This window comes from Ciconia boyciana, chromosome 4 (assembly GCF_034638445.1).
Source record: "Ciconia boyciana chromosome 4, ASM3463844v1, whole genome shotgun sequence".
NCBI lineage: Eukaryota > Metazoa > Chordata > Aves > Ciconiiformes > Ciconiidae > Ciconia > Ciconia boyciana.
This window is the reverse complement of record NC_132937.1, coordinates 68,856,897-69,001,075: the sequence shown is the minus strand read 5'-3', so window position 1 is coordinate 69,001,075 and position 144,179 is coordinate 68,856,897. Positions and strand designations below refer to the sequence as shown.

Genomic DNA, 144,179 nt, shown 5'->3' with positions numbered 1-144,179 from the left:
GAGATGAAAGCAGATATGAAAGAGATTCTTCATGTAATTAATATATCACTCTGCTGATACCTAAGAAATCATAGTACCTCCCCAAGAAATTTCTAAGAGACAAGTCAACAGGCTCCTCCAGCAAGCCTTTAAAAAACTGGGAAATAAAACAGAACAGAATAGTTCCAGTTGGAAGGGACCTAGAACAATCATCTAGCCCGGCTGCCTGACCACTCCAGGGCTGACCAAAAGCTAAAGCCTGTTATTAAGGGCATTGTCCAAATGTCTCTTGTGAAGGCACTGACAGGCTTGGGGCATCGACCACCTCTCTGGCAAGCCTGTTGCAGTGTTTGACCACCCTCTCGGTAAAGAAATGCTTCCTAATCATAGAATCATTAAAGTTGGAAAAGACCTCTTGGATCATCTAGTCCAATGTCCAGTCTAAGCCTCCCCTGGCGCAGCCGTGAACCATTCCCATGTGTCCTGTCGCTGGATCCCAGGGAGGAGAGATCAGCAGCTCCTTCTCCACTTCCCCTCCTCAGGAAGCTGTCGAGAGCGATGAGGTCACTCCGCAGCCTCCTTTCCTCCAAACTAGACAAGCCCAGAGTCCTTAGCTGCTCCTGACAGGGCATGCCTTCCAGCCCTTCCACCAGCTTTGTGGCCCTCCTCTGGATGCATTCAAGGACCTTAACATCCCTCTTAAACTGTGGGGCCCAGAACTGCACACAGAACAGCACACAATACTCCTTTGGCCTTTCTGGAGCTTTCAGAATTTTTTTCCCTGAATATAAAATTACATGCAATTTCAAAACTGCCACTTGTTCACCATGCTTCAGAAACTCCTCAATATGACTAAAAGTATTGCCTTGACCTTTCAGATCAAGATAAAGTGGTTAGATGTTAACAGTTCAACACGCAGTACTTTTAGCCTTTTAACTGAGAATTCCATGCAGTTTGATTTAATGAACCTCTTTCAAAAGCCTGTAAACTGTCTATAGTCTTCAAGCCAGAGTTTGCAAGGGAGTACGTACAAGTGGCATGAGAATCATGTTCACTGCTGTGTATGTACCAGGTCACATTGCAGGAAGCAAGGCTGCTCTGGTGCTTTCATTTCTTTATCCGATCTTTCACTGGGCAGAAAAGAGAGAAAAACATTTCCAGTGAAACAAAATTAGATGCATAAACAATGGTTTACTACTATGGTTTTTGTTCTTGTTCACAAGACTTTTAGTGTTTAAAATGTTATTGGCATTTGTGAAGCTGTACTGAGGCTGTTTGAGGAAGCTATTTGCAGAAAAAGTTGGGATTTCTTTTCTTTCATAACCCAGTCATTGACCCCCCTTATCTATATAGTTGTGTTGGGAAAAGTAATTTTCTTTGAGAGATTTGACTGCTACTGTGGGGAGGGGAAGAGGGCTCCAAGAATGATATGTGAGGAAATGTCACCCCTAAGTTACCTGGGCCGCTTGTATGGCTGTTCCTGCATTCCCGCATGCTTACGACTCTCTCCAGGATATTGCTATTCATGCAGCATTGCAACTGGCCATCATTCCTCTTCCCCACGGAAGTACAATCAAGTGTTTGCTCCAGTTGTCTCTAAAGGTGATCAGATTTCACCTGCAGAACACAGACCCCTGGAACATCTTTAAATATTTCAAATCAATCAGAGCAATACTTTCTGCCCTGTTTATTGTAGAGTATTTCAGAGAGGGAGTTGGACCTTCAAGGAGGTGGAGCTCAGCCTCACCCGGGAGTGAGCTTACTCCCCCTAGCTGGAGGAAAGGAAAAATGTTAAGGGTCACAGGGCTAAGAGTATTTGAAAGCTGTCAGAGGTCATTCAGGAGACCTGAAAAAAATTGGTTGTATTTTGTTAAACTGAAAAGACATATAGGAAAGAGTTAGGTTCAGTGATTCTGGAGTTTCAGGTTGAAGACGTGGGAATGAGACCAAAGTGAGCAGTTGCATCCCAGAAGGAAATCCCTCCAGGTGCCGGGTAATGTCTCTGAATCAAGAATGTGAGGCAGCTAGGAGGAAATCTGGATCTGATATGTGCTGGCAGGCCAAGCTTCCCCAGAGGAAGAGTAATTGAGGAAACAGCACTCTGTTGTCTAAAATCTGTTGAGGAGGTGTTAGCAGCAGGACCTGGACCAAAGTAAAAGCCCTATTTTAAAGTGATGCTGGGGGCTCACTGAAGTCCAAATAGGGGCAGTCACCATACCCTTGGCTCAGCATCGACAGGAAAATGAAAAAAATTATATATATACACAGCCAAACCTAATTTAAAAAGATGCTGACAAAGTGTGTCATCTCTCCCCTCCTCTAAGTGTTGCTCCTGCCGCAAGCATTTCCTAGCAAAGGACAGGCATGGAAACAGATTTTTCTCAAAAGGAGGTGGTCGTGGGGTTAATTTTGTGCAGCTTGTATGTGCTTATTAGAGACCAACAGTAATCCTATTTACTACTACTAATAATAATAATAACAACAATAATAATAATTTTAAAAAAGGTGATGCATTGGTATTGCCTTGTGATTCCAAGCCAGTTCTTTGAAAGCAGTTTTATGATGTTTGGCTGTAGATCTATATTTTTTAACCTTTGAAGCTTAGTCAGGTAATTATACAAGAATTACCAGGGGAGGAGGAAGTAATGAGTTTTCTGTCCTAAAGAATGCAAATGATGCTTTTAAGTTCAAAGGTTAAAAAAAAAAAGGCAGCAATTAATTAGATTTTTAAGGTATCTGTGTTTAGGGTAGCCCCTTTCTGATGCTTGGCAGTTGATTCAAAGTGAAGCATGAATTTTATCCTGCATGCTGAATGAAAAATAAATTACTTCCTTATTCACTGTTGGTTGTTACTGTACACCATATTTCTCTAGTTTAATATTCTTAAGTAGAGGAGGTGGTGTTTTGCAATGGCATATTTAGTGGAAATCACAGGCAAGAAAAATAAGCTACATCCTGAAAAGAAAAGCAGGGGAGAAAGCAACAGATTTTGTTGCTTTAGGTCTCTAGCCCAGAACTTTGGAGAGGATATCTTGCAGGTTCACTATTGTCTAGTTGCATGCATGTTTTCAGAACTAAATCAGCTCTGCAAGATGTTGAAGCAATTTTTGGCACAAGGCCTGAAAGAATTATTCAGATGTCTTTGAACTTTTTGAACGAGTTAAGCAACTATTTGAGCCTTCAGGAAAGTTGGAAGATGAACATATTTTTAGAGTTTGCAAATGCAGTTCTAGAAAGGCATAGGAGTTTTCTTTTTCAACCAGTGTATCAATATCTTAGCAATTACCTTATTTGTGTTACACTACTTTCTTTATAAGAACCTGTAGGAAGGATGTTATTTTTTAAAAAGGCTTTGTTATCCCACTATCTGTTTTTCCCGCTCATAGGCTACTACAAAGCATAGCACCTTTTAATCAAGAGATAAGATTTCTGTCTCCTAATTCAAAAATGTTTTTTTTATTAGTAAGAAAATTAACTTGAGTTCTTTTTTGGTACTCTTGTCCTCTTTGCAGTGGTTAACATTGTTTGCCATTTCAATAATGCTTCAAGAGAAGTATACACTATTTACTTTTGCAAATGGGTACAGAATCAAGTAAGAGCCTTTTATAAAATCCTGTCCTCTGCTGAACAGAGCAGATCCCATTAAAGTTGGCGTGGATGAGCAGTCATTTGTCCCCGGATGGAATTTGGCCCTTTGTGAGATGCCATTTGGAATTAATACCCAAATCTCTTAAACCATGAGGAACTAAGCTTTAGGATTCCAGAAATTCTTCATGTGCAAGGCAGCCAATGATGAGTGTAAAAAAATTTTACAATGATCCAAGTAAAAATATTGCCCAGGAGAAAATTAACAGAGTATCTGAAACTTAGGGAAGTGTGACTTAAAAACACTGATTACCCCCCTGTCATTTCTAAAGGTAATGTAATTCTAAATGTAATTTCTAGTGGTTAAGCAGGAAACACTGTAGAGGTACACGTAGGGCTTTTACATGCGACTAAGAAACACATGTACACTCAGTGTACTCAGTGCAAAAATGAAACTGATTTGGGGAAATTAGTGCAAACGGTGCCTACACATTTGGGACCACTAAGGTCCAAATTCCCAATGCAACACACACAGAGATCACAGATCACAATAGTCATGAATTGAGAGTCTTATTTGGCAGAGAACAAAATACAGGAGCATGAATCTACAAGCATACATATAGGGCTCCTCTAAAACAGTTGCTGGTAAAAAAAAAGGGATTCCCATTACAGAACAAATAATCCTATCTTTAGTCAGTCCTTTGCTAATTTAGCAGCTGAAGGGAGTGGTAGATGGCTGCTTCTCCTGGGAACAAAATGGAGGTTCCAGAGAGCCATTACCTTGGAAATCCCACCCAGCGTACGATCATCAAGAGCTAACAGCTCTTCCTAGCTCTCTCTAGGTACTGGGAGTTGTCCACAGAGGAGACTGTATGACCATGCCCAGAAGCAGAACTGCATGAAGATGCCTTCTCTTTCCGTGCCCACCGTAGGTATTGTGGTCCTTGAGTTGGCAGGGGAGAGTGTCCAGTTGATTCAGAAATGTATGAGAGTGACTGCCAACCAAGCCCATCCACTCTCTTTTCTCACTAACAGCTCCTGCCCGACTGCCCCTAGCCATGGCTGCACAAACCTTACTGTTTAATCCTTGTGGCTTCGGATCTGACCTTCTGCTTCAGCCAGCATGGCTGCAAGTCAATCCAATTGCCTGGGCACAAGCTGGGAGCTCTGCCTTACAGCAGGATACAGCTCCTGGGAGAGGGACGCATGTGCACGTAGGAAGATCAGATTTGTTTGTTGACTCTTGGTTTATTTCATCTTAATTGCTTGTTCATGCCGGGGTAGTAAGCTGATTTTTCAGAGAACTTGCTTGCTGGATACTAGAGGCAAGAACAAAACATTATTTCAGTCGCTGAAGCCAAATGGAAATAAACAATTCTTAATTCTCTGTAGTTAACTTTAGGCACTTTTGCATCATTTAGTGTGGATGTCAATGAAGGGAAAACTTCAAGAAGGGTTATTTTATGAGCATCATTATTCTGTGAAAGGCAGTTATTAATAAAAATATGGGGTCAGATCACTTTCACTGAAGTACAGAGGGGATCTGTACAATAAAGCTCTGCATCCTAGTATAGGTCCTTCTTTCTGAATAACTTATCCTGTATATACCAATGCAAGCAAAGAAGTCCACGTTGTTCTAGGAAGGTTCATCAGGAAGACATTGCTGGTAAGAGACTCCTTATGCCCTCTTACTTTCTGCTGGCACACAAAAGAAGAATGTTTATAATGATTTAAAAATGGCAAAAACTGGTAATTTAAAAGGTAAGAACCTGCCAGTAATTTCTGCACCTAATTCAAGTTCTACTTCTATGTCCTTTCAATGCATGAAGTAATTCTTAGTTTACAGCGAATTCTTGACCAGAAAGGTGTATTACCTATGTACACTTCAATATTAACTTTCTGAGCCAACAAAAATTGATATACCTTCATATATAATAGTAGCTATTTATTGCAACACATTTTTTAAAGTACAACTTCGTATGCATGTGGTGATAGATGTACACAGGGTGTCAATGACTGCTGAAATGGCTCACAGTAATGATTTCAGAGTGAGAGGGCCTACGTGTTCTCTGCTTTGTGCTTCGGGGTAGATTGCCTCTTACCTCTGCTTCAGTACAGGTAATGAAATCCATTGTGAATGGCTTCCTACCTGGTGAGGCACATCACCTCCACACCTTTTAGAACCAACAACTCTGTGAATTAAAGGGTTTTCTGGAGTGCTGAGTTTGGCTTTGGTGTGTCAGCAACAGTGCTCCTGCACTCCAAATCCTCTGCTCGCGGACGTGTGCAGTCTTCACCATTCAAGACCTACATGCAGCTTAGCTGAGTGATGCAAGATGCACAGTCTTCTGCATCACTCTTCCACCAGCCCTCATCCAGAGGGTTAGAATCTGCATGCAGTTTGAGGGTTTTATTAGAATATAGCTCTGCCTATTAATTACCACCATGAGCCAGGTGAAATTAAACAATACTTCAAGTACTGGCAGATCCTGCTTGGTAGATTAAACATTTGACTTTTAAAGAATAATGAATAATAAAATAGTAAAATCTAGGAATATTTGTATCTGCATTGCTTTCAGAAAGTAAGAAGCAGCATGCTGAAATTAAATAGAGCCATAGTAAAAAAATAAAAACCTCTTAAACTTGCAGAGCTGAAATTCTGCTATACTCACTTGTAGTTACAGTGTGGTATTCAGAGTCCCAGAACTGGAAACTTAGTAGCCAAAAACATGCTGCAACTTCCTTCTGAAGTTTTGGTGAATCTTGGTTTTTCTGTTGTTCTCATTTTTTTTTGAAGTGGCTACTTGAGTGGTTGTATAGTTTTCTTGGCATCCATAATCCCTTCTGCCTCATAACAAATAGCTGGGCTGTGAAAAGACACTGCTATGGCAGTTTTGAGGATTGCAATTTTTTCCTCTGCCGAGCAAGACTGGGGACAATTCAACAGATATCGCTAAAGCAACACTTAAAAATGGAAGAGGTTATCACTATCAGCTTGAGGAGTCTGAAGCAAGCCTCCTTGTTTCTGAATCTTCAGAAGTATAGAAAGCACATATTGAATTTCCATTAGAGAAAGTACACTATCAGACAATATTATACAGCTAAGAAATGACGTATATTCTGGATTCTGGTAGCTGCAATTACACCAGTGCAAGAAATCATAACTGGCAGAAGAATACTGTTGCTGTTGCTAGATATATGTTTATATGTACATCTTGAAATGCTATATTTATCTCCCTCAATATCAGATCAGAAATGCACAGTACTTCACTTCCATGTATGCTAAAAATGTAGGACTTGAGATGCAATATTGCAAATTGTATTTTCTAGTGTATTTTAAATATGTGATGACCCGAGTGTAAGAAAGTTTTAACATTGTGATTTGCTCTCCTATGATTTACAATATTTTAATAGACTTTTGCCTAACACCAAGTTTTAATAGTTGGTCAAACCAGCTAACTCATCAGACCTACATTTTTCTGGCCTTGTAAGTGAAACGAACATAGATGGTGATCTTTTTTCCATATTTTAATTATAATGTTATTGCAGCTTTGAATAGTAATTAAATTGAGTATAAACACACTGATCACACAAACACTAATAAAGCAAATCCTAAAACATTTCCACAAACACTAATAAAGCAAACATTTCTAGGATAAGATTGTGATGTACAAATGCATCCTCTTCGTTATCCTGTTGGTCGGGCCAAATCCTGCTGCTGTTGAATACGTTAGCTTCAACTGAAGTAAAATTGGGCTCTGGGGAAGAAAGAACTTACTATCTGATTTTATTTTCAGTGAATATCAAGTTTTTGTGTTGGGTCTTCTCCTTATAGAAAAATGCAAAATGCTTAGGAGGACGACTAGTCTTAAATTGCATTGAAATTGTCTTGCAGTTTACAATATCTTCCTTATGCCAATACTCTATATTAGAAATCCTTTGACATGTTGAGGTAGTCATAGTTTCTAACTCTGAAACATTGTGAAGTTTTTATAAGACTTCTTTACGAATAAGACTTTTAAAGAATAACTCTACAACCTAGATGCCAAGCTTTAAAATCATAATTACTGCCGTGCTAATTTATTTTAGAAATTCATAAAGCTTTCATATGCCTCCATGTCCTCAAATGTGTAGTGTGAAAACTGGTATTTCCAATGCCTGTAACAAACACCCTTAGAACAAACACTGACACTCCTTATCTTCCCAGCCACATAAAAGAGGCTACTGGTATAAAACTAAATGTAAGGGCATGTCTGCACCTGAAACCTGCTGCATGTTTATTATATTTGCACTGTCATCCACAGTAACTACTGCAGGAGCAGACAGACTGTCCATATTCCAAGATTTCAGTATTTTCACTGAAGGTCTCAAAAGCGCTCTATCATAACTCTATTGTTAGGGAGTCTGGAGCTAAGTTTCTGGTGGGAGTAAAGAAATCTTAATACTGTGCATCAGAGTCACTCTTCTTGATCCATCCCATCACCACTGCACATAGGTCACGGTGTCTGGGTTTTCTTGTGTTTTTTTCTGTGAGCTAGCACTGTTGTTCTTATGCTCAGGCAGCATGGAGGAGCCAGCCTGGTGAGCAGGTGGTTCATGGTGTCAGATATAGTTAGATATTTCTCCCATGGCTTTTCCAGGTGTTCATTGTCTGAGGAAAGGAGCTCTGACTGGTGAGAGAGCAGCATACGTGAGAGACAAACAGGCTGCTAAAATCCCGTTTTCTGAAATTCTGTGCTAAACTTGCCCAGAGACGTGGAGCACATCAACTACATAAGCGCTCACCTTAATGCAGAGAAACCAGGAAACTCACTATGCTTGGTATTACCTGTCAGATATTAGTTTAGGTTTAGAACAAGTGTTTAGTCTTCTTTAAGACATTTAATTTTGCACTGACTCACACTTTCAACAAGTTTTTTCCCTACCTCTAAGGGGACAAGAATCTTTTAACTAAAACTTTGAGTTATGATTAATCAAAGGAATTCATATAATTAGTCTCTGGAAAAAAACCCACAGTTTTATAAAACTAATGGAAAAGTCACAGAAGTTGGCAACAATTGATGTATTCTCTAACCATACCCTTACAAAGTGAATCAGAGTTGTTCTGACACCAGCTACAGCAAAACACTCTCAGGTACTAGTAGGGTTAATGCCTCTGTAATTTCTTGGCAAAAAGTATTTCCCAAAAACTAGTACTTCTGTATAAGCATAAGGCATCTGTGCTAACAATTGTATTCTTAGCAAGGAGATTCTGTAATTGTGATCTGGTTTATAGCCTCTTCTGCAGAAATGCAATGTTTCTAGTTTTGCAAGTCGTTTTTAAAGCGAGCTTAATCAGATCTTCATGTGGAGCCATATAATTATCAGTTGCTGCTTCACCTTTCCCATCTGCAGGTTCTTTCTCCTTTGGGGTTTTGCAATCACTGTGAGAAGTGACTTTAACTACGACTAATAGTCATATCACTACATTTCCCCTATGAGTACCTCAGTAGTGGGGGTAGACTATTCCCTGGATGTCTCAGCCAAAATCAACCACCCACCCCCATGTGAGCATTCCTATAAACATGCATCCCTGCATGGTTTAGGATCTGCTTAAGCAAGGCAAACTGAAGAGTGGTGGTTTCAAGAACGAACACCGAGGAGCACTGCAGTTCCTGCGACGGTTCTTTCTGCTTCTGTCTTTCCTGTGCTGCTACTCCGGGCTACATTCTCTTCTTCTCCCCTTGCTCTCATTGATCTTGCAGCCTGTCATAGACATGCACATACAGTGCAGCTGCATCCCAAATACATTTATTCATTCTATTTTGGCTTCTCTTGGAGGAAGAGATCCCACAGAACACTAAATAAAGTTCTCTAAGAAAATGTTCAGTGTGAAACATTCAGCAGAAATTAAAAATTGAGTTTCTGTTGTACCTTAAACAGTAATTTTTTAAAGATCACAGATTTTTTTTTTTTTTTAATTTCATTTGCGTGCAGGCAATATAGATAGCTCTGTTCGAGTCCTGGTGAGATACAGTGTAAAATTAATATTTTTAAAGTATTTTTTAGGCAAGGCTTCAAGTTCTGCATGAGGGGACCTATCAAGAGTAATGTAGTCATACATGAGTTATTACTATATAGAGCAGCAATTAGAAACACATGGAACATGCAGCACTTAGTTATCTAACTGGCATCATTTTTGCCTTACTGAAGCCAAAAAACAGGGAGGAGTATTACTATTATCCCATCTGCTCATGTGAGGAGTCTCCAGATTTTGCTATCTTTCTAAACAGCTGCGGACACCCCCGTGCTCCCTCCTCCTGCCGCGGCAGCATCTCAAGGGAAAAATAAAATAAGATTCTGTTTCCTAGCCACTGTGTCCCCAGAAGTGGTCTCTAGTCAGCACTAGATAAGCAAGGAAATTAACATTTTGGTTGACTTGCCAGAATTACATACTGTAGCATTTATGATGTATATATGATAACACAGAAAAAAAAGGGAATCTCCTGAAAGGGAGTTTTCTCAGCACTGGAGTGTAAACTTAATTGGACTTGGGATCAGGCCCTGGTACGATGTCATGTACATACAAGCTTGTTTTGTGCTCTGACATTATGAAAATACTGAGTGAAGTTTCACTTGTTTAACATTGAATGTAGCCGACAGGAACAACAGCCCTGCTACATATTGCAGGTCTGTCACTATTTTCTCTGTAACTCTTGCTGTTACAGAAAAAACATTTGTATTAATTTTTTGTGTTGTTTTGTTCTGCTTCTTGAAAGCACAGACCGCAGCATTTACTCTGATTGACTCTTCTTCAGCAGACATTCCCCAAGTGGAAACAAACAGTATTCTCTGATAAATACTCAGATTAGGTAACATAAAGTTAAAATATTTGTCCATTTCTTCTTTAGAAGAGTCATATTTGAATCCCTGACGTAACCCTCAGAGTACTGACACATTTGCAGAATGTATTCACTGTGATTCTTGTCCACTTTAAAAGTAAATATGGTATAAATACAAATGATTATATATATAAAAAAATCTATTGTAACAATACAAAGTTGGCAACAGTAAAAATGGCTCATATACTAGGAATTACAGAATCTATGCTAATCTCCCACAAACTTTTCCAGATTCTAGAAGTTTGTTTATTTAAATCAGTGTACAAAGAAAACCTTTGCTGTTGGATGGTGCATATTGGAAGCCTTTTCTTTACAAATGTCTCAGTCAGTGAAATGCCTTCCACGTTTAGGGAAGGCAAGTCTAAAGGTAGCATAGCCTGCTGTGCCTATAAGATGTGCACATGCCTGATATATACAATTTATGTTGACTGTAAAGGTATTAAATTGTAGCTGTAGTGGTATTCTGAAGCTGTGTTGAAGTACTTATATTTCAGAGATCAGCTCTAAGAGCAGTAAAGTGTATCAGTCATACTTAAGCTGAAAATGTTTTGAGTCAAATTGTGGGCTACACGGGTAAACACCACAGTCCTTTGTTTTGTCTTCGTTTTCTGAAGTAGAGAAAGCACTTCTGGTTCCCTTGGGCAGCAGTCTGAAGGCATGGGAGGGTCAGTGCTCAGTCCTTCGGGGCTGCCTTGTGCCTCTGAGCAGTGACTCCTCTGGCTGATTTAATAATGGCACTTACAGGCTTTTCTATACAAAGGAAGTATATCACATATGCATGCTGCATCAGGCCCAAGCTGCCAAGAGCAAAGAGGAACAATGTTGATACTCAGTTTCAGAACTGTCTGACATCAGCCGAGGCACAGTTTGAAGGCCAATGCGTTTCTTACTTTCCTTTTCAGCCTAGTAGAGCAAGATTAAGTCAATCACACAAGTAGCAGCAAGAAATCTCAGATGTAAGCAAACGGCAGAGAAATCTGATGGCATGATTACTGAAGATTAACTTGCTTCAATATGGAAGCTAATCTGGCTGTTGAAACCACACAAAAGATTATATTTTTTAATAATGAGATTTTAATAGATTCAACTATTACCCTTTTTTTTAAATGTACATAGGAAATGCTACATCAATATTTATTTTTTAATCAGATGGAAGCAACAACCTAAAAACACAGACTGGTGGAAAGTAAGCATGGAATTGGCAAGATAAACATTTTGTTTTTCACTGCATAATTATAATAAGCAAACTGATCTGGCCAGGCCCTACTAGTACAATATTAGTTTCCATCAAATTTTTACAGTATTAGCCAATCTAGTCTGCTAAGTAAGCCCCATCTAATTTCATCTCGTGGTTGGCTGGGAAGCTAAGACGCAATAGTTTCAAGAACAGAGAGTTAAAGCTTGAGGCTTCTGAGGTTTCTGAGTTTGGATTTTAAATACATCCTTTTAATTTGGGAGGTGAAATGAAACACATCCCACCCATCACTCTTTTGGCAAAAAAAAAATGCTTTGCTTCAGGCATACTAACTGCGAAACAAATACTGGGGTGCAGGGAAGGAATAATATATTTTTATAATTAAATGAAAACTCAATGATTTAAAACCCAGCACTAAATTAAATCCTGGAAGTAGAAAGAATCAAGTCAGCACCAAACACCTGCAGAGGGCTCAGTTTGTACAACAATAAAATCTTCCAAACTTTGTCTCTTGTAACTGCCTGTGAATACAGATCCTTTCACTCTAGTGCCAGCTGCAGTGTAAAACTACCTTGGGCTATAATCCTACTTTGCTGACAATTTTATGTTGCAGCAGGTGCTATAGAGATCCCCCCGCTCTCCCCCGCCAGCTGCCATCCCTCTTTTTAGCCAGCTTTGCTGTTTTTCCAAAGGTCTGGAAAAGAGCAAATTGTAACAGCGGGCAGAGAAGGAAAAAGGAGAAACAGATAATGGTTTGTGTCAACAAAGGCAGCATGTGGGAAAAAAGCAGGAGCTCCCCACTACAGCTAAATTACCCTTAGTTGTATACACTCCTGTGACTGGAATACTTTTTTTTTCTTTGAGGTGTTGTCACTTAACAGTAGAAAATTGCAAAAACTGTTTTGCTAAGCTAACTGAACTGAGAATGAACATCCAGGAACTGAGAAGGGGCACCCAGCTCCCATAGGGACTATCTCATGTCCAGTGGAAAACTACTGGGTTTCTGGAATCTCGTCATGGCTCATTCTAGAAGGAACCTTACTAAAAAACTTTGAGGAAATGTAAGTAGGGGAAAATCTTAGTGTTTTCCTGCTGACAAGCCCTCTCTACAGGAATTTCTGTGAGAAGGACAGTTGGGTTTACAGGCAAGACTTTGAACTGTTCACCATGTTCCTCTTTCCAGTTTCTACTTTCTAACACCCAGCTGACAATGCCCAGTGGTCCTAATGTAAACCGACATCCAGAAGATGCAGCCTACTTAATTGCTTGTGAAGGGATAGTGCTGATTTAAAAGCCATAAACCAGACCTTCAGCGGGTTCAGTTCCACACGGATGAATATGGCTTCATCCCTTGCACTCACAGCACTGAAGGATTCATGCTTTTCTTGAAGAATGCACGTTCGACTCGTAATTAAGGACACGACATCTCACTCACAATAAACCTTCAGGAGCCAGGTTAACATCGGATAAGGAATATCCAAATGCAAACACCGAACCTGGGTTGAGCTGAATCTGAATAATGGCATTTAGAATATTGAAATCAGTGTACTCATCTGAGGCAACTTCAAACCGGGCACTCAGGAACCTGCAGGATCAGGAGTCAAGCATCGTTTTCAAATTACAGTGTGCAGCCTACAGACGAGGGAGGAGTAAATTTGGGACAGAAAATGTCTGGTGCAGCAAAATCACTTCTTTTCTCAGAGGCAAAAGCTGCATTGGCAAATCAGAGCATTTCCCTCGGGCCGAGCAGTCGCTGGCAGGCCGGCGAGGAGCTGGGCGAGGCGAGGGGCGCAGGCCCCGGGGGGGAAGGGGCACAGGCCGGCGGCCTTGGGGAACCCGTCTCGCACTGGAGGGGCGGCGGAGGGACGCCGAGGGGACAGCGCGATGGCTGGCACACCCCCACCCTGCGGGGACCCACCGGGCGCGGAGCGGGGGGCCCAGGGCGCCCACCCCAAGCCGGGGTCCGGCTCCCTTTGTCCGGAGCCGGCGGCGGCAACAAAGGACGGGGCCGCTGCGCCCGGGCCGCCTCAGCCGCGCGGCGCGGCGGGGCGGGGCGGGGCGCGACCTCCCTCCCTCGCGCCGGCTGACAGTTGCGGGCGGTGCCGGGTTTTGAATTTAGTCTCCAGCCGGCGGCGGAGCGCGGCGCCCGGCCCGCCTCGGATCGCGATTGGCCGGCGGCCGGTCACGTGGGCGGCCGCAGCGGAGGGGCGGGGGCGTGGCTGGGCGGGCGCCGGCCATATTGGATCGCGGCGCGGAGCCCGCCGGTGCGGTGTCAGTGTTGCATCGGAGGCGGTAGTGGGCAGGTTGCTGTCCGCCTGGGGCTCGGCCCCCGCCCCCGCCGCGACCGCAGTTCTCGGCTTGGTTCTGCCCTTACTGCCGCGGCGCTTCCCGCCCGGTCTCCCTCCTTTCATCCCGCTCCGCTTCCCCCGCGGGCCGTGCTCGTCCCTCTCGCCGCTCCGCCATGGCGGCCGTCCCGTCAGCCGTCACCCTGCTGAGCCCACGAAGCCGGAGCTCCGCGGGCCCCTCGGCGCTGAGCCCCGCGCGCATGTCCCGGCTGCAGGAGAAGGAGGAACTGCGGCAGCTGAACGACCGCCTGGCCGTCTACATCGACAAGGTGCGGAGCCTGGAGACGGAGAACAGCGCCCTGCAGCGGCAGGTCACCCAGCGGGAGGAGGTGCGCGGCCGCGAGGTCAGCAACCTGAAGGCGGTCTACGAGACCGAGCTGGCCGACGCCCGCCAGGCGCTGGACGACATGGCGCGGGAGCGGGCCAAGCTGCAGATCGAGCTGGGCAAAATCCGTGCCGACCACGAGCAGCTGCTCAGCAGGTGAGCCCCCGGGGACACGGGGGGACGGGGGGGAGGCACGGCTGGGCCGGGGCCGGCGGCCGGGCTGAGCGGTGCCCGCCGTGGCGGCCGTTCCCGCCCGCCGGGAGGGCGGGGAGAGCCTGGCGGCGGCCGCCTCGGCTTTGAATGAATGAGCGAGAGGTAGCGCTGCCCCGCTCCGCCCCGGCGGGAGGCGGTGGCCCGGCCCCCGGAGCGCCGCCCTGCGCCGCCGCTCCTGCCGCCCCCCCGGCTGCGCCCGTGGGGAAGGTGGTGGCTGGCGCCCGGCTGCCGGAGAGCCGCCGTCGTGTGCCCATCGCTCTGGAGAGGAAGCCCTCCGGTTGAAGCGGTGTTGGCGGCACCCTCGAAACTTCGCCCGGGTTCACCCTCACATAGCTGAGATTGGAGGGCTCCGGGGTTTGAGTCAGGATGACCCGTCACCACCACCCCCCGTACAGACAGATGACTGTCCGTAAGGCTGGAGCTGCTTCAGGGTGAAAAGTGCAGAGTGATGACAGTTTGTATAGTGACTGTTGGGGGTCTAGGCTTTCTAAATGCCCTTTCCGAAAGATGTTAACTTCATAATACAAAAGTACACGAGTAGATAGTAAGTAGGGTTTTCTTAAAACAAAAAATAACTATAATTTCTGTTCATTTGCTGGATATTCAGATGCTACAAAAGGTAGATTTGTGACCACGTATTCTCACGATTGCAAGCTTTATGGCACAGTGCCAAGATCTGCACGCTTGCAGCAGACTGATTTGTGCCACTAGATTTTGCTTCTTACACATTTGACTTGATTCAGTTGTTTGTTTATTTGCTTCTGGTTGTGTTTCCCTTAAATTTGATTTCTGTGACCATTGTAGTTTTTTCCATTAGCAAAAGAGACTCTTCTGTTTGGCCCACTTACTGTTCTAACTTTAATCTTGGGATCACAAAGTTTGTCAATGGATTGATGTTGGGGAAAAAAAAAGAGCGGAGTTGTCAATCTTGCTTTACCATTGTATAACCTGTTAATTTTGCTTCTCAGTTAAATACACTCTCAGCCCTGATTTTTCATAATTAAAAAGTTATTTCTTGTGTGAACCAGCATATTGATGACTTCATGTGTCTGCAGACAGCTCCAATATCTTTTGGGCTGCTAACATGTTATTTAAAAAACAAAAACAAACCATGAGCTTCTAATTAGTGAGTCTAGTTGTTCTTGTGGTTAATTCTTGGTAGTCCATGAAGGTCTTGCATCAAAGAGATTATTGACAGTGACAGGGAAATTATGGTGTAGCTGCAGATAGGCACCAAAATGACTTGAAAGTCAAACCAGGAATTTCCACTTCTTAGTGACATTATGGAGGAAGATACACTCTGCTGTCAGCTTCTCAGAAGAGTGTATGTGGAGGGTTGGGCTCAAGATGCAGTCTATAGTAGATTTCCTTTCTATGGCTGTAATCGGGGTGCTTAATAATGTGAACATGGAAGTTCTTCGTAGTCTTGTTTACATTTTCCTGTGATGTGATACTTAGCAAAAACCTGATGATTTCGGGGGGGCAGGGAATTGCTCTTGTGCTGCAACTATGACCTCTTACGAAGAATGAAGTCTTACTGCTTGATTGTCAATACCCATCTCAGATCATCTTTGTACACCACAGAATACAGATTATAGTTCAGGACAAGAACTCCTGAATAGTTTAGTAAAACAAACACTTAACACTGTTTAAGGCTACTAGATTCTACATAAACTTGTATGTGGCTATTTATTTTTGTTTGGTGGCAGACCTTACTATGGCATGCAGTTTCTTAAGTTGTCTTTGAGTATTTTTAAGATTGATATCTTAGGAATATCAAAGCTTATCTGTAATTCTGTTTACAAAGTCTTAAAAAAGAACAAAGGGTTTTTTTTTCACCTGATTTGGAGCACTCCCTGATGGCTTCTTTCTTAAAGCTGTTAAGTCATATTAAAACGTCACAAAAATACTCTTAAAACACTTTGCACAAGTGTGCACAGGAGTACTGGTAGTCATAAAAAATCTCAGTTTGCAAGATGCGATGAGAATGTGTGTTCTCTTAACAGAATTTTCCTTGCCCTTTCAGAAAGCTGAAGTGCTGAAAGCTGGTGTATGCGCTGGCTTTAATTTAAATATGGGTAGAGTAACTGTAGTAGTTTGGGTCTGGCTAACAGAGCCATCTGAAAAAAAAGGGGAGTTTTCTGGCAAGTTTGGTGCTATTGTTAGATTCTTGCAGAGTAAACTTTATCTTGCCCTTCTTTGCAAAATACTCATCCTGGTTGTTGGAGTGAGATTCGCCTCATCTGCCCTTGGTTGTGAAAGGTTGCTGGTGGACGCGCAGCTGAGCTGATCTAGCAGTGTGCTGCTGCAGGAGCAAACAGTGCCATACGTTCCCATCACTGTCCTACCTATGGTTCTGGCTGTTGTCCTGGTTGCTCAGCTAGCTAACTTAAATTATTAAAATGGCAGAAAGATGTTCACTTTTTCTGCTGGTCTAGTTATCTGTCAACAGAGAAGTACCAGGACTTGTATATAGGAGGTGACTGAGAGCAAGGGAGAGAAGTGGGTCCAGTTGGGACTGTTGTTTGGTAAGCTGCAAACTGACCGCTTGGCTTAGGTATACTGGTAGTGACATCCTAAGAGTCAGATTAGTGGTGGCTAGGTATTTGCTTCCCTTTAGAGTCAATGGAAATAAATGGCAGGAGAAATTGCTCTCAAGATGTCCTGGGTCTGTGGAGGGAGCATAGATGATTCACTACTTAGTTGGTTGAAGTTGGGCAAAATGATTCATGGTCTAGCTAGCCTTCCTGTGCTATTTGAATATTTTTGTAGGTGTTATTCTTGTTTCCCTAGACACATGTGCAACTCTGCTTTGTCTAGTTAGTACAAAATGAAGCTTTATCCGTTTATTTTTATTCAGTCATCATCTTTAAGTGCCCTGCCTAATTAGTGCATCAAACTCAAGTTTCTAGTTACTTTCAAAGTGCTGTAGGACTTTTCTTATTCTTTCTTTATCAAAATTAATTTTAAGGCCCAGTCACCTATTTGTTGGATTCTCTGATTTTCTGACTTCTGTCTTATATATACGGTGTGATTTCCTGAATTTAAGTGCCAGAAGCTTATTCTGTTCACATTTTCAATCCCTCAGGAAAAACTGCATTTGTTTCTATAGTTGATACTGCTATATGTAGTGGACTTTTGCATACTGTACTTCTAGAGTGCATGCCATGCAGTGGGTACTGCTGTAGCTAAATAAATATGAAGGCTTCTTTTGATATTTCAAATCTTAGAACTAGGGGAAAAAAAGTGAGGTGAAAAAAAAACAGCATCCCTATTTCTGTTCTGAGGAAGGGACGGGGAAATTATATGCATGATTGCAAAAGTAAAAGGAGGCTTGTGACAGGGAGAATGGAGATATGCCAAAATAAATCTCTTCTCTCAAGACTGTATTGTAGAAAAAAAATCCACGTACTTTTGAGTTTAGGCGTTTAGAACTCTTGGATAGCTCTTAGGAGGTGGAGAAGACGGAGGTCTTGTCTCTTCCCTAATTTGTGAAAGAATTGGGAGAACTTACTGGTTTAACAACATTTTCAGTTCATTTTCTCTTTCCTGATTAGGGAAGACTTCACTGTATGCTTTCCCATTGGTGATGGCTATTGTAGAGACATCCCTCTACTTCATTCCTTCCTTTAAATAGTATGCTCAGTTGTGATTGCCATATTTCTGCATTCAAAGGCAGTAGAAGACATAAGCAGTAGTTCAACAACCTAAGCTCATGCTGCTAATTGAAACTGGTCTTGGGAACTTCAGAATCCTTCCTCTTGTTTCCAATAACCACCCATTTTCTGTGTGTGACTGCACAGTGAACTGAACTGAGAATCTGGAAACTGATCTGGCTGGAAAACTGGCTGTGATCGTGTTCACCATGCTGTAGTACAGGCACTGTTGGCCTGAGAGAGTGGTGCAGGAGAATGGCTGGGATTCAAAAGAATACAGTGTGCCTTCATCACTGTTTAAAGCAGTGGCTGGTAGCTTTAACTGTGGCTATCACTGTGGCTGGTAGCTAGGCTACTGTGGGGACAGTCCCTTCAAATAGGGGTATCAGGTAATCATTAGATTCAAATTGATGGTGGTGAGGTGAGGAATTACGGCTTCAATGAAGATCTGCCTGTGAATGGAGGACTAAAGACATTCTGGGCATATAAGCTTTAATGTTACGTAGAAAAAATGTCTGTGCAAATGGATTTCCAACTGCTGGACTTGCTCATGAATAATGAAGGTGAAACCAGGTAGATGCCTGCAAATAGCTGGATCCTCAGCTAAAGTCTCAAAGTGTGTGATGATGCAATTAGCACCAAACTTGTAGCTGTTAATTTTAGGTAGAATACCCTTCCTACAACAGAGCAGTGTGGCCTTGGCTGGGACTTCAGATTACTGCAGATTTCATGTTCCTTGAGAAAAGAGCTAAATAGGCAATGCAGCCAAAGTAGTGAAAGACATGATTCTTAGGCATTTCATAATGTCATCATTTAAGTGGCAGATACAAGAGTAGAGCTCTGAATAGCTCCATTACTCTGGCATCCTACAGACTGGATTAAGTTTCTGCTTTTGGGTGGAAGTGTGTCATGCTTTCATCACTTGCAATAGATGCAAACCAGGGAGAGCTGTAGAGCCAAAATGGTGGAGGAAAAATCCTGATATGTAACTTGAGCAATTAATGTAACAACGGTTTACATTGTGAAGTTTGGCACAGCTGTGTTACCTAGTAATGTTGAACAAGGGCTGTTCAGTAAGTCAGGCTTACTGTTACTATTGTGTTACTCAGTCTGCTTATGGGTCAAGTTTCAGGATAGATTTCCATTGGTGAGGTGAATGTTCATTATGGGGACTTATTTAAGTGTACAGCAGGTGAAAATCCCTAGCTGGACTTGTCTGTATCCTGATCTGTCATGTGAGGTAATTGCACTGTTTAGGAAGCATGAGCTGGTGTTAATACTAGTTCATTTAGGAAACTCTTTGTTTACATTTGTCTTTGGCAGGCTGAGATTTCACTGTGGCAGTTTTCCAGTGCAGAAGTACATCTGCTCTCCTGTAAGAGGAGACAATGTGATAAAAGTAACTTTGAAGGAAATTATGTGATTTATTGAAGATATTGGTAAAGGATATAATGGTCATTGATTATCATCAAGTGTTTTATAGAGTGCAAGTATCTATAGTAAGTGTAATTGTGGCAAGGAACTAGTTTTATGCATTTTTAGTATTTAAGAGATTATTTCTCTGGCTCTGTTGCTTTGTATCTTCAATTAGTCTTCCTTCTCATCTATATTCTGAAATGAATTTCTGTGGTGGGATTAGGCAGTAAAATAAATATCAGTAATAGCTTGGTATCAGCCTATGGCTTGAATTGCTGTGCAAGTGTGTGACACTCTGCAGCTCTGTACCCTGAGCAACTACTCAGAAGAACCATGTTGTGGTAATGCAAGCAAAGTTGTAACAGCTGTTCCAGGGTTTCCTGTGGTGCATATGTGGTATGCTGTAATGAGCTAGAGGAAGTGTTTTGAGGAAGCTGACTTGAAACTTTTCAAAGCATATTTTCAGTATTGTAGGTGATCTCGGGAAGTGAGGTGAAGATTGGTGGCTGGGGAACTACTGAGCTTTAATCTGAAATTTATCACTGTTCTGCTGGGTACTGTAGAGAGACCACCCAGAGAAGGAAGGAGGGGAGTGATTAACTTATTGCACAATAATTTAAGCAATTGAAATGTAAGAATATAATTTAAGTTATCTAGGAGTGTCTTCCGTGCCGTATAGGACATAACAATGCAAGGAATGATTTGCTGTAGGGTTAAAGGTGGTCTCATCATTACATGTCCACATTTAACATGGTAATGGGCAGTGACTTGATATGTATGCACTGCATATCTGCCTAGATTCTGCCTAGGTTGCTGGTCAGTGTAGTGGGATTCACATGGTTGACTGAGCTCTTCAAGAAGGGTTACTGTTGAGCAGTAAGTGGCTAGAGATGATGTATGTTTAGTGTTGATTTCAAACACTCAGCAACTGTGTTCAATTAAATAAAATGGGTGACATGAAACAAGTTGAAACCAAATTACATACATTCATTTACAGGAAAGGTAAGCTTGTCCAATTATTCTTATTGTCATGTTGATCTATATACAGAAACTTGAATGCTTTTAAGACAGACGTTTCTTATGTTACTGTAAATCACTTCCTTGCAAAACATAGCCTTACTGTTTTGTCTACCTGAGGGGGAAAAAACATGAAAAACTGACTGCTAGCTAAACAAAACCTAAAGCATTAATGACTATAGTTTGTTTCTTTGATTTTCATATTTCTCCACAACTGGAGTGGAAAACCAGCTCAATATGCAGTACCAACTAATTTTATAGGGATGTAAATATAGGCTGCATTATCATTTATTACAACACTTGTTATCTATGTAATGAATTGGCTGAAAACCAATGTTTTTTGAGGAGGGTTTGGTTAATGTTGGTAATGCTTAGCTTTGTGATCTGACCCTGTAAGTACTGGCAGAAATGAGTGAGTGGGTGTGGGAGGTGAGAAAAATCTCCTGTAGGGTGGTGGAATCCTACACTTGGTCAGTTTCAAAGGAACTCTTAAGTTACACGTGAGACCTAGCTACTGACTGAAAGGAGCAGTCTTCCTGTTTACCTTGCATTAGGTGCATGGTTTGTCTGGCTCCAGAAGGCCAATTCAACTTATTAAATTGGTAGATAATTATTTTTATCTTTTTTTGCTGCATGGCTTTTCTACTAACTTAACAAGAAACTTAAGAAGATTACAGGAAATTCTAGGTTATTTTGTGAACCTCAGGGTTGAGGGAAGAAGGGTGATTGTGCAAGAGCATGAAAAGGGAGCCTGCCTCTTTCAGTGAGCTGTTCAGTGACATGGCCATTTTGCTGAACTGCAAACCAAGTGGTCCAGGTAATCTCACCAAAGCAATGATTGCTGCTTGGTATCTGTATTTGAGAGCTTTGAATTAGCTTTAAATGAGCTAGTGCAGGTAACCAGACATAACTCAACCACAGTACCTTATAGTTGTTTGTGAGTTGATTTACTCTGCTTTACAGGTTATTAAGTTTTGGGAATGGTGAGCAAATTAACCTGCTTAGAAATCTGTGCCTCAGCTAGACTGCAACTGATATGAGAAATTAGCTTGTTTAATGGTGAGCTGGGCAGATGTACTGCAGTTAACAGGGTTACTGGTACTCCTGAGAATGACACTGTGGCATACTTACTGCTGTAAGCTTGCTTGAGTGGTTGGGAGTGTATTGGGGAAAGCAGATTGCATGATTTTGTTGTGGTGTGTGTTGAGCCATTTGGAAAGTATACGTGGCTGCAACTCCATTAATGAGAGCTGTGCTGGTAATGCTAGGTAGGAGTGAGACTGAGTTCTTTACACTCTAGTGTCTATGAGTTAAATGTTGTGGGTTAAATTTCTGATGTGCAAGTTTTCCCTGAAGTACAGCAAAAATGAATGGGAACTAGCTCTTTTTTGGGCAGGTCCTAGTTCTACACTATTTTAAAATAAATTACAATTCCATGGATAAGATGCTCCATGTACTTCGAAGTCAAAAGAGATAAAAACGAGCTGCTGCTTTGAAGATGCAAGTCAGCAATTATTTCTTTGCTTTTATTTTTCTTTTATGAGCCAAACTACTTGAAGGAGTACAGTTCTGGCTAATTTCTGAACACTACAACAGGAGGGTGTTTGAGTTTTATTTGTTGTTTTGAGATGTAGCTTTGGCTTTCTGAGGAGGAAAATGCTAGCTATTGTCAAGAGGCTGAAGTTCTTCCTGGTAAAAATTACTAGGTGTAAGGGTGAAGTATATGTTGTGTACATTTGGTGTTTGTTTTCATAATTCACAGAGGCTTTTCTGATCTTGTTTCACTTCTTTCCCGTATTCCTTTAGGGCTGGGATGACACTGCTGAGTTGCTGAGATTACATCTGGCTTTCAGCATTTGAAGTATTGGGCTCCAGTTTCTGTTTTCTGTCTGAGAATTGTTTGGATGAGCTTTCTGCTGGTTAGACAACTCATAACACTAACAACTAATAGTGCTTAATTTTGATTCTTTTTTTCCCCCTTCTGTGACTTCAGTTGCATTAAATTAGAGGACGGCTTCACAGCCAATCTTGCTGCAAACAAGCAAGGAAGGTACTTTGGGCTGGTTAACTGGTAATGCCTAATTTAGTGGTACAGGTAGTGTATTGGGTTTTAATCATATTGTTGTTGCTAGTCCATGTTATACATCTTTTTCTCTGCCTCCCCAATTACAAGAGCTCTCTTTTCAGCTGCCTACCAGTTTGTAATTGGTAGAGGTGTTTGCATTAAAAAATTTTTAAAACAAAGTAACTTTAAAGGTATGTGGGGAGTCTTCCTGTTTTGGAGTCTGGGATAATTGAGGGCAGAGTGGGGGGTGGCACACTATGGCCCTGTGTATGTGGGACTTCCTAGTTTCAGGATCCAACTTGATAGGCTTGGTTTCAGCATGAAGTCTTGTGAGAGCCTGTGTGAAACAGTTTCTCAATGTTTTGAATAAAGCTTTCCCCAGCAGTGATCAAACAGCAAAGGCCTTATGTGGGCCCTCATACTTCCCAATAGGTCATGGAGAGATTCTTATTACAGATTTACCATAGTAAGACACCTTTCCTTTCTTCTTTTTCCTCCTCTGCTGTACAGCTTTCTTGCATGCTGAAGTTCCTACAGGCCTGGGTGGGAGGGGAGGGACAAGGCAGAGGCCTCCAGTGAATAATGCAGAGAGCTGGAGGTAGGAGCCCACATGGCCGAAACCTAATTTCTGTGCTTTTGTCTGAGCTGTGGACCCAACTGCTCTAAACTGTTGGGTCTAGGAAGTGGTGTGTAAAATGCCATGGAGGGACTGGATAGCATTGAGCAGCAGAAATGAAAAAAAGTTGAGTACAGAAGAGTCCGCATGTGTCACAGGCTCTTGCAGTCTACCACTTCAGTGAGCGTGGTGTTACTCAACAGGAGCTGGATTAGCTAGTGCTAAGTCTGTTACGTAAAGCCTGCCATCTTCTGGCTTTAGTGCTACAACAGCCAAATGTTAACTTTATTTCTACAGATGGTTTTTTGCAAGCCTTTCTGCACACACCTCTCTTGAGCACAATGCTAATTGTATATGCTTGCATGTAATCTTGGAAAAGCATCTTTTAAATTTGAGAGTCTCTCCTTTTAAAATTGTGTTGAATTTGCATTAGTCTCATTTTGCTGAGAAGCATTGCTATTGTTTCTTATAAGCAGTACAGTGGTTAAAAAAGTAGTGAATGTATTAATGCTTTAACACTTTCAAATCTTGCTCTTAAGAATCTTTATCCAATTTTCAGTCTCCTCAGTTTAGTGTTGTGAATTCCAATTTTTTTTTTCACTTCTGCAAAGAGAAGTGTGAAAACTGAAGAAGAATGTGCTAGCTGTTGTCTTATTGAGCCTGAATCTGTCCATTCCTGTAAAATGTTCATAGTTTGATTATAAATATCTAGAACTTCTACATGCTACTGCCTTTACTAGGGAAACATGGATATCCCAGAGATAAGAATAATCAACTTCAAGGTGGAAGAACTTGTGTTATGCATTTAAACACAGCTGCTTGTGCCATCTAAAGACCAACAGTCACTTTGATTCCTGAGTATGGTTTTCCTTTCCCCTGTTTTTCATAGTAACCTGTTATAGCATTATTTGTGAATAATCAATTTAGGCTGAAGAGTGTGGGTTTGTGTTTATGTGGCATTACTTTACTTTTCTAATTTAACTTCTTTGTTTGCATATGCTGTTTTAGGGAATAAACCCCTAGAAACTGTTTGACTGCTTGTGTAGACATGAAAACTAATTTGAGTGGTAATTTGGAAAGCTTGTGTCTTTGCTTTCGTAAAGAAAAAGATATTTGTACCTCTGCACCAGGGCAGTTTCAGTGATGGCACAGACCATTGTCTGACAGACAGGATTTGGGTATTTCCTCTGATCTGTGGAACTTTGCCATTAAGTGTTATTAGAAGGGTGCTGCAAAGCAGTTCACTATACTACAGTTTCTGCTTACGGAGGACTGGCTTATAGGTAGTAAACATCAATTTTCATTGAGAAGTTGGTCTGTTAATTGGAAATGGGCTATTTGCAGTCCAGCTAGTGGATCTGCACAAGTTCCTGCATGGATAAAAGGCAATGAACTTCTTTCCACCCTATGGAAAGAGCCTTCTGATGGGAGAACTTATTTCTTTCTATTAAGATTCTGGTGAAGGTAGTACATTTTCACAGTGGCTAACTAAAGAGAAAACAAAAGGTGCCTTTGATAAACACATAGTTTCCCCTTTCCATGTATGCCTCTCAGACTCTTTTGACACTCTTAAGTTTCCCTTATATTTAGATTTCTACACAAGTAAAATATTAAGCTATTTTTATATCAGATGAGAAAGCCAGAACTAAGGAGTTGATTTAAATTAGAGTAAATTAAGCCAAGACAAAATGTTTTTGTTGGGTGTCTCAAGTTTAAAATTCAGATTACACCTTGTTTTATTAGTCAGCAGTCTACTTTGGGGGCATTTCTAGACTTTCTTACCACTTTCTCTGATTTATTCCAGCTATGCAAAAAAGGAATCTGATCTTAATGGAGCCCAAGTCAAAATTAAGGAGTTAGATGCAGCCCTCAATTCTAAAGAAGCTGCGCTGGCTACAGCCCTTGGAGATAAGAAAATTCTAGTGAGAGAAATAACAGATTTGAAAGATGAAATCGTAAAGGTGAGAAGAAGAAATATTTAACCATCAAGCTTCTGTCAGCAAATTAGGTGGTTTTTATAGATAATACATCCATAGTAAGAGCTGGCATTCTGGTAAAATGCAACTTTGTAGCCAAAAAATGGATGCAAACCTGTCATCTAGTCACAACTAGAAAAAACTGTGGTTCACAGTCAACACAGGGAGCAGTATTGAGTAGGCATCTGTGTCCAGTACCATTCAGTTTATTAAAACTGCAGACACTGAAATTGCAAGGGATGGTACTTATGTTGAAGAAAGCAGGTCAATTGTCAAAATAAACTTGACGAATTGTGGGACTGTTTCAGGGGAGAGACTGACTTCACAAATACAGATAACGATAACAGTTTGATTCTCTCTGACGTCCTTTTTGTGCTGCCTGTGGTTCTCCATCTTCTGGGCATCTAATAGAACAAAGATGAAGAAAAAATTTTATGCTAGTTTTGTTAACCCTTTGAAACACATGATTTGTGACCTTAAGCAACACTACCTCAAGAGGATTAGTTGAGGAGACCAGGAAACTGGTGTTTGCCATGTAGGAAAACTGAAGTTTTGTAGGGAAAACTGATAATTTTTAATGCTAGTTACCAATGTGACATACCTAGAACTCACTTGTGCAAGCAATTGCAAAAGCCAGGGGGGAAATACATTAGTGGTGTCTTTTTGATTGGATTTGATCGTCAAGTTCAACCATAAAGTGTAGTTAGCTGTACTTCTAGGTAGCTGAGGTCATTGTGTTATGTGAGTTCTGCTATATAATCATTGTTGTGTTGATTCTTTTATTTCTTTTCTTAAAGCTTGAAGAATCTTTAAGTGCTGCTAAGGAGCGGCTTGCTCAGGAAACTTTACAGAAAGTGGATCTTGAAAACCGATGCCAGAGTCTCACCGAGGACTTGGAGTTTCGTAAAAATATGTACGAGGAGGTAAATGCTTTAGTCTCAAGAATTCACATTTTTAAAGGGAAGAAGACAACTGGGGAGTCATTCTAGAATACTAAAATAATTTAGGTTGGGAGGTACCTCAGGAAGTCGTCTGGTCTAAACTCCCACTCAGCAGGGTTTACCGCTATTCTAGCTGGAAGATTTCCAACTTTTTTATTGAAAAAATGATGTTAACTCAGAGCTCTTGTGATAAAATAGCTTCATGTATCATGTTGTTTCGTGTTAAATTCTGGCTGTGTTATTGCAATGTATGTGTCTTCTCATAGTAATGAGAAAGTAGGTTAATAATTTCTCACATAATCCCTTTATGAGAAATAAAGTGGAGAAGGACACTTAAACAGATGCTATGGACCTGTACTGGTTTTTAATTTCAGAACTTCCTAATAGGATGCTTTTGAATAATGGAAACAGAGATTGATAAATATTTGTCTTTTAGAGCTTTTTCTTGCCATCCTTCCTTTCACTTGTAGTACTTGAGGCTTTGCAGGAGGAACCTTAGAGCAGTAACAAATGTACCTAACCATACTGTCTTTTGTTCTGTGTGCACATTTCCTTGTGAATTGTATTTTCAGCTTTGTTCATGTTGTTGGAATCCTTTTTTCCAGAGACCACAGGCAAGCATACAAATAAGTGGGGAAAATACTTGTTAGGTTATTGAAAGTGACTGTTTAATTTCACAGTACTTTCATTTTGTGCAAGCATAGAAGATGCCTAAAGAAAGGGGGGATGTATTTCTAAAATCTAATCATACTGAGGTGTATTTGTTGAAAATGCAGACAGCTCTCAGAAGTAAATGTGACTTTACATGCTGATGGTATCCTAGCTCTTATTTCAATGACTGGCTATTGCAAAATAAGGTACCATGATCAGACTGGGGAAATGACCCTGTGTTTCTACTTGTGATTCTACTGAAAGTTTCAATGCCAAACAAACTAATCTAATGCTGATCCACAAGGCTAGCTAAAATCTGCATCGCTATCTGCTCAGCAGATAGTCTTCTAAACTTGTTTTGTCTCATATTTACTGAATGTTATTTTATTTTTCTGGTTTTCTTAGGAAATCAAGGAAACAAAACGGAAACATGAAACTCGCTTAGTTGAGGTTGATTCTGGGCGTCAAATTGAATATGAACATAAACTGGCCCAAGCCCTTCATGAAATAAGAGAGCAGCATGATGCACAAGTGAAGCTGTACAAACAAGAGCTTAACCAGACTTATCATGCCAAAGTGAGAACATCTTTTCATACAGTTGTCTGATGTGCTTTATTTTTGTTTTATTTAATGGAAAGATACCCTAATTACTTGTGTTTCAGAGGATTTTATTATGGAGCTTGCTTTAAAATTACCATGCTTTTGAATGTGAATCTGCATTTTGAGGTCTCATTTTGGGAGCAGGTTTAATCCTCAAGAAGTACAATAATATAAGAGTAGGAAGCACTGTGTGAAGGTGAACTGCAGGGAAAAAGTGATTAGTACTGGGATTACTATGAATTCAAGGAAAGTTTATGTGTTATTATGTAGCAGCTGTAACATAGTCTTGGTGATCAATAAGGTGTCCTATATTTTGTATAAAAATTATTTCATAATAGGGCTTGCTGAGAAGACAGCATCCTGAGTCCTCTGGTCCTGTATGAAACGTGGAAGTCTTACCACACCCCATGATTTCTGCTTTTCTTCCTTCTAGAGAGGAAGCATACTCAAGCTGAAATCAGTTATACTTCATAATTTCCTTCCTCTGCTATGATTCAGCATTTCGCTGAGGAGGGATTCTGATGTCTCAACTGAACCTGGTTTCTGTGGCTATACTTGTTGCAGTTAATATTTCTGAAAACAAGGTGGGATGTTACAGCAGAAAAGTTGATACAAACTGAATTTATTAGCATAGTTTTCAGTCTTTTTAGTCTCAACAGTTTGCAGTTGCTTATCTTCAGGGCTTCAATCTGACTTGGAAAAACTTATTTAAAATAAGATCTAGCCAAAAATATTTTAAAAATATTTTTTAGTCTAAAAATCTTTTCATAACTGAGGCTTTCTTGTTCCCTCTCTTCATGTATACTGTTTCTGTATTTTTGGACTCTTTTAAAATAAAGTTTTTATTAGATTCCATTTCATCTGCAACTACAAGTTCAATAAGTCTGTGGTGCTGCTCAAGTGGATGTGGTAGTGTTCAGCCGGAGTGATGTAGCGAGTTTAAAAAGATAATTATTTGAGCCTGAAGTTGTGATAGAATGAAACAGTAGTGACTTATGGCACTGGTAGTCTAATCTGAAGGCACATTACAGTTTGCTTATGTTGGCTGAAAATTCATGTAAGTTTGCTTGTTTTCTGAGAATTGGTAATATCAGTTTAGCTTCTATTTAAGCATACTCAAAAACAGTGCTACAGTAATTAAATATATAAAGCTAAACATTGGCCAGCATGAAAACTGAATTTAGAAGTCCAACTTCAGTAAATGTCTACAAGGGAAACTTAAGTTTTTAATCCTAGAAAAAATATTCAGAGGATTGTGATTTCAGGTAGGGCAATCCAGCATAGCAATTGAGCCACCATATTTAACCCCTAAAGAAAGAGATGTTTCATTGTGTTAGAGCTAGAGAGGAACTTCGTAGCTTAGTGTTGTGTGGTTTTTAGTGACTCATTTTTCTTTTAATAAAAGTTACCTTGAAACTGATGTCTTAAATTGATCTACTGCAGCTTGAGAATGCTAGACTGTCCTCTCAGAAGAGCAGTACTGCAGCCAACTCAATAAGAGAAGAACTGCATGAAAGCCACATACGAATTGGTAATCTGTCTTCCCATGTCGCCAGTCTTCAGAAAGAGGTAACAAGCTGTGACTCTTCAGTCTTGCTAATTACAGTTGTTGATTTTTATATTAAAGGACTTTCAAGTTAAGGGAAAGATGTTCAGCATCATGACTTGAATTTGTTCTTCTGTTCTACTGTTCTGTACTTTTTCAAATTTCTTAACGTGTCCTTTCAACAATGTTGAATTTTTTGTGCAGTATCCTGCTACAGAGTGAGTATTTAAAAGGTGGTACTGTTAACTGGCTTTTGCAGAAACTTTTGCGGATAGATGGGACAATTTTAGACAAGAGCTCTGTATTAAAAGTTCTTGACATTCTAGGCAATTTAGTTCTGTTCTGTAGTAATTGGACAGCCTAGAATAGGATTCCACAAAGCATCATTCAAAGCCAGAGCTGGAATATGCAATCTCTGTCTGTTTGTCTCTTTTCATCCTAGATCCAGTTTGCATCTAGAATGCTCTTTTAAAAAAAAAAGGTCTTACCAGGATAGGATGAAATAAGAGACTGAGAAAATACATCAAATAACTGTACTTGAGCATTTGTAGAGCAGGGTCTTGAGCAGAAACTAATTATACTTAGTCAGATCACAGAGCACATAGATCACACCCATAGAAGTATGACACAACCTATGACAAGCCATATGTTCAGTACTAGCTTATTTGATGGTAGTAATGTCATGTGCCCTGCAGTGGAAAATCTAGAGTGGAAAATCTAGAGTGAAAATGAAAAATGTTAGGAGTTGGTTCTGAAATGGGCTTTTGTATTTTACTAATCAGTTGAAAATGCAACAAAACATTTTTTAAAAAAATATTAGTAATATTTGAAAATATTAATTAGTAATTAAAATTAGTAATATTAGAAAATATTAGTAATATTTGGCTTTGATACTTTCTGCAATACACTTTGAATTGTGTTCCTCCTGTACAGTAGACTCTTGTAGGACTTCAAAATTCTGTGTATTTCAAGTGAAGACTATAAATGCAAGGGATGCTATTTCATAATTTTCCAAATACCTTGCAGATACTATTATGAGTCTTCCCAGTTTTCCTGTTACATAGGAGTCTCTGGAAAAGATCAAGTGATGTAATGAATGAGCATGAGGTTACACAAGAATTGGATTGAGAGTTTTTTTGTCTACTTAGATCTTATTTCTGCCTTTAAATTACCATCATCTTTCTTTTGGTGGTTCAGTCAACAGTTGTTTCTGAGGGGTTTTTTCCTTCTTACTTTAGTTAATTACCTGTGTTCTGTTGCTTACTTGGGAGGGACAGCTAGGTTCAGAAAATTTGCTTCTGAATTTGCAGAGGTGTTGGTTGTTAACTTCAGGGCTACCAAAATCAACTTCTGCCAGTTTGACTGTAATTGTCCACCAAAAAACCCATTTGCTGCTGTGGAGTTTTTTTGGTAGTGCTAGTGATGTCAACCAGTAGAGTTTTGTTTTCCATTTGCTAGCACTAACTTTAGCTTTGTTCTCTTGGAAGAAGACAACTCTTATCACTGATGCTGGTCTAATTTGAGTTACCAATACTAAGCTCTGTAGTAGTTTCTGTAGTAGTTTCCACTGGGATCTTCCATGTGACACTCAACTCCTTTTATTAAATTCCTTATCTGACTCTTTAACACTGACAACCAATTACACTGGTCCTCTGCATCAGCCTTTTAGACTGTCTGTTTTCATTGTCTCTGGACTATGATGACTTCCTAAGTAGAGTGCCTGCATAGCAAACCTGGTGACTTAACCAGACGAAGTGGTTGAGGGGCATTGGTTCCTGTGTCTGTCCTTTAATTAAAAAAAAAAAAAGTCTCAAGAGACTATCAAACAGAAGAAAGCACGCTCAGGGAAAGTAAGCCTCAAAGCTGTTGTCACTTGGCCTTTCTTTGATAAGCATTCCATTCTGTATGTACAATATTAAGTTCTGGTGGCTTAATGTAATTTTTAAAGTATGTGACAAATTAGCTTTCTTCATGGAACAGTTACCGCTGGACTTTCAGCAAGCCTTGAAGGCTTTGATAACAGGCAGACAGGCTTTCACTGACAACAACCCCTATTCCTTTAGAGTGACTTACTCCCAGAATTCCAAATTGGCAGCAGTAAACTGAAGCAGGAAGTAGACACCTGAAAGTTAAAGAGCAATTACTTACTGCAGGATCTGAAGTACACTGAGCTGCACTTTGATTCTTTGTCCTGTCCAGCACATCTTAAATGGTTTGACTCTTGAGCTCAATTTTTCTTAACTTAATAAATTCAGGTGTAGTAACATATCTTCAGATCTCAGAAAAATGGAGTAAGTAGTTGTCTTTCAAAGTATGTTGTAGGTTTCATTGGAACTTAAGGTGTTATGTTTGTAGGAGATGAGGTGGAGAACAGGAAGTTGAATATGAGCGAGTCTGGATTCAGAAAGGGGGGAGGATGCTTAACCTAATGTTTTGAATTCCGTGTCACTTGAATAGCAGAGTGTATGGAGGTTTGGGTGAGCTGTCCTTTGCACCACTGTTTTCAATGCTTTCTAGTGTAGAGCATGGCAAGACAGAGTGCAAGAGCTTGAGGAAAACTTTGCCAAGGAACGAGAAGACTATCGCAAAATACTGTCTGAGAAAGAGAAGGAAATGGCAGAGATAAGAAGTCATGTGCAGGAGCAGCTGAATGACTACGAACAACTTCTGGATGTTAAACTGGCACTTGATATGGAAATCAATGCATACCGGCAATTGCTGGAGGGTGAAGAGGAGAGGTATGGAAGAATGTAGCAACAAATGCTGGTATCTGTGTGTTTCCTTTACCTGTCTCAGGTTAAAAGGCAGTTCTTACTGGGAATGCATTCACTAAGTGCTTTACTCCAGTTTCCAGGGCACTGTTTGTTTTTGCCCACTCCTATCTGACACACTTCTAAGTCTCCGTGAGACCAAGCTGCTTGAGTATCAGACCAATAGCTCTCAAGGGAACAAATACCATTCTCCTATTAAGATTCAGCACTGAGGATGTAATGAATTGACATTTGTAGGTCTATTTGGTGCCATGGTTACTGTTCTTTTTCAGAGTTAGGTACAGTGTTATTTAATTGTTAGCCAAATTTCTTTAAGTATAGAATAATTTTAATAAAGTAATAGCTGTTATGATTGCCCAGCTTATTAGCTAGCTGTATTTTCCCCATCTGACCCCAGAGTTCAGCAATACTGAGAACTTTCATCTGATAAGTTACAGCTGTAATTTAAAGTAGTTTGATACTTCACTGTTTTCTGAATGACATCCTACTGGTCCAGGCTGATTCCTCTCAAGTGTGGGGATGAAACCGCAAAAGCTCGTGCCATTGGATTTTTACATAAATTTTCTACAATGGCTTAAGTTCCCCTAAGTTTTTTTCCGTTCCTGGGTAGATGGAACAAGTAGTCTTTAACAAATGCATAGAGATGCCTTTATGATTTTAATGTAGTAGTCCATCAGTATTCTATGCTCCAAAAGCATTAACCAGCTGTTTGACAACATCTTATTCAATTCTTCAAAAAGTACCCAAGGCTTCACTTTTTCATGTAACATGCTTTGTTTACTATACTCCTCTACCTTTTTGCTGTATAATTCTATGGGAAGAAGAGGAGAGGGGGAAAAAATAAAACCAAGGTGCGATGTATGCATATTTCTTCCTTTCTTCAATATAGGTTGAAACTTTCTCCAATCCCATCTTCCCGAGTGACATTTTCACAGGCTTCATCAAGCCGTAGTATGCATACAACCCGAAGGAAGAGGAGGAGGATTGATGTGGAGGAATCTGAAGCCAGCAGTAGTGTTAGAATTTCCCACTCAGCTTCTGCCACTGGAAATGTCTCTATTGAGGAGATAGACGTTGATGGAAAATTCATCCGCTTGAAGAACACCTCTGGACAGGTTTGAAAATGCACACATATCACGACTTTACGATGGGCTGATTAGATGTAAAAGGCATCCTCAGCACCCTTTCCGCCCTCAGGCTTCATGTTGACCCTGGAGCTAAAGCACGCTGTATAAGAGATCACTAAAACTAGTGTGTCACAAACTAAACTTTCATACAGTATTCTGGATTGATTATGATTTCTTCCTAATGATTTTTAATGCTTTTCATAGCAATTGTTTTATTGCTATGTTGCCCACCCAACAAAGTGTTATTGCTCTTCAGAGATCTACCTTGCAAGTGATCTGCCTGTAAAGCTTTACAGATAATAGTCATTGATAGCCTAATGTCTGCTTGCACTATTTTCTACTTTAGAAGCCTTTTAAGAACTTTCTCTGCCTTAGAAAGCCCCAAAAGAAATACGTACTGATGCAAAATCATTCTAAATGTAATTAAGTGCCTATGTCCCTTGTACTTGCATATAGCAGCTGAGGAAGAAGGAAAACTATGATTTAGAGAAGCATCTGCAGTTTTTAGGAGTCCTCAGTTCCCATGCCAAAGCCACTTCTGATGGCTACTCCTTTCAATTCTTAGAATATAAATATTCTATTTCATTCTATGAATAGGTTGGAGTTTGTACTGGGGGGAACACACATATCTATTTATCAAAGGTTACTTCATTTAAGTAATAATCAAAACTTTTCCTTGTCTTGCCCTCAGAATGATGCTGTTATATTTGGTACATTTCCCCCCCCAGTCCCCTCTGTTCCTCCCCCCCGCCCCCCCAATACTTATAATTTCTGCTTAAGAAAAAAAAGTCCCATACTATATACAGTTCTGAAACTCATCACAGGACGGGTTGGAGACTGGGGACTATAATTTCTTAAAGCCTTTGTCTGGGGGAAGAGAGAATTGAGCATTGTCTCATTAGGACACCAGAATTACAAGACCTAATTTCTTGCAGCCTTGATTTCAGAAAAGGTCTAAGTAATTTTTGCCTTCTCCTGTGCTGTCTGTGCCTCAGCTGTGCGTAGAAGTGTTAGCTGCATTCTTTGTTTTCAGTGGCATGTAGGCTTTGTCTAATGTCATCAGATCCTTTACCTTCACTAAAAGGCAGCTCATCTTGATGTTTAAGATGACAAAGATTGGTCTGGTTCCAAGTGTCTCAGTCCTCTCTAATCAATGAAGAGATGGACAGACTCCTCCAGATGGTGTTACATATGTACCTTAATTACCTGCCTGGGGTGTTGGCTGAGAGTGCTGACTTCATTTACTGAATGGAAGAAACCTTGGCAACTGTCTTGGTCGAGACAGCTAAGCATTTAGATGACTAAATTCAGACAAATCAAAGACTACTTCTAGTGAGTCAGGACCTGCCATTTTTTTCCTTTTTGAGTTTTTCAAGCTTATGGGATTTTTTTCTCCACCACTTTGTGTACCATGTGGGTTTCCTGCCCTTTTATTTAATTTAACTACACATTCATTGTTCCATGGAAGGACTGTCAGTTCTGTTACCAGTAGCCATGGAGGGTTCATGGTTATAGCACTTTGCCAGGGATCTAGATTTGAGCAACTGTCTGTAGTGCAGTGTAATAAGCTGTACTTGAGAATTTTCACAAGTATTGGACAGCTTTTATACATATATAGATAGAAAATATATAAGTTCCTCTTTAAGTATGGTATGTTTTGTTGCAATGACCAACTGAATGTCAGCATCCATTAAGATAAATAAGATTGGTTTAGATGATCTTTATGTTAGATGATCCTGTCTGTTTTCAGACTCCAGTGGTAACTGTTTAATACTTGGAAACTGTCTGTTGGTGGGAGAATTTAAAAAAGATCTACTCTTGTTTTGAAACAGTCATTCTGTAATGATGACTTGTATATGTTCTACTAGATTTGCTAATGCTTTTCAAGTAGTTGATAGGCAAAAGGTAATTGAAAGGAAAAGATAATGTAGGTCTTGCAAAGGAATATGTAGTGGGAGGTGTGCATATGTAGAAACACATTTTAAGATGACTGACAGGAATATTTTGGTTTTTAAGAAGCCTGCTTGTCATTCTGTACTTCAAAAAAATGTATTATATACTTGTAAGGGGATTTTAATATTTATTTATGTATTTTTCTGGACCAAGCTATAACAAAACTGGTGCAAGTTACAAACATCAGTTAATACATCAGAACTGAAAAGCAGGATGTATTAAGCTTTAACTTGAAATAAGAAGTAAGACAAATTTAACTAAAATGATTCGAACTGTATGCTGAAGATCAAGTGATAATAAATGTTTTTACTGAAAGTTTTATGTGCCTCATGGCCTTATGTAAAATACCCTACATGTGTAACTGAAAATGACTGCCGATGGAAATTTTTTTCTCCTTTTTATTAGGATCAACCTATGGGAGGTTGGGAGATGATCCGAAAAATAGGAAACACTTCTGCTAGTTACAGATATACCTCAAGATACATACTAAAGGCAGGCCAAACTGTTACAGTAAGTTGTCAAGCTTCAGCTGTTCAGTTGAAATGGGCTTTAGGCCAACTTGCATATGTCTGTAAGATACAAGGTTTTTAGTTTTGTCCTTTCTATGTACGTGTTCAGAAAATAATAACCTATATTTGTATTGGGCATTAGTTCTATCAATTGCTGGGAAGAGATTGGACAGAGCCATATTTTTCAGAAACTTACTTTCTATATGGAGCAATAATTTTGACCATAAACAGGTGAATTTACATATTCAAAAGTCTCTGCGTTAAAAAACATAGGGGTGTTTTATTGTAAGAAATTCTGGAAGTAGGTAGCGATTTGTATTTTCTTAACTGGAGGAGTCACCAGTGTCACTTAAATGGAATACATTAACTCAATAAATAACATGGAAATGCATAAGAGTAGCAAATAATGCTCATGTGTTACTACTTTTAACAGATCTGGGCTGCAGATGCTGGAGTAACTGCTAGCCCTCCCACTGACCTCATCTGGAAGAACCAGAATTCTTGGGGCACTGGTGAAGATGTGAAAGTTGTACTGAAAAATTTTCAGGGAGAGGTAAAGTAACCTCAGATGTGTTTAAACTTGTCTTTCTGTGGTGCCATCCCCCATAAAGATGGAGGTAGAACCATTGTTAGGACTTTACACATGAATGCATGTGAGTATTTAGTAAAGTTTTCTTTTTGCTTTCCAACCAAGCATACTGTACCCCTGTCTGTCTTAACTGCAATTTAGAAATGCCATCTATTGAAGCCTGTGACATTTTTGCCCTATATTGAGTAGCAGTAGTAGAAAAATTACTTGTTCAGACACTGCACTCATGCCAGAAATTGGGCAACGTCTTTAGAATATGCTTTGAAAAGAAAAGGTTTTGGTAACCTCTTCACTGATTTGTCTCTTAAATTAGTTTTCTTAAAACTGTGTGTTTATGGGGGGTGAGGAATGTTACAGTGAAACTCACTTTAAGCAATGAGGCATTAATTCTGGTAAGGTGGCAGTTAAAACTTTGGATAGGACAGTCGCTACAACACCTTGTAATTGAAAGAAAATATTTAAATATATAAAAAAAGCAAATTTTGGTAGAACTTGATGAGAGTCTTGTTAGAAAGACTCTTTTTAATCATTGAGAGATTTAAAACTATCTATTTAAGTTATGAATACTGTTTATGCATATAGCAATACATGAAAAGTATATAGACAAAATCAGTACAAGTAGCTTTCCCAACAGCTGGAACTTCCATTTCTCAAAATCTAAATAGACTAGTGCCAGATCTTCAGAGGAGTCAAATCTTAAAAATAAAACTCTGTTGCAGGAGGTTGCTCAGAGAAGCACTGTCTTTAGAACAACTATACATGAAGGGGAAGAGGAGGAAGTTGAGGAAGAACCAGCTGAAGCTGTGGAGGAAGAAGACCTTCACCACCAGCAGGTATCTTGTTTTAGGTTACCAAGGTTTATTTAGGTTGAAAAAACCAGATATCTAAGTCATGGATTTTTGGAAAAACATCGTACCTGTTTGGGTGTGGGTGTTCTCTTATTTTTGCTTTATCAGTAATTGAATGAAAGCATGAAGCTGTGTTATTAAAACCACTGTAAAAAAATATTACTTTGCATATTCCCTTGATGGAGAGTAGTAGATTTTTCTTAAAAGAAGGTTTTAAAGCTTAAAGATTTGGGGATTTTTTTTTCTTAAACTCTGTTCCTGATAAGGTTTCCCCCAGGCCAGTTGTTCATGGTAAAGTTTGGCTTAAGCAGGTACACCTGTATTTACCTAAAATTTTGAGAACTTAAATCTCACACTTTCTCTGATAGAGAAAGTGAGAGATTTGGAGACACTATCAGAGAAAATCTCTTGCATGCTGAAGAAATGCAGCTCTGAAGGCAGTGACAGTATAAAATGTTTTGAAATATAAGGGAACATACTGAGATATAACATAGTTGATTGTTCACATTCTGAGTTTTATCAAAACCTTACTGTTTTGACCAATTCTTCTACAAAAAAAAAGTGGGGGGAAAATGTAACAAACATAAGCTCCTGTACTGCAACATTCAAGTTTGCTACTTTGCCTAAGACTTCGCTATGTTTCAGTTAGTATATAGCTTAAAGTCAATTAGCAAAGATAATATAGAACAGTAATTAAGTGTGCACGTGTAAACAGCCAAAAAACAGAGAGAGCTGGCTGTGTTGGAAATCGTGATTTTTGGCAACCATGGTTTTTGGCCTATAACCGAATCATAACTGTGTGGCATTTAATATAGAGTGAGGTTTTTATTGCAGTTATGCAAAAAGTACTGAAGTGCATCCAGCTGCTCTTGTTGTTTCTGGGATTGTGTAGTTCGGCTAAAGTGTGTGTCTTAGTAGCTATACTTACAAAAATGTTATAGAGATTAGATTTCCTTAGACAAAAACTCTCAAGGTACTTGTATATGCTCCCTGCAGTATTCACCACCTGTCTAAACTCAGTGATGCTTTTTGACTGGAGATTCAAATATGTTAATTATTTAAGCTGTGTTTTTCTGGTACCTGTCCTCTCATAAGAAAGGATATCTAGGATTCTTTTACTTAACAGGGGTATAACAGGTTGTACAGCTTTGCATGCTGACTCTTGCTTAGACCATAGCAGGCTAATAATTTCATATATTAAAAATGTACAGTATATTTTGAGTGCTAAATCTTTTACTGCTGAATTTTTTTCAAAGATGACTCTTTCTATCCATAACAGGCAGGCCGAAGGACATCTAACAGAAACTGTGTGTTCATGTAAACTTCCAGTCAGCCAGGTTCCTCAAATCATGGTAATCCTTGCCTACAGAGCAGACCTTTCTCAGAAGCACAACGTATTTTTGTATTTTCTGTATGTGAATTCTTAAACTGCGAGTCTGATGGCCTTAACTTCCTTTGCCGCTGAAAAGGAAGTTTTGTAAAAGAAGTATCTAACTTTCTCGCAGGATGTGAATTGTTTACTCTGAATGATATACTATTTCAAAAATGATGTCCCTGTCCCCCAGATTTATATGCCAGTCTTTTTTTATGGAAACCTTGCTGGAATAGAAATATTCCACAGTGTTTTGGGGATCAATTTTCTTGGATTACACGACTTTAGACTACGCAGTTGCTGTTGACCTCTTTATATTTAGGTGCTGTTGGGGAAGGGGAAGGCGTTTTTGATACTATGAACTCTTTTATACTGGAGAGGTGTGTTTTTTTTTTCCTATGGCACAATCAAAGCTATAAAACGTTTTTAATAGAAAAGAACAGCTTTGTTAAAAAAAAAAGTCTTCAAAAACCAACAAATGAAAACCAAAAAATCACACACAAAAAAACGTAGCCCAGCTGATCATGTAAACACTCAGAGGATGAAGGATGCAGTAAAACTCCTTATTGGTATTCTTTTCCTTCATTTAGATTTCTTATTCAGAAGGGGATTCTTGTTAAATGTGTTAGTTGTGGTGTTAAGATAGTGTAACCAGCTTGCTTACATGATTTTTTTAACAAATAGAAAACTGTTTTAATATGGATAGTCTTGCTTGTTTACAATTTGTAGGAACAAACCCAAGTCTCTTAGGGGTCTAGTCTACATTTGTATGGAAAACAATTGTAATTGTGTCAATGTGGAAAGTTTCTGTCCTTTCTGCATTAATCTAATGTCTGAAAAAGATGTTTGAATAATGTTTGAATAAAGTATCTCTGTTTAAGATGTTACCAAGTAAAGGTTTTGGAATTTGTTTCTTCCTAGAACTAAGCTAAAAGTTGAATGAGTGTTGAATACTTGGAACTGATAGGCTTTGAAGCTGGCGAAATGTCCATGTAAATGGAACAGTGCAATTGTGCAAGGTCCTGCACTTGGGCCACAGCAACCCCATGCAACGCTACAGGCTTGGGGAAGAGGGGCTGGAAAGCCACCTGGTGGAAAAGGACCTGGGGGTGTTGGTTGACAGCCAGCTGAGTATGAGCCAGCAGTGTGCCCAGGTGGCCAAGAAAACCAATGGCATCCTGGCTTGTATCAAAAATAGCGTGGCTAGCAGGACTAGGAAGTGATTGTGCCCCTGTACTCAGCACTGGTGAGGCTGCACCTCAAATACTGTGTTCAGTTTTGGGCCCCCCACTGCAAGAGAGACATTGAGGTGCTGGAGCGTGTGCAGAGAAGGGCAACAAAGCTGGTGAAGGGCCTGGAGCACAAGTCTGAGGAGTGGCTGAGGGAACTGGGGTTGTTTAGCCTGGAGAAAAGGAGGCTGAGGGGAGACCTTATCGCTCTCTACAACTGCCTGAAAGGAGGTTGTAGAGAGGTGGGGGTCAGTCTCTTCTCCCAGGTAACAAGTGATAGGACAAAAGGAAATGGCCTCAAGTTGTGCCAGGGGAGGTTTAGACTGGATATTAGGAAATTTTACTTCACTGAAAGGGTTATCAAGCATTGGAACAGGCTGCCCAGGGAAGTGGTTGAGTCGCCATCCCTGGAGGTATTTAAAAGACGTTTGGATGAGGTGCTTAGGGACATGGTATAGTGGTGGTCTTGGTAGTGTTAGGTTTACGGTTGGACTCGATGACCTTAAAGGTCTTTTCCAACCTATACGATTCTGTGACTTGTAAGAATTTCTTCTAAATAATGGGTAACATAAATTCACGTTTAGAAAATTAATTCTTCAGAGCTTTATTCAAACTGCGTTGCATAACTGTTTCTGCTTCATCTTTGCTCATATGCTAATTCTTACTGGACTGCACCACATCATAAAAGTACCAGGCTGAGCAGTTTAAGCATGGCACAATAACATAAATAAAAATTTAGAAATACTGTAAATAGTTGTCTTAATCTTAGTCTGGAAGTATTTTTAAATGCACGGTCAGAATTTTGGAAGTTTATTTGAGCTTTTTTCTAGCATTAGTCTCATGACAAATTTAAGACCTTTTTTAACATGTCTTTCATCTTGGATAAGTTCCCTTTTCTGGTGAACTACATGGTGACATTGCAACCTTGTGCCAGCAGAAGGTGGTGGGGGTGGCCAAGGGTTATGCATATGGATGAGGATTAGGGGAATGCTGCTTTTGACAGTAATCCTGGCTTAAACAACTGCATTAAACCATGATGTAATACTTGATTTAACTTCCTGTTTATACTTGAATGTTTACATAGTATAAATATTTTCCTGTCTTTTATGCATCACTCTATATCCCGTAACATTCTGAATACTTCTCAATTCAATCTATAGGGATAATGGCTTTCTAATCATTGTAGTCACAGATATCTGTAGACATACACCATATTAATGAACATGTATGTTGTAGGAAATGGTTACTTCCATTCCTTGTTTATTGTTTTCAAAACTAATAGCACAGGCTAGCAATGTATTCCAGTAAAGACTTGAGTAGGCCAGTTAAATAGAACTGTTAATCTCTCCAATCAGTAGTAAAGAAAAATACTTTGCATGTAGGCATTGGGTACCTAATTCTTAATTCACAGTAGGAACCTGGCAGTATAATCAAGCATTCTTGGTTATAGCTTTTGTAGAGCCTGTTTTTTGTCACCAGGATGATGAACAGTGCTGTAACTCTCCTACTTGAATGTGTAGCTAGGAGCTGCTACTTGAAACTAATTTTCTCTATAAAGAGAGCTTTTACATGAGTCTTGTGAATATTCTGGTAAATAAGCACTCTTGTGATGGATGACAATGGGAGAAATGCTGATTTTAGAAAAATTATTTTGCTGTTATAAGTATTTCTGTAAACTAGCATAAAGAGTGTTGGGAAACACAAATTACCTTTCTGGGGAGTGTGTGCGCGCATGTGTGCTCACTCTAACCTTTAGAGTGAAACATCCTACCACCAGGTGGAGATATGACTATTAAAATATTTTAAAAACCCAAAACTTCCTACATTTGCCTGTGAGTTCCATAATAACTTTTGAAAGTTTCTGCTTTATTGAACAGAACAGCTTCTGTTCTCCTACCTCTTCCCCATCTTTCCACACTGAAGTCCAGAAGTACATTTTGATTACTGCAAGGTAGGGTGGACCTTTCATTGCTGCACTGAAAAACACCAGCCTCAAGCTTGTGGAGGGCTATGCATTGTGCCACTGTATGCAGCAAACGCAAATTTTTATGGCAATACTAATTTTTTTCTCTTCTGTCACACAATATAGACATGAGAGCTCTTGTTCCTGTTAGTTTGGAACTGCATTCAAAATACACCACCTCGGCTGTTGTGGTTACTGCCATGATCAACACCAGTCTGGGTGAGAGAAGGCACACGGATGGATTTGGTAAAGGTATCTGACCACTGAAAAATGAGCTAATTGACTATATGCAATGTTATGTGAAATGTGCTCATGTTTTCTGAGGTTGTGAGTCAGGTAATGAGCCATAGAAGAAGCAAACAATATCCTAGTTAGCTCTGTAGACATGTTCAACTTGTGATTAAAATTTTGGTAGGTCTTTTTATTACTACTGTTACAGTAATATGTAATGATTATTTTTAGGTACATTCAGTCCTTTCTAGACTTGGCAACAGATGTGGATTATCATTATCTGATACTGATCTGTTACACAGTTGACAAGAGATACAAATTGTATCATCCTGGCAGGTGAAAACTGTTTAGTAACTTACTGCTTGAAAATAGAAAAACACTTTACCAGAAATGTATCTGCTCAAATACATTCATTACTGTGAAAACCAGAATAAGAATCTGTTCAGGAAACAAGTGGTTTGACTTGTACCACACTAGCATTGTATAATGAACACTCTTGAGGCAAGGTGTGCATTCCTGTGAGCTGGTTCTGCTTCTACACAAGTTTGATTTTTTGGTTCTTTTCACAGCAAAATCAGCAAACCTGTAAACTGCATTCTTTGTTTATAGTGGACAAGTTGATTACACTGAGGTTTATTAATCAATTGTAGCCCAAATTATTTTACAGTGTAGTCAGTTGTAGCTCTATGCTACAAATGCTTATGCTTCTGACGTTATCCCTGCTTCATATACCTACATTGTATTTGCTCAAGCAGACAGCAAAATATAGAAAGAGAAATCAGTGTGTAAGTGATGTAAATACTTTTTCTGTTCAATATATGCTAATTATTCATTTGTTTGCTTCTGTAAAAGAAACCATTTTAAATGCTGGTCTTAAATTTTCAGGGAGAAATTTAACTGTCTTATCAGTGTATCATTTTGATACTAATTTCAGGGTTTCTGGAGTGAAAACAATGTTTTATGGGGAAACTCCAAATCTGTGAAACAGTGCCTTTTATATTCATACTGCACTGTAAGCAGTATAGGTGGTAGTAGTAGAAAAAAAAATGACTGCTGCTTTGGCAAAAATGGCTACATGGTAATTGACTATGAAGTATTTTTCTCTAGGCAAAGTAAGTAATTGATGGGGAATAAAAGTTTTTAAAGCTCTTGACCCAAATAGGACAACTAGTACTAACTGGTGATTTTTATAAAGGGAATGGAAGCTATGTCTGATGGATGAAAATGCCTATTTAGCCTTTCCTGGTATATGACGGTCAGCTTCAAGGAAACACTGGCACACTTAATTATTGATAATATTCAACAAGATCCATCATAGGATTACAGCCAAAGTTAGCTATTTTATCTCACGTTTTCCTTAGTGTGCATTTATTGCTCTGAGTCCTTTGCTGCTCTCCTCTGGTTTCCTTTTATGGGTTTGCATAAATACAGGACTTGTTCTCTGTGTGATTAATCCTGAAGAAAGAAAAGTTATATTTGGTGTCATCAGTAATAGGCACGTTTCAGCTTAAGCTGACTGTTTCATAGGATTTTCCTAGAGTTACCAATTAACTCTTGGATGTGAATTTTCATAGCTGGTTTGAGTGTTGCATTTTATGAACAGAAGAGATTAGTGGCAAGCAAGTCTGACCTTCTCCATAATGTAAGTCATGGAGTGAAACTGTAATGTTGGTTTTCTCTGCAACTGTAGTATTTTGTTTCTGTAGGTTGTGTGTTTTGTTGTTTGTAATGGGATGTTGTAGATAGAACGTCAACATTGATTCTGTATTTTAACAAGTTTTATTGGGAAAGAATTTTTTACACTTATGATAGAGTTGAAGAAAAATCACAATCGGTTCTATAACATTTCAACATCAAAGGGAGGAAAAAAATGTTGTAGCACAGACACATGAGGTGTAAGATGCTGTCAGTAAAAAAATTTAAGAACTGAAAGCTACTAACAAACTTGGCAGCTGTTGAGAGATGCAACTTCTTGATTTTTGAAGAAGCTTTCTTATGTGGAAATTAAACTTGAAATGTGGAATAACAGCAATGGATTAGGATGCAGTGTGGTGTCATCATCAGTTCCATTACATACTATATACCCACACTGTAGGCTTGCTTGTTTTGTGGGCCTGCCAGGTGTTTATAAAGCTAGGGGCCTCTGTTGTACATTTTGCATCGTCTAGTAGTTTTTAAAGAAACTTTTCACAGAATACCCCAAACCAGTATTTGGCAGTCAATAGGCAATACTCAATTCTGCTTGCAAGGAAAATGCTTGTTTAATTAACCAGCTGTATATTAAATGGAGCTCGGTCTCACAATAACAGATGAAAAGCTTAATTATTAACAGTTACTTTTTTTAAACTTACCTTCATTTGAAAGGGAGAGCTTTTTTAGCTCTCTTTTTAGTGCATAAGTGTTTCTCCTGGTAGCTCTTCATCTCTTTCTGATGGTATCCACTGCATCAAAGGCCAGTTGTGTATATTGGCGCTGATTCCCTTTATATACTGAGTTGTCACATTGCGCTGTGTGACTTCCTACTGTAAAACTGATGCAAAGCTGTTTTTAATAAATGAAATGTAAATGACAGTTTGAAGTCTCAGTCTGGCAGAACTATACAGTTGAGTTAAAAAAAAAACCAAAACAAAACCAAAACAAACAAACAAAACAGAAAAACCTGAAGTATCTTTAATCCTACTTATGCTGTGACTTCCTTCCAGTTGAACAGGCAGCTATGGTATTTCTCAATCTTCAGTTACATCCTTCTGTATCAGTTTCTTCTATCCACTGAATGTGCTTTCCTCCCTTCTTCCTAAGTAGTTTATACTGCTGCTTCCTCTGTCTTATTCTCCTCACTACAATAGGAAGTGAGGAGTTGCATAGCTTCCTGCTGTTGAATCTCGTACCTTGTCAACATCGTCATTTTGTCAAATACCACTGCTTAACCTTACTTTAATTTTGCCTTGTTTGTTGTTTTATATATGATAGACTAGTCTCGCAGGGAAAAGGCTATGTAGAAGAAGTAAAACTTCCTCAATTTGCATTGCACTCATCATTAATACTGAATTGTAGTGGACTCTGTGTAGGTTTAACTCTATACACTTAGGATGGCAATCTCCGTCATCAGCAAGCAGGATGTGAAAGGAAGGAACAAAACTGTATTATGCCTGCAGCTTCATAGAAGGGTTTTTTGGGTGGCTTAAGTTGCTGTTGCTTTTATCACTTGCAGCTCAAAATACTGATTTGAATACTGTTCCTTCTATGTAACTTCTTACATGGAAAAGGAATGTCAATGGCAAGGCCAGCTGCATGAGAAGAAAGCATAATGTTGCTTAGAAGCAAATCGAGTGACATTATTTAAAAAAAAAGAAAAAAAAAAGACCTCCCCCATCCTTTCATTAGTTAACTTTTATATTTGCTTAACTGGGAACTCTTTAAGGATAGCATAACAAAGGTGTCATTGTACTGCCAGAAGCTTTGCTAGCTGTAGCTACTGCTGCAGTTAATTTTGTCTTTCACATCTATTCAGATGAAAATGAGTATTGCTGCTGTTGTAGAATATTTGCTGTAATGATCCAGTTTTAAAATTGTTCATTGAAATTTGGACCTGGTGTGGCAACAACAGCCTCAACTAGTGGAAGAAAAAGCAATACTTGTCAGGAGGAGCCTTCTGTCTGCAAGTCTTTAGTTCAGAACAGAAGTGGGAATAAGAATTAATATCACCCACCTTCCTGTTCTATGTTTTAGGAAAAACAAAGAAGAATATGAAGTATGCTTTTTTTCCATTAGTTTAATGCAAAAGGATAAGTGTGTGACTGGATGTTTTCTGGCGTTTGTTTCTCAAGAAAATGCATGGGAGACTATTGCTAGTGACTTCACCAGTCAGTTTTGCTGTACTTGTGCATCAAGCAGAGAAACTAGAGTAGTAATGTATTTGCTGAACTGGACCATACTTCCTCTCTGGCTACTTCAATGTGCCTTCTTCAGATTAAATAAGCTGTCTTTAAACAAAAAAATGAAACTGGAATAACACAGACAAGCTGGGCCAAGTCACTATGCTGATCTGTGTGCATATACCTTGTAGCTTGATTTGAATAATTGTTTTCCTAGTTGCTACTTAATTCTGTATCATCCTAATTTTTTGTTTCATGAAACAAAATCAAGAATAGTACTTACTTAAGAATAACACTTCTTTCATGGGCCAACTTTCTGGGTTATCTCCCAAAGAATCAAAAGTAGTAACAGAATTCTGAAGAAAGCTTACCTAAAGCAAATGTGTAGGCATTAAAACAGTCTGACAGTGTCCTGACCCAGCTAGACTTGCTTTATTTCTGTGCTCCTGGCTAGCAGGATTTCTTTCAACCTGGAACTCTCTGCCTACATGCATGTTCAGTCTTCTATCCAGAAAGTTAGTTGCCTTTGGGAAGAGGGTTTAAAAAAAAGCACTACAGGTTTTAGGCCATCACAGAGTTTGTGATACCCGTGTCTTCAGTATCTTGTATAGTTTTCTCTGGAAGAGAAGCAGGTACTCACTGCCATATGACCAACCCCTGACCTTATTGTCAGACTAATGAGTATAGATCTGCAGGTCCACAATTTTCTTACACATCTTGGCTTGCTGTGAAACTAGATTTGTGTCTGAATGAGGCCGTTATTGCTTTATATAGGTAGTTGATCCTTATATCCCCATGAAATTGACAGTTACAAAGAATATTGTATGACTACATGACTACAGCTAGGCTGGTCCAAAGACAGAATAAAGAAGCTAACAGACTTGGTTTTGTGTACTAAGCTTTTTCTTCCATAGAGCACACACAACAACAAGCTCTTGTGTGATGGTAAACACGCATAATACCTTGAACTATCTGAATTATTATTAGCCTTTTTGCTATATATTCCTTTTTATTTTCAGTTTCCACAGAGTTTGGAAAACATAAGATGTGGCATTGCCATCTATGCACATTTCTAAAAAAATTAATCTATTCAAAGGGGCTATGTATCAATTTGTCATTTTAGCAGCATTTGTTAAGGAAATTTTGTGTAGTTCTGTAAGATAAGTCTCTCTACATAAGTGTGTCTCTCTTCTGAGAGTGAAGAATTGCTGAATGAATTGGGCATAAACCCAAGGGGAAAAAGATAATGCCACCCAGGAATAAAGTCTAGGCCTTACACTCCAAATTCAGTTTGGTCACCATAGTAGGCTGTGTATTACATTTTTTTTAAAAAAGCCTTAGTCTCAGTGCTACAGTGAGAGGTTAGGGTTTACCTACTCTGCTAAATCTACCTGTCAAGCTGAAAATTCTGCAGCTTTAAAATAATGCTAATTTTTATGCAAGACAAGTTCCTGCTTCCTAAAGCATGTCTAATGATCTCATTCATTATGTATGCAGAGTTTTCCTTACAAAGATAAGTCTTACAATTAGGGTTAAATTCAGCTTGGTGTAAATGCAAACTAAATTGGCTAAGTTTGAATTCACACCAGGAGAATGTGCACTTCAGTGCAGAATGTGGTGCCTAATTTGTTGCTTCTGAGTGGAAAAAGAACAATTATTTTTTTTCCTGAGTGCTATGTACTAAAATACTTTTGAGTAGGAAGATTATTGCAATTTGTGTGATTTCTTTCTTTTGCACATGCTAAACTTATTACTGAAGAATTTTCCTATCAGGACTTCCCTGCTGAAGAGGAAATGGAGAAGATAATTTTCTGATCACTTTCTAGTGTTTAAATAATATGCCAATTTGCAGAACTCGTTGCACACAAATTTTAATAATCCAAAATACTGGTATAAAGGACCTTCAAATAAAATCAACTGGGGGAATGCCATTGCTGCGCTTTAGGAAAGAAAAAACAGCACTGGTTACTACCCAGCTACCTTAAAAAAATAATACTGTAAGAACAGGAAATGATAAAAACAAAGCACTTTTTAAACCTGTTTTGCATTGTTAATTATCATAGTTCAATATTTTCAATAATAAAAAAGTTTGCATCACTTGATGATGCAAGTATTAACACGAGTTTGTAGAATTCCATACAGTATCTGCTAAATAAACAAGTTTGGCAGCTTAGCAAATATCATACAATTGCAGCATCTATTATTTGAATTCAAACAGCGATTTATTCCTCTGCAAAGAGTTTGTAAATCCGAATAGCACATTCCTGGGTTCTGGACGGTGTCTGACCTCCATGAGTCTGAGGAAGATATTTTTAGTGCATGGCCCCTGTGCAGAACTGCCCAAATCAAACGATTGTCTCCTTTGAGTTCCTTTTGAGGGGCTGCAGGCCCAGCAGGGACTGCTGGTTGGAGGGGATGTTGGCAGACTTTGGGATTAGGAGTATCACCCGCTGATTGGTCCGACGCCATTCGTTGTATAATCTACAGTGATACCTAAAGGATACCTGGGGAGAGGAGAGAGATGCACTGTGTTTAGAGCCGCTGCAGTCCTCCAAGGAATCAACTGGAGTTTGGGGGGGCAATGCCTTCAAGTGGAACAAAAAGCTGATAAGCAGCCTAACTGGGTGGGATAAAAACGAGCAAAAAGATGAGACCTACCGTGTAGATGGCTTGTTCCCCAAGTTGCCACAGCAGAGAAGAAAAGCATCCTGTGCCCTACTTTCTGCTGTTGCCTACCTCTTTCCCTTTTTTATAACATGCAAAATCAGACATCCTGCCTCTGTCTTTCCCAAGAACTAGAATTATTGGCAGCCACTTACAATGAGAATGACTTTGGGGTGCTAACATGCTGCAAGTTGTTAAACTGACAAATAATGTAATTGGCTGGGTGGTGAAGGCTTGCAGGTAGCTAAGCTGTGTGCAAACACTGACAGGGTCATATGTTCTATCTTGTAATGCTTTACTGCTGAATGCATCAAATTCAAGATTGCACAGACACAACAAGGTGAGTGTGAGCCATCTGCCAACGTGTGTGTATCTCAGTTGAGATTTGTCTTTGAATTTTTTTTGTTATCAGCTAACCAATTTCAACCTTAGTGTGGTTCTGCTAAGAGTGGAAGAGAAATGACTGACTGGTATGGATATACAAGATAGCTTGGCCCTATATTTTTTTTAAATAGTTTACTGCTTATTTTAGTGACAGCCAAATGTAGTGAGAGTTATGTCTGTGTAAGATGACGCACATGTGCAGTTTTAAAAAAAAAGTAACCTGTACACTGTCTTGGGACTTTTTGGGTGAAATGTGCCACATGGCAGTTACCATGTTCTTGAGATGTGGGCAGGAGGGACCCACACAGTGAACACAGGAGGAACCTTTTTTTTGTTAGCTGTTCTGTCTTCATGTACAGCTGGTCATTTGTCACTGATTTTTATGCACCTGTGCCACTTCTGTAGGTCAATGTTGTTCAGAGGGCAGAGGGTGCCATAAAGGCTGGAGGGACCATGCTTGGTTTGCACAGCTGGGTGGAAGATGCTGCTGACTGTTTGCAGAGAAGTGGCTGTGTGTGCTGCTGTCAAAAGGGGCTGTGCTGCTTGCTTTCCTACCCCTACAGCAACGACAGGCTGGCTGCCAGTGAGATATGGAGGGATATTAAGTAATATACATGCCTATGAATATCCATCAAACCCCTTTCCTTATTGCAAAAAGGGTGCTTTTACCTAAATAATTTACCTTTCTATAAAATCCTACTAGGGACAAAAAAACTTTCTGGGTTGTTTTTTTTTTAGATCTTTATACAGCTGTCTGCTGTTAACGAGGGAAACCTATAGAGCTTTTGTTCTTTGGGCATCTGCTTAGTGAACTCTTCCAACAGATGAATTGATTCCCCACCTTTCAATCTCCTCTGCTGCCCCTGAAGGTTAAGCAGTCTGCATCTTTTTGTGGAACATCATATATTGAAAGAACATGAGAAATCTCTTTTTAAAAGGCACTACAGTATCAGCAGAAATCATGTGGTAGAGGGAGGAGGGGAAAAAACACCTGCAAAGCCATGCAAAATGCAGTGACTGCTTCAGAGGAGTGAGCTAGAGTTTAGGTTGAGTTTTCAAGTAGCATCACATGAGATTCTTTGAGGAACGGCTGCATTGTTAAGCCAGGCTTTAACTGCTTGTTTGTTTAAGGCATTTTCACAGGATATCCTAGTTAAGTTTGACAGCTTGTTTACAATGGGCTCTTGCCTGGAGGCGGTTTCCAAGTGATGTCAGCTACTGAATTTCAGCAGAGCCACGGTTACTCACCCTAAGGTGTTACACTAGATGCTGAGCTACACTCTTGAGATGCTGAACAAAGGCCAGATTTACACTGGTCCTTGGCATACTAAACTCCTTTGTTTGCCTCTTCAGTAGGATAGCAGGGGAGTGTCTATCTTTCTAACTTACTCTGAATTAATTTGGGCTAGCCTTTGTTTTAAATCCGCAGTTATGTTACACTGGAAGCTATAGGGCCAAATCCTGTTGTACTCTAACCTGCTACTTGATCTTACAGGAGTCAAGATTACATGTGTGCAAGAGAAAGCAGAGTGTGGCCCTGAATTCTTAGTTTAAATAGCAATCTCTGTTTTGTGTCTGAAGCTTTCTCCTTGGGAGTAGCAGGCTTTTTTTGTGTGTGTACATCAGTTACAGTGATTAAATACAGAAGAAAAGCAACAGCATTTTATGGAGAACTTTGGCTGTTTTAGGGGAAGGGATAAAATAGCTTCTTGGATGCTAAAAATAGTATCTCTCCCATTCTCTGCTCACTGGGATAACTGTGGTGTGTAAATAATCTATATGCCAGCTTTTGCCTCCAGAGAAAATAAGCTGATTTATTGGAAGTAAAACAAAGGTTTTGTTTTCTTAATTTTCCCAGGACCTAAAGGAGCATTATATGACATGTTGTGTGTAATTTACCCCACAGCACTCAATCTATCCCCTGCACAGCCATAACTAAGCAAGTAGTACAGGATTCTCCCATTTCTGAAAATTAAAGGGCAGGTGCTGCTGAAGCACTTGATGGGGTTAGCACTTCTGCATGTGCATCCATTCCTTGCTGTATGGCAAGGGGAGTGTGGAACCTCCCCAAAGGCAAATGCAGGCTGGGGCTTTCCTGCATGACTGATGGGTCTCAGGCCGTGAAGCAGAGAGTGGGCATGTCTTCCATGTGTAGGGTGTTTAGTGCCATTTGTAAAGTAGTTGCTTTAAATCTCTACCTTGACTTGCAAATCTGCCATCTGAGAAAGTGTGTGAAAACACTGTCACTCAAGCCTATTGACATAATCTGCAGCTATACTTAAACCTCCTCAAAACTCCATCCAGTACTAATGCTGTGAGGGCAATGAGGGCACCTTCTGTACTGTGAAGAGAGCCTGAGAGTCCTCCCCACCGTGCTTCTCTGCTCTACCCACTGAACTAACCCCACGCTGAACAGGAGGGTTACGGTGCCCTGAAAGGCTTCCTGCCTTGCCCTTCCCTGATGCATGCAGTGCTTCATTAGCCCATCCACTTCCTGCTGGTCTGACTAATAGATTAGAGTGGAATTACATCTTCCACAACTCAGTGGACATTAATACTATACTATATTTCAATTAAATCAACCAAGGTATGCGTTTACATCAGGCTTACTATCACCATATTCTGCAAGTGCCAATAACACATTTCTCTGTATGCTTTTGAAGGGGTAGAAGTTATAAATGAATAGAAGGATTTTTTTGCCACTTACAATGCAAATGCAATAGATGGTGGTAGGGACTACAACTGAGATGCTCCAGAAGTCTTAGTGAGCAAGGTTAGATATGTCCATGTGTCATGGGTAATTAAATGCAACTACTTAGCCAGACTACCCTTTCCAATTTCCAACCATTTTGGTGCTTGTGAATTATGTATATAAGGTAAATTTGACAGCATTTGTGTTTCTAAGGAAATTTCAAATTTCCTTAGAAAAGGAAATTTGAACAACCTTTGCTTGAATACCTGACAGACATGTCTACACACAGTACTGCAGGAAATACAAGTGCCACCTCACTGTTGGAGTAAATGACCATCCTGTCAAAGGGGAGTGCTGCTGCTGCAGCTTCACAGAACATGGAAGCAGAAACAACAAAGAGAAACTGCAGGAGGCTGAGGCAGAACTCTGAGCTTTCCCTATGGTTGTGCACTGCTAAAATTAGCCTGCAGTCCTCTATGGATGAGACAGGGTTTCACTGTTATGAATGAAGTAAATGAGATGTTACCTTTCATAGCTTTCTTGGGGCTAGTTGTTAGGTAGTGTGGGGTTTTTGTGTTTCCCCCCACCTCCCCTTTTCCAAGCTTACTCTGGGCTCAGCATATGAGTTTCTTGCTGTGGGCTAGTTCTATTAATGCAGTTCTTAAAAGTGCCACCTCCTCAGCAGCTTACACTGATCAAAAACTGCTGGAAGGGGTCACCCATACAGTGTGTGGCCATGCCTACTGAGGGGGAGAGCTGGGCGCTGGCCCTGTGGCATTAGTGGCCGTGCCAGCACCACAGGCACGGTGGTCTTGCCCCTACTCAGGGCAGCACAGGCTCAGATTAGCTTTTTCTGTCACAGCAGCACAGCCTTGCATCATTGCACAAGCATTACCCTGTTAGTGTGAATGCTCCCTGTCTGCATCCATTGTTCTGTTCTCTTTCCCCCACCAGAGCTAGAGGTGTGAAAAGTCAAACTCAACAGTAACCTGGGGTTTTAAAGTGAACTGCTAGACCATGGCTTGATAAAGACTTATTTGGGCAGCTGTCCTCTGGGTTCCCTTCACTTCTGCTGGGCCAAGGGTTTATTGGTGCACTGGGCCCAGGAACTGATCTCAGTTTGTACAACCTGGTACAAAACAAGTGGCTTTTAGGATGGATCAGCATGCAAGTTACAGCACACCTGGGTGCAGGATGGGAATAAGGCAGTGATTTAATCTGCGCTCAAAGGCAGCTACATTTCTGCAGACCTGGGTGTAAGGTGCGTTCTGCCATGGACTTCCCCCAGCGCTACGAGCATGAGGAATGGGGAAAGCACGGGATGCACCCCTGTCCAAGCCTTTTGAACTGTAAAATTAGCCAGATGTTGGATTAGAATAAAATCTGAATCCTCTGTAGCAGCCAGGTTGTTCACCTAAAGCTTTTTTGTGCACTGTGCCTTTACCTTTTGCACATTATCTTTGATGAAACTCCCTCTTGTAGCATCTGTCTTTAACTCCTCCATGTTACATCCTTGTCTCCCTCTTGCTATCCCCTCTGGTGTTTGGGATTTGGGAATTACTGACCCCAAAGGCAAACTGTCTCTGGTTTTCCACAGAACTTGAATGGTGTGGAACCCAGAGGTTTCTTGCAGATGTAACTTAAATTTATCAGTACAGAATGTAAATATAAGCAATGCTTTGTAAAACAGTCCACCTGCTACTACAGCACTCTGTGTAATTAATTTTCTGATTTGTTCTTTCCTTTATTCCTGTGAGTTGAATAGAAAACCAATACTTACTAGGGTCCAAAAGAGGTAAATAGTGAAGAGTGCGACAGTGAGTGCAATGAGGCCAACAGCTTCTAGCCTACTACTAAAGTGCAGATGGTCCACTGCTCCTCGTAGACACAACCAGCCAGAGATGGTCGCCAGCGGAGTGATAAACAAGAAGCACACCATGTCTCCAAAGAGAGTCCGTTTCTCGTGCTGGGGGCCTGGGTTCCTCAGCCACTGCAGGCAAAACACAGACAAAGCAAGTGTCAGCACAGGGAGGATGTCTTTATCGGAGATAGCTGCTTGCTTGCAAAATGCAGACCTGCCCCTTCGAGGAGGGAACATGGACCACATGCAGGATGTGGCTTTGGCTGTCCCTAGAGAGCTCCCACCTGAACTTCTCCCCCTGGATGCCTGCTGATGTGCACCTCTAGCCGTGCGTACCTACCACATCGTTTATTCAGCTGTAGTAAAAGCTGCCTTGAGAAGGGGAAGCGTTTTGCATAGCGCAGCCCCTGGCATTTGGCTGCTGAACTGTTTGAGAAACTCCCTTCTTAATGTGGAAAGAATCACACGGTCTCCTGACAACTTGAGAGTGCAGAAAATGTTGTTAATATTTTGTATGCTAGTTTAAGATTGATTTTTTTTTTAAACATTCTGCTTGTAATATTGGCAAAGCCATTTTCAACTTGTTTTCAGGTATCTGCACGCAAGCAGAGTTGAATGCACACAAGGTTACTTTTATTAAGAGGATATTAATCTTGCAAAACAGAGTGCCTGAAAGTCAACTACTGAAGTGAAGGTTGATTGAACAGCTATTAAGGCCACACACCTTAACATAAACAGGATTTTAGATAGCAGGGGTGAAAGAAGTTCAGCCTACAACAGTACACTGAGACCTTTTAATACTCATCACTTAAGCCAATATTTGAACAGGAAGAATACCAAGCCCTGCAATTTTTGCCAATATAAGCTGTAGGACTTGGTCAAAACTGCTCTGCAGCATCCTTTTATTCTTTTTCTTCTTTGAGCATATAACTGTACGCACAGTACTACCAAGGCTAGCAAATATTTCTTACTGTGGCAGCTGGGAACCCCAACCAGCCTGGCACCTGTACATATTACCCTAGCCACGAGGGTGAACACACCACATATGCCACAGGCCTGTGTCTGCCCCAGAGAGCCCCTGATCTAAGCAGCGGAGTCAAAGCCGGGAACGGGGAGTACTGGTGGAGTGAGCTGCCATAACCCCAGCTGCCTGGATGGCCGGAGCTGGGCGCAGGGCCGGCTCCTGATTCCCAGTCTGGCACGTCCCTCCCAGGCCCCTGGCTCCGAGTGCGGCGGCCATGCCGAAGGCAAGGGAAGTCATGCTCCTCCAGGGAGCTATTGCATTATCTGTCATCAGTGCAACAAGAAACCAAAGCCACTGCAGCTCTGTGCCAGCAGATGTGGATAAGGCTCATGCATCCTTAAACTGTTTGGCCTTCTCATTCCTCCCAGTGTATTATACGTGGCAGTTTAAGTCCTGTCTCTTTAGCTCCACAAACTAAGGTTGGGGAGGCAACTTCATCCCTTCACCCAGTTAATGCCCTTTATTCCCAGCCACCTCGGGTTCTTTTTCTCCTTCCCTATTACAGTGCTACAGCAATGACCCAGAGGAACAGCAGGACTCAAGAGTTTTGACAAGAGAGGGCAAGGCTAAGAGCATTGTGCAAACTAATGAATATTTCTCATCTAGGTATCCTACCCTCTATTATTTTCAGACCCGGCTTCATCTTTTTCCACTTTGCCCACACCATGAAAACAAATACAGCATTTACTTCTCCATCTTCATATGGGGTAAAACAACAGTCAAGAAACTGAGTACAACCAGGAACAGGTAGTTGCTACTCTGGGACGAGGAGGAAGACACAAATCAGTGGATGAGTTTGCCTCAGCCTCACCATCTCTCAGATGGAAATAATAAATTATCTACTTCACAGGATTTTTGTGAGGTTTAACTGCAACACAGTAATTCAGCAGCCTAAGATCCATTTTCATGTATAACTCAGGAATTTAAGAGGACACAAAAATGTGTTCATAAACATTTTTTGCAGGTTGTAGGCTTTTAATTTGCTTGAATACTTTTAAAATCCTAAGGAAGTGGGAAGTGCTTCATAACTGCTATGTACTACTATAAGCAAGAAGTTGTAAGGGAAGACGCTAGTTCAAGAGGGAGGCTTGATATTGGTTTTTTCCTTTTCAAGCAGTGTCTTAAGCTCAATATTATTTAAAATTCCAGAACACTGGGTGTGGTGGGTTCACCCCAACCAGTAGCTAAGCACCCACACAGCTGCTTGCTTACCCCCCCATACCATCAGTATGGGGGAGAGAACAGGAAGAGGCTGCAAGCAGAGCTTGCTTCAGTAAAGCCTGTACAAAATAGAGACATACATTTGAACAGCTTTTTATTGTATTGTAACTTTATAGAGAACTCTATAAAGTCATGTGTGAAAGGCTCACACCACTTTCCTTCGAGCTTTCATTCCATTTACTTAAAAACACCCCCAAGGGTGCATGCATAACAGTTTCAGGTTATATTTGGTTGCTTCTAGACAGAACTGATTGCAACCTTCGCCTTGTTCAATTTCCATGAGTCCCTGTAACGCGAAACTGCCAGGAAAATGAGAGGAACTGAAAGCGCCTGGTAGTGGACATTCTGCTTTTAAAGGTGACTGTGAAAAGGTTTTGTGAAAAGTATTTGTTTAAAAGGTGACCTGCAAGAGAACTGCTGAGCACCTGCACTTCTTGACCTCAACAGGAATTGCAGGTGTTCACCACTTTCCCAGGGCAGACCTTAAAACACCAGTATCTCCTTATCTCAGCACTATGTGGTGACTGTCCCCCCTGTAATTGGGCAGTGAAGAACGCACAGCAACATTTCAGAGTCCATTTAGCGGAGGCTGCATCCTCAAATTGCAGTCTGTTGTGACCCCTTTGGCATCCATGCAGCTCAGCTAGTGCAAGAAATACTGTTTATTGATCTGAGCGAGAAGGAAGAACAGCAAGAATACATACATGCGAGGAAGCACACACATTAAGGTATGTGTTGTCATCTCTGCCCTACGACTTTCACGAGACACAGTACAATGCACTTGAATTAAGACAGTGTTTTACGGTGTGCCATCAAACTTGACTGAAGGTTTGAGCAGACAAAAATGGCGTGAGACTGCTTCACAGGCTGATGGTTCCCCACACTCCTTATGTCTTGCCTGACCCATATGAACAAAGAATCAAACCCAAGCAATTCAGATATCAGATGAGACTAGGACAGACAAGAGTAGTATTAAATAATAAACAAACTCCCCACCATTCTACAGTCTAACCTTAAAAGCTGGAGAAATTTCATTAGCTATTTCTGAAGTAGAAGTCAAAAGCAACAAATAAGTAATTTCAATGGCTTTATGGATTTCAGTCACAGTATTTTTCTCCTGAAGTAGTGCACACATGTTTCTAAACCTGCTTCTGTTTAGTTTCTAGGTTTCAGTCTTTTGTTTTGGAAATGTGCACTGTCAAGTTACTTCATAGATAAAAAGCCAAGTCAGCAAATCCTTTTGTGAAACTGAAACCCACACAATGATCCCAACAAAGTGCTGAGCTGATTAATTAGCGTGGCAGTACAGTAGGGACTACCCTGCTGGCAAAGAATGAGATGTAAGGCCAGATGCAACTGTCAGATCTGCAGTATGATACTCTGAAATCTGTCCTATTAAAATGTGTCAATGTGCTCAATTATTTCTGCAATAAACGGAGACTCTCACAGTAATAATTTCCATTTTGGAAAAAAAAAAAAAAAAGAGATCATAAAAAAGGTCACGTTTGAAGCAAAATGCTGGCTTGCCTGGCAAAGCACGATTTTATCAAGTGCTATCTTAAAGTGAACAGTGATTCCTGTTCCTGACACACAGGTGGGGAGCCAGAGTAACAAGACATGAATTGACTTTAGCAATGGCAGGAAGCACTAATTCAAGAACAGGTCAGTGCAGTGCCTGATGCACAACCCAGTATTGGCTCATGACTGACACAAGCAAAGAAACCCTGTGCCTGGAGACTACTATACACCTGATGAGAATCCAGCCCCTTGAAGAAATGTGGGGTCCCACCTTGTCCCTCACAGTGACACATAGCAAATGGGGTCTGCTCAGGAGCAAAACAGCCCCCAAACCCTGAGCTAATGACTGTGCCTGCATGACACCTCTCTGCTCCCCTAGCTGTCCATGCCATCCCTTCGGCAGCGGGTGCTGCTGCTGCAGTCGCGTGGACCACATGCACTGCTCCAGCATGGGGGCTCCGCTCGGCGAAGCTCAGCTAAACGGGGCAGGTGTGGCTGAGATGACCCAGACCGTCTGTCCGCCGTGGAACAGGCACTCCCCAAAGGGTAGCCACAGCAATCGGTCTGGACAGGGCAACATCTTCGGCCACGCGTCTCTTTGCCCAGCAAACGTGTGCCTAAGCCTGCAGGCAGTGGCAAAAGCTCCGCTGAAACACACTGGGGATCTCCTCCTGTGCTCAGACTTCAACTGGAAAACTGAAAGGGCATCAAGTAAGTAAACGGAAAGCCCACACCACAAAAGGGGACTTTAAACATTTGACTTATTTATCCCAGCAAAGTCACGCTCTAAATGCATCTTGGGGATGGCCAAAAGAAGGGAGAACTGAAGGGAGACATCAGTGAAGGAGAAGTGCTACTTAAGCCAATGGACAATGTTGGCTTAAGAACAAATGGAAAATAGTTGGCCATAAATAAATTTATGGTAAGAATCAGAAAAAAATTCCCACCCTTCAGAGGATCCAGCTCTGGAACAGCCTCCCGAGAAGAGCAGTATAGGCTAAAACCCTCAAAGCTGACACAGTTTTAAGAAAGAACTTGGTTACATTTTGAAAGCTATTTTTGATATACTGCATTTGACGTGAGAAAACACTGTTAACACACCTGAGGCTCCTTCACCTCACACACCAACATATGTAATACACATACAAGGATTTGTTGCAGTTAGTTACTTCACAAAGTAGAGTTGAATTTAAATTATTATCTGCCCTAGAAAGATTAAACTGAGCTCTTGACCTTCATCAGAGGGTCTCCACGCTTCCTTCAACTGAATGCAAATTCTAGTGCTCAGGAACCTAATGTAGATTTGCAACAGTCCCTGGGAGACTTTTGGTCTATGAGCCCACTACTGGCTTCCAAAATTTTACCCGATATTTAAAACTGCATGTGAAACCAGATCTATTAAACTGTCCAAAATCCCATTTCAGTGCAAATGTACAGAGATGTTTATTTGACATTGTCAAATAATCTGAAACTTCAGATTCCTGACATGAGCGAATGGGCTCAGTTTCCTTTTAACGGGTTTACTTCACCGTGCCTAAGCAAACGTAACCGGAGACTGGAGAACTGCTCATCTGAAAGGGGAGACACGCTGAGGCATCCGCGCAACATCCCAGCAAAGTGAAGCCTTACATTTGGAGAAGGAAATCATCAGAACAAGCAGCAACCGATAACCAGAACACCCTGGAGAGGATCAGACTGGGAATTTATCTAACCTAACCAAAATGCGCTACCAGCAGAAAACTGCTGTAAAACACCTCCACAAGTTTGAGCTGCTTCACCATTGCCAAAGGCAAAATCCTGGACGCACTCACATCCATAGGTCTAACTTAAATTAGACGACTCACAAATGTTAAGTAAAGTATGTGCATTGTGTTTTCCAGATCAGATCCTAAGGCTACAACCTGTTTCTACTTGGAAGCCCTTTTTAGTTCACTACATTTTCCTTGGAGAATTGATTTTACATAAACGTTGCTGGAGTTATACCAGCAGCAAGGAAGATCCCACAGAGTATGAAGAAAATCCATCACACTGCTTTTTAGTTAAAGGTACTTAAATAGTTATCACATATGAAGCTGGGGGGAGAAGACAGGAAGGAATTGTCTTCCCTAAATGTCTTTCCCTTTGAACTAAAAATAGCTTATTACACATCAAACATACCAGTTCATTTCAGTCTCTTCACACTGATAGCTCTGCAGTGAATCTTGATGAAAGCAGCCTGTACACAAGCAAAACTGCTAGCAATTATTGTCATTTCTGGTTTCATGCCAGCAGTGACCAAGGGGAGCATTTTGCCTTGGGCTTTAAGCAAAGAAAGACTGGCATTGACTGTTTTTTTAGAGTGTTTCTCTTGAATTAAGGACATTTTTAAAGACCAGGAGGACCATTTATTGGCCAAAAAAAAATTGTATCTGAACAGTTTTGTTCAAATACTTTTTTGAAAAATTTGTTTTAACTTTTTTCAGTTATGTTTTGTTTAAACTTTTTTCAGAAATGTTTTGAAACTAAGCTTAACTACATGTAACTCAAAATAAGGTCTCCCAGACCAGAATGGTATACATGTTTGTTTTCAGTGCAATGAAACATGTTAGGTGACTTGGAGCTTTTGTAGGTTAATGTTTTGCCAAGGAAAACAAACATTTGACAGTTAATTTCCGTTGAAAAAATATTTATATTTCACTTTTTGGGTTTCCTGCTTAGATCAAACATTCAGTTACTGGCACAGTGTTATTGTCTTCAGTGGGTGCTTTTAGAAAGGCCATGGTGACAGCTCACAGAGATGTTCCTTTGGTTCCAGAGACAGGGGCCTGTCTATTTGACAGCTACAAACTAAACAAATTGAGCTCTGTAACTTTATTATGCTAATGTTATGGCCTCTTTGTAACTGAGTCTGCTCTTATTTAAGTTTAACCCTTTTTTTAACTCAAGTTCCCAGGAATATTTTAATTGTGGACGCCTGAATGAGCCCAAAGCTACTTTTTGAAATAGCAAATTAATTTCATTCGCGTGTTTTTGTAAGTGGAAAGAATACGTTATTCATTGTAAAGGTGGTGTATGTTACATCTTTAATTTTTTTTGTTTTGTAAAAAGAATAAACCATAGTGCAGATAGGAACCAACCCTAGGTGGTAGCTAAGTGTGAGGAGAGCACTGCAGGCTGTTGCTATCACACCATAACTGAATTTGCAATCTAGACGTTGGGTAGTTTGCCAGCTGAAAAACAGGAGTTTGATACACAATGCTCCACCAAGTAGCAATAATACAGTGGCTGGTAGATGTGGTGTTCAGTTTCTGGATTATACAACTTTAATGTCTAAAAACAGGATTAGTAATTCTCTGACAGCAAAAACAAGCAACAGAGCTTGTTAAGTTGCACTATAAAAATCTATGAAATTTCTTGCAGGTCCAGTTAAACAATATTGTGTTCTTTAACATTAGTCAGGCTTACTGCTATTCTGTTTTCCTACTATCCACTTTTAGTTTATATTTCAGGTGATGCTTGTATCAGGTAAAAGATTTCAAGATGTGTGAAGAAAGAAGATTTTGTGGAACTCTAGGAGAAGCAGTATTTTCTTTTATCTGTATGTTTTTCAAAGCTCCTGTTCTATTTTGGATGAATATATTCCCAGTTAGACAAACAAATGTATGCATTCAAGAAAATCAATCAACAAAAATCACGTTTTGCATTTTAAATCAAAAGCAAAGCAGATTTGCTATTGGCAACACATATTTCAATACATTGCAAATGTCCTGATCTACAAGCTCCAATATGTGGAAACTAAAGACATGATAGATAATAAATGCTTGGTAGCTCTCCAAAAAGACAGATGCAATAAAACTTTTTATCTTAGCACTTTTTTTTTCCTAGAAAAAGCAAACTTTGGCTCCTATTGGTGGTAGGAAATGCTACCAGCAGGACAGAGATGATAACCACGCAGTTTAGAAATGTATTGCAGAATCATGATGCCCAAAGAAAAGTCACCAATACCATTATCTAAACCAAAAACAGCTGTACTTTTCAAAACCCACAGCATCTTCCCTCATCTTGCTAGTCCTTAAAGAATAGCATTTGGCCTTTTCCAAAGCAGCTATTTCCTCTCTGATTGTTCAGTTACTTTCTCCCGGGAACTTTCCTCAACGTTTTTTGCCCTTGATCGCTACTCCTTTAAGTTTAAGAAAGAGCAGTTACAGATGTGATGGTTTGAAGGCACAGTCTGTTCACTGGCAAATTATTTTTGCTTTTCTTTTTTTTTTTTTTGCGGGGGGTGGGTTGCTTTTGTTTGCATTCTTGCTGTCAGTACTATGAGAAAGATTTGTGCTTGGGAAAAGTCAAGCACTGTAGCAAAACTTTTCTGTAAAGAACATAAACCAACTATTTCATTTCTCTTTAAAGGAGAGAGAACAGCTTGTTTTGGTCTCTGGATTTTTCCCCATTAGGAATGAATAGAGTATGGTATTCTACGTGTAAAAAGTGCATCTTGAAGAGGTTATGTTTTTAAAACTGTATGTGTTGGGGAGTTTACTAATTATTTTTGTAATCCTTTATTTAACTTAGACATACTTCTACTAGAAACCTACATGGCTGCTTCAAATTCTCCCTGCGTGACTTGGGTCTCGCAGGGGCATTTTCGCAGCTGAAGACAACTAGGTACACAAGCATCTCCATCACCTTGCCCTTCTTATTTTGCCCTTTTTGGGTCAAGAAGGAAGGGAGGATGTACATACTTAAGTTATCTGTTCCCAGCCCTAATGTGCTGTATTGACAGCTGCAGTTCCTCCAAACTTCGATTCATGAAAGTTTTCCTTGTTGGTGACTACGCTGAGTCACCATTTTCCTTCTGGCTTTAAGAGTGATCCTTCTACAAACTACGTGCAGCAAATCTGGTGTCTCTTCATTACAGTAATTTAGTGCTAATGACTTGCTTCACTGAGCAGTGGAGAGAAAAAATAAGTAAAAAGAATCCCAACAGATAAAAACAGCATGACTCAAAGTCTTGCACAAAAAGTAAATTCATATTTCAGTGTAAAGCTTCTGGAAGTTTTAAATTATAATGTAAGCTCATCTTAACTACTTCATGCATAGATGTAGGTTTTAGGCATTTTTATAATTTATTTTTCTTTCTAGCATGAGCTCTACAGCCAGCAATAGATTGCGAAAAACTGAAGTTAATTTCTGCCCAATATTGTGATGATTATCCTGACTTTGTTTTTCCTCCTAGTCATGCTGTTTTGCTTTTGAGTTTTATAATGTTAATTAAGTGCTTTCTATTTGTTTGTTTGGAAAAAATAAACCAATAGATACCAAATCCTGGTTGATTTAAAACATGTAAATAACTTACAAGCCTGACTTACATGGTCACATAATGTTCTTATACCATATTTATGCTGGTTGTTTTCTAACAACATTTTATTGAACATAAACACATTTGTACTGCCATGTTTTGTGCCTCTTTCTGTACTAAGCCAGGTGGAAGCAACACAGATGCAATATGGAAATTGAAATGAAGATGATAAATAATACTCATATAAAGCTTGCCTAATCTTTATGCTGAAACATAGCAAAAGCATCTACGTGAATAATGTCACACAATTCTAGAGTGGATTTCTTCCCGTGGATTGGCTGCATTAAAAAAGCAGCTTATATAAAAGTGGAAGGTCTATAAAAGTCACTAACTGAAACTACTGTAGTTTGATTTCACTGTGTTTGTTTTGAGATCCTTCCAGGCTTGTCACAAGGAACATCAGGTCTACACATATCAACCACCATATTATAGACTTACCTTTCCTCCAGTGTCTAGAGTTTCTGCTGCTTCATCCTGGGCCCTCTGTGTCAAATGTAGCCAGGCTCTCACTGGCAGTGGGGTGACCAAGACATGGGAGACAGAAGTAGGGCTACTCAGCAGCAGCTGCTTTTTTCTTTGAGATGCATCATCCCTAGGCACATTCATAATGAGATATCCATGTGCCCAAGCACACATCCCGCACACCTCTCATTTCCAGCAGACTGTACAGGGGTGCTGTGCACCTAGCACACAGTAGAAGAAGGGGGTTCAGACCTTGCCTGTACTTCTTGAATCCAATTTTGCAGTATCATGAGCCCTGGGACTGAGGGGAATGTGCATGTACTGGTAATGCGTAAATAGACAACATCTTTTGGATTACTGGAAAATAGCTCCTTTTAACTCACTATAGGGCTGTGGATGTCTCCAAACAATCCCCTTATCTGAAGGCGGAGTTCTGAAATCAAGCAAAATGGCTAGACTTGCTCTGCTGATGCCTGCCAAGTGCCTAAATAGCAACATGTTGTCTAGCAAAAATGTGACTTCAAATGGCAGCTCCAAAAATGCTACCGAAAGCTTATGCTCCAGTAGATTATGTCTGATTGATGTTGGTGATTTCAATTCTCTGTGCCAGAGCTTGCTGGATGCCCTCCAGAAAGGAGATGAACAGAAGGACTCAGTGACCTTCAGTATGAAAAAAACTCATTTTCTATCACAATCCATCTCTCGCTCCTTTACAACATATCACGTTCTCTCCAGTGCAGCTGTTGTGAAAAAGTTCACAAGTGACTGAGAAATAAGGAAGTCCCAGGTCCCAATGGAGAGCTGAAGAGCATCAGCCCAGCCTCTGAGCAGAAGTCCCACCAGAAGTCCCAACGAACTATTCTATAGGCAGGTTGGAGAAGCCTCACAATCGCTAGCCCTTGTTCTTGTGGGGGACTTCAACTTACCGGATGTCTGCTGGAAATACAATACAGCAGAGAGGAAACAGTCTAGGAGGTTCTTGGAGAGTGTGGCAGATAACTTCCTGACACAGCTGGTGAGTGACCCAACTAGGGAAGGTGCCCCGCTGGACCTCTTGTTCACGAACAGAGAAGGACTTGTGAGCCATGTGATGGTTGGAGGCCATCTTGGGCAGAGTGATCACGAAATACTAGAGTTCTTGATAGGTGGAGAAGCGGCGAGGGGGGTCAGCAAAACTGCCACCTTAGACTTCCGGAGGGCAGACTTTGGCCTGTTTAGGAGACTGGTCGACAGAGTCCCCTGGGAGGCAGCCCCAAAGGGCAAAAGGAGTCCAGGAAGGCTGGACATTCTTCAAGGAGGAAGTCCTAAAGACACAAGAACGGGCTGTCCCCAGGTGCCAAAAGATGAGCCGGCAGGGAAGAAGACCGGCCTGGCTGACTAGAGAGCTCTGGCTCGAACTCAGGAAAAAGAGGAGAGTCTACGACCTCTGGAAGAAGGGGCAGGCAACTCAGGAGGACTACAAAGGTGTAGCGAGGTTGTGCAGGGAGAAAATTAGAAGGGCCAAAGCCAAGCTAGAGCTCAATCTGACTGCTGCTGTAAAAGACAATAAAAAACACTTCTTCAAATACATTAGCAGCAAAAGGAGAGCTAAGGAGAATCTCCAGCCCCTAGTAGACAGGGGAGGGAACACAGTGACCAAGGATGAGGAAAAGGCTGAGGTACTTAATGCCTTCTTTGCCTCAGTCTTTAATAGCAGGGCCAATTGTTCTCTGGGTACCCAGTCCCCGGAGTCGAAGACAGGGACGGGAACCAGAATGGAGCCCCCATAATCCAGGGGGAAATGGTTAGTGACCTGCTGCACCACTTAGACACTCACAAGTCTATGGGGCCTGATGAGATCCACCCAAGAGTACTGAAGGAACTGGCAGAAGTGCTCACCAAGCCCCTTCCCATCATTTACCAGCAGCCCTGGCTAACTGGGGAGGTCCCTGCTGACTGGAGATTAGCAAATGTGACACCCATCTACAAGAAAGGCCAGAAGGAGGATCCGGGGAACTACAGGCCTGTCAGCCTGACCTCGGTATCGGGGAAGCTAGTGGTGGTCTTGGTAGTGTTAGGTTTACGGTTGGACTCGATGCTCTTAAAGGTCTTTTCCAACCTATACGATTCTGTGATTCTGTGAATGTGATGGTTCCCACTTAGCTCAGTCCATAAGCAAGGCAGTGTAAGTGCTGAAAGTCAGGTAGGGCATGAGGGGGCTCTGCAATTACCTGCAGCACATTAGCCACCCGTTGAACAAAATCTGTGAAGGCTCAGCAGAAAGCAATTCTTACCAACAACTGTAAAATCACACAGGGCACATTTGACACATGTAGGGCAACAGTATGGAGACAAGGAACTGTAAAGGAGACCACTCTTTTTGGCTGACCAACCTTTGACAAACATCTGTGGAGGAGGTGAAATGTGTGCATTCCCTGGTGTGTGCTTCTTTGAATTGACGGACAAGTCACAGAGCTCCTCTACCCAATGTAGCAGGAGGCAAAGGACATAAACGGTGGATGGCAATGAACGAACAAATCTCTTTCCTTGAACACTGAAGGAGAGGTTAATCCCCACCATAATGCCTGATTCATGGTTCAGAAACACAATTCTTCTGGGGAAAATAATCTGAGTTAAAAAAAGAAGTGGATCAAGAACATCTGAAGCTTCACAAATGCAATGTTGAGAGGATGGATCTGCCTGACAGACTGTACTACCGTTTCCTGCCTCTCTGGTTGGGTTTTGGGCGTCAAACAGTTAGCAGATTGTGTGTTTCTTGGGAGATGTTTCCTCCCCAGACAACAAAAACATGTCCTGTGGCATAGATAAAGGAATGTCTCCCTTGAGAAGTACATAGTTTGAAACTCCGCTGACCAGAGAGAAGCTTATGATGGAGAAAAGATACAAAGGATAAAAGAGGAAATGGAATTCAAAATGAATGTTATTTTTCCTTTGCTTTTCCTTGTAAAAGAAATCCAGGAAAAAACAGGCTGCTGTGCATAACCTAAGTTGGGGAGAGAAAGCAAAAGTGAGCTCCCTGCATTTTTGTATCCTATGCATGATGTACACAGGAGGCACGATATAGTTGTAGATATGTCCCTTGTATTTGAGCTAAAGATCTGTTTGAGTGCATGTGCCCACATCCTTAGTGTGAACATGGGCAACTGCTTAAAAGAAGGCAAAAAGCCATCTTGCAACAAATTTTTATGGAGCACTCGCTTTCATTTCATAATGAACTAACGGCAAACTAGCAACATGGCAGGGAGGGGAGAAATGCTATGGGTTCACTAGCCTGTTCTGATCAGATCATGAAGTGCAGCAAGAAATCCTCTGCTGTTCCATAATAATGTACACAGGGAAGGAAAGAATATGGCTGAACAACCAGCCATGCCACTTACTGCTCACTTCATTTCAAGCCCACTACTGCTGCAGCCTCTCCTCGGTGCTAACAGCAGGAATGAAGTCAGATATGACATTTCTAGATAAAGGAAGTGAAGTATCTCAATTTGTTTCTGTTGAGATTACCTTCACACCCACAGCTAAGCCGCTAAGAAGCAGTGATCAATCTAGTGAAGGTATGAGAAGAAAATATAGTACCATGTTCTCTTCTTTTTTTGGGCCCCTTTAAGAAAGCGAATAATATGTCTTTGAATAGTCAGAAATACTGGTTTTTTTCCTGATGGAAAATCTCTAGGAGAAAAGATGTGCATAATTGATTGAAAAAATGCTTGAAGATTGATTGCTTCAAGCATTTTTATATTACTTGTCACTGTCCAATGGATGGGATATATCCTCTGCACGAGATAGGGCCTGCTGAGGAGTTACTGGATAAGCTTCTATAGACTATGCTCTACAAATGACTTTATGAGTACAATAGTCCCTCTTGACCTCCTAAAATGCACTGGTAAACTCATCATTCACCTCCACTGATAGGACCATTTCCCATTTCCATTATCTACTTCAGAGGAATCTTTGGAGAACTAATTATCTTACTAAATGAAGAGAACTTTGATTGCCCACCCCAAACACACACACACACACACACAAAAACACACGATAGCATCAAAAGCAGGTGGCCACTCTGGCTTGTCACTGGTTCACACATTACAGCAGGTTTTTGTGAAAGATGGTCCTACTATACCTGATACACGTCCCTCCATGCCCTCATACTCTAGGTAATACAGGGCGACAGACAGGACACTGCTTTTAGGACACAGAAGATGGGGAAATCTGGCAACTTGCATCTGCTTTAGTCATGCTTTGGGAACTTTCAGATTTGCTGTAATTATTTGCATGGGGAGGTCTTTAGATTTCAAAGCACTGTGTATTAAATAAGTACAAACTTTAAGGACAAACTTAAATTATACTAAGAGAAATCAAGAAGTTTGACGGATACCTTTCTGCTTCATTTGTCCCCTTGCATACAACTCATCTTAGTTACTCTTTGTCTCTGCTGCTCTCAACTTTAAAAGTTCAGCTTCAACTCCTTTCTAAACTGAAAACATGCTCCTTGTATAAGATCACAAAGGACTTCAAAAAAGTCAGTTGCTTTTTTTTATGACATTTTCTGCAACTGCATGTAATTGTTCATTACTGCACTAAAATACTGTGGGTATTGTAGCTGAGAAGCAAGAAAAGATTAGCTAGTAAAGAGAAAAAACATCAATTAACAATGTGTACTATGTTTCAGAAATGTTCTTGCACCTGGTTCTCATTTGTTCTCAGCTGAGAAATAAAACACAGCTTTATCATTATTATTATTATTATTATTATTATTGTTGTTGTTGTTGTTGTTGTTGTTGTTGCTATTATTTATTACTGCTTTTGCCAAAAAGAAGCCTCGATTCATCAGGGAATGATCAAGTGACTAGACTCCCCCAGCCTGGGCAGGGTTAGCTTTGCTTTCAGCTTCTTCAATCATCATTAGCTCTGAACAATGTCCCATTTGTGCAAAGCAAGCCTCACGAGCAGCTGCTGCAAGGGAACAGCTTGAAGAAGCTGGATTCTAAAATCAAACTGTTTACTTGCACTGCCTCAGCATCACTTATCTTTCTTATCAGAAGACAAATTCAGAGTGGCATCACCCTTGCACCAAAACCGCACCCGAAAACTGCTTGGCGCAGGCTCAGAGCAGCTGGCCAAAAGAAGATGTTATCATCTTCATTGAAGAATGCTCAGTCATAAAGATTTTGCTGCTCAATCGCTGACAGCCTGAGAACACTCAACAGCAGCGTTTCTCAAACTGGGACCAGCTTCCTGGGAGAGGCTGGAGCCCTGCTAGAAGCACCAAACAACAAGCCAGAGGCAATGGAACACAGCTGGCCTAGGCTTGCTTTGGTTAAGGCTTGACAAGACTACAGGTCTTGTGCTAAATACCATGTCATGTATCTCTTTTTTGCTGATCCTAAAGAAGAATGAAGATATCCTTAGGCTTAGACACAAAATGCACATGCCTAACTTAATCCAGCGTAAAGCAATTTTGGTAGTCTTCAATGAGAACTGCTCACCCCCTCTCTGCATGGGCCCCTGACCCATTTCCCAGCAGTCAGTTTTATCCTGTACCCTCTCATCTGTGAATAAGAGCAAAACAAGATGTGCCCCCTCCCCCTTATTTTTAATACCGTATCTCCTTCAACCAGTTCTGCTACAGTTCACAGGAACAATGAAGACGCACAGGAAGGACATGTCGTCCTGAACCCAAGCTTGGCATATAAGCACCTGTGTCACCAACTGGTACATTAAGATGCTTCTCATTACTTTTGTAAAACGTTATTATTTGTAATTCACTTTTAATTTCAACACAAACCATAATTTTTACTTTTTTTCCAAATTAAAATAGGGGAAGAGAAAGATCATTAACAGTGTAAAGACAGTAATCCTAGCTTTTTTTCTTTTTTTTTTTCTCTTTTCCTGAGGTAAAAAAACCCTCGTAAACTTCATGCAGCCACTAAAGCATATATAGTTGGCCAAAACTGAATTTTAATGGATAAGGGAGAAAAAATTGTCCAATTCACTGTTGAGTCCGGTACACAGTCCTGAGGAGGCCAAAAGGTCACTCAAAAATGGCTAAACATGCCAGACGCTGAGCAAGAACAATTCCTTCTTGTGGGCTTGACATGGAAACTAAGTTTCTAAGGCTCCTCGGTTTGTTACCTCTGTCTCAAAAGCAAGAAAAAAAATAATCCTGACCTATATTTAATGTGCTGAATACTGACACTTGTCTCGCATTCCACAGACACTGTTACTTACCTCTCTTCTATCCTCTGCCAAGCTGGCTGGTATACTATTCCTATACTAGGAATTCGCTGCACACTGTTTCCCAGATCTTCACTCGCATTTACAGTGAAGCAAACCCATCAATCCCATTCTTCTTGCTTGTTTTGATTTGGTTGAAAATAAAGGGTTTGTTATGCCTGCCCTTTCCCTGAGCTCCTGCCCTCACCTTGCCAGGCCCAAAACTCACAGCTTGCTTTGGCTTTGGCGGAGCTGCAAAGGCTTGGCGATGCCTATATAAAAACAAACATGATTTGCTCGTTAAAGCTAAGCTTTCGGGGACATGCCCCATGTACTGACCTCCACCAATGGCCTGGGCTTGCGCTCCACTGCAAACCTGAAGTGGCAGAGTTCACAGTAGCTGGTGTTTGAAGACGACAGCCAGTGCTCCAGGCAGCTGCGGTGAATAGTCCCCAGGGTCCCCGTACATTCACAGGGGGAAAGCAGGTCTTCCTGACTGCTGCCCTCGTGGCAGATCCTGCACATCGGCCGGTCATTGAAGGGGCTGCTGGAGGAGGAGAGAAAATTGCTGGTCAGTATACAGGGCTCATCTAGCCTCTCTCTCTTTCTCTCTGTATGTTACGAATTAGCAATGTGGGAAACATTTGCAGCTTGTGTACTTTGCTCTGTAGTTAGTACACCAAGCTGCTGGGCTAATGGCCACAAGAATTTTGGTATTCTTGTTTAAAATACCTCTTCTGGGGTGGGGGGGAAAGCAGAGAGTGAAGAACACGTGAGAGTGGCAGATGAGAGACAGACAAGTGACCAAGTGCTTCTATACCTTTTTATTTCCCACCTCTTCAGAGTGCAGTAGAGCAGCCGCTTTAAGAAATCTCCAAATGCGTCAGGGAAGTTTTAAACCTGCCTCAGCTGGGCACCTCTTATGCTAGTGATGATCTGTGCCATCACTCCTGACCTACAGGGTAGTATCTCTTATGCTAGCGATGATCCCCTGACCCATAGAGTAAGCCGTTTTCAGTGATCAACAGCAAAGGACTACTGGACCTGAAACAACAGCACCTTGTCCTGCAGCGGTGCGAAGGCAGGGCCACAACTTCAGGCAGGCGTGTGCAGGCAGGAAGCTCCTGTCCCTGGGGAGGGTTTTCCTCTCTTTGGCACAACACCCCACGAGCAGCTTAAGGAGTGATATTAACGGCACTGAAAAGGAGGACTGTGTGAAACACATCCCTCCCGCACTGCTGCCCGTGGCTATTTCTCCTGCATTGCCTCCCCCAAAGCACCCACCTTCCTGGTGGCGGGGTGCTAACATGCAAAGGGGGACAGGTGCTCTTCCTGCCAGTGAAAACCTGGAGACTCTGATTTTAACTATTGACATTCTCCGTTCTACAGAGGAATCTTTTGGGAAAGAGGAAAGCAGTCGCGTGGCTTCCCAGGGTGCTTGGGCTTAGTGCAGCGGGAGGAAAGCAGGAGAAGGCTGCGAGCACCAGTGCTGTTGAACCATGGATCCACTTCACTGCAGCTTCAACTCATCCCCCTGACTGCCAAGGCTGAGAAGGTCGATTTCTTGCCTGAGGTCTTGGAAACAAAAACTCTCCCGACCACATACGCCACCTCACGTAATCTCCTCACAAAAGCAGTTTGTCACTGTTGCTGACAAAACCTTGTTAGCGGATAGCGTACAGTGGCACACTGTTCCCTCTGTCCCTCTTCTGGCTCTTTGCAGGCTGCCCCAGGTAGATCTCACTCAAGTGTAACTGCAGGAAAGGGTAAAGAAGCCAGCCCGCTCCTTTCAATCTGCCTGGGAAAACAGTATGAAGTTGTGCTTGACGCTCCGCACACACGTCTGAGCTGTGCAAAATGCACAGGGCTTAAAAAAGTTGCTACAAGTAAAGGGGAAAAAGTGCTTTCAGGCTGTCACATCACACATGCAGCAGCAGTTAATAATTTCACTCTTCACACGATTGCAGTGGATTGGATTATGTTTGCTGTTTTGTGAAAAGCCAGGGCAACTTCAAGACCCATGCAGTCTTTCCAGCTTCACACTAGTGAAGTGGAATTTAATTTTGCCCCAAGTATCAAGTCTGGATATGGCCAAACACTTAAGCATCCTCTTTCTTGCTTCTAATGAAAACAAAGCCAACCCAAAGCAGGCTAGCGTTTCAAAGGCTGTAATTTAAATGTATATTTCACCACTAATCTGCCATTCTAAACTGACAGCAGAAAGAGCCGCTCTCAATCATCTGGACGACGGCTGAAGCAGCAACACTTGTGTGTGCACCTCTGCTAGAAATAGCTTCTCTGGCCGCTCAGCACACTGGCTCGGGAAGCGCGAAGGAAAAGTGCCGCAGAAGCGCTGGCGGCAGCACGCAGGCTAAACACAGCATCCCGTGCCCGCCAGCGCTCGCCGAAGCCTCCCGCTACTATCGGGGCAAATCCTTGCAGCTGGCGCGCTCGAGCAGCAGCATTCCTAGACAGCTTGCTTCCCTTTCTTCGCCGAGTATCACGGTGAGGGCTTGATTACATCCGTAGCACAACCATTATAAAGTTAGGACGAGGGTTTAATTACACCTGCACTGTGGCAAGCCTTCATGAAGCACCCCACCTCATCCTCCCTTCAAGCGCCCGCAGGACTTGCGGGTGGCGGCTGCGGAGGGTGCACTCGAGCCCGCGCAGGGAAGGGGCCCGGCCCGGCCCGCCACCCCCCACGTACCTCTGCGTGGCGAGCGTCCGCACGACGGAGGAGAGCAGCTGCCCGTCCTTGGCCGACACCTGCATGACATACTGCGGGCAGCTGCCGGCTGGGCTGCCGCCGCTGCCACCGGGCAGCGTCTTGCCGTCGGGTGGCAGCGGGCGCGGGCGCTCCGGCGGGACTCCCGGCAGGTGACTGCAGCGGCTCGTCCTCATGGCGGTGGCCTGCACGTCCCCATCTAGGGAGGAGGGAGGACAGGGTGGTGGGGCAGGGGGAAGGGGCGCTTCCCTCCCTGCCCGCAACTCCGCTGCTCTGATCGATACCAGGCGTGAGAAAAAACATCCCCCCCTCCCCGCTCCAGCCCTCCGAAATCCGCTCAGCAGAGAGAGGAAGCTTACAACGTTATGTGTCACGGAAAAATTCTGTACGTCTCAGAAACAGCAAGCCGGGGCTCTGTGCTGCTTTTCTTCTCTGCAGACTCCTAAAGTTATGAGTGATAAATGGGAAGACTGAACCTTTTTGTCTCCCCCCCCGCCAAATGCTGCAAAGGAATATACAATCTTCACCTTGTGTGCTTTTAAAGGCTGCCCCTGTCCACCAACAGGGAAAGTTATGTATTGGAGGAGAAAGTGACCGATCAGCTCCAAATTCCCTCTGAAAACAGTCCACTGCTCTTAAGTGCCTTCCATCACCAACCCACGGCAGAGCATGGACCCGGCAAATAATCCTGTACAGGTCTTTTGTCACACAGACCTGCTTAATAACAACCTGCGTGCAGTACTAATTTATGCCACAAGGTGAGGTGGAAATCACAGCTTCCCTGTGTCTTTCTTTGCTTTGCTCTTTCTCCCATCACTTCGAGCGTACTTTGTATGATGCTTTCAACCATGGTAATTGGAAAGCAAGGGTTATGCTGGTGACAAAGAGCCTGGGAACGTAAATTCCTGATACCTTTCTACGATGCTCCTTGCTGGGTGTGCTTGTCGGTGAGAGGAGGCTGTCTGGTTCAACAGGCAGAACACCTGGCTACGTGCCTGCAAGCCTGCTCTCCAGGCCAGTCACCAACAGCATATGTACGGGTTGGATGGATTAATCCCTCTGCAAAAGGGGGGAAAGACTTCCTAGCGTGCCTTGAGACAGTTGGCTACAGCCACATGTAAATGCTACGGGTTACTACTATGATATTCACATGTTGAAATCAAGCACGTTTGCCTGAGCTGCATTAAACCCTCAGAAAAAACATTTTGCATCGGACACCACTGTTAATTGTGCAGTACCACTACCGCAGCAGGAAACAGTCTTTAAAAATTAAACATTAATCCACTCTTTTAAACAGAGGTATTTCTCTGGGTTTTAAAAGAAATCTTGTAATTTGATCTCATTGGATTTGAGCAAATGGCAGTGCTAACTTTCTGAAGTCTCCTGAATGGACATCTTTGGCAGGAAGACTTTGTAGCATGTGAGGATGTGATCGGGGTGCTGGACCACTTGTACCATGCAAGTTTTCACGTAGGGACTTATATTCTTAGAAAGGCATCTAAAATAGGAAAATGCTTGGCAAAGTGTTTGTTTTACAGGATTATTTCAGCTATTTTCAGACCATGCATACCCCAGAGAGCAAACTGGAGGCTGATGAGACAGCTTAACAGGGATATAGTGTTCAGAGAATGGGGAAGGAAATCAGACTCTGGCCCTCATTTACAATGAAAATGAAGTAAATGGCCGATTTCAAAACCATTAACACATAAAAGATGCAGACTTTTTAAGAGAATAAGAGCCATGGACTCTCCAAGGAGACCATGGTATCGATAACATTTTGGTTTTAAAATCCATGCTGAGACTGCTTAACAAGAATATTCAGCAGCTGAGTAGCTGCTTCATTAAACTTAAAAAGCCTAGGCAATACCATGCTTACAGACCCATGCTACAGAATTATATATTTCTCTTCTGGTTGCTTCACTGACCTCATTAAGTAAAACAGCAGGTTTATTGTTGCGTATAAAGTCACCATCCAAGCCTTCACAAACACATCCATCAACCACTTGATGGGTTCAGAGCATTTGCTGAAGTATCAGATGATGCAACTAAATGCAAAGCTTTAAAGCACACCAGAAATAATGTAGTTATATCCCAGCAATGATGTTAATTCAAATTTCTGTGTACAGTACTGCATCGATATCCCACTTTGGCACAGCAAAAACATGTAATCCCTTTCTACCTAACTTTTTTTTAAAGGAAGTTGGAAGTTACAACATATTTTCCTGATTTCAGAAGAATAATTTTCACACAAAATCAGTGTATGTGCATGAAAGTAATACAATTATAGAATTAAATAATATGTGCTTTAATACTGAACCCTGTGCTAAATAATGAAGATTAATTGTCCTGAGAAGCACGGAGATCCTAAGCAAATCTGAAGTCAAAGCTGACATTAAGGAATTGTAAATCTTAATACCCACAAAACCCCAAAGTCAGTATTTACCCATATGCATGTGTTATGTTCTGTCAGAATGTTTTTCACCTGAAAGAGGTGGAAATCTGCCACAAACATCTTAACAGAAGAATAAAAATGAAGAACAAAAGCAGGAAGATGTGTTTAGATGGTATTTAGGGAAAGATGCAATATTAAATGGGGGAAGCCAGAATATCAACATTCATTTCAGATACCAGAAAATTCAGAGAAAAGTGGCTGAATTTGGCATGATGGATGTATGTTTGAAGAAATCTAGTAATTAGCTCCTTTTTTCTTTTCTGTGTTACTACACCCACTCCTCTTGCACATCTCTTGTCTATCCAAAATCTATTTTAAGATTACCTTACTACTGTAATATTTAAACCAGATCTTTTCCCTGTTCTAGTTTTTCTGCTTTGCCTTTGGTACCAGTCTCTGACTCCCTCTTCTCACCTCCATGACATGAGATCTTCTGACGGGAGGTGGAAAAGTCTAACTGTCTTTTAGAGTGACTCTCCAATTTCAGCACTATCTTCCAACCGTCACTGATAAGTGTACAGTTCTTGGTATACTTCTTCTCTTCACTTTCTTGTGCAATTACTTCAATTGGCTATATAAAAATCCCATTTTCAGTGTTGTTTAATGATCACAAATCGAAAAATCCTGAGATAAGAAGAAATTATTTTTTAGTGTGTTATATATATGCCAATATATATATATATATGGGTTTAAGGGTATCAGAGTAAAAGTAAAGATATTGCATGTATTTTCTTTGTACCCTAAGTGTGGAGGGGAAAAAAAAAAACCAGCTGTTAAATTCTCAGAGCTGTTCTGTGTCCTCAGAAATTTCAAATTCCTGGCTGGAAAGAGGTCAGTACAGGTTTTCCCGGTGGGAGGACATAGTGAAACAGCATGCTATTAGTTGCTGATTAGAGTGTCCTAGTTGTGATTTATTCCTTCCACTTCATTCACGGGCTTATGGAGTAAATATCTCTCAGCAAGCACTGCAAGTCTCACATATATTCCTGTTACTTTTGCATTCAGTGCTCTGGTTTACAGACATGAAAAGCACAAGTCTCGTAATAATAAGTCTTCTCCCTTGTTCAATTTACACAGTTATAGATGCAGATGATCACAGTAGTTTGCAGTTATTTATGCTATTTCCTCAAAAAAAGTGCAGGTACAACACATATAGTTAGTAAATTAAACCTAGCTGTCACTGTGAAGCAAGAAACTACAGAAGGGAATGAGATGCACTGTACTCAAGCAAATTATCTGAGGTCATGTTGGAGCTGGGTGGAAGATTCTAGTGCAACCTAAGTCCTTTGCCCTGTAATAATACATAGGATGCTATTCTAGCAAATGTTAGGGATAACTTACACTCTTTTTTCTCTCCTGATCTGCTGGCTGCTCCAGCAGAGTTAAAATGTTAAGTCAACATCATCTGATTATCTTGCCTCTCTCTGCCCTCTCCCCCCTGCTTCATTTTTTAAATCATTCCAAAGTTCAGACTGCTTTCTAGGACTTCAGGAGTTAAGAGGTATCTGGAAGTATTTTTCTGCTTGACATTATATGAATGAATGCAAATATTTTGGAAAAGTGGCTTAGCCCCACAAACAAATGCCACCAAACACTTGCAATCTTTGTTTCAGAGACAAGCTACTTCAGGGCTTAGTCAACTGCTGATTATTGCTAACAGTATGTCCCCACTAAGCTCAACAAACATTTCTTTATATGCTGCAAGGTATTTATAGCATATCTTCTTTCCCATGCTTATATTTCTTTTTAAGATATTTGTAACTTCTGTATCAAGAGAAACCATGAGACTCAACAAATGCCAGTGAGCAAGGCGCTGCTACTCTTACTGAATTACACTCATATTTGAGATGTTAAAAACTACCATTAATGCCCTGAAAAGGGATTTAAAGATAAAACTACCTGCATTTACAATAAGCACGTACAACTGGAATCCTTCTTGCACTCTTTCCTACTGTGCATGAACTGACCTAATTTCTTAAACCCATAAAGCATTATCATGCTGATGAGTTAAAATATCACAGTATACTTTTTTAAGCAGTGGTGCTTTTCTGCTGAAGCTGTGAGTGACTTAGATTTCCATGAGACAAAAAGATCTTACACTTCAAGCAGTGGGTTGCAAAAGTTAAACAAATATTCATGCAGAGATCGTGTGTGACTTGCTTGTTTTTCCTTTTTTTCAGCATCTTTGCTAAGAATAGCACATATTGCATCTCTCATAGTCATGCAGTTTCAAACCTGGCAATCCATTTGCCTTTCTTATTCCATGTTTCCGTGAGACACCCTTTGGTTTCAAGAAATGCAACTGAAGCATGCATCAATCAGCTTCAAGACTTAAAAACATGCATGAAAAACCAATACCTTCCCATCTGGGGATATTTTCCCAAGAAATACTGCATTATTAAAAAAACACAGCCATAATTAAAAGAAACGGCTTTCGGAGATGTATTTTTGTTTCCTATTTATGTACTTTCACATGCCAGAAGAGTATTTCTCTTTCCACTCTATCCACAGCCCAGTGTTCAAGATTAAAATTACAATCCAGTATCAAGTAGAAATGGCAAACTAGTTGTCCTGAAGGCCAGGAGTGAAACCTAGCCACATATTGACATTGTGTGACTTGGTAAGACCGTGTGTCCTACATGGGCCCATGACTGCCTCAGTCTGTCCAAGAGATTCTGCAGGTACAAACCAACACCTTTTGCACAGATTACTCTAGCAGTTTGGCCCCCAGTGACTTGTGTTCGTGGACAGATTTTTACTTCAGGATAGGTCAGCAGATTTGGAGCACAGAGACGATTCTGCGTTGTACTGCAGTCTGGAAGAATAGTGCACCTCATGGAGAAACGTCTTCTGTCTTTATTTCTTCTATCAATCCCAGTTCATTACTCGGAATGCAAATCATTGCATTCTAAGTAATAAACAAATTCCTGGTTTCAAAAGTTGTCTGTAATATAGTTATGAGAGGCTGTGTGAAAAAGGTGTCCTTCACTGGCTTCAAACCTATCAAACAAGTATTACAGTGTATATTATGCTTTGTTTTTTGAAATGGAGAACAGGAACTCATCTTTCCCTCACTGTGGTTTAGATAATCTTTTTATGCCATCCTGCCTCTTAAGACAGTCATTTTTTTAGTAGTTTCTCAATATAGAACATGTCCATATTCCAGTTATTCTGACTTTATGTGATCCTTATGGGGATAAACCACTATGCACAAAAGACCTCTGCTTTAATTAGACTACTCTTAGGGGTTTAGTTACAGCAGGACAGAAGTCAGGACTGGTTGGCAAATCTCTGTGAGAAGCGAAATACTTAGGCGGTTAAGCTAGCTGTGACTAAGCCCCATCCCACTGTAGCTATGTTACGTTGCTCCAGAGACTAAAACAGGCATTGCAGTGACTGGATGGCTTGCTGCTTTGTCTCTCAGATTTACTTTCCCATTGAAAAATGCAAAAGAAGAACCAAAATTCTCAGCTCCAGAGTACTATGAAACTTCCTAATTTTTTACCTATTAAGAAATGATACAGGGTACTGTGAAGATGGCATGGCCAGAACCTTTCTAAAAGAGCAGGACACACTGGGACACCTGAAACTTTTATTTTAGTAACTCTGACACTCACGAAGGAGTTTTCTGTATGTCATTTCCAAGGTATTCATAGCTGGAATTGTTTTAAATGTTTCTTGACTCTTCCCTCCATGCTCCACCACAGAGTGCATGGATTCCCTCCTGGTTTCAACCCCACTGAGGCTACTAAGTAAAGAAACTAACAGAGTAACTGGCTGTTCCAGTTGCAGCCCTAGATGCTGTCCGCCAACATGGGGGAGAGATCTGCACTTCTTTCAGTATGTTTCTTAGAAATCAGCTGGCAACTGCAGATGATAATTACAGCTTAGGAACCTGGTGCTGTAGGAGATGCCTGAAGGGCAGGCACTGCCCCAGACTCCCAGGTTGCTGCTATTGCCTCCTGTGGCACGCGTCTACCTGTGCCCCATCCCTTCTGCATTTGCCTCCCCGAGACCGCAGCTCATCAGCTACTCTTACTTTTTTCTCTGGACTCGGTTCCAGTCCTGTTGCGTGATCCTGTGTGTGTACCAGGGTTGTTCTTTGAAGTAAGACTTTACAGCAGCTAAGCCCAGAACTCATAATGGGAAATGCCAGCTCTCCTACAGCCTTAGTAGATGTAAGGATCAGTACAATTGGTACACTTGCTCTGTTTGTTAAAGAACAAAGAAAATAAAAAGATACAGAAACTTTCAGAAAAAACATCTTAACTCCACAGGAAGTGCACATAAGACCCTTAAGTCCTCCAGACTAAAAGATTAATTTCTGCAACTTGAGAAGATGAAATAACTCCTACATCTGATAGTCACATGTGGCTTAGGATACAGGACGACATATAAGATGCTGCCTAACCTGTTCACTACGGAGGTACAAAGCACTCACTGGTATCAAGTCACCAGTGAGAAAGGCAGAGGGGAACCAGCATTGGGGCACAGCAGTTCTGGGACATGATGACAGGTGAAGGATGTTGGAGAACATTTTTGTTGAGAATCCATACAACCTGGTCAACAGCATTCAGTTTGTAACAACACCATCACCAAACTCTCCCAAGGACCTATGAGAGACAACTGAATGCTGCAAGAGGAAGATGTAATACTTGTTTACCAGTTGAGGAAGGCGGTAAACTTTACAGTCTTGAAAGATTTAACTTTGAACCATGTCAACATATAGAAAGTAGTGAAATACCAGACCCCACTGATATCAGGCAATTTTAGTTTGGCTGTTTCAGCCCACAGTTTACTAATTTTTCATGCTGTAGATAGCATTTTCTGCTCAGCTGGTCTGACTGCAGAGAGCTCCGGGGCCTCTTAAAAACTACTGTGCAGTAGGCTGCATGTAAAGTATAATTTTATAAAGAAGCACATCAAAGAACTGAGTGCTAGTCTGAGGCAGTAGCACAAAGCAGTTCAGCATGAATAGTCCCTAAGAGTCTTCCCATGCATTTAAAAAAATCACTGCCCACCCATAAATCAATGGTTTTTTATTACGTACTGAACCTTGAAACACTTTTCATGAGAGCAATGGACTACCTTTTGGCACTGTGGACTTTAATAAATTGCTTTGTATGTCTGCACAGCCACTAACATAAGTCTTTTGCTTAGATTCTTCTTTTGTTGGTTGTCAAAATGGAAGATGTCACATGATAATACATACCATAAATACTGATGTTGGTGGCATTTTAGTCTTCCATTAATAATAAAAATCAGAAGGTACAAATACAGTTTATAACTGATCTGGAAATAGTAATGACAGTTTCTTTCGAAGTATAAAGAAAAACATAAGTTTTCTTTTCTAGTATTAGTCTTTTCTAGTGGAAATGTCTTTCCTCATAGGAGTTGGAATGCAAGACCTGTCTGTCTCATTTTTCCTAGAAGAAATTTTGGATTACTAGGCAAAGAGGAGGCAGTTATGATTCAGCATACTGAATGGTGCTGCCAACAGATTGTCCCTCCTGAGCTGCACAAGCTGCTTTCAGGTTCTCTGGAGCAATGCGGGTTGCAGAAAACTGGTATTTCCACAACTGCCCTTTGAATGAATGGGCTCCCTGTGCCTGCAGAAGCTGGTAGAACATAGGCATGAATAAAACAGCCTAATGTGCTTAATTGCACCCTTACTAAGCATAATCCGGGAAATAAATTAGTGTTTCTGTATATGCTGCCAATTTTGCATCTGTAAATTCCTGGCCATGGGTTGGTACGGCAAGCCAGACTCCCAGAATAGCCACTTAATCTACACTTGCAATCTACAACAGCCACTTAATCTAATAGCCACACACTGGAGTACGCACAAGCTCTGCTGAAGGCCATCTTTCTCTCTGCCTAGCCGGCACTCCTTGTAACTCTGTTCCAGTTACCGCAGCCCACACAACCACCTGTTGTGGCTTCAAGTCCAGATGCCATTTGCTAACACGGGTTCTTCTGGTCTAAGGGTCCCTCGAGTGCTCAGCTCCCTGGAGTGGGACATACACTGGCTTCTGAACGCAGGGTGACGTCCCCTGCCTGTGCATTCTGCCTGATGTATTAGGGAAGAAGGACAGGAGCGTGAGTGGTAAAGGTTACTCTGGAAGGGGGTACCAAAGACATGCTGCTCTGAGATAAGCATCCTCAGTGAGGAAGGATGTAGTAGTTTTGCTGACAATCTTGAGTGGAGGAGTCGAAATGCTTAAGTATTTTCCAGCTTCTTTCCGCAACCTCCTCTATGCCGCTTCCCACTACAAAAATCCTTTTGCTAGGCTTCCTTAACTGAGAAAGCTAAGAATACTCGGAACTGGAGGCTAAGGCTTGCCTGCACCTATTTCTGGGTGACTACACTCAGGCTGAATCCCTGCAAACGGAGGAAGGCGCTCACCCTAACATGTTCCTAAATTCCCTTTTTTTCATTGTCACGTCCTCTTCACACTCCCCCTCCCTTCTTTCCCCACCCCTGCCCACAAACTTTCTGCTTATTCTGGCCCTGCTTAATGAGAAATTTTAGAGGACAATGAGACGAAGCTTCCCGCAGGCAGCTCCTTTCCCTTCTGCCAGCCTGGCCGTGGCTGTACCTGGCGAGCAGAGCCGACCCTGCACCAAGCGTCTGCAGGCTGCAGCCACGAGTGCACGAGTTACCCCTCCAGCAGAAACCCAAAGCTACCTTTATTAAAAGACCAAGTCTAAGGCTGCAAAATGATGATCACTGCCGGAATTATGCTAAGTGCTGGGACAGTGCTTTTCTCCATTTCTTTTGATTAGTGGGTATGAACTGGGAAGTCTGGCTTCCCACAGAAACAATGTGGCTTAATGAATAAACACAGCCCCTGAGGTCTGACCCAGAATGAATCTGAAGGGTGGCTTCCCCCAGAGGGGTGTAGGGATGGCATTGCCCTGAGTCACTGTATCCAAGTGATTTATTTACACCTTGTGTCATCCCAGGACATGGCTTAAACTGCAGGTGTTTTCACACTTAAGTATCAAAATGCAGTGACAGAATTAGTATCTACTTATAAGCTGAAAGCTTACAAGTTAAGAGGCCTGGAAACTTGTTTTTGCACTAGAAAGTAAGTTCTAGGCTCTCTTTCATTTTCCTAAATTAGGTCACTTTATACAGATGAGACAAGTACATTTTGTAACCAAATGCCAGACATGCATGTTTAGTTTATGGCCTAAAACCTGTAGGATGAGGCTTGCACCATGAGAATTCCATTTCTCTTCAACAAGGGCCAAAGGACAAGGAATCCCACGTCAGCCCTTTAAAGACAGGATTCATCTCTAAAAATCACTAAGTACTTTGTTCTGAAGAGCAGCAATCTTTTTTTGCACAATACATATTAGTGATACTGCACTTCCTTTAGCACAGGAACTGTAAAACTTTCAGAAACCCCTTTCTCTGCAAATACCTAGGATTTCATCAGAAAACCTGTCTTCTGCAATTTCCAACAGCAGCAGCTTTAACCAGAGCAGTCAGCACCTCCTGGCCTCTCTTCTATTTAGATCCTTCATTTCTGGTGCTTGATTTATGAGAAAAAGTGTAATCCAAGAGTGCAGGACGCTCCTCCCACACAGCATGTCTCATGGCACCCTCTGGGACTCACGCTGCGTCTGCACACTTTGGGACAGCTAAGTGCACCAAAGAAATGTAACAGAAATCACACCTGCTACACCCTGATGTTTTATAGCTTAACTATTTTATCAGCAGACGGTGAGGAGCAAGACAGTGTGAGGACCAACGTCTCTGTCAAATACAAAGTCTTAAAGTCTTCATTAAATACAAAGCCTTAAGAGAAAAAGTCAAGTCAGACCCAATCCAAATATGCTGCATTTGATGGAAATGTTACTATTTCCTCTGGACCTCCCCCAGCTTTACATTGGACTCAAAGCTACTGTTCAGCAGCAGTAGGATGAAGCTCAGGGGAAAATGCTCCAAGTTAAATCTTCTTGTACTCCCAAGGCCATGTTTTCCTCAGGGAACATTCAAAAATAGCTCTCACCATTTCCACTGCAAGGCTAAAAGGAGGGCTGCTAACATCACATGAATTATAGCCCTGTCCCACATAAGAAATCCCTAACTCTCCTTCATTTTCTACTCACACAGGTAAACATCAGCTGAATTCAACCAATTATTCCTGACCAGGTAAGGTCGAGCTAAAAATGACTTGCTTAAACTGCAAATGGTGTAAATATTGCTTAACTTCATGCCTGGGGTTTAGTAATAAATTCCTGTTCATGTAAAGCTTGTGTAAATGAATTCTTTCACAAACAGGAGCAGTTTGTAAACCTGTGGTTTTACATGGCTCACAGTGGTCTAGTCCGCATAAATCTTGAGCGGGACTGTGACCGAGCAACTTCTCTGTGGAAGAGCTTGCACCACAGAGAACACAGGCAGCGCTGGTTGGCCACGGAGGCAAGAGTCTGAAAACTGCAGGGCAAACAGAGCTAGGGATGAAAAGCAAAAAGCAAAATGCTTTTAATTATTAAAGGAGAATACTTGCAGGTATATGGTCACAGTATTTCTACAGATAGCTTAACTAAAATGCTAATTCTTTTGTTCATTGTTGCTAAGTCAATTATTTACCCACTTTCAGTATATTTGATTCTTCCAGCTCTTACAGTCAAGACTGCACTCAAATATGATCTCATTAAAAATATCACATTTATAGTCCTCACCATTGATGGAAAAACAGTTGAATATGAAAGTTTAAAAAATATACTAAAACCACTTCCAAATTAAAATAAGTAGAAAATTAAAAACATTTCTCTTTTTAATAGCTTTATATTTTAATTATAGAGTTTAGTGATATTGGCTACGTCAGCCTTACACTGGCTAACAAAAACTTAATTAGAAGCTCAATGAATATGACTTCTCTTTAAGATTTCAGTTTTGAAATAGAGAAACAAAGATTATTATCTTACCCTGAATACCTCTGTTTTGATCCATTGTAATTAGTGCTCTATGCAAGATATCTGCATTAGTAAAAGCATTGGCTGGCACTCTGTATTGAAGCCTATGTGCATGAAGTACAATGGAAACTTAAGCTGAAGGAAGCAAAGGCTTCTACCTTTTCTCCCCTAGATACTGTGTCTGTCAGTACTACAATGAGACTGCAAACTCCTTGGGGTAGATTCAAGTCTTCTAATGTTTTATTCAGCAATGAATCAGCTGATGACACTTTGTAAATACATGAAACTTAGCTTGTATGTGATGCTTTGCAAAGCATGCCCTAAACAAACATATTTATATGTAAAATATATGCTTTCTCTTATTCTAAGACTGTGTGATCACCCCATGTGTTTCTGAAGGTGCCATCTAACAAGCCCTTCTCCTTCACTAAAGAGAATTTACTTTGTATTATTTTATCTTGTAGTGTTTTAGTTGGCAGTAGTTGAGCTTTTGATGTTTACTGACAAGGGAATTAGTCTTTCAAAAATATTGTTTAAAAAAAAAGAAAACATTATTTAAAGAAAAATGGCTCAAAATTCAGCTCTTTTCCTTTTCCCTTTTCTCTTTTTACCCTTCAGACAAAAGCAGCTAAAAATACTCTCACTGCATTTTCCTCCACACAAGAAGATACACTAATATGAAAACAAAAAGAGTTTATTTTTCTCAGCAGGAGCAAAATGTAGACTCTCTGGTTTTCTACAATGTTTACATACAGATTTCCCTCTGAACTTGAATTCTGGGGGGAAAAAGTCTTTCATCAAACTCCAAGACTTGCGCTCTAGAGATCACTCCAGATGAGACAACCACGTGGGAATACTACAAATTAATTAAAACCAGTGACAGTTCCCCCTACACTAAGTAGTTTTACATGCATATGTGTTGTGCTGTGTAAAACTATATGCTACAGGGACTGGACAGTCCCATTCCTTTTCCAGCAACAAAGCACACCAAGAATGCTTTTAGTCATTGTCAGATGAACTCGGCACTGGTCAAACAAATCAGACCTGACATGCAGACCTGGGAATGAAAAATAATTGCTGTAAACAAAGCATGTAAAATCCAATTTCTATTCAGTAATTTTCAAGCAAATTACTGAAATGCTGTGCTAGTGAATCAAAACCACAAGACAGAACTAAATCAAAATGGCATAGGTAAAATTTGACTGGGCAACATTATTCTCCTTATCCAAATCCATGATTAATACCAACAAGAAAAATAATAAGAGCAAGAGTTAGAAGTGAACTAGGTCTTAGCCTTGATACTACGAGAAATAAAGGCAATGGAAGTTTGGACTAATTGCTGATCTCAGTTGGGATTCTCATCTCTGTGTTATTGTGACTTACGCACTGAAATCAACCCTGAGATGCAGATTTTCTTGCATGCCCATGATAAACTTGGTACAGGACTGTGGTAGTGAAACAGCTTGACGATGACATCTCAGTTTGTGCCAGTGCTGTTAGAGCTTCGCAGCAGTCTAATAACTGTTGTCCAAGTTGTACCATCGCCGTCTATTTCTTCAGGGGCTGCAAGTACGGTATAGTTTACCCGATTTATACCACTATATAGCCCTCTTATAGTGGTATAAATTCTGGTGAAATTGGTGGTGAATCTGGTGAAAACTGGTGAAATTCTTAGCTAGCCATCATAGCCAGATTCTGTCCCCCTATCACTAAGATAACATCAGTTGTGATCTTCATCTAATGTCTTCTACAGCTGCAGGAATTCTGAGTGTGGTCTTGGAGTCTAGGAAATTGCACCCAGCAGTAGCAAGTCCCAGATCCTACAGAAAAGTAGCTTTCTTGCTTGCATCACGGACAATTCTAAAGTACAAAATAAGTAGGACTTAGTTGTCCATTTTGAATGGCCTTGCAACAACTCTTTCACTGCCTCTTAGATCAGGCTTCATGCTTATACTTCATAGGAATACACCCCAGTTTACAATCATGAAACAATTTACTTATGTTACTTTGGCCAGTATGAGTTTAAAAAAATCAACACATAAAGGGACAACATTCATCAACTCACAACAAATATTCAGTCCCATAACCAATGTATACTGAATCTGATTCTTTTGAAGTTTATGTATCGCTTGAAAGGTAACTTTCTGCTTCTTGAAGATGAAGTATGTCTGTCAAGCTTAGTACGTGTCGGGACAGAGAATAGTATTAGAGAGAAGTGGGCCATTACCTCACTGCCAACATGCTCTGGTTTGGAGTTCATCCTATATGTATGAATACGATGAAGGGACTCTGGCCAAACTCCATAAGAAGGCCAAGTCCTATTAGGTCTGAAAATGTGATGATTATGGTATTCCTCCAGCCACCCTTTTAAAGCACCCTTATTATAGATTCACTTAAATCTCATCAAAACGTATGCACATGTACCACTTTGCATATCATAAAGCATCAATGATGGCACAGAAAGCATCCAGGAGCGTGGAAATGCTAGGACTTGGCTGAGCCTGTTGGCTCTGTTGCAGGCGAACCTACATGACGTTAATTGTTGCCAAAAGGCAAAACAGCTAAAGAGCTCAAAGTTTTGCCTCAGGGCCTGCAAAATTCTGGGGTTTCTGGAGAAGTTGTGAACAGCCAGAAGTAAAAGCTAAGATAAATCATTGCCTTCAGCAAAGCCTTATGTCAACCTACTTCACCCTGCAAAACATTATCCATTCTTAGAAAACAAGTAATTAAAGATTCTCCTCTGTAGCTCCTGAGCAGCACAAGACTTGCTCCCCTGTCATTGCTTGCTGGTGAGGTAGGTAAGGAGGAACACTCTAACGGAGGTTTAGGATGTAATCAACATAACCTGTTGATTAACTTCCATCTTCCACAATGCAGGATTTTGTGGATCTCTGTCCCCTCCACTACTCTAAAAAACTTATTTTCAGCCAGACCTACCCCTCATTAAGACGGTGGAAATTTCTAGAATCTATTCAGTGACTATATTCTGTTGTGACACCTATGGTCCAGTGACTATACACAGCAGTTGAGGAGAGTACACTTAGAGATGATTACCAATGAAACCTAAAAATGGAAACCTTAAAGACCTAGAAGACTTTAAACCTTAAACCTAAGTCCTAAACAATACCCCTAGGTAGGTACTCTAGTTCTGTCTCTTAATCAAGACCCATTTATAGTTACGTAGCCCATGAAATGTGAAGTTTGAGGATCTGCCTTCAAAAGGGTTGCATAAAACTGGACACTACTTAGAAGAACAAACAGGCATACCACATTTTCTATGAAGAGCACTTTCCTTGGTTCAATTAATGCTCAGGCTTAAGCTTTTAAAGCACATTTAAGGATAATCCAAACATGGTGAGCAAACAAACAGGATCAAATGACTAGTTTCCAATTCTATCTGCTTGTTAAGTACATGATGAGCACTGAACTGTTCTGAGCGACAGAGAGAAAAGATGACACTTCTCGTCCCAGGAGGCTTCCACACCGAGATGTCTCAAACTCAGTAGTAAATTGATTACACAGATGATTCTGCTGGTTCTGGCAACCAGAAAAAAAGCAGACAGACTATTTTTAGCATGGTGCTTCATTATCAGTTTAATGGCATCCCAAGCTTTATCAGCCTGTCAGGTCAGAAAGAAAGTACACCTTGTTAGAGGGAAGCACTGAAACAAATTTCCTCATTAAGTACAGTGTCTCCTAGTTTTTCCTTATTGCTAGAAGGATCATTTTTCACCCTGTAAGTTGGATAACTAAGAGTCAATCATTTTCTGTTTTATGTTAGGCTAGCTCTATCACTTTTACCTTTCTTGTCTTTGGCTAGTGTATTTTTAAGTGGTTGCTTCTGGGTTTTGATATATTTTCCATACATATTTTATAACAACATTGATACTGAAGTAGAAAAACTGATCACTTCATGTATGAACATCTTCCTAGACTACTGAATCTTAGTGAATTTTTGTCTCATCATTTTGAGACTGCTGCACTGCCAAAGGTTAATTACATTTCCCATACCATCTGGGCATTGTTCTTAGTTAGTCATATTTGTCCTTAAATTTGTTCAATTTTCCATCGAAAGCATCCCCAGTGTTTTTGTAAGGAAGCCTGCATCCTCCAACAACTCTCCTTCCTTTCTACCTCCTAGTTCATCTCTTACCACAGCTGCGGATGCAGAATGAATTCCTGATATCACATCATTCCATAAAATATATCTTAATGCTCTTGACATACTTGTCTATGTAATATCCTCCAGGCATACAATTTATTTGTAACCCTAATGAAGAACATTGATTCAAAGGAGTGACAAAAATTAGTTGAAAGTAAGCCAGTCTTGTTCAAACCCCTCCTCAGTGCATCTCTTCTCTGAAGCGAAACAGTCCCATCCTTGCAGTAATTAAAACACATATGTGCATCTAATGTTTGTGAGATCTGCCCTTTCTGACAGTCAGTATCTGCTTCATGCACATTACATTCCTGGCTGCTGATACAGCCCGTGGATGGACTAATTATGGATAGGTACTTGTGACCAAGTGTTCCCAGAAACTAAACTGAGATTATCTGCCTCATTGCATACAGCCATCAGTTCATAACTGCCAAGCAGAGCTAAAAAAAAACAAAACAGAGGTAGAAAATTCCCTGTCTCAGCCCCAAAATACTGAACAACCTTGGCCCCAGCCAGAGCTCAGGTGTTGTCGAGACCAAAACAACAGGAGCCTAACGCTCAAAGAAAGCGACTAATTGCAACAGGCCAGTGCAGGCAGAGGTGAGGGAGTCCAGAGGGTGGCAAATTTCACCTGGTTTTTGTGCATTTTTTTTGTGCAAATGGAAGGCAGTAAGTGACTCATCGCCATTTGAGTCTTCAGGGAGGAAAAAAAAAAGACAAACCTCTTTATACTCCTGAACATGATGTGCTCCTAATCAAGTATGAACAAGGAAATGGTGAAGGTCTGTCAGCCACTACCCAAATGAGCTTGGATGAAGATGTTCTTGTATCATCTGGCTTTAACACACAGACATATACAAAACATCAATTCCTGTGGCAAAACTTGAGCCATAGTCACTCGAGTTTGTAATTTTTCATTATTCCACTTTGATTTAGTTAATAAAAGCTTTCAAATCAAACTAACCAGATCAAACTCTGCCTGAAACCTGTAAAATAAGCTAGAATATGAACAAGTGGGTGAGAAAGCCAGGGCAAGCAAGCAAGAGCAACATGTAGATGTATAAAATATCTCAAAAGACTGAGAGAGTTGCCTGTTAGTTTCTAAATCTTAATGGCAGCAGGGCATGATTAGAACAGCAATGTCCAGTGAAGTACTTCCAGTTCTTCTTCCCCACTGCACTTTTTGCGGTTCGTGTAAAATGCTGGCTGTTCATCCAGGCAGCACCTGAATGACAGGCAGTCAAGCAGCAATTAGGAATTAACGCTATGTTGTAGGTCACAGCTGAAAGCCCACACTAGCCTTGCAGCTGCCAATAACTTCCAGCCCAAGATGTGCCCTTAAAAGCAGGACTATCATACCTCTGCAATGCAACCCTATAGCCACAATCAGCGACCGACCAACCATTCCTGCGCAATGAAGTCAGCTTACAGCTATGAAGTTAGCTTTAAGGGCTTTATTATGGATGAGTTCCTCCTGTGCTATTGAAAATACTTTGATCTCTCGGGTTTTAGCACAGCCTAAATTTAAAATAAGCTGCTATAAGGGAAACTATCCTTTTATGCTGCAATTGAGCTGCGTGGATTGAAAGGTTACAGGCACAAGTAGAAGGAAAGTACGAATGCGAAGATTAGCTACCACATTCATCTTCCTGCCTGCCTTGGCACAGACCCATGCAGTAAGTCAGAGAAACTACAACTTCAGCAGTCATGAAAAAGTGGCTCTGCATTTTGCTGGGAGGGGAAAAGAAAGAGATAGGGTTCAATTTCCAACTTGAGGTTTCCAACTCAAGATTTGATCATCTTCAGGGGCCGGTCCTAGAAAACAATGCCTATTCTCTGTCTTATTAATATTCCCATTCACACTAAGTAATTCTCCTCCCCCTGCCACACCAGACTCCCTCAGACATGATTTAAGCTGTCATACTACAAACTGTTATTTCTCGTGCATGCTTTAGAAAGGGAGCATCATGAACAACATGCTAGGTGATGGCCACAAGTCTGTCCCAAAGTCAAGCTCTCTGAGCGTGCCGGGCTCTGAGCTGACTCCTTAGCTCTGGGCAGCAGCCTGAGCAGAGGTCTGGGGTCCAGTCAATGCCAGCATGGCTCCTTGTGAAGCATCCAGGAAGATAAGCCCCTGCAAGCTTTGCAGTCCAGCTGCCCGCTCCAGCCTTGGCGACATTCAGCTGCCACTGCCCACTGGATTTTCACGACCTGCAGTGCCCAGCCAAGTGCCTCGTGCAGGACAGCCTCCGCCGGCCAACAATCTGCACCAGCAGCTTCTTCAGCCCCACGGCCCTTGCACAGTTCACCTTAGGAAGAGTCAGTCTCAGGATCTCTGTAACACTTCATAAGGCCTCCAGTGGCATCCACAGAAGTTATTTTATTCTGTTTCACAGAGATCTGCGCTCTAGGGAATCAGACCTTAAAGACTAATTTGATGGTTCAGACAGCCCAAAGGACGAGGCTGTAAGGCTGTCCTCGTGTGAAGATACTACGATGACTTGTCAGTACCGAGAGCTTAAACAAGCCCTGTATATTTACTAATTCTAGCTACAAACATGAACTGCTACAGCATTTTACTTCCAAACGTTTGAGGTAAATGCATTTGATGCTTCTCATGAACAGCCTAGAGCAGATAAGCAAACAACTAACACTGACCTTGTGTCAGATTTACAATTTTATTTTATTTTTTAAGCCCTCAGAAAACCAATTACCTAAACCCTAAGCTAGTTAGGAGAAAACTAATCTTCCAGTCTTCAGCCCAGTGAGGCTTGTAAAGCATCTGGCTGAGGGGGACACAAGAGTATGCCCTTGAGTATGTTGATGTGCCAGCCACAGAACAAGGTCTGTCTGGTTTTGTCGCTCCAGCCCTGGCAAAAGACAACTGCCAAAGTCCACTGATAAAATCCACCAGTCAATCGGAGCTGCTACTGGAGCATTATGGAAGAGCAGGAACACGCAGCGGTTATGCTGCAGTTTGCATTTACCAAGGATTTATGCAAACACTAATAAACTGCGGGTCAGATCCCGATTTACATGATCAATATTACTCAGCTTCAGCCGAGGGCCATTTTCTCTGATTAAGGAAATGGGGGGGGGGGAAACTTCAGAAAGGCCTCAAAATGATGCCAAGGCAATGCAAAGGCAAGTTTCCATGCAGCTCACACACTGATAGGAAGAACCACATGGATAAGAAAGGATTGCAGACTATTGCAGCTCTGACCTTGCCTCATGCTGCTGTCTCTCCTGAGATAAAGCACTGATCAACTACAATGAGAACTGGGATACCAGAGCTCAGTTTTGATTACAAAAGAAGAGGAAGGTCTATTGCACTTCACCTGCAATCCAAACATCTTGGATTATTTCCTCTTCCTTCATGTCACTTATGGTGGCTTAATGGAAGAATTAAGGATCAGTGAAGAACACCAAGCTATGGGTAGGCACCACACACAGACCATCCCAAAGCAGCAGTCACCATTTTTGAGTGTTCAACTTCAAACCCTTACTAGGTGCTAACTCTCTGAATTGCACATTGACCTGTAAGAATCCTTAGTTGGATGTCTACTAAAATAACGAAAAGGAGAGTTGAACAACTGCATCCGTCTCTGCAGCTGCACCATACCTCCTGACTGTCCTCAGACCTTACCCCAGCTGCTGCTTTCCCCAGAAGTTTCTACCCCACTGCCCTTGCAGATGTGTGGTTCCCCAGCACCAAGAGCATTAGCTGTTAGTATTGCCCCTCCAGAGGGACTTAAGAGAGACTTAAAAGGAATGATGACGACAGTCCCAATGAAGACTGGCAGTCACTACATGGTGCTACAATCTGATCACTGGATAGAAGTCAAAATGTAGGATGAAATCCCATTGCAGGGCTGGAATATAGTACACTTTTTTCTATACCACCTTTTTATAAAGTACCAAAACGAAAATGTTTCAGACTGCCTGGGCTGCAACAGCTTCACAACAGTATTTATTCATTTGTGTTTACTGTCGCATCCTAATAAATACCACAGTCAATAAAAGTTTTACGCTAGTTGCCTCCACCCTTTGGCTCACCTTCTGCGAAGCTTGCCTATTCATCATAACCGTCATCATTAAGCCAGAAAGAAGACTCTGTTGCTTACTTTTTCACCATGGGCGTTTCCACGCAGAGACCACATTTACAATTTTTATGCGTTAATTTTTTAATATGTGCCCAGTGGTCTTACGACAGTTGTTGCAAAGTTTGGGCAGACTAATATAAATCTAACAGAATATTTTAAAAAGCATTGGTCAACTGTATCTAACAGAGCTCTTCTCCCAACTCCCAAAGGGGGATCTGTGCATGGCCATTTCTAAGGTCATGAGCTTGAAAGCTGGGCCAAGCAACACCAGTGGCCATCTCCACTCCCACCTTCCACCAGGAAGGAAAGCATGGCTTCTACTTTTTTAAACTGTTCATTCTAAAAAGATACGCAACATTTGAGCTGCAGCTTATCAAGGTCCTCTGGCAAGCTACATGACCCACAGATTTAGTTCATGGCTTTGACTATTTTTCCACATTCTGGCAACCCTCAATCTTGCAGGGATTGCCCCAGGGCATGACATGTCTCCACATCTCCCACAGAACAGCCAACATAAAAAAATCAGTAAAATCAAATAGAGGTAAAAAGAGCCCATCAGAGCCAGTGTGCTTTATCCAAGCCACTGTGCTTCTCTACATGTAGCCATGATAGTTAGACAAGGATATTTGGTTCTCAAAACTCAGCAGTTTCGTGTAACAAATCAAACCAGACTCATTCAATCTTAAAAAGAAAAATAAATTTTTAAAAGGGAGGGAAAAAAATGCTCACTCCACTTCCACAGCTTAGTCCAAACACATGAACACAGAAAAAATACAAAAGTGTTCACATGACTACCCTGAAAGTGGTTTGTGGGTTTGAGAGGTATTCAGCCTGGAACAGAAATAACTAGAGCAACGTTAAGTAGCTAGCAATTCCATGGGACAAGCAGTGAGTACTCATGGCAGGAGCTGTGGGAAATAGCATGTGAGCATGCCATACCTGGAAAGATCACTACATAAATCACTCAGTGCATTATTTTGAAAAACAAATATGACAGTGAAAAGTTATGAATGAGGATAATACATAATAGATAGAAGACATGATAATATCACTGATTTCTCTTCTGCACAAGTGGTTGAGTTTCTGACTTTGTTAGTAATGTTGATAGGTAAGATAAAACTTAGTAAAGATCTGCAAGAATCAAAGAAAAAGGATCCAAGATTGACTTGAGCATTTAGAAATTTTTTTACAAAGTGTTAGACTAAATATTTTGTCTTTGCTTTGGTAATGCCAGCAATGTTTAATCACCACTAAATACTGTTGAATAATTAAATCCAGATGATATTTCTGTTCTCTTTTAATAACATTATTTTCTCTTCCTTATTTTTTTTCCTTAAAACCAATGTCTACCAGTCAGTTAATTAACCTCCATTTTTCTAGGATCCATTTAGAACAGGAATACACTAACTCTTCAGGTGAAAGTAATTTATAGACTTCATTAACCTAAATTATTTTCTATTATTTTGTCCTCAGCAGAGCAGTGTTGCAATGATAATCAACAACTTAGAGCAGGACATGTTAACAAGTTTGTTCATCTCCTGAATTCTGCTAACAAAAAAACATCACCACACTATTAAATAAAAATAAATGGCAACTATTACCAATTTTATTATTCCTCCACGAAGAATAGACACCACTGATAACCAAATCCTCAGTTCAGTGAGCTGTTAATTACTCCAAAGAATAAATCCCAGATCCATGAAACTTCTTATTCTCTATATTGTGTTTCTTCTAATGGTGTTGCTGTGAAAAGAACTTGATTCTCAGTAAGCCTGAGAGGGCATCTCGGGTATTCGTGAAGGAGCTTCTTTGCCACGTAACCATGGAGAAGCATTTACAGAGGAAAAGGTTGGGTCCCTCCCATAAAACAACGTTTGGGCATAAACTGACACAGTCTTTTACTCATCTTATGGGTGAGTCTGGGGATCGGTACACTTTGTCCAAGCTGCAGGTGCGCATTATCCCACTGCTTATAGGGCTGATGCGTGCAACGACCTGCAGATAGGACTTCACTATAGCCAGTGGGATTTTCACAGAGACCCAGTAACATTTGCTTCCTTACACACTAATTGGTGAAAATTAACATTGTATTTCAATTAGAAGAGTAATAGAGGAAGAAAGGCAGTTTTCTCAAGCCAAATTGAGTTTTACATTTTATTTTCAGTACTTTTTAGAAGCACTTACAGTTAAATTGTAAGGAAAAATGTGACACAAAACTAAGACTTTTGGTCACATTAAAGCAATGCCTATGTTAATGCAATTTTTTTACAAGACAGACTTTCCTGGACAACCTGGGATAATCTAGAGAGCTGGAGACGTGACTGTTGCATCAAGTTACTAATTCACTTCAATTTTAGAAGAACTTCCTGGAATCTCTGTATGCTAAGTTTTATGAAAGCATAAAGTATTTCATGTTTGCATACCTCTTTGCATGCTTAAAAAGCAGACAAAACAGTTAATTTAACTTGGACTATAATTTATCACATACAGTTTTTCCTCTAATATCTGATAAGGAGGTATAAGCTTTATTCCGTCACTGGTAAGCATTATAGCTTAGTGTTTAACTTAAGAGGAATTACACATTTTCAGAGAGAAATTTACTTCCTCCCATTTCGGGAGGCTTTCAATATTCTGTATGAGAAGTTTTCTGTTTGTTACAGAGTGTTGGAAGTAACGTGAGCTTTGGCTGTGGGCAGAGGCTGGGTGTTGTGCTTGATTTTTTATCTCTTTCACCCTAAATGCTTGGTATGGTTTTGTGGGGGGCTAGTCTTAATACTCTATCTACCAGTATTTTATTCTTAAACCTGTGTCTGGTGTAATTCAATGTTTCTGTCCTTCTGCCAAGCACAAATTTTTAATGTCTTTTAACTTTATTTTATTCTCTTTAAAAAAGAGATCTGTGTATTCTCAGGAACAGTATTTGACCTGATTGCATATGTAAGTATGTACTTATTTTCCACAAGGGCTGAAGTTAACAAAAAGAATGCTATTTTTAATTTCAGACTTTAAATTTTTAAATAATTGCATCCCTAGGCACCATACAACAAAATGTGATACAGAACAACAGACGTGTTTGCTTCTAAAGTTTATTGCAACTGAATGGGGCCCAGCAGCTTGGTCCTGTGACATGCTGTTGGACCGACCCAAGAACAGCATCAGCCACTCAACACCTGAAAACAATGACAGCTTTTTTTAAAGCTCCAGACAGGGAAAAACCCAGGTTTTTGTAAAGTGTGTGACAGGAACAAAGCACAGCAGCAGACAGTGAGGCATGCTCAGCAGGGGAGAGTTTAGTCAGGCACAAATCCAATAAAGTAACATAAGCAGAAGAAAGAAACAAAGAAAACCGTCCTTTCCTGGGGACTGGCTCAGCATACAAAGTCTAGATATTTCACTAGGAGCTTTCCATCTACTTCCAGCGACTCTCAGGGCTGTGTTTTCCTGTAGGGATGCGGTCTGAGCACCACAGCAGGAAGCTGCTGGCCATTTGCGTTCCTCATGTAAGAAGCACCAATATTGAGCCCTGGTATTACTCTTTGGCACATCTGCCATCGTGAGCGTTTGAAATGATAAGTCTCCTAGCAAACACATTTGCTGTCACTCAGGCCTATAGCTAAGGTGATGGATTTGGCACTGCCCCTACTCTGGACCAGGTGTGAAGGACCCAGTGAGACATTCAGGTATCTTTGGTGCACCACACATTAACATGTACCTTAAACTTTCTCCAAAAGTAACCAAAAAAAAAAAGGTTTCACCTTTACTGCACTAATTCAGTTTCCACATGCTCACACGGCTCTGCCCCATAGGACATGAAGCTGCATCCAGATTGCAGGTGGTTGGCTCCACACCCATCCTCTAGATCCAACCACCGAGATGGTATCTGATTTTCACTGGCTTTTTCTGTGCGACATCCCTTTTTCCCTTTTTTCCTCTTGCTGAGGCCTCATCATCTTACATCATTAACTTCCCTTCTCTTGGAATAGGTAGAAAATTCCAGCTCTGATCCAGCACCTACAGCTGACCTCTGAATCTACTGACTTTAAGGAGAGGTTTGCCATGGACTTCAACAGGGCCAATATTTCCTTGCTGTTAAGCAAGGCCCCATTGCATTGGCCATCATCATCTCACTGCTTCCTAATAGGGCCACTTCTGTTGGCTCTTGGCAATGTCAAATATTCTGCATGCTTGCAGAATAGGCCTGGAAACCCAGTTTACAAAATTGCTAATTAGAAATGCTAATAATCCTAACAAATAGAATTTACACCGATTAAACTTGGTTCCTTTGTGACAGCTGACAAAATTAATATCAAACTATTTCTCTCTGATTCTTCACTTGGTATTCAGCTATTTTGTGTTCAATATTTGGTGGCTAATTTTACTTTCACTATCTCAAGCCTTAGAAATTCCAACTCAGCCAGAAACGGCTCATAGCAGTCTTGAAGCAGACTGAGCAGGTTTTTTTTAAACAGTTCAGGTGAGATTATAGAATGCCAAAACTAAAGTTATGCTGTACCTACACTACAGATTAGTTGCCACAGCTCTACAGCAGGACAGGGATTTGCAACAACAAAAACTCAGCTAACCATCCAGTCAATCATACAAAAAATCAGTTAAATTCAGCTTTCTGCTCTTTTTTTGCTGTGATTGTTTCAGTGGCATTTGCATACAAGAAGGACAGGTGCTTTAGAGACAGTGGAAGTGCAGGCTGCAAATGCATCTGATCAGCAAAGTAATCAAGAAACACCTGGAAAGCCAGGAATCTAAATGCTCTTTGCAAGCAACCTGCCAGGTAGGAAGTCAGCACTTAGTACACTGGTATTTCTACACTTGATAATGAAAAGGAACTTCTCATTGCTTCAACTGTACATCCACACAAATACAGAACTGCACACGTTCTCAAAATGCTGGCAGTAATTAATCATAAATGCTTCTAAGACTGATAAAGCTGAAACTTACTACATATAAAGTATGTCTGTGACATCGTCCTAGCTGTGGAATTAGTAAGTATCCAGGCCACCCATTTCAAGGTTAGGCACTTAAATCCATAGACAGAGATCAATGCAAGTGAACCAAGTGCTGTTACTCAGCATTTCTGGCAGTAGCGCACTCTCAGAGAGGACAGTGCAACTGCTTTCCAAAATGTCTTAAAAAACAAAAGCACCTTGTATCTCTGTGAGCTTAAAATGAGAACATCTCCTTTGTGCGCCCAGTCATCTTCATCCTCTCAGCAGACGTTGTTTCTGCTTGGGTCAGAACAGGTAGAAACAGCTCTTGCTGGAGTCAGAGCAGCCTGCACAGAGGCACAATGCCCCATGAAGAGAGATGGCAAAGGTCTGGTTACTCTTCAAGGAACCTCAAAGTGGGTTTGGTTAGATGTTGTCAGGAAACAAAATTGCTGAGGAAAAGATGGGTTGCATTATTGCAATAGTGGGTGAAGAACTTCCCTGCAGTGAGACTTGTTTCCGACCCTGGTCTTCCTTGGGGTGGGTAAAGTCTTTGCAGGGAGGAAAGAAAGTTTACTGCAGAAAATGCCAAGATGTGGAGGGAAAAACAACGTTTACAGAGAGATACCTGCAGAGCTCTTCAGCAGTTCAGACAAGGACATAGCAAGACATATCAACTCCTAGCTAAAGAAAGAAAATACTCAAATTCAAAATGAGAGGCGTTTTAAAGGGGAAGGACTACCAGTGGGTTATTATCAAGTGGTTTTATTTGCCTCCATCACTTTGAGGATTGGATCTCTTGGATCCAAAAGAGAAATCTGCTTTAGTGTAATGTCTTGACATTCACTTACATAGTTGTGAAAAAATAATTTCTTCCACTGGCTAAGGCTTTATGGCATGAACTTAAGTAGGTACTTAAATGAAAACAAATCTCCATTCTCAGAGGACCAATCCCACACCCTTTGCGCTGTAACACTGGAAGGAAGGAAAAGGAAAGGAAGGAAATGAAAGGAAGAAAAAGCCTGAAAAAAAACCACAAGGAAAAAACCCTGAAACATCATAGTCTTGCAGCCATTTTGCAATGTTACAGATTGGTAAGAGACTTCTGACTGAATGCATGAGGAAAATGGATCATGATGTCAGTGGTACAGGGCACAAGATTTCAAGGCTTTGGGAATTAATGTTTTGTTACAACTTAACATATCATTAGATCAGCAGATGGAAGAACAGACTTCTGTGTGATGCATTACCCTAGCACGCTCAATGTGACTATTTAAACATGAAGCTGTGGAGACAGATTTTTTGATCAGCTGGCTACCCTTTTTCTATTAAACTTTTAATACAAGAAAAGCTGACATACAGTTTTATGTCTGGTTTTGCTTGGAAATTACAATGTAGTTCCAGAATAGCATTGGAAACTATGAACAGCATTGTTGCTTGACATAGCTTGTTTAAAAGGACAGAGATGACTTAAACTTATCAGTATCTCTCTTTCTGAATGCATTGCTTTACTAGAACACCCCAAGTCAATTCTGCATAAGCAGAAATGCATTTGGTTGTGTGATGCAAAAGAAAGCACCAAGTACTCGTAACACATTTTCTTATTCCCATCCTTGTTAAATGGCTTCTCTGAACTCATGGTAGTAAAATCAAAAGATCATTTGTTTAGCACTTCCCACAAAACTGCAGAGATCTTGTTGGCTAAACATAGTCAAGTTACTTGAGAAATCCCTGTGGGTAAGGGCTGCCTTCTGGGGTCTTCTTATTCCACTAGCTGAATTCCAAGCACTCACACAAAGCTTTAAGTGATTCAGTATTATAGCATGTACTTATTTAACAAAACCAAGTACAATATATCCAGAAAACTTATTCTGACAATCCCAAACAAAATCAGAAGCATTGAGTTTGTATCTGCGTCCATGCACACAGCCACACACCCACACTAACACTACACAAAACCCTCCTTTACTTAGTTTTGTATAACTTTGCACCCCCAAAACATTGTTTTCTCAAGATTATTATAGGGCCAAATAAAGAGTTCCTATTTATGTTGTGAACGCATAGGTAACTGCTCACTGCACAAAATTCAAACCCACCCTCTCCTACCTAGAGGTACTATTTTCTACTGCAAGAGGATCTACTACTCCACCTGTCTGATACTTTGGGCATGTATCTTCTCCAGTCCTTTCACATAAGCTTCAGGAACGTACCCAAGTGGGAGCTCTTTATAATTCTGAGCAGATTATGTGGTTACCAAATACCAGATGACAAAGAATACCTCAAAACTGAAAAAGCATCTTGAGAAGTTTAGTTTAAGTTTTTCATTGATGTTTACAAGAAAAGTGTTTCCTGCCCATATTAAATAGAATCAATAGAAGAGCACATACAACTCCATGGAGACTCTGAACCAAAAAAATCAGCATGTCAAGTTTGTTTCCCTACCCACCCTCACAAATTTTGCGCATTTAAGAAATGTACTTTTGCAGTTATGCATATTGCATGAGCAGACAGTGTAATGGAGCCTTTACTCTAACAAAATGCAGACAATAATTAGATGATACCTAGGTAGTCAAATTTACATAGGCTTATACATCACTATTATTTCTCTGTCTGGTCTTCAGCTTTGAACTTTCAAATGCTGCAGCTATCAGTAATCGTGATTTCTGTCTTTTAAAGCTACTACATTTACTTTCACAGAATCTTGACACAATTAGCATGAAAACTTCACAAGGAGATTTCAAAGCTTAGCATACCTAAAAAAAGAGCAACTTTCCACTTCCAGAAACAGCTTCCTGTTCTCTCCCAGATATGATGGTAGACTGCATATAACCCATTTTCTTTCATATAGTGAAAGTTTAGAAGAACAAATACAAATCCTGTGTACAAATCCTTTGCTCTACAAACCACAGTCACATACTTCAATATCTGAAAAGCAATGTATGCAAAGCAAAATCAAGAAGCAGGCATCACTCTGGATTTATTTTCCTTCCTTTCCTCTAAATCCAAAATGACAATTCCTGTGCCATAGCTCCCTGTGTACCTTTGGATGCTAGCAGTTCAAAAACAAACATATGCTTCCCTAGTAACTTCTTTTTTTTTTTTTTTTTTAGCTTTCTCCACACTGCTTTATAAATTAAGTACCTTAAAAACTTGGGAAAAAGTTTTTTTTCCCAAGGAGGAGGGGAGTTTTTTTTCCCAGAGGAGTCACTGTGACTCCTCTGCAGTGACTAATTGTGCATACAAACTGTACAGCATGCAAACTTATTCCTATAGAGGTATTAGAATGGAGAAAAATTAATTCATTGTAAATTGCATCACTGTTCCAAATAACTCAGGATTTTGAAACAGCTTACTACTACATAATTTTTTCTACCACTTCTAGCTCACAGATGTCTTAACTAACAGCTCAATGGGTTTGGTTATAAGGTGACCAGGAAAGGACAGAATTGATGAAACAAGGCAGTACGCTCTTCCAGCTGGGAGCACTTTTATGCTGTTTTGGATCCCTAGCTTGCATTAGTCTTAAAATAAAAAAAACACAACAAAAAAAACCCAAAACAAAAAAACCAAAGATCTCTGTGCTACACCTACATATATGCTAAAGGGTCCAGAAGTTAGCTGCAATCTTGTTCTATTTTATTGAACACTTTAAAATTTTGTTATCCTTTTCCATCTTTACAGACTTCTCATCTTTTTAGTAGAGCCACAATCATCTGAGCATGTATAGCTGCCTTCCACGATATTCTTAAGGCCCTCACTTGTGCATGCAAAGCCCTGTCTCCTTGTTAGTCATTAATGCTGCAATTTTTCTTTCAGCTGAAAGGATTAGATGTGTGACTCCATTAAGAAAACTGCATGGCCAGAAAGAGTGCTATTAAAAGGTGAAAGACAAATGTAGTATTCCCTGTCCTAGAGAGGAAGTGCATTTCTTACAGCACTGTCTATAGAGCTTGGTTATTTTCCTTCCTACCAAGAAAGAGAAAAACAAAAGAAGATCCCCCCTTCACCACTAGATACTTTGCACAGTCATACCATACCCAAAGTATTACACCAGAGCTGTTCATGTCATACCACCCCGACAGAACAAGCCATGTTAGCCAGTCTAAACAGCAAATTAAAACCAGTCCTCCCTGCTTTCTCTCAGCTTCTTCACAATGTCTCTTCCCTGTCCATAATCCACCCCCAAAGCCTCACAGCACATTTTGGAGCCTATTGCTACAGCCTACTGTGCATCCAGTAGCAATCAATGGGATCTAGCGTGCTAAGGAGAGTGGATATCACACAGATGACTGCATGACAGCTCCAAGTCACAAAATGAAAGGAAATTCAAAGTTATTAATCACCTTTTTTTTAAAAAGACTGCAAAACCTTCATTCTTTTAACTGAGGCCATAGAAGATGCATTCCAGCAAATGGAGAGACTCCCTTGCTGTATGGAGCTCACCTACTGTACATGCTTGTCAGCATAACTTTCAGCAGCAGAAAATTACTGAATGCATTAGGACTTAATTTACTGTCTCATCTTCTACCTTCCTTATAACCTAGCCACTGAGCCAGCACACTTGGCAGTAGCTTACATATAGCATGACTTAAAGGCCAAGCTCAGAAGTGTATTTTCCAGCAACCCAATGAATCTGTGCTGAGTCTCATGCACTGTGACCACATCCCAAAAGCACTGAAATACAGACAGGTTCAGCTGTTAAAAGCCTGATTTTAAATGTTTTCATATATTTAAACACACAGGAGGTGCTGTAAGGTGGTGGGAATGATGGGAATCTAACCAGAAGAACTCACTTTGCCAGGTCACTTAACAACAAACACACAAGGCAGTGAGTTGTTACTATTGATGGTCAAAGACTTTTTCATAAGAATAGGTTGTTAACCTTCATGTTATTTTTAATTTGTAATTTAGACAGAAATTTTCACTTGCCATAAGCTACCTTGAGGACTACAGCAGGTATAGCACTCTTAATCATTTCTCACTCTGCAATGTTAAACAGTGCAAAAGCTACTGAACAGCAAGTACAAATGGTTTACTCTGAAGTGGCTATTTATTTAAAAAAAAAAGTTCAGATGAAAAGTTGCTATGCCTACTTATGAGAATACTATACTGTAAAACAAGCTGTAATCCTCATCACTGTCATTCCTTGCCTTTCACTTCTTTGAAAGAAGGAGAGAAAACTCCCAGACACAAGGTAAAAAAATTTGTCAGTGGCATTTCTCACTCCTCCCTTTGGCTTTACTTTTTTTTTTTTTTTTTTTTTTGGGGGGGGGGGGTAGGGGTGGAGTTCCCCAGTTGAATTCAGTGTGTTTCACCTTTTCCTTTTAGAGATACACAGTTTTTGTGCCCTCTCTTTTTCCTCTTCACTCCTGCATCTCAAGCTTAAACTGTCTCCCTGTGCTATAATTCTCTTTTGCAGGGTACCTTCTCTTCCCCTCTTATCTTCAACCAGCTATTCTCTCCTCCCATTTCCCATACATGCTGTACACAGAAGAGCTACAAATGGTGGCATCCAGGAACAAGGGAGCTCAATCAACTCAACTAATGAGAAAACAGAGGTTTGCAAATGTTTGTAAAGCTAAGTCTCTTTCCCACCATCTAGTTCTAGGAAAAGAGCAAGATAATTGGTTTTCAGTTCATACTGTATCCATGCATTTTTTACTGTAGGAATCTCTTTCCCATAAGCCTCCCGCTAGGAAGGAAAATTTCCTAGGAAAATTAAACCTCTGACATTGTCACTTATAGCAACACAGACCATTTCTTTCTTTCTCCCCCCACCCTCTTCCATCATGAAATCTTCTGGTTGCCACAGGAGGGGGAAGACAGGTCTCCACCACACTGCCTTTTCCCAGGCTGGTTTTAATCATTCTCCCTGTGAATTATTAAAAACAACCAGAAACTTGCAGCTTCTGCATCTTCTGTTGGTCTTATTTCAGCTTAATGGTAGCTCCACAATGGTTGTGTTAGAGGAGGTGTTGGGAAGGAATGAGCTGGGCTCAGAAAGGCGTTAACTGCCAGACCTCATCACACAAGAAAAGCAGTCTCTGCAAAAACAGAAAGCGCTCTGACAAATCTTTCTACGTTAAGAAGTTATCCCCCCTCTTTTCTTTTTCAAAAGCTACAGGTGAAAGTCAGAAGACTTAACACAACTGAAAGATTCTGCTCCTTCTTACAGTAATGACAAATGCTAATGCTTCCAGGGAAAACAGAGTTAAGGCAAGACTGAAATTACCCAGACTTAGGGCTGACACGCAAGGCTGCCAGTACGGATTTCAGCCCATTAAAAAGATGCACAAATGACAGGAAAATGCGTTGATGCACTCAGTTTCTCTTTTCACAGAGAAAGACCCAGCTGTATCACCGTGAAAGTATTTATCTCTGCTTTTAGAAATATTAGACATTTGACTTCTCTGTTTCTGAATCAGGAAACCTCAGCAAGCTAAAAAAAAAAAATACTTTGACTATAACATTTTAAAGATGAAACCCAAACAAATAAGAGGGGAAGGATTTGAAACACTGGGTTTGGACTTCTTAAACCTAAATAGCTTCTAAAAAAAAATAAAGGGCACAGAGAGCTCTGTGAAAGACAGTCTTCCCTGTTCTTGCAAGCAGAGGCCAACCAAACTCTTACTCCAATTTATGAATATTTCAATGAACCCTCAGTGAGAATAAAAAATACAAGAGGAGACTGAAAAGAAATACCACATCTACACCCCAGATGCTTAATAAAAATATTTTCAGGCATAAAAGGTGAGGAGATACAAAATGCACCCTTTTTTCTCCTTTAAGCACTGTGTCTGCATGTAGAGCAAATTCCACTTTTTTTTGGTAGCATGTACTAAAAATCTGCCGCTATCTCCTACCAAGCTAATCCCCTCCCACCCCCCAAAAAAAAGAAGCTGAATGAGGACCAGGACTTTTTGGGAAACCAAAAATATTCCCATTTCTGTTGCACAGTTCTGTTTTTTTAATACACTGAGACATCCTGTAAATCAGCTTGGAGTATTTTAATGTATGGTGTGTTTGGGGGGTGTGTGTATGGGGGGAGGGGTGGGGGGTGTCTGTGTATGTGTATGTGTGTATACACCCACCACAGCTTCTGGTAGGACCCTAGGAAACTGGAAAGAAATCAGGATACTGACTCTTCCTTCAGTCTAATGAAAACAGAGACAACCCTTCCAAAAGATGCACCTAAAAATCAGCTATCCCTTCTGACAAAATTAGTCCTCCAGGCTTAGTTCTACTCCACCTACAGTCCTGCCCTAGGATGCAGAAATATCATGACTTCCAGATTTAAGATAAACTATTTTACAAGCAGCGTAAAAAGATGAAGCATTGAACACCGTTGGCTTTGATTAGTTATTTCATTATCTAAGGTTACACACTTAAACATAAAAAAAAGGGGAGGGGGGACCAACAAAAGAGAAAATCAGCATCAATTTACAATTTTAATACTGAGTAGTGGTTAAAAAGAAAATTAATTTGCACTGTTTGAAGGTGGAGTTTTTAATTATTCATATAAGGATTGCTACTTTCTTTATGAACAAAGACTGGACTAGAGCCACCATTGATACTTCTCTGCATAATCCCTTATGTGAAAAGCAGGTATAATGCACTGCTATTTAGCACTTGTCAGAGTGATTACAAAGATGCAGGCAGTCTGTGAATTAAGTGTCATACTTTTATTTAGAGGTACTTTTTTCAATTCCATGTATCTGGTTTTAGCATGTTTCCTCCCTTCCTTAAATTAGATCAGATAGCTTTGTTTAAATAAAATACAATAATCCACAGATGTTAAATGCTCGAATGTGAACGTACAAATACTGTGATTTTGTCAAACTCTGACAAAACCTGTCAGCGTGTTTCTTCAAGAAATATTTTTATTATTAAAAATAACAAAAAGATTTTACTATATACTGACTTTGATCCACATTCTTATCCTACTGACTTTTGGACAGCAGCAGGGTGATGGAGACACAGCAGGGAACACAAGATATTGCTTAAGGGAGCAATGTTCTTTTCCTCCAAGGTTGCAAGTGACACCACCCTACCAAACACAAGAAAAATGAGCTTTTGAAAGGAGTCTGGTCAAAAAAAATTTCCAAAATCTCTCTTCCCTTACAAAAGCAGAACAGACCCAAAATCATGGCGTAGATTCAGGTTCAGATCATATCTAAGACACAGGTAGTACTAAGGTCCAAGACTTTGCTTTGGGCCTTTTCCTAATTTTTTTTTTATTTCAGCATATATACTGAGAAACTCAGCCACTCCTGTAAATGTCAGTGAATGACTGCTTGCTAATACTGTAAATTGTACCTGTAAGAAAACTGAACAAACCAATACTGCATTAGTTGTGGTTTGGCACAGCTTCACTTTGGCTGCTTCTTCTGGATGGAGTGCAGGGTTTGGAGAGCTGCCAGCAGCGCTGATAAAGTGAATCAAACCATAAAACCTAACTCACAGGGGAAGGAAAAAATTCTTTTGCCAAGAAAACGCTGTCAGCAACAGCACAGCATCCTCACGTACGCTTTTAAACATCCCTATATTACTGCATAACACTTTAAAAATCTTTAATATGGTATAAACTTGTCTTTCTTAAATAACAAAAATTAACAGCTGACAGCTACTTCCATTATTGCTTTGCCCCATATCCATTAGTGCTCTCTTAACGTTCCTTGTTAAATACATTCCCCAGAGTGACAAATGCACCTAACAGAGCGGAGGCTTAACACACCAAGCTAACATAACTCTCCTTAGCTTCTTCCGTGTACTAAAAACCGTTCAGAATTGATTTATAGCTTCTGCCAGTGGTATTTTATTCACGCCATGTAGAATACAGAGAAGCCATGTACTTAACTTCTCATGAAAACACTAACAGTTCTAGAAAAACTGTTTACTCAGCATAAAAGAGGAGCATTGGTTCCTCATCCAACACCTACAGCGTAATGAAATGGCTCTATTCCTGCTACTGGGCCAGAAGTCAATACAAGCATGCAATTATTTTTACCTCTGCATATGGTGCAAGGCTAATTACTCCACCTTTGGCTCTTTATAGATCTACTACAAACTTCCAGTCCGAGCTCCATAATCAGATGTAACCAAACACCATTACGTGCATGCTATTGCTTATTTACAATTCTAAAGCCTAGGATTTGTGTTACTCTTGTTCCTGTAAATAACTCGAAGCAACTCAAGATCCCTTCCAAACAGTACTATTATCTCCCTTTTGGTAATCAGTTGTATGCTTCAACAATTTGTGCTGAATGACCATCAGCCATGTTGCATCAGAGTAGAGTAGTACCCAAAACAGTTTCAGTCAGAGCTGCTAGAGCAGGAGATTTTGCTCTTGTGCCCTCTGCACTGGAGTATGCATCACGACAGTGACACAAGACAAGAGGAGAGGCATATAAGGTTGAGATTCAGGAATCAGTTCACTACTTAAAAAGTCATCTTTTACAAATTTATATTCAAAATGCAGTAAGAAAATAATTAGCCTTGAAAACATGCCAAGTACTACACCAATCTTTCCATTTGCTCACTGCAATGGGATAATGAATTTAATAGCACGTCCATCTGGAGTTCACCTTGCACATGTGCTGTGAGGAAATAATTAAACCTACAAACCAAAAGCCTAACCCTCCCATATAAGGATTCAGTGTATGCAAATGACAGCCTTAGAGAAGAGAGTAACATTGCTTCCTTACTGGTAGCATTCCTCCCTTCAAGTAAAAAGGCCCAAATATCTAACTCTAGTTCTGGAGCCCACCAGCAGTTTGGGGCAGAGGTAGTGTATCAAGCACCTATCCAGGAACATGTCCCTCTTGACAAAAAGCAGGTCTGCCGGGAGGAGAGCTTTCCTTTATCTACAGGATTCCTCTCTAGCTGACCAAATGACTACTCTGTGATGACACAGTCTTATCTGTTGTGACCGAGAAGAGACCTATGGCAGGTGGCTGGAGTTTTACATACATAACAGTGAATTCTCTCTATAGAGAATTATAGAGTAGCTATAGAGTTATAGAATTATAGAGTATCTATAGAGTAGCCTGGATCCATGACCACATTAAATGAAGCAGACATTGTGATTATATTTCTACTCCTCAGTCTGGAAAGTTCCACAGATCCATAACTGGATTTTATCAGAAGCAGACAGCTATAGATGACCATTTTTTTCCCCAATGGATAATGAAATAAATTCTACTTACTGAACTGTTTCTGATAGGATGAGGCACTAGCATATACTACAAAAAAGGTTTACTCATCAGCCTTGAAATGTTCCAGAGTAGGTTTCCATCTTGCCAGTCTGTTCTCACAGAGTGTGCACGTCAAACCCCAAAACCACATCAATATCTTTTGTGAGCATCTTGAGTTCTTAAAGAGGTAGACTGTTAGCATCAGCTACCTTGGATATTCACCGTCAGATTTTCCTCAACCTTCAAAGACTTTTTGTCTCATTTCAGCTTAACAACAGAGATAAATGATAAACTCTTTCAACTTGTGTTTGTTTATTTTTCCAGGTGTAACTAAACAGCCTTTGTATCCTGCTACACAGCTCTGCTTACGAGAGTCCAAGACATTAAGACCACAGTGCTATCTCCTGTTATTTATCGTATATGCAGTTGACTTTACGGGTGAGGACCGTGTTCATCTGAAGAACCTCTTTGTCAGCATGAAAAATGCAGTGTGAAGGCTCTGCAGACAGCCTTTCATTCTAGCTCTCACCCAGCCAACACGAATTACTGGAGTCAGAAGTGAGCATCAGCTGCCACCAGCATCTCAAAGAAGCCCTGAGGCATGTGGATGGGGAGACCACCAAGGACAGGAGAGAAGAGGAAGATAAGGGGAAGCAGCAGAGAAAGCAGGTAACAAAGCAAGGCAGATAAGGCAGAGAGAAGGCAGAGAGGCAAGGCAGAGAGAAAAGGACAATGAAATGGTAATCAACCAGCAGTAACTGATCAACTACAAAAGCCAAACCAGAATTGGGGGGGGGGGGGGGGGGGGGGGGAAAGCTTTTTCTGGAAGGGAGAATACATTTGTAAGACTATGAAGAAAATAAACTGAGGGCTGGCAAAGTTTAAAATTCCAGAAACACTATTCTGTCGTTGCTAATGACTTTTTCAAACTCCTTTCTGAAGTGAAGCTTTGATCACAATCACTTTGCATAGAAGACTGAAGCAACCTTGAAGCGGAATGAACTGTGCAACTGCTTCAGCAAAGGAAAGTAAAATGCAAAGCTAGAGAAAAGACAAATCACTATTCCCTTTGGCTATCATTAAGGAAAATCTTGTGATTGGTGATCACTGCTGAAAGGGATAATAATCTACCAACAGATGTGTCATGCAGGCTACTTGAAGTAAATCAGCATACCTGGTACGATTTCAGAAGATATCCTGAAGGAATCTGGTCCTTCAACCATGACAGACAAACAACACTGCTACTGTCAGTTTACTGAAGTTACATGTAGCATGCAAACCTACCATACCTTCCTAGCAAAGGGTTTCAGTACTAAAATATTACTCAAATAATCATTTTAATGCAGTCATTTTCATTTTACAGATAATAAAACCAAGGTGGAAAGAAGTACTGCCTGGTTTTCTCCCACTTGCACACAGAATGAATGGCAGTGGCAGGAATAGGAAGCCCTGGCTGCCAAGTTTCCCCTTTTAACTGCTAGGCTGAACTTGCTCTCTCCAGAGGCTATACCACTGCAGCAGCAATATTCAGTACAACCGAAGCGTAAAAGTAAGTTAGTTTACACAGCAGCAGGGCTCTGTCAGCTTACAAGGACAATTTGGCATCACTTTCTTTGGCTGCACCTCAGAGCACCATGTACCACACCCATGTCCCGCACCGTGGTCCAAACACCATAACCACATGTTAGCATAGGATCCCATTAAGATCAGTTGTGAAACAAATGTTACACAGTCAAATCCAAAGCATCTTTAGATAGAGCCTTGCTTTCCAACTGAAATTGTACTGAGCACAGTCAATGTTCACTGCTGCTAAGCTTAAACTCCAGTTTCCATGCCAGCCTGTCTGTACACGCTTCCTCAGATTCCTTTTGGAATGAAACCACACATGTCTGATCTGAAGCCCTTTTCCACAAGGAAGCTTCAGTTTCAGAACTGAGAGAGGCTAGAGGAGGAAAAATATCCACTACTACACTTTGTGTATTAGAAATAAATTTGCAAAGGCTGAAACTCAGTCCTGGCAATTTCCTTTATCACAGAGAGAGGAAGGGAGGGAGGGCTGACAATATACAGCACAGGTTAGGGAAGAAATGCCTACCTTCTGCTGTCTCCCACAACATGTCTATAAAGCTACAACAAATTGTGGGGAAGACCAGAGAGACTAGGAATTTCACTTTTCCTTGAAGAACAGGGCAGTTTTGTTCACAGGATCTCTTCCTATAGTAATTAACAGTTTTCTGAAAGACTTTCTGGTTAAGATTTTCTATCCCACTTTAAAAGCCCGTATTGTCTCTGGTGCTAGACTCTCTGGTGGCTGCTCCAACGCACAAAATGACACACAAAAATGAGCAGACACAAAAGGGGAGGAGTTTCAGGTTTTGCTTAGTAGACCATCTGGATCACAGAACACACAAAACTGCTCATTTAATGAGGTAGGACATATCGGTCTATTTGTATTGTAACTTGCAGCTGCTGTGTCAGTAAATTCAATGTATCTGTAACTCTGGCCACAAACTGGTCTTTACACAGGTACAAGGACACTGTAGAAAAGGTTTGTTGCTGAAATTCTTACAGATTTTTCAGATGTGGCTCCACTGCAAACTGCCTAGGTAAGACAAAAGAGCACTCTCCTCTGCCATATTTATAAATGCCCAGAAAAACCTTGATCTCTGCTTGACGACATTTTGATTACGCTCTGATAAAGGTGCAGCTCTAGAAGTTACCTGGGATCCACAGTTCAAACTGAAGTCAAGGCACACTGCAAGTATTCTTTAGCATTATGCCTGCAACTGAGAAATATATGAAATCCTAAAACCAGTACTAACATTTTATTCATAAAGATTCCCCTTCAAATTTAATCTAGTCACAAACAGCACCAAGTCAACATTGTTTTTATTATTACTGGTAAGTACAGAAAGGAAGGAAAATAGATAATTATTTTAACTTATTACAGTAAGCAAGCGAGAAAAAAAAGAAAAGAGAAGATGTGTTCACATGTTTACAGACCACTATATATATTCTACAGGAAACGCACAGAATAGAGAATATTCATATTACAGTTGATCACCTATAGACACCATCGGGCTACAAACTCCCTCAGTGAACAAACTTTAACTATTCTCAGCCTTTTGCAGTACAGTTACTGAACATAGGCTGCTGGGAAGTCAACAGAACAGCCTTGAAAGTTGTATTTCTAAGCAATCTTATGCTTCTGCTGCTGTTGTATGTTGCTGCTTAACCATCCTGAATATTAAGGGACTAATCAGCGGTTCAGAGAGAGTTCAATCATCCTTTTTTCAGGTTAAATGAGACCCTGCCATTTTTACTGTCTAAAACATTAGGCACCTAGGGTAGGACACATAGATTAATATGAAGTCACTCCTCCCAAACCATGTCCTCCTTTTCCTCAGTGACTTTTCAAATTTCTAGACAGTAAGAAGAAACTACCACTTGCAAAAGTGCATATCAGCCTTTGTTAGCTTTGGCATTCCTCTTGGTAACATACAAAGTCAGAGTCTCAAAATACTCAATTTGTTTGGAGCAGTTTGTTATCTGACAGCATGATGGGTAACAGTGCACGTGCAGACCTTCAGCCTTGATTAGGTCTGAAGCTGCAGTTTTGGTTTGGCCTTCCAGAATCTGGCAGCATGTGATAACAAGGACACTCCATGCAAAATTACAGCAAAACTCCTCTGGAATGCCACAGCTACTTACTCTGTATTGATAGTGGCATTACAGTCAAAGATTATTTGCTGCTTGTTTGTTAATGGTTGTGCTAATATATGAAGTACTTTCCAAACAGGAAAAATAGGTAAACTCCTTGGCTTAAAGCATTTATAATCCAAATACAAAAAAGCAACAGAGTGTAAATTAGAGAATAGGAAAACTTATTTAGGTAAAAGGTGCTCACATCTAGATAATTCACCTTTTATAATCCTACAGTGATTATTTACGAGATAGGGCTGTTGCTTAACTAAAATGGACTGTCAGCTCTAATTATATATAGCTAATGTTGAAAATTACTGGACAAGTGGTTGAGGATAGCTCTTCCAAGTGGAATCACAGAAGGGCTGAGGTTGGAAGGGACATCTGGAGGTCATCTTGTCCATCCCCCCTGCTCCAGCAGGAGTATATAAACTATCTGCAATTACCCTTCCTGTGTCATTATCAGTCAGCAAGTTTCCTTGTAGGCATTGTGGCAGGCATTTATCTTCCAGAAGGGTCTGGAGGAGGAGAGACAAGAACCTTCTGAGGACAGAGTCATGAACAGCTTCCCACATATGGGAGCACAAATGGAACACAGGCATGATTACAAGAGACTCAGTCAAACGATGTAATGAGGCCAGCCTGAATGGTGAAACAGATGATAGAAGTGGCTATAACATACTACAGCAGAAGGGTATCAAGGAGGTAAAGTTATGTGGGACTTTGAAGAGGATTTTAACTTGGTTCCGTGGAGGCATCCAAAGAGGAGATGACAAATCTGTGTCAAGGACTGCTGTGGCTATCGGGAAGAAGAAGGTTAGAGCAATCTACAGTTAATTGCCTGCAGGACAAGGTCAGAAAGAAAATGAACGGTCACAGATAACACAGAAGAAGAATTAAAAAAACTGTTGCTGGTATGCAGTACAATTGAGCAGGAGGTTACAGTACAATTTGAGCAGGAGATTACGGGTCTTGGTTACGAGTCTGACAAGCTAGACTGAGAACAAGGAGAAGCAAAAAAAATAGCCAAATTCACATACAAGGGAAAAGATAAGCGGTCTCATTTTTTGTGCTCAAGTTTTTGGAGACTCTCATTCAGAAAGCCTTAGAGGTATGGGCTAATAAGGAAGTAACAGAGAGATAAATGCTAAGAAAGGAGAGACAGGTTTAATTGTTACTCATTAGTGACAACTGCAGGGGTCATCTAAAATAAGATGGTGGAGGGCAAGGGATGGAAACATAAAGGACAGAGCAGGGCAGAACTGCTCTTCCCTGTGCTCTGCAGTTCTACTCTGTGCACGCACCAGCGCATCCTGATGGATGGGGAAGGAGGTACTGCCACAGCCCAGCCACGCTGGCCAGTCACTCTGTGGCATCTCTAGGAGCTCGCTGCAGTACCCCTCCTGCCTGCAGACAAAGTTTTCTCTCAAAGGAAACCAGGTCTGTCCTTGAGTGCTGACAAATACACAGAGCCAACGGAAAAAGAAAGATGATAGTCTGTTAAAAGAGAAGACACTGGGATGTCCAGAGAGGACCCAAGAGACTCATATCAATATGATGAGGAAGATAAATATTGTTCAATGAAGCAGGAAGGACCAAAGGGTAGGAGTTGCCTAGAAAATGCATTTAAGACCTTAGTTTAAAACTGAGTGATTTCCATTAGGTTTTGGTGATACCAATGTCAGAAAGTCAAGTTTGGTGACTCCTTCCATATGATCTAACCAAACTGTTACCTCTTGGTTTAGTATATTCTTAAAGGAAAAAGCGCACAAGGCTTCAACTTCTAAGTCTTCTCTATTTGAGGAAGTAGAGCCTATTCAGTCATTTTTAACTAGTTTTCCTATTTTGCCATCTTCATCTACTGTGGCACAAATTTTTCAGCATGAAACGCCTCTGGCTAGCAGATAGCAACTCTGTTTTTAGGACTGAGGACAATGTCAAATCCTTTAGGAGGCCAAAACAACCCAACTAGCTAAGGCAAAATTTCCCATTGAAAAACTGGGGAAAAATGAAGGCACTGATGTAGCTTAAAGAGATCACGAATGCTGCACAAGCCACCAATCCAATCGGTCACTCTTTCATTGCAGCCTCACATTAGGTACGCAAGTTAAGGCTCTGGTTTTTGCCTTCTGAGCAAATTTGTAATGGGGAAATAAAAAAATGAGTTTATTAAATAGCCATAGTTACTCAAAATTGCTGCATCATTTGTAAATAATAAGTGTGACTGCAGTATACACAAAAGGGAGAACTTAGTTATTCCTCATTACAAAACACATATTTACACTATGTAGGACAGCATTCAAATTAACTCATCTGTTTAACTGCTTGTCATCCATTACCTCACTTCACAGGACAGAAACAGGTTTTAGCTTGTGTTTACTGGTAGCACTTAGAGCAAAGAAAATCTAAACTTTGTTTTGCCTCCATGTTCCCAGGGTGAATCCCAGGTGCTGCTGAGGCCAGCAAGATCCTAGACTGCGCTGCATCACAGGACAGGACTCAAAAAATCCCCATGCGCTTCCTGTCCCCCAGCTAATGACTTTCACATCTGCATTCCAGGAGGAACTATGAGCCTTCTACCTTACCCAAATTAAATGATCATCCATACCACCTTCTGTCCCGTTAAGGAAAAAAGTCAAAGAGAGTAGCATCCTCCTGGGACACCAATCCTATCACCTGCCCAATGCTCCTGTTCTCAGTTCCTTTGTACAGTGTTATGGTGGGCTGGCCCTGCCCAGCAGCCAAGCACCCATACAGCTTCACTCGCTCCCCACCCCACCTGCCCCCAGCAGGACGGAAGAGAGGACACGAAGAGCAAAAGCAAGAAAACTCATGGGTAGACATAAAGACAGTTTCATAGGTGAAGGAAAGAGGGCAGAAAAAAAAAAAAAGCAGTGATGCAAAGGAAGTCAGTCGCTACTTCCCACAGGCAGATGGATGCCCAGCAATGGCCACCTTGGAGGACAACACCCCCATCCCATCCTCCCCTACCCCAGATTTTATTGCTGGGCATGACACTATATGCTATGGAAAATCCCTTTGGCCAGCTCAGGTCAGCCGTCCCCCAAAAACCTACAACCTACTCACTGCGGGGGTGGAGAGGGGGAGGAGAAGAGAGCGAAAGCCTTGTCAATGCTGTTCTAGCACAAACCCAAAACACAGCACCTTACGGGTTGCTATGAAGAAAGTTATCTCCATCCCAGCCAGACCCAGTACAAACATGAAAAGCAGTACAACGTAGCGTACAACCTCACCGCAGCTCACCAGCCAGCCACAGACGTGCTTATAGTAGCCCCTTCCCAGTTAGGATGATTTTGTCCAGAGAGCACTGCTGTATCACACGCCGCAGCTCTGCACCACACAGGGAGTGGTGCAATGCCATGGCAGTCCATACATGAGTTTCACGGACAGAGCACCATTGACCTGCTTCTTATTGTCTCCGAGAGAGGCCTGATTACTACAGACACGCAGCAAAATCCTACTGCTGCTCAATGACCTGTAGCAGCATCTTGCACAACACTGGCTTCTGTCAGACTTCAAACTCCCTCTCACAGTCCTAAAACTGTTGCTTGGAGAGGGAGAGAGTTCCAGGTCACGCCTACAGACCTGACAAAGATTATGGATCTGAAACCTAACTAAAGGGTCACATACCATTGGAAGCTCCTGACAAGAAAGATGTCTCCTGAATGCTCTTTCGAACCATGAGAGACTGATTCGAATCCTGTTGCCTAAAGTTAAAAGTGTTTAATCCAGAGAACTGTACGTGAAAATGTTAGCCTAGAAGTTTCTGCATGTTACTGCAGCAGCCATCTGCGTGGTGTACCCTGTATTTACAAGCTGAGGTTATTTCTGCTCAGGACTTTCAGTGAATGAACGAATACTTGCTCTCATAACAGATTCAAATTCAATCATCGCTGCATGACTCTGTCTACTAATCCAAATAACCCCAGGCTTTTTGGGCATGTATTCAACTGCTTAATCTAGCATGAGGGGATGGTTCCTATCAGTAACCAAAGCCAGGTCTCAGTCTGGCACCAGCAAATGTGCTCCTGTAAGCAGCCGGGATGCAGAAAAGCTTTCTGTTCTGCTCCAAAACTCTGCTTAAGTTAATATCAAGCTTGCATTCTTCTTTTTTTTTTTTCCCCCTTTTAAGAATTACAATTTTCAAAGATAGATTAGGTTGGGTTTTTTCCCCTTCCTTTCCCCTCCCTTTCCCCAGAGAAGCTTGAGGATTCTCCTACAGAAGGTTGAGGATTCACATGGATCTGTGGAAGTATGTGTCTCTTGCCTCTCCCTTTTCTGGCTCACAGGTCAATTTGTAATCCATTATGGAAATTAAATATGAAAATATTTTTTAGCAAGGATTTCCATTTAAGAGATTCACACATCTTAAAGAAAAAACAGATTAATAGTCATGGGATTCTCTGATTAAACAGTGAGCAAACAAAACACTGACAAATTATTTATAGTCATCATGTTCAACTTAAACACGAGCCATGTATTCGGGGTGGGCAACAGAAGACTAACAGCTAAGATCAGCTAAGTAAAACAGTATGTCAGGCAACCTGGGAATTTAAGTAAAAGTAGCTACATAAGTTTTACCCGATTAGATGTAAGTATTTTTTCCCTTGATATCATATTTCATACTTTTCATAATGATCAGATTAAATTAATAACTATTCCTAACAGCGGCACAGAATTATTTCAGATGATAAGGCTATGCATTTCAATAGTGTCTTGACTTCCACGCATTAACTAATCCCTTCTAAATGTATTCTCAGATAGGAATACTAAGGCTCAGCTGTTTCACAAGGAAACAGAGGCAGAGACAAGAAAACTTAAAATCAGAGAGGACCCAATGAAGATTCTGCTGTAGAGAGCTGGTCCGCAGTGGACAAACCTACACAACTCTTACTTTTTCTCACTATGGAACTGAGCTGTCTGGAGACAACGGGGAATGGCCAAAGAAAAAGTTCTTCCTCAAGCTGTTCCTAAAGTTCTTTCTAAACCGAGAAATTCAGCCCACTCAGTCTTTTGGATGTGCACAATGGACAACAGCAAGGGTGGCAAGATGCATTGGTTTGGCTTCTAAAAACTGTGACATTTCCCGTCTCATGTTACACTACTGACTAACCTCCTTGTTCAATTTTTACATGGGATTTTCAAAGCTTAAAGCTCAGATCTGAAATTTGAAAACTGCATTTTACATCTTCTCTACTTCTTGTCCAGAAACCCACCATGACTAATATCAGCAAAATATTCGTCTGAGATACTCAAAGTGCTCTTCTAATTTGCTTTTGCATCACTGAAACTTTGGGGATATAAATGATGCTCAATAATCACATTGCTTCTTATTTCCATTGTTTACAGTTTTTTAAAAACATATAATGAATGATCCTTGCCATTATGAAAAGTCTTATAGAATGGGAGAGGAAAATAACTCTCTTGTGACAAAGTTTTTCAACAGCAGGGAAAAAAAAATTACAAAAAGACAATTTCTTCAACTTATTATTCAAATTTTTCCAGTGGCTTACATAGAAACCAATTAGTTTTAATCTTCATTCAATTTTGTGGAATGCCTCCACAGGAGCTCTTAACACAAAGCTAAGACTCAAGTAAGCACAGTGTAAAGATGATGAGAACTCTGCTAATGTTATCCTCACAGAGATAGCAGAACTGCAATTTTCATGTGTTTTTGATAAAAAGTATTATGGGCACAATGTTCAAAACTGTCTTAAAATTGCTCCTTGGGTTTACGTTAGCCATGGATGCATGAAACCAAACTTCCTTGAGCAGTCATCAGAAGTACAGACAGCAAAATTCAATCCAAAGGGGCAAAAGGACAAAGAAAGGGAACAGTTACAATTCTGGAAAGCAAAATGAAAAGATTAAAAACTAATTTTAATTAACCACTGGGATTAAAAGACTGCATTAAATACTAATACTTTTTATCAGAGATATTTGAAGAACTGTAGTTTAGAAATGTCCCTCCCCTTCTTTTAAATACCTGGTTGAATGCAAATTACCTTTCTGAAGACTTGCTGAAGTTATATTGATTACTAATCTGGCGAAGCCTACTCAAAATTTGGGGGTTTTGCTAGCTTTCATCCACAGACCCTAAGTGAGCTGAGAAAGGACTACTTCACTATGAATGACTAACAATTCTGTACCTCCGATGCCACTGCTGCCAGCACACAAATGCATTCCCAAAACACCACTCTCACCAAACCTTCAAAACAAGACAGAAGCAGCTTGCAATACACCTGTTTAAATGTATTTCAGAAACTCTAGGGCCACTTCTGCCATAAAGCAGCTGCCTTTGCGGGTCACAAAAGAGCTTTCAAAGCACATCATGCACAAACAGAAAAGCGCATGCCAAGCTCTGGCTCCAGCAGAGTAGACTCACTCACGTTACTTCAGCTATGTGTGTCCATCACGGATTCCTTCTAATTGCAACTGCTTCTGCTAACGTTTTCTATAAGCCCCTGCTGTTTCCCACCCACACAGGCTGCAAAGTAAAGACGCCTTCCCATCAAACTTTACAGGGCCACATTACCAGATACAGAAACACAGACATGTATGTAGAGGCTAGAGTCATCTTCAAAAAACCATTTTCTTCTTACCAGTGCTCCAGCATCTGCCTTTTCTAACGAAACTCATTAGGAAATGGTGTTTTAAAACTGTTTATATATTTAATGACTGGAAATTGTGATCGGAAGCCTATACAAATTAAACCAAGTTCTAATATCCTTTGGTTAAACTGGCTCTGATGTGACAGATGGATATAAAATAAATCATGGTAAGCAAGAAATTTTCGTTACATAGAATGCAAAATATGTGTAGTTGAGACAATCTGCTCTAACTCTTCCTCCCATGTTCAGTCTTCCCAAAATTATGACTTTAATGAAGAAGAGGATGTTCCTTAAACTGCTCTAACAGACACGGTAAGAAACGCATACAATCGTTTTTGGCAGCACACTCAAGAACCTGGGGAGAAGTGAAAATACTCCACTTGTCAAGATCTGGAAAAATGCATTTGCTATTCTCTGTCACAAAGAATGGTTTCAGTCTGCTAGATATTGTGGAACAAAAGGGTAAAAAACTAAATTTGCATGCCTAGAAGAACAATATTCCCAGAAGAATAATTTCCATTTGCAAAAAATAGTTTTAGTTTGTTAAAATGAATGGAAATATTCTTAAAATTAATACAGATACCTTATGCTCATAGCTTCAATGTTCAGGCCTGAATATGATTTTACCAAAAATAGAAGAACATTACAAATGAGCCAAAAGACTTACAGGTATTCATGCATATTACCACATGACAGTTATCAGGGACAGATTTGTTCATAACCTCCATTTACGGAAATACTGAATTTAAAGACTGATAAACTGTAGACACTTTTGCCATTGCTTCTTTCAAGTATGCCTTGTTTTCTTTGTCAGTCCATACTGGTTACAAATTTTTTGGCTATAATCTATTTTATAAATAGACCCCTCATCCTTTCTGTTTATTTTGAGATATCACGATGTCAAGCACTGTGTTTCACCAGCAAGAATGAGTCTGATACTGTTCATGATCATCTGTGGTATAAGGAAATCAAACTGAGTGACAACTAGAAGAGAAAGCTGGTTGTTCAGGAAACAAGCATGCTAGTAATCAGCACTTCTCGGAACAAAACATAAGAAATGCATTGCTGTTAGATAGGAATTTGTTACAACACCGATACATCAAATAACATTGACACAATTGTGGCCTGTTTTTAAAAATCAGCTTATAAGAATCTGGCTGGCAGCAGCAAACCAACAATAATAGAGTGAAATAACCCGAGGAAAAGGGCAACAACAGAACAACTTGTGTGCACTGGGGCAGGGCCCAGAAAAATGCTTCAGACCGGCTTACGGCTTTGTCCAGTCTTGCTGTCCCAGGTGCAGAGACACACCAACTTGTGTGTCCGTGGAGGGGAACCCTCTCCAAATACTTTGATAGCTGCTGTCACAATTGCAAAACTCTGTCTACATATTTCAATGTTGTGTCCATATGCACAAGTTGCTGGGCATGCCATGGATCTTGTTTTACAGATCCAGGATGCAAAGTTTACATTTTGATTACAGTTAAAATGGTCACTCCTCCTGCTTATAGCCAGGGTTGTCTTTTGCCCATCCCTTTACTGTACATTTCATTAGACCAGCCAGATGTGACCACACACGTTAGCAGGGTTGGTAGGGTTTTATGCTCTCCAAAGGGTAAATGCCCTACACCTTGCAACTGTAGGCTGGTCTTCATGGGCATACGCATACCTGCTTGTCGCACTGGTGCTGCTGGAGCCTGGAAAAGCTCCAGTCTGGGGTCAGCGTGGGACACCGCAGCAGGGATGACGCCAAAGGAGACTATGTTTATACAAGCTTTTGCAGGCAAAGAGGAACCTTGATCTACCTAATGCTCCCAGCCAAGCCAGAACTGTATGACTGGTTTTTGGCACACAGGCAAATATGAAGTAATAACTCTAATGCAGCCTGGAGTAGAAGCAGAACAATTTTGCCCCTGCCTACAAAAAACCTCCTTAGATGTACCCTGAGGGCTCACTAGACGGAGCTGGATTGCATGCTAGCACAGCTATACAGCTTCTGCAATAGAGCTGGCTTCTCTCTGCAGCACTGAGGACGGGGAGAGTGAGCAGACACCTGTCTGTACCCAAGGATGTACTCATATCCACCAGTCTTACAGGCACACTGTACTTGCAGAAGACCTTAAGCAAGTTGTGGTTTTCACTAGCACATAAACACTATTTTCCACTCCTATTTAGATAAAATCAAACTAGCCTGAGGAGTAATTCAGGAGCTCATGTACACACCACAGTTGCTTCCAGCCTAACTCCAAGCCAGGGCCTAAGCTTGTTCAGCTTCGTTAAACAGCTGCTGTTTGTAGAGCTGAGTGACCTCTACATAGGAGCTATGAGGCTGTCACCTCTCAAGTCTTGATTTCTGTAGCTAATTGGAAATAGCAAGGCTCATTAAGCTTCAGCAACCAGGTTGTTAGTTGCCTTATCCATGAATACTCTATGGATTATGTTATTAGCCATTACTTTGCATTGGGCAATATAAATCTGCAAATAGACTTCCTATTTGTCAGCATGCGCGAACTCAACTCTAAATAACATCACTGCTGAGAGGAAAAAAATAAGAATAGAAAGGTGCAGCTAGTGATTAAAGCGCCACGGTCCCAGGAGACAGGAATTTTCTAGGTGACATTCAGCAAACCACATGGGCTACAGTTCCCTCATTTAAGCCAAATTACAGCACTGTTAGGACTACATTCCTTCCCTTTTCCCCTCTAACCCTGGTACTGATTCTTGTTCCCTTCCTTTCATTGGTAACTTACAGTGATCCAACTCTGGGTGCTGAATTATCCCCAAATTAGTCCTACTAGAAAATAAACAAGCAGGTTTCTGCTGGCATACCTCTCTGAGCCAGCTGAGCACTGGCCCTGGCCCATTTCTCCAGATCAGCTCCTTTGACAAGGCTCCTTCCCACTTACAAGGGGCCAGCTTGCTTCTTGCAGGCAATGCTGCAAGCCCTCGGGCCTCTGCAAAGCCTCAGGCACAGCAGGTTTGTTTCAGCTCCACTGAGCACCCAGCAGAAAGAAAGGAGGGTCTCCTTCTAGGCAGCTGTGGTGGAGATGTCCTGGAGCAGGAGGATGTCTGAAGGCTCCCTTGGCTCACAAGGAGAGGAGACAAACTCAAGGGCATGGAGTTCAAATTCCCCCATTCAAATTCCCACAAAGCTTCAGGACTGGCTCCATCACAGCAAGACAAGGGAGTTTGTGGGGAACAGATTAAGCAACAGCCCTAGTCTGCTGTTGTGGTATAAGTATCTTCCACCAGTTTCTCCATCAGCCTATAACCTGTGTAAATTTCCCTACAAGAGGGGAAGATGTTCCCCATGTAGGCAGCTCAGGAAGCCCATTTCCCACCCCTAGAAGCCCACCTCTATTGCAATGTAGAAAGGGCATCAGTCAGTTCATTATTCTTAGCCGAATTGTTTCATTCCTGTTTCATATCTTACAAGTACAAATTTCTTGGGCATTGAAAAGCTCTCTGTATGCTTCAATAGTCCCAAGCACAACATGCTCTGTGTTTGCCATTTCTCCACATAATAAAAGGTTTTGTTTGTTTGTTCTTCATGTAAAACACACTGCTGAGAAGGGGACACAATTCAAAACAAATTGTAAAGGAGAGGAAATACAGAAAACACACATGGAATATGGAAGTTTATCTCCTTTACTGATCTCCCTGACATAATCAAAGAGATATCACCATGATTACTACCATAGTGCATGCTGACGTCCAAGCATGGGGACCTACTGCAGCAGGCACTGTACAAACACAGAAGGGCGATTGAAATCCTTGTCCGGAATTGTTTAGAGTGCGCAGGCTGACACTAAGCAGAGAAAAGGAAAACACAAAAGCAGACTGATGATGTTGGCAAATACACTGGTTCTACCACCTACTTGTTAGAAGGGGAAGGCTAGCAAGGAAAGAAAAAGTGCGAGGTAAATACCGGCAAAACGGAAAAACAGGAAAGTACAAGAGCTCAAGGCAGAAAAAAGGTGAAGACAAAGAAGTGTGGAAGGATGCTAAAGTGCCAAGACTGGGGATGTAGACTACACTCCAGGTCAGAAACAGACATGCCTGAGAGATTTAACAAGTGGTTTTGTTACAATTAAGTGTTGTGTGGATGTTAACACCTTAAATTCCATCTTAAAATGCTGTTCCTCAGATTTTTCAATGGGAATGAACAAGGCCTGGTAAAACTATTTTGAATGAGTGAGTCACACATCAAAAACGGAGGTTTTTCAACATGAAGTCCACCCACAGGATAGTACATCTTTATATTGGGAAAAACCTACTGAGGCATTTCATCTCAGGTCTTAATCTGAATCTAAGCATTTAGTTTCTGGGAGCCATCAATCTGTGAGTACCTCTGAGATCCCAGTGCCCCATGGGAGAGGCAGCTCTGCTTGAGAGCTCTACCAGGAGGGGACACCAAGGATGCTCAAGAGACCGAGGAGCACCCTGTTGGGCTGAGATGGATTCGTGCTGGGATTCGTGCTGACATCAAACACAAAGTTTGGAAACTAAACATTTCACCTTAGAAACGCCAAAACAAAATATTCCATGCTTCCAAGGGAAATTTTTTGAATTTTCCACTAAAGACTTTAATTTCAGGATGGAAGCGAGTACCAAGATACCAGAATTCTTAACTTAACAAGAATCCCTATTTTGAGAGTTTACCCAGGAGAGCTGTGGCAGAGTCGTGCTAGTCTTCAGGAAGAAACAGCTCCTCCCTCTCTCCCTCCCTCCTCCTCTCTCAAAACCCCAACAAAACCACAACAACTTAGACTCCCATCAGGCCAGCGAGAATTTTGTATTAAACGATTGCCCTGAGCCACCCTGGGCCATTCAGCTGAATTCAGTCAAAGGGACTGCTGGCAGGCTTAAAAATAGGCATGTGTTTAAGAGCTTCGCTGGCTTTGTTGCTGCAGTGAAAAAAAGGAAGTTGGAGAAGCATCAATCTAGAATTGAAAATATCATCAATATCTCCAAGACACAAAATATAATTGGAATTAATAATTAATTCTGGTCTACAGTGCCTTGCATGAAGCTTAACTGTGAGCAAAGTGAGAGATACTAGCTCTTTTTCCCTTCCTGCTATTTTATATTCATGTGAAAACAGGTTCAGTAATCAGAAGAGAGAGAGATATAAGACACTGTGCTGTGGGAAGGGGTGTAAGGCAACTGAGGAATAACTACAGCACAGCACCGAGTGGACTGATACAGTGAGGATGACATATGGGTAAGGCTAGAATTCCTTGATAAGTGTTCTACTTTGTATTATCACTTTGGTGATTTTCAGTATTTCGATTTTGTGACAAGCCTTCCTGCACAGTGTCATTAATATTTTTCCTCCCTTTAAGACTGTGGCTCTAAGCAGCAGCAGCAGTATTTCTTCCTGCCAGCTTCCAGAAGGAAAGGAAGACAACCCCCTCAGCAGTGGAAATCTGCTGTGCCAACCTTTGTAATGCTCTCACATACTTTTCCTCGGTCTATAATGTATGTTCTATTTTAAATGAAGGATGCCTACAATGGCTCTTCTGGGCTTGCTCTAGCTAGCTAAGAGTCATCTTTAGGGTAATATGTCATTCGATCAATGACGGTCTGAGGATGAATCCATTCAGAAGGTTGGCAAAAACAACCCCTCTAAAATTTCTATCAAGGGACCTGGAGAAAAAACTAATTGCAAAGAACAAGCTATGCAGATGGTAGCTGTGTTTTCAAATGTAGATGAAGTTTCTAATACTACGCACCTCTCTGAAAGAGTTTGTATCTACCGCAGAGAAGGAACAAGTAATACTCTATATAAGTTCAGGAAGGTGTTGGAAAAGAGAGAGCAGACATATGTCGATTTTCTTTTTAGATAAGCCGCCTATTTCAGCAGCAACATGCCAGATTTACTCTCTTCCCTGCTGTCTCTGTTGTTTTCTCTTTCTCTCCTACTTTTCCTTCTGATGTTCTCCAATGCAACCTTGCAGGTTGTGAACATAGACATTACAACTAGCGTTACGGGAGTCAGCTGAGGCACCAGAAACAGTGTAGGCACGTTAATACAGAAGATAAATTGCATGTGTGAAGACCATGGTAAAAGCACAGCCAGTATGTAAGCTTGTCCATCTCTACCTAGTGCTGCAGCCAGAGATTTGGCGAAGCAGGACTGGCTTTTTTCTCTCCATGAGGTCCTACTTCATTCACATGCCACACTGGCCCCCAGCTGTGGGGAAGAGCAACTGAGCAAGCTAGAAAATTGTCTGATTTCCCCCTTCTTTTCCATGTTTTCTCCTCCTGTCTCTCACACAGTCAGGGCTGCCCCCTGCAACAGTGTGACACTAGGCTGTGACATTTGTTTGGCAGGACTCTGACAGAGGGCCGTGTTATATAGCTGCTGTTACCTCTTTAATCTTCAACCGCGTAAGAAACATTTGAAGCTAATCCAACTCCAGGAGTGTCAAAGGAGGATGCTAAATAAACAGCGTTCCTCTCTACTGTCCAGCCAGTGCAGACAGACAGACTGGTCTTGGGCAGGGTCCTGAAGGTCAGTATCCACAGTATCTGCAGCTAACCAGTGGTGGAAGGAGGAATTTTAGAAGAAAATTTGCAGCTACAACACAGGATGTGCTATCATACCTGCATTAATTAGCTGTGCTATTGTTGGATGAGCTCTCTTCGTTACTGTAATACCCATTGCCCTATGCCATTTTGAAATGCTCCAAAAGTCTTAACTATCTGCTCACACAGAGGTGGTGTTACGTCACCCTGGCTGCTTTTATGCATGCTCTACAGCAAGGTTCATCCAAGGGGAAAAATAGTGGGAAACATCTTACAAGCTGCATCTAATAGGAAGCCACAATGGCCATCAGCACGCCACGGGATAGCAGAGGCAACCCACCTTCCTAACCCTACGCAGGGCTGACAAGTCCAGATGGGACCCAACGCATTTTCTTCTGCAGAAAGCCATGGCAGGGCAAGGCAGAAAGCCCCACCAGAATCTGACTGTTGCATGACAGGCAAAGTCAGGAAAGTAGAAGAAACCAGCAGAAACCAGGGTACTGTTTTTGCACCACAGCTCATAGAGAATAAAGAACTTTCCAACAGCAAGTCCAAAGTAACTTTGAGGAGCCCCCGACAGTGTTTCATCCTCATGCAAACAGGAGAAGAAGGCTCTGCCAGTACGTATGCCACAAGAACTGTAATTATCCTGATGCGTTTTAATAAGCATTATATGCAAAATCGTATTTTGATAGACCAAAATAGCTCTCATCCTAATTACAGACATTTGAAGTAGTAGATATTACTCACCCATTTAGAGCTCAAGCCTGTGAGCCGCTAGGCAGTTTGAAACATGCTTGAACTCCTGCTGTGGATGGAGCCTGTCTCTAACGGCAAGTGAAGACCACACAGAAGTTATGGGCTTGATACAGAATTTACTTGTGAAATCCTGTGGCCTATAATAAGCAAGAGATCAGAACAGACGATAGACAAGGTCCCTTCTGGCTGGGAAATCTGGCAACCAGCTAATCCGTATGTTCCCAGATGAGTCTATTACCCGAGTAAGCCTGTAACTACTGCACGCAAGTACTCCGTTGTCTGGAAGTTTCAAAGCAGACATCGTAGACCCCCAGATACTGTCACAATAGTCATTAACACAGAAAGACAAGTTGCTAGTCGGCTGCTTCATCAGCCTGACAGACAGCAACAGACTCAGCCATTAGCAATTAATTAAAGGTCAATGATATTTAAAACCCTAAAGAACACACATCCCAGACTATTTAGAATTGGCAAATACACTTAGATAAAGCAAGCCATAATCCCGCTAGTTGTTGTCTGCTGCCGCTCTCCACCTTCTCCCCTTCCTTTTACAAACCATGGGGACTGTAGGAGGGTTACCTACAGGAGTAGGTTCCTCCTCCTGTAGGTAAGTGCTGCTCGGGATCAGCGCCAGACGGTTTCCAACACCGTGCACTGGCAGCCTGGTCTGAAGCCCACGGACATGAGTCATCATCAGTGAGAGTTTTTCTGTTTATTTCAATGGGCACTGGATAGGCTGTAGGTATCCTTGCCAAAACCTGTCATTTCTAATAGATAAATATCCTCTGCTTTCACTGTTTTCATGACTTTGAAATGGCTAGATTACTCCATACAGTCAGAGTTGAGTCATTACTCAGCACACCTCCTGCACACAGTATCAACAGCCCACGTCCAAAGATGAGTGCAACACAGGGTTAAAATTAAGTTTAAAAATTTGTTGACATTGAAAGTTAAACTCCTCTGACATATGCGGGCATTATTACTGAGCAATTTCATAATCCCTTGTATCTGCAAAGAGCCATATGAGCCCTGGCTATTAAAAGGAAAAGGAGAAAAAAAAAAAAAAGGCAAAAGGATATGAAACTCCAAGGCTGAATCTCAGAAATGGCTAGGGTTTGTCACAACCTCTGTAACAGAAAGAAGCTGTTTCTTGTCTCCCCCCACCCTGAAAGTCCTGAAGGTAATTCTGGCTGAAAGAGTCTTCAGCTAGACTGCTGTAGCCTGGACATTTCTACTGTTGGTACTGGGCTTTGATTTTTTTTGATGATAGAGTTAAAATTAAACCTCTGCTACACAACCAGAAAAAAAATATATAAAAAAGTAGTAATTCATCTCTGTCTAGATAACGCACTCCTCCCAGAGCTAGGCATTTTTATTCGCGCGTGTCCAGTTACACTTACTTCATTCACCCGGACCCTCAGCTGTCCTTCCAAGCCACAAACTAAACAGCCAAGCAAACAACAACAAAGCCACGGCAGAAGCCGCCAACCCCCGAGCGACCTACGTACCGTGCCTTCGGTTCGGCCGGCGCCACAGGACGTCGCGGCCATCAAGCCACGCGCGGGCAGAGGCTCACGCACAGCCCCCCTCCACCTCCTCCTCCTCCTCCTCCTCCTCCTCCCCGTCGCGGGGACGGGACGCGCGCTCTCCTGCTGCTGCTCTCCCTGGCGTGGACGCCGCCTCTTTCCACCGACGGGCTGTAAAACAGCGGCGGGGACGGGCGCTGAGGCGAGCGCTCGCCAAGTTCAGTGGCGCAGCCGGGCTCTCAGAGGCGGCGGTGCCCACTCGGGAAACCAGCGACGGGCGTGGGCCAGCGGATGCCGCCGCCCCGCGGGGCCGCAGGGAGGCGCGGCAGATCCGCGGACCCGGCACGGCCACCCCACGCCGCGGACCGGCGGGAACACCGCGCTCACCGTCCAGCACCGCCGCGCCTCCCACGCGCGGACGGGCACGCGGCCAGAGCCCCCCTCCCGGCGGGCCGGCGCCTCCCGCGGCCGCGCCGGGCCGCTTCCTCCCGCCGCCGTGACTTGCCGCGGCCACCTGCGCCCAGGGGACGTGCCTCGCAGGCAGCCGGGGCGCCCGAGCGGCACCCGCCGGGCCCCGCCGCCCCCCGAGCGGCCCCTCGCTCGCTCGCTCCCTCACCCTCCGCCGCGCAGCCCTGCGGGCCGGAGGCCGCAGCGCGGCGCCGCCGCCGCCGCTCACAACTCACTGACCCGCGCGGCGGCGGCGGCGGCGCGGTGCGGGCCCGGTCCCGGTCCCGCCCCCGCCAGGCAGCGCCGCCGCCCGCACGGCCCGGCCCGGCGACCCCCGCGGGACAGAGGTCCGGCCGCCAACGGCCCCCGCGGGCGCTCCCCGCGCCGCGGCTTCCCCTGCCTCGCGGCCGGCACCTGCGCCAGCCTTCAACGGGGGCTCGCCCCGGGCCCAGCGCGTGGCTGGGCGGGAGCCGCCAGGTAGGAAGGCCGTCTGTAAGTCTTGGTGTTAACGGGAACAGTGCGAGACCCAAGCCTGGATTTAAAAAAAACCCAAAAACTAGAAACAAACATGGAAAAACAATTCATCGGTTTCTTGCCACGAAGAAGTTAACACCTCAAAATACCTGTTTCTCGGTAGTCTGAGGGAAGAAGCTTTTCTGAAGCCTGCTGCACCTCTGCGCCTGTGAAGCTCGTGTTGGTGTCAATGAAAACGTCCAAGTCGCTGAAACTCACTTAAAGCTGTCTCTAAAATGACAGCTCCAAGTTCCTAAGATAGCAATGAATAACCTAAAGGAAACCTGAAGGCTCATATTTTTGTTTGCTTAATTATAGTTCTCCATCTCATGGCCTTTCTCAAACAACCTTGCTTTCTTTGTTCAAACATAAATGAACATTGCAGGGCTGGGATAGTATCTATTTTGCTATATTTGTGTAAAACCACTGCGTTCTCTTGATACAACCGCACGTTAAAACACCAAGATATAGTTAAGTTTTGCTAGAAGCCTCATCACATGGGGGTTTTACCTTTGGTCTGCTTTCCCGTCAGTGGAGAAAAAAACTCCACCTATCTTTGCACCTGGCTGCGTGTTTGCCCCCCATGACACAGGCACTCTTCCAGGTGGAAATGGAAGCTGCATACAGGTGCTACCTGTCCATTAAAATAAAAGGAGAGGGCCCAACACTGGTTGTTGGAGTCACTCAGTAAACCTTGGCAGAAGGCAGGTGGGTTAAATTAAGCAGAAATGTAGATGCTCACCGGAGTGGGAACATTAATAAAGTCGCTTGGAACCCAGCCTTGCAAATAGATCTGCAGTGACAACCCTTACCAACATGGAGACCTTGTTGCAATGGATGCCTCACCTCTTAGAGGAGAAGCTTAAATATGCATCTAGACCTACACAGACATCAAATCTATGTGTATAAATGTGGCTTCTGACCACTTTTTTCTCTTTAAGCATCTGAATTTTGCAGTGATGCTTTTCAAGCACTTGTCTCCAACTAAACAGATTGTTTTGTGAGAAACAAAATTAATGAGCCTGGGTACCAGTGGATTGGTGTCCTTTATCCCATAAACCTCCTTCCACTGCAGCAACGTGACTCCTTGGCATATTTGCTGTGATCAGCCTTCTAGATGAGAGATGTTAAATGTCACAGTCAGTACAGAGCTACCCTTCTGCTGTTTGCTTGGGAGCAGCCAGCTGGCCAACATGCATGGCGGCTTCATTCAGCATGCTTTTCCCCTGCTGGGGGACATGGATGGAGAGATTTCTGTCACCTTCCTGGGAGCAGATCTTCAGGAAACTTGTAGGAATGTAACAGCTGAAAAAAAAAAAAAAACAGCTGGATCACTCTGTTGAACTGGTCCCTTGTTAAACATTACTAGAAAGGAGTCAGAGAGGAAGGGGAGACGGGAAGGAAAAGAATTGGACTGATACACTATTACATGGGCCAAGTCTAATTTCTTTAGGAGACAGGCTAAAAATATATGGCCTGTAGTAAGGCTCTGAATTACAGCTGACAATTTTATATGCACTGAACACCATAGTATCCAGGTGCATTCCAGTAATGCATGTCACATGTTCTTTCACCTTCTCCCCAGGAGAAGTGGGTGTAGTTGTGTCTCATTGCAGTAAGATTTGTGTGTGTGTGTATGATCGGGAGGGATTTATTTTATATTCTGTGCATAGAGTTTTGATCAACCGTATGCACTCCAGAAGGCAACATCAAGGAAAAATGTGGAAGGTCTGGAGTGCCCTCAGTCCCTGCAGTTCATTCCACCAACAAGACAGACACCCGAGAGTATTTTCTCCTGGAGGAACTCATTTTACCCTTCGGATATCCTGGGCATGTCTCATGTATCACCTGAAGATAAAGACTAAGAACTAGAATTTGACCTGAAATGCTACGAGAGGTGAGGGTAGAGGACGGAGGGTGGTTTTGTTGTTCTTACCATGCGTTTTGGCAGGGCAGCACAAGTCAGTATTCAGTTGGAGTTCCCTAATTGCTGAAACTTTCCAGTTCAGGTGTCTCTCACAGCTCCAATTCTGCCCTGCAAGAACTCAGGTTTGGGTATCCAAGGTCCAGCAACTTCACAAGAATGGGATGGAGCCTTCTGGCCAGCAGGACGTGATAGAAAACAGGCATGATATTGGTACAGTATAGAGCAAAGCTGACTGGAAAGTGAAGCTGTCACTGAGCAAAAAAGTGAGCTATGATCTTGCAAACACTTGCACGTGTGGCTTTGTTTACTTCCATGTGTTGCTGCACCCGTAGTTAATCCAGATGGCCATGGGATTAAAGATGAATGCATGCACAAGACTGAAATAGAGTTCAATACTTTCAGAATTGGCTAAGCCTACGTGCAGATTTTTTATTATTTTGGCGCATTAGATGCTAATAAGAGAGATAAAAAATACAATATAAATAAGAATCATACTTTACGGAAAGAGCTTTCTTTAAGGAGCTAGGAGGGAATCTGAGATTTTGTATCACAGGCCAGTTTGGATGGGAAGACACTGTGCTGGGAGCGCTATGCTTAAAGAAATGAGACAATCCCTTCTATGCACTGTGCGTAATTTAAAGACACAAATAAAGAGTTGGAGAAGTAGAACATATAAGCAAGTAAGCCTGGGGGGTATTTGTTATTTATAGTTACTGGAAGAAGATAACATTGTGTATGTGCTTTTTAATTGGCCAGAAATAGGAAATAAGTTCATCTTGTATTCAAGGTCTTTTTACATTACAGGCATAGTACATTATGGAGCTTTGCACTCCTGCCAGCCTTCACTGTCAAAAGAGTAAATTGCCAGTTTTCACAAAGTTGCACATGCCTCCATAAATATATATTCAGCAGGGGCATATGCCTTCTCATTTTAAGGTTATACTTTAACACATTTGATTAGAGATGCATGTGCTGGGAGCCTGCTGCATTTATAATATTAAAAAAGAAGAAAAACCCCTCAAATTTATGTATGATACATCCTTTCTTGTTTTTGGAAAATGAAGGTGGCAGGCCTGCTAATCATGCTAAGTCACACGAGCACTTGTTCAGTCTCCCCACATGTCAAAGGAAATGGAAAGTATTTAACTATTTGAGCTAAAATTCTGGTCCCATTGAGGTTAATAAATTATTTTGCCTAGGGGATCACAAATGCACATGACTATTTTTAGGACTGATAATGGCAGGGAAATGGAAGATGACACTGAAACACTTCTCTGTCTGATCTACTACTTAGAAGACAGGAACTCTTAGTGTTCACATGTGAAGATAGTCATTGAACGCCTTATTATTCCACTGAGCAGAGCTGCTGGCTTCAGAAAAGAAGGTGGCCTCCTGGAGTTTTTACTTCAGTATTTTGTATTCCTCAGAGAAGGTAACAGAGAAGGGCATAAGATCTTCAGCAACCTTGACACAACCTAATTTTGCAAGGAGAAACCTGCAGTAGCACCTACGGTCCAAAATGAACTGTCAGCCTCTTGCTCATCACCTTGTCCTGCAGTGCTTTTATCTGGAAACAATTATAGCACAGCTCCTTTGAGGTGTGCCACCAACGCTCCATATTGACATGTTTCCACCTCCTGTCTTTGTGCCCAAACTGATGAGAATAGGGCTTCCACTACCTTAAAACAGTAGAACAGTAACATCTTCTTGGATACCGCTGGAAGGTTTTGGCAGTATATGCCATGTTTTGGCTTTGGAAGGACAGGGTGGTGGCTGGAGAGAAGTGGCTGGCAGTGATCCTTCCATATCATAGAACATTCACCCTGGAGTCCAGGCCTGTTGCTTGCACATGGGTCTATGATGACCTTTCTCACACACCTGAATCTGCTGCTTGTGTTGACAAGGAAAATAGGACTGAGGCATGCACAATGCAGGGTTGTGTTTGATCGTACACCAGAAGAAGAGTTGGAAGAAGCAGCCGCCCCTTCTCTGTCCATTATATGCAACTAGCACCCACAGCCAGAACTAATGGAAAACCTCCATCTCACTGATAAAGGCTATGCCATAGACAAAAGCGATTATAAAAATCCCGTTATCATTCACTTCACAAAATAAAGGGGGGAAAAAAATCTGGCACTGGCTACAGAAAACCTCCAGTCTGAATGAATAAGGAACAAGGGATTCATCATCTCCTATATGATTAAGAAGTTTGCTTTTATCTTCCATTTTTTTTCTTCCCAAAACAGACCTTAGTAAAAATAAAACAAAGGCAAATTGCTTTCTGATGGCTATTCCAGCTGCTGTCAGTGATGTATATTGGGAAATGGGTCAAGTCCACATGATCTCTGTCCTCCATATCTTTGAGATAATAATGGTACGTTTTAGGAAAGTGCTTGAACTATGGTTGAAACGTGCTGTATGCCAGTTCTTTTGTTATAAAACCTCAGTAAGGAAAAACCTGGGCCCTCTGAAACCATCTCAGATTATAGAAGGAAAGCAAGTGGCACTTGCTTGCTGATGCAGAGGTAATTCAGACCTATTACTTAAGAGTAACTTGAAGTTTGACTGTAGCATTATGAACTGCAGGAAGTATAGAAGTTTTTGTCTCTAGGGTCCTGTTCTTCTGTCAATGGCGATGAAAAGCACTGTGGATAGGGCAAAGCTATGCTGCAACACAGAATTCAAGAAGCATCTTGCTATTTCAAGTTTTGCCTTTTTTTCTTTTTCCACGTGTTGGGGAAAGCATCACACTTAATGCTTTGCCAGGTTACTCAAGTTCAGCCACTTACTCCTGAGAAGTTTCAGCTTGTTTTTTTTTAACAATCTCCTCAACTTACTCTTCCTCTGCAATGTAAATGACCACAGCAGGGTAAAGCAGCAGGCTCTAAAGGTAAAGTAAGGCTACAAAAAGAATAAACTGGTTACTTAAAGTCAGGATGAGTGTTTTCCTTTAGAAGCAACAGTTGGCTGTAATTTTGGTTTTGGATCAAACAGTTACAGAATTGCTGATGAAGAGCTTTAAACGGGTTTAAGGAGATGCTTAAACTTCTAAGCTTCTCTTTAGTTCTTGTGAATGTAGTAAATCCGTCTTGTTTGATGCCACTCTCTTTCTGCAGACCTCTTGAAGAGGGTGAAGTGCTATGAAATGGGAGTTTCTGAAGTCCTATAAATGGCAGGGTATCGTTAGATGATGGGGCTGAACTTACCTAAAGCTCTCTGCTATAAAAAGGGCACAGCTCTCCCTCCTGGGAACTCTTGGATACTTTTAGACCCCTTCCTGAGTGGACTCAAGTTGCTGAACTGGAAGGAAGTTTTAATTTCTCACCCCCCACTGCCCAGGAATTTTTCATCTTGCAGAATACATCAGAATTGGGTTGCAAATGGTCTGTCAAACGCTAGACACTGTAGGATGGGGCCATATAGGAACTGCCTGCTTTCATCACAGCAGATCAGCTGGCTTCTTAAGTCCATAATGAATCCTAGCAAATTTCAGTTTACTGTTCTAACTGGGTATTGTGTCTGGATTCTCCCCCCTGTGAAGACACATCTGTCAAGTGTTCCTGTTTAAATTCCTAATGATGAGAGAAGACTGAATACCACCATGGTAGAATGAACAGAAATGCAGCAGGTAGGGATTACTTTCTGTGTTAAAGGGTCTATTAAGTAGATCAAAAATACCTACAACTTTCTCCAGTGCTTATTACAGACTATTCAACTTAAAACAGCTGACTTTTCCTTAATCTATCTTTCTCCTCCTCCTGAAAATACATTTAACTGAGGCATTCTGTCAGTCTACCTCACAACCCTACATTGCCAATGATGCACTAACAGAACTGCAGTAACCCTTGATAAAAGGGTATTCTTGCCACATGATAAATGGATTTGCAGTTGTGTTGCAGACAGAAGTGAAACGTGATTCCTTTCTGCCAGAAAGCGTAACGACTGGACTCAATTACCACAGAACTCTAGTCCATAGGACCAAGCACTGTTCCCATAATATCAGACAAACATGTTTTCTCTGTTCACTGGATTTCTAATGATGAAGAATTATGCCAGAAGCATCCCTAAGCAGGGCAAAAGACCATATATTAGCACAGGTTTTTTTAAGAACGTAACTGGAGTCTAAGGGACAAGTCCCATATCTTAGGCCAGGAAATTTTTAAAGACACTCTTAGGGTTTCTTACTTTCATTTTATACTCTGAAATTAGTAGCATTCACAGAGACATGTTTGTAGTTAATAAATGCTGTTTTCATTACAGATTTAGTTCTTTTGGCTCGATTATAGTTCACTTTTTATTTTTTCTTGTGACTGGGAGTAACTCAAGTATTAAGGAGCTCAAAGCTTGCTGTAGTAGATAAAATAGACAAGTGTAACATATGTTCATCCCATTAGAAGAAAAATAAACTATTCAGTGTTCATGTGTTAGTACAGCTGTATCAAATTGTGATGATTGTTCTATAAATATGACTCTGCTTCAGTGAGAGAGTGCTGTCTTTAATCAAGTGTCTTTTTAATTTACAGTAAATGCCCTCTTCTCCATTTCAAATGAGCACTTAGGATAGACTGCTAGACTTCTTCAAGGAAGTCTCTTACAGACCTACAGCTTACAGGTACTAGCAATCTTGAAACACATTTCACTTTATCTGCTGTTATGGAGGAGCATTTATTCTGTCAATGAAAAGCCAGCCTAGGATAGCAGCAAATGAATGGTACAGAAAAGGTTGCTAATGGTGCAGCTGGGCTGGATAATTAATACAAAATAGAATACAAGTCACTCGAGTTTGTTAGGACACTGGTACCATACGTTCTAAGAAACGTAAGGCCAGATAAGGAATACTGCTTTTCCACACAATTTATGTTGCACAGTCCTTTCAGATCCACACCAGAGCAGCTGCATTTTCTTCACTGGTTTCCGTCATTTTGCAACTCCAGCTTCATAAGCTGGTCCTCAAACTTTTGAATGTCTACTTGATGCTTCATTAGGAATTTCCCATTTAAATGAAAAACAGGTATGTCATATTTGTATTTCTCATACCACGCTGAGTTCTCTGGAAGGGTAATGTCCACCTCCTGCAAAATAAACTGTGACAGAAAAGAAATATGTTAGTACCTACTGGACACTGAAAAACAATACCTGCTTGTCTTTTAATCAATATTTTTTTTAGAAATGCAAGACTCTTCTTGGTGCTTGTGGATTTATTTTTCCATGTTGTAGACAATTACCCATTTTGTGGGTACAAAATGTATGCAGCCACAATCCTTGGCTGTATGTCCACAAAGGACTCTCTCCCTAGTCCAGAAGAATTTTCTTGATCCTCTGTGCAGAACCACTCTCCTGTGAGCACCAACCAAAACAAATATGCAGCTGGCAACACAAAAGCTGCCTGTTAGGCAGCAGAATGCAACACCTCTTAATGCTTCTGTTAACAGTTTACTCCTTCAAGAAAGAGATCAAAACCTGCCTGAAGAATGGCAAAAATTGCAATGATATATGGTTCAAATATTTGAAGCCCCACTTACTAACATCCTTCCCCAATGATATAATTACCTGCCTCATAAAAGTTGCAAACTCCTCTATCAGACAAGGCAATAGTATTTATAAAATCAGTGGTTTTAAAAACTGTTGCAATAAGGTGTATATTGGTTTAGTTTGCCCATACTTATTTAAGTAGCATTGTCGCAAAATGCTTTTGGATAATGAGTTTTATAGAAGCCACTGCTGAAATTGTATTGAAGAGGTCACCCATGAATGAATAACAGATGCAAACAAATCCAGGCCATTTTCTTTTACAAAGAAAGAATCCTGATTAACTGTTCTTTCTATGTAGAAAATGTATACAGTATTGCAATACATTACCCTTGTCTTATATGGCTCAAGCACTTCTTTTGCTTCATCACATAGAGGGCATGGTTTCTAAAGGAAAACATTCAGACCAACTTAAAGCATACAGTAAAACACACAGATCATTTGTACTGTAAAGTAACATACACAGACAGGACTGATCATTACTGTAAATGTGGGTTCCCTCCCCCATACCACCCTGTCTTACCACTTTCTAAATCTTTACTTTATAGTGCAGCATGGATGAAAAGAAAATAAACTATTCAGCCACAGAATTTAATTATTTCTCATTTGCTATTATTTTTCTCATGGTGCAAATTACCAGTTTTCAACGGCTCTTCTAAAGGCTGATTCAAGGGCATGGTTTGGAACGTCATGCACAGACCCCTTCTTTTGGTCAGCAGCAATGAATATTCAAAGCATAGCTATCACCAGCTGAAAACAACTGCAGGTACCACTCCTGATAGAAGAATTTCCTTTGATAGAAGGGGAATGAGGAAGTCACATGAGTAATTTCTAATCTGTTTCAGATGGAGTCACTTGGGTCAGTTCAAATAGCAAAAGAAGGTGATTTAAGATATCCTGTCTGACTTTGCCTGAAAGGAATTAAGCATGATCCTCCAACCTGCAGACCTGGGAGGACAGTAACCTCCAGCAGGGAGAACTGGCAAACAGCTGCAGTGTTTTGACCTGTGATGGGGTCAAAGAAAACCTCTCATTTTTGAAAACTTCCTGGTCTTCCACTACAGTTACACAGCTGACTTCTGCTGATCATGCATCATGACCATTAGAGCAGTGCATACCTGAAGAAGTGACTCATATGAAGGCATGTTGCTTCAGTGTTTGTAATGGCAGAATTTGGCGTATAATTCACAAAGCAAAGTATACAGTGGTGAAGGTGATGCCTCTGTCCCTCTGCCATGAAATACTTCTCACAGCTGGAAAAGACCTTCTCCTCTCCCTCCCACCTAAAGTCTTCCTAGGGCTTGTTCAAACATGGAGTTAATCTGACACAGCTACTTCTTATTTCCTGCGTGTGAATTAATTTGGGTTAAATACTCTACTTTTAATTCACATCTAATCTAAATTGTCTTTGCCACACAGACAAATCCTTACGCTCTGAAAACCTATGCAAGACGCTAAAGATCAACAGTGCTGTGTTTTTGCTAGTTCTCGTCGCTTTTGGAGGGACCAATATACCTGATATTGGTGACTGAAAGGAACGTCCCAGAATCCTGCACATCAGTTTTGTAACACGCCAGGCTCCTTACAGTTAAAGTAGGACATACTCGGTTCCCCTAGGCCTGTGGAGAGCTTTCTAACATAACAGTCACATAAAAGTATTTGACAAACTAAGTTGGCTCTTAGCAAAGAATATGTTTTTACTCCTGCTCTGATGGCAAGCTTAAGCACTACATGGTACTAATAAGATTGGAACTGGTTTAAAATCAGATAGTGACCTATTTCAACTAGCAGTGAAATCTGTTTAAACAGTCCATTTATATTAGTACATATTTTTCAGTAGAACAGTTCAACAGTAGGTCTCTGCCATCACTTGATTTATGTTAACTTGCAATAGGGCTGCCTGGATAAAGCTGTCTTGGACAACCTTCTTTCTGAGATGTATATTACAGTGGCAAAAGGGGCTCCTACTGCTGAGGTAGTAAAAATCCCTTCCCAAAGTGTCATATGCTGTGCTGATAGCTAGATTTGTTACACAATACACATGGTGGGACGCTTTTATTTCTACAGATAATTGCCATTTATGCTGCATACTTAGACTGCAGTTTTGTGGTCATTTTAAGCTGGTACTGATGCGGAAGGAAGCAGACGCATCTTCCTGTCACTGCTTCTTTTGTGCTGGCATAAGCACTCAAACAGCTGCACAGTACAGCTAGACAGGAGAATTGATCTGAGTTAATAGTAACCTTGCAAAAGAAAAAAAAAAAACAACTTTTTTTTTTTAACCTGGAGCACTTGTTGCACGAATGCTTGTGTTGGCATAAAAGGAGCCTGCGAGGGGAAAACCATTTGGCAGTGCTAGCTTCTATCAGTTTGATGTGGCTGCAGAAGTCATAGGTCCCTCCTGCCTTCTCCTCCTATTTCTCCTTATTCTTAAAAAAAGGAAGGAGGGAAAAAGGAGTTAATTAGCATAAACTAAGACTGCAGATTAGATTTATTTTAAAGTAGTCTGCATTTTGCTTTGCAATTGCCAGTGGTATCAGACATGAAAAACATTTTAAGTTAAAAATACATTCAACAAGAGACCACTTTAGAGAACTACATGCAACTCTGCTATTAGAAAATTTGATTTCATACAGTGTCTTACTAATGAGAAATTTTAAGGCACAAAAATAATACAAAGAGCTTTTTTCCAATTCTTAACCCAAAGGTAAACTCATTATTCCTTGCCTTATCACATCTGGATTACGAATGAGTTGATGCTGAATCAGGCAGAGGGAGAGCGAGCTGTAACTTTGAAGTATAGTTCTTCTTATAGTATGCATTGCTCTGATGAATAAACAGATGGTGACCTTTCATTTTTTAACCTACTCATATTTTAACTATTTCATTTTTTAACCTACTCACAGTTTAAACACTCCTTTACAGCTAGGGATGGAATGAACAAACATTGTGCAGGGGGAGGAAATTATTTTAATCGCATCCATCTTCAACAAATACCGCCATAGCAATGTCAACATTCTTAGTACTTTGCATTTCTAGTTATTCTCCTCTTGAAGGCTACATCAACCATATCAATGCAGCATAGCCTGCCACGTGCCATCCTATCTAAAAGTGCAGAAGACTTCTGCAGATAACACAGGCTCTCGATGACGATCCATGGAAAGTGGCAGTTCACAAATGACCATTCCTGCTCATCACATCTGTTTTCTAAATATACTTAAGAATCCTATCTGCTCATGCCACAGACAAACCTTTGCCTGCATTTTATTCCTGTTAGCATTACACACCCAATAAAGCAAAAAGAGGGTAAAGCACAATCTACTTTTTCCTCGTGCGCTACCAACATTACCTGGATATATTTTCAGTCTCACAGGTAGTGCTGAATTTAAACATGAGTGCTTTGAAGAGCCTACTTCAGCTGTTGATGCCTGTCGTGGGCAGATTATGGACAACAACTTGTCTTTGTTCTCCATTTCTAGGATGGAACACTGGCAGTTAGAGAACAATTTTCAACTAGTAAAGGGACTGCAGTATCACTGAGACCCAACTATCTTGAAATCTTCATTTGTTGGTTGTAACTACTTGCTTGCTACAGTAAGAGTAGGACTGTGCTGTAAAGCACTGGTGTAAAAGACACCCCCAAAGTAAAATACCCAATACTACACAAATTTGAAAGGGGCAAAAAGCATGGCCAAGCCATTTCATCTGGGATTTATGTATATCAAAGCTGATAAATACGCAGTCTTGCCTAGCTTTATTCTGTAAACAACTTTTACCTTGGTGAATAAAGTCAACACTGGCTTATTTGCGCTGGCTGAACAGAGTTGTCTCCCCAGTGGACTGAATGAATGTCTTGCTAATTGCAGTGTTCTGCTCAGAAAACAAAGCACCATCATCCTGTTAAGGCAAAAATAAAATGTTTAATTGTTTTGTGGCAAGTTATAGCTCATGAAATTTAATGTTAAGATAAATGTGATACTTCAGTCGCAGTTCTAAAATACACACAATCAAATTATTTTCCCAGGATTTTTATGTTCACAGTATCAACATGTTAATCAGAAAAATGGTTTATTATGCAGCAGGCCAGAAACACTGCATAGCTCAAAAACTGTAGTTCCATTTAAAAAGAAAAAAAATCTATGTTTTCTTGCTGAAATGACTCTTTTAAATTCCCTAACACAAATGCTAACATAAATGCATTACACTGTTTCAACTGCTTAGATGCTAGTAAGAATTACATATTAACAAAATGCAAAGTGCTGTGCTTTGAACCTCAGTAATCTTGCTGCAGTGCTTGACATATTCTACTTACTCAAAATTATTCCATCAAAAAAATAATCTGTACCTAACCAGAATATTAATATAATGCTTTCTGATGATTTAACTTGGTAATATTAAAAGTATGCATATTGCCCCGAGTCCTTCCTGCAACGGCAAATTAATTTATGAAAAATGTTGATGGGTTTGTGATTTTTTTGGGAGAGTTTAAGTAAATTTAATGTTGTTGAAGGGTGCCATATTGGAGTCTTGAAGTCACCTATTCATAATAACACTCATAACAACAGTGCTTCCTCTAAACTTGTTTCTTAATGGGACCTTTACAAGGCATTTTAGGACTGAAAGGCAAAAAACAGAAACAAAAGGGAGTCTGCATGGAGACTACTGGCAGACATGACACTTGACATCAGAATTTACACCAAGAAAATCAAGTCCCTTTTACATAAAGCCAAACTGCTTCTGTTTGGTTTCTGTTCAGGCACGACTTACCTGTAGTTCTACTAACTACATCTAACCACAAACACACAATGTAATGGCACAGGCTTAAACAACTTAAGTGTGAGCAGGATTACGTTGCAACTGATAAGCATGTTTTACGTTGTTCAGTAAAAAAGAGCCTAGTGCATTCACTGAATCTCTCAGTACTAATATTACAGTTCTGTTTTAAGAGAGACAGTCTAGCCAGCATAAGTGCTAAGAAAGTACAAAACATTGCAGTGGACTCTAAACCTAAGGCTACTTAACTGCTATGTTTCTAAGCAACAACCACAAGAAAAAATAAAATGGGTGACATGAGACTGCTCCACCAGCCTTACTGCACTGTCAAAGACACCTTTTTTATGTAAAGGACTCTGGTAAGGGTAACTTGCCATGTTTCCAGAAGAAGTTTCAACAGAGCAAATATGAAGAAAAGGTATTACCCTTTGAAAATTATAGCCTACATTATCAAATTTCAGATACTAGGAAAGAAACAGATTTTTTTTCTTTGACCACATAAAAATAAAGTTGTCTAAAACAGAGTAACCTGCAATGAACGGGCTTTGGGTTTACTGTTTAGTATGGGACAGAAAGGGTTCTTCATCTGTACGTGTCAGGCTTGATACCAGCAAGAGTCAGCTGCAGGGGTGGAGTGGTACGCTTGCTGTCACTGCAAAGTTGCAGGTCACTGGCACAGCACACACTGTCATTGGTCATAGTCCTTGGCAGCTACTGCATTTGTTTTACTTGGCCAGGTGGAAATGTAATTGTCCAGAATTTTACATAATAAATACAAAAATAAGCTTGGAACCTTTTGGAAAAATGCAAATCTGGATGACAGTAAATAGTCTCAGTCATACTTAGAAATTTTTACGTCCACAGTAAATAGGTGCCCAGAATGGATGAGTTTTTGGCATAAAAAATTGCTGCATGTCAGCCTGCTCACATGCAAGATAAAAATACCAAAATAAATAGTTTGCATTCTGGCAAGTTTTTAAATGAATGCTTTTCTTGCCAGCCTAGCAAGCCAAACTTTGTGCATTCAAAACAAGGAAAATGCCCCTAAATTTTTCTGTGAACAGCAGAATGAATAAAGCCTAGATTTCCATGTAACTTATTTCCCCATACATACACACGTGTACAAAATGGCTCTGGTTCACTCCTTTATACCACATTTTTGGATCCCTTCGCCCTCTGGTAAATTTGAGTCCAGTGGACAACTTCTACCAAAACATCAACTGAAGGGGAATGAATAACACAATATCAGTACCTAAGCTTCAAGATGTCACAAAAAGAAATAAGCTAGTACAGTGTCTTACTTCCTTACCAATTTTAAATAATGATAAGCAACACTATCTTTGGAATTCAGGAGCAAATCTTCATTGACTAGTACTACTACTGAAGCAAGAGTCTGCTGTTTCCAGAGTTAGCATAAGACTGGCTGAATGTTTTTATAAATAAGCTAAGGAAAACAGAGTCCTGGCTGTCAATTTATTCACCTATGTAGAATGATACTAAGGCCATACTGTAATGCCAGTTACAAAAAGACTCAAAGGGCTAATCCCGATTTATAAAATGCCACCAGTCTCCATCCAGGCCCCAGTCATGCTCTGCTGTTCCATCAGCATAAAGCAGTCTGAGACATCTAGCCCTGAGGGAGGGTGAGATACTGTCAGATGGCATCATGTTCCCACAGTACAGATGATACAGCTTGACTTCCCTATGCTTCTGAAGCCCACAGTTGCCAGACAGCATAATTAGGAAGGAGAGCAGTCAGACCTGCTGCATTTAACCTGGACTAAAGCATGGTGCAACTTCAACTTCACAGGATTGCAACTAAGGCTCTGCCCCCATAGAAATCTGCTTTTAAATCAGTAGAATTTACCAATCTTATTTTACTGAATTAAGTAAAAAGGTCGCGGATAAAATCAAATAGCAGTGGTTTTGCACAAACATTGAAGGGTTCTAATACTGTGAAAGGTTAAGGATAGTTGCCATTGATCAGGAGCTGATGAAAGCAAATATCCAATCACTCATCAGGAAAATCTACTGCAGCAGCTCAATTTGTCTGAACAGCATCCCAGAGCCACACAGGCGTTTAGTGCATGCACACTACCACCGTGTGAACAAGCGGGTTCCCAAAACTGGCCTGTGCTAAGCTGAGCAACATTTCTGGAATGCAGAGCTCCAACCTCAGAGGTCACTTCCATGCCAGTATCATCACTGACAAAAAGAAAGGAAAGTGTTGCACAGATGCCCCATGGTGTTCACGTCCTGCTCACATCTGTATCATATCTGTCTTTTGTTATGAAGAAACTAAAATGCTAAAAGCACAGACAAAATCTTTCAATGTGATTATTTTGGAGCTCTCTTTAGCCTCCCCCCTAGTAATTATAAAGATTTGTTTGAGAAACAAAATTAATACATAAATGTAAAGAACGATGACTTCTTTAGAACTTACCCTCCCTATATTACAATGTCACAGAATGATTTAACAAATGATGCTTGTAAGTGTGGACTTGGCCCATGCTGTATTTTGCAAATCCAAATTGGACTAATTTCCTGTTAACAGAACTTCCATCACCTAATAAATCTTAATCTGCTGGAAAAATAAAATGTAACATTAAAACTAGCCATTATTTAGATGTGATAATTATCTATAGAAGCCTTATCTTAGCATCAATCAAGGAAAGACAAGCATGGCTGAGTTTTCCTCCAACTCTGTACCTTTTAATAATGCTATATACTCTTAAATAATCTAATCTTCAAGCCACCAATATACTCTTATTCTGTGGTTCTGAATGTTTTATATGCATAATTATCAACCTATCTGGATGGGATTATGTCCTGTTTTTCATGGATTTGTATACATACACATGAGGATGAAATTATTATGAACTTGCAGGCATTTGTACACACTGTACACTCATGTAGTATTTGATTTTGGAACCCTAACCTGAGTTTGACAGAGGATGGGGATTACCTGGACAAATCACATCTCTTTCTGCAAGGTAGCAGTAACACATCAGGAACATGGAAAATGTTACACTAAAAATGTCCTAGGCGTTTTCTAGGTATTTGACTTAAAGAAACTTTGTAAGTGTCTATTAAACTGACTCCTACCCTCCATTTAATCCTCATGCTAGTATGACAAAGGAATATCAGCTGAAAGAAAATGGGGAAAGCAAGCGGACGCAAATGGAAGAACAGATGCTGATGGCCTAAGTCAGTGGTGGTTTAAACCAGCCTTCTTCTGTTGTCCCTCATTCTAAACCAGCTATGGTCATCAAGGAAAGCACACTTGCTGGCAGTCTGCTGTTGTCAGTTTGATTACTTACCAGGGAAATGCTGAACAAGAAAATACAGTGCAACAGCAAGAGACCAAGGAGCATGCATGAGTAGAGACACCAAATCCTGTAGGAGCTGAGATCCCCACAAGGCTTTTAACCCACCAGCCTTTCAGAGGAGGCATGCAAAACACAGGAAAATCTTGAACTTATTTTTGCAAACACACGTAACTCTAAAGGTCTTTAGGGAAGAATCAGATTCTTATATCAACTCAAAATTCAAAAACGTCGTCAGTAATACCACTTGTTTCTGTGAGGTGACATTATAGATCAATCAATGCATATTTCTATACCTTTTCTCCTCCAAACTACAGTAATCTGGGGTAAATGCCACAAACCCATTGCATTCCGTTCCAGAAAAAAGTATAATTTCATCCTAATGTGCAACAAATTTTGTTTAGTGATGCCTCCAGAGGTATCTTATCTATTCGAGACTCTGGTCTGAGGCACATACTCCAAATTTCAGACAATTAAAAAAACATCCAATAGGTTGCTGTAATGGCCACGAGACCGTTTCTGAAGACTAACGACCTTGCATATACAATGGACCATTAACATAAAGTAAAATTATAATAGCGTTTAAAAGCCTGTTTTAAACATCCCCATTTGAAAACTTCTCAGCTAAATGATCCATTCCCCCCCGAGGGCCAGGGGCGAGCCAAATCGGGTAAAGAGAGTATCCAGAGGTCTTCCCATTATCTCCTGTAATGAGAAAGCCCGATTTCTTTTGAAGATACTTTCTAAAGCAGTAATGCCCTCTACAGATAGGCAGAGTCAAAGCCCACGAAGAAAAAAGAGACCGCAAGAGACTTGCCACTGCCGGCTCTCCAGGGCTCAGCCAGCGGCGCCGCGCTCTGCTCGCCCCAGCGCCCCGCCATCCCGCCTCCCTCCGCCCGGCTTCTGCCCTCCGGGGGGGGTCTCCTCAGGCCCGGCGCCGGCGGGGGACTGCGTCCCCGGCCCGGCCCGCAGCAAGGCCCGCGCCCGCCGCGCTTGCACCGCCAGCGCCGGGGAGGCCCCTGCGGCCGCTGCCCAGGCCCCGCGGCCCGGCGCGGCCCAGCCCGGCGCTCGGCACCAGCCGGCGTTAACCCGGGCGGGCCGGGGACGCTCCGGGGGGCCGCGCGCCGGGCTAGGCTAGCGGCAGGGCCGGGGCTGCGGGCACCCACCTGGCCGCGGCTGCCGGCCGCCTCCCTCCGCCCCCGCGGGGACGCGGCGCGGGCTCCCGGCGAACTCCGCGGGGCGGCGGGCGGGGCGGCGGGCGGGGCCCCGCCCGGGGAGGCCGCGCAGCCCCGACGGGCCCGGCCTGGCGGGAGGCAGCGCCCGCCGCCGCTTCGGCGCCCCCTGCTGGTCGCCCGCCGGCACCGCCCGCCCCCGCTACCCCCCCCCCCCCTTCCTCCCGGGGCTTCCCCCGGGAGCTGCGGCGAGGCTCTTCCGGCGCCCGGAGCCCCGACCTGGGGGCTCCCAGCCCTCCCCGCAGCCTCTGTCTCTCCGGGTGTGCCTCCTTTCTCCAAGAGGCGGCTCTTCACAGCTCTCGGTGGCAGGCGGTTGCCCTGGCTCCTGCGGGTGGCCGCCCCGGGCCGGAGGAGCCCTGCAGCCGGCGCTGCCCGGCTTTCCAGGAGCTGGGAGCTCAGCCAGAACTGGGCCCCGCTTTTTTTCTGCCGGGAAGGGTTTCTGTCTTGCACCTCGATCCTGTGGCGTACTGAGCTCCCCTGCTTCTCCCACTGCCTGTGCTCTGTTGTGTATCAAAAAGCAGCCAGCTGCCTTGTCATCTTCTCCATCCCAGATGGATGTGCAGGACCTGGATTTTGGCCACCCACTCAGGCTGACAAAGGAATACCTCTAGATATAATAGAAAAAAAAAAAAAAACAACACGTTATTAGAGTGTACCATTAAACCACAAAGTGTCACAGTAGTGAAAGCACACAGGGATCATAAGAGAAAGGTGTGGGGAAAAGACACTGAGAAATTGTAGGCAGCATAGGTAGAAAGGCAGAAATTTCCCCTAAGGAAAGGGCCAGTCCTGCAGTTCTTTTGCTCATGCTGCTTCTGTTGGCTTCACATGGAGTAAGTGGTCTTTAATTTCTTTCCTTTGAAATTGCAATAAGTTTAATGTGATAAAAGAAAGCAATGGACCTTGATCGTCTTTTTGACAG

General features: G+C 41.3%; 3 protein-coding genes across 6 annotated transcripts; 1 reads left to right on the top strand and 2 right to left on the bottom strand.

The window, feature by feature from the left end:
* Positions 1-13,896: 13,896 nt before the first annotated feature.
* Positions 13,897-39,063, top strand: LMNB1 (lamin B1). Its single transcript, XM_072859788.1, has 11 exons — positions 13,897-14,466; positions 25,098-25,254; positions 26,067-26,192; positions 27,267-27,437; positions 28,905-29,030; positions 31,525-31,745; positions 32,668-32,893; positions 35,264-35,368; positions 35,801-35,920; positions 36,676-36,789; positions 38,084-39,063. The coding sequence occupies exons 1-11, from the start codon at positions 14,102-14,104 to the stop codon at positions 38,123-38,125; spliced, it is 1,773 nt and encodes a 590-aa protein (XP_072715889.1). The 5' UTR covers positions 13,897-14,101; the 3' UTR covers positions 38,126-39,063.
* Positions 39,064-47,516: 8,453 nt separating this feature from the next.
* Positions 47,517-125,551, bottom strand: MARCHF3 (membrane associated ring-CH-type finger 3). Its single transcript, XM_072859544.1, has 5 exons — positions 125,493-125,551; positions 71,562-71,778; positions 69,191-69,398; positions 52,995-53,204; positions 47,517-47,978 (listed from the first exon to the last, which is right to left on the bottom strand). Exons 2-5 carry the CDS (start codon positions 71,753-71,755, stop codon positions 47,820-47,822), a joined length of 771 nt encoding a protein of 256 aa, XP_072715645.1. The 5' UTR covers positions 71,756-71,778; positions 125,493-125,551; the 3' UTR covers positions 47,517-47,819.
* Positions 125,552-132,247: 6,696 nt separating this feature from the next.
* Positions 132,248-143,289, bottom strand: C4H5orf63 (chromosome 4 C5orf63 homolog). 4 transcript variants are annotated; one of them, XM_072860167.1, is made up of 6 exons: positions 143,192-143,289; positions 141,143-141,283; positions 139,814-139,919; positions 137,703-137,823; positions 134,257-134,313; positions 132,248-133,481 (listed from the first exon to the last, which is right to left on the bottom strand). In XM_072860167.1, exons 4-6 carry the CDS (start codon positions 137,820-137,822, stop codon positions 133,302-133,304), a joined length of 357 nt encoding a protein of 118 aa, XP_072716268.1. In that variant the 5' UTR covers position 137,823; positions 139,814-139,919; positions 141,143-141,283; positions 143,192-143,289; the 3' UTR covers positions 132,248-133,301. The 4 variants fall into 4 exon arrangements, with proteins under 4 accessions (XP_072716268.1, XP_072716269.1, XP_072716270.1 ...); XM_072860168.1 differs by having other exon boundaries at positions 141,143-141,280; XM_072860169.1 differs by lacking the exon at positions 139,814-139,919.
* Between the last annotated feature and the right edge of the window lie 890 nt (positions 143,290-144,179).

What these genes read in the sequence shown, in the direction of transcription:
- LMNB1 (XM_072859788.1), top strand. Translation starts at nt 14,102, where the DNA reads ATGGCGGCCGTCCCGTCAGCCGTCACCCTGCTGAGCCCACGAAGCCGG. An exon ending in ACCAGACTTATCATGCCAAA is followed by an intron (nt 27,438 to 28,904) that starts GTGAGAACATCT and finishes GATCTACTGCAG; the next exon opens with CTTGAGAATGCTAGACTGTC. An exon ending in TCGCCAGTCTTCAGAAAGAG is followed by an intron (nt 29,031 to 31,524) that starts GTAACAAGCTGT and finishes AATGCTTTCTAG; the next exon opens with TGTAGAGCATGGCAAGACAG.
- C4H5orf63 (XM_072860167.1), bottom strand. Translation starts at nt 137,822, where the DNA reads ATGATGGTGCTTTGTTTTCTGAGCAGAACACTGCAATTAGCAAGACAT. An exon ending in TGTTGACTTTATTCACCAAG is followed by an intron (nt 134,314 to 137,702) that starts GTAAAAGTTGTT and finishes GTTTTCCTTTAG; the next exon opens with AAACCATGCCCTCTATGTGA. An exon ending in TTGAGCCATATAAGACAAGG is followed by an intron (nt 133,482 to 134,256) that starts GTAATGTATTGC and finishes TTTCTGTCACAG; the next exon opens with TTTATTTTGCAGGAGGTGGA.
- MARCHF3 (XM_072859544.1), bottom strand. Translation starts at nt 71,755, where the DNA reads ATGAGGACGAGCCGCTGCAGTCACCTGCCGGGAGTCCCGCCGGAGCGC. An exon ending in CGGACGCTCGCCACGCAGAG is followed by an intron (nt 69,399 to 71,561) that starts GTACGTGGGGGG and finishes CTCCTCCTCCAG; the next exon opens with CAGCCCCTTCAATGACCGGC. An exon ending in AGCCCAGGCCATTGGTGGAG is followed by an intron (nt 53,205 to 69,190) that starts GTCAGTACATGG and finishes TTTTGCCTGCAG; the next exon opens with TGGCTGAGGAACCCAGGCCC.